Source organism: Squalius cephalus (genome assembly GCF_949319135.1).
Source record: "Squalius cephalus genome assembly, chromosome: 1".
Classification (NCBI taxonomy): Eukaryota; Metazoa; Chordata; class Actinopteri; order Cypriniformes; family Leuciscidae; genus Squalius; species Squalius cephalus.
In genome coordinates, this window is record NC_137122.1 from 22,643,361 (window position 1) to 22,787,539 (window position 144,179).

The 144,179-nt window shown below is 38.2% G+C and overlaps 4 protein-coding genes and 2 long non-coding RNA genes across 8 annotated transcripts; 3 read left to right on the forward strand and 3 right to left on the reverse strand.

Moving 5' to 3' along the window:
- The first annotated feature begins 17,539 nt into the window (after positions 1 to 17,539).
- Positions 17,540 to 18,439, forward strand: LOC307165099. Its single transcript, XR_013822406.1, has 3 exons — positions 17,540 to 17,712; positions 18,187 to 18,246; positions 18,363 to 18,439. It is a non-coding gene; the product is annotated as an uncharacterized lncRNA (long non-coding RNA).
- Positions 18,440 to 18,765: 326 nt separating this feature from the next.
- Positions 18,766 to 35,693, reverse strand: LOC307165071 (uncharacterized protein). The gene is made up of 17 exons (XM_079882366.1): positions 35,518 to 35,693; positions 35,008 to 35,352; positions 34,584 to 34,928; positions 33,966 to 34,058; positions 33,744 to 33,824; positions 29,489 to 29,581; positions 29,208 to 29,279; positions 28,988 to 29,101; positions 28,356 to 28,490; positions 26,321 to 26,404; positions 25,979 to 26,077; positions 25,793 to 25,879; positions 24,472 to 24,567; positions 24,023 to 24,121; positions 21,357 to 21,385; positions 21,198 to 21,236; positions 18,766 to 20,765 (listed from the first exon to the last, which is right to left on the reverse strand). Exons 1-17 carry the CDS (start codon positions 35,570 to 35,572, stop codon positions 20,613 to 20,615), a joined length of 2,019 nt encoding a protein of 672 aa, XP_079738492.1. The 5' UTR covers positions 35,573 to 35,693; the 3' UTR covers positions 18,766 to 20,612.
- A 456-nt stretch (positions 35,694 to 36,149) lies between these two features.
- On the forward strand, positions 36,150 to 55,996 carry fbf1 (Fas binding factor 1). 2 transcript variants are annotated; one of them, XM_079882405.1, is made up of 28 exons: positions 36,150 to 36,566; positions 38,861 to 38,888; positions 38,967 to 39,093; positions 39,284 to 39,344; positions 39,584 to 39,634; positions 39,721 to 39,826; positions 39,898 to 39,969; positions 40,067 to 40,117; positions 40,190 to 40,415; positions 41,411 to 41,556; positions 41,830 to 41,926; positions 42,736 to 43,110; positions 43,189 to 43,260; positions 43,339 to 43,397; positions 43,736 to 43,827; positions 43,941 to 44,072; positions 44,559 to 44,659; positions 45,012 to 45,218; positions 46,795 to 46,902; positions 46,987 to 47,126; positions 48,853 to 48,971; positions 49,535 to 49,657; positions 50,499 to 50,684; positions 52,773 to 52,949; positions 53,030 to 53,167; positions 53,404 to 53,497; positions 53,579 to 53,682; positions 55,869 to 55,996. In XM_079882405.1, exons 1-28 carry the CDS (start codon positions 36,564 to 36,566, stop codon positions 55,935 to 55,937), a joined length of 3,264 nt encoding a protein of 1,087 aa, XP_079738531.1. In that variant the 5' UTR covers positions 36,150 to 36,563; the 3' UTR covers positions 55,938 to 55,996. The 2 variants fall into 2 exon arrangements, with proteins under 2 accessions (XP_079738531.1, XP_079738530.1); XM_079882404.1 differs by having other exon boundaries at positions 36,180 to 36,566; positions 43,336 to 43,397; positions 55,869 to 55,957.
- On the reverse strand, positions 55,952 to 57,798 carry LOC307165118. 2 transcript variants are annotated; one of them, XR_013822412.1, is made up of 5 exons: positions 57,662 to 57,798; positions 57,483 to 57,560; positions 57,197 to 57,232; positions 56,338 to 56,692; positions 55,952 to 56,050 (listed from the first exon to the last, which is right to left on the reverse strand). It is a non-coding gene; the product is annotated as an uncharacterized lncRNA (long non-coding RNA). The 2 variants fall into 2 exon arrangements; XR_013822413.1 differs by lacking the exon at positions 55,952 to 56,050 and having other exon boundaries at positions 56,347 to 56,384; positions 57,662 to 57,783.
- A 7,957-nt stretch (positions 57,799 to 65,755) lies between these two features.
- Positions 65,756 to 95,741, forward strand: sphk1 (sphingosine kinase 1). Its single transcript, XM_079894514.1, has 5 exons — positions 65,756 to 66,326; positions 84,142 to 84,291; positions 86,996 to 87,090; positions 87,165 to 87,280; positions 93,162 to 95,741. Exons 1-5 carry the CDS (start codon positions 65,867 to 65,869, stop codon positions 93,865 to 93,867), a joined length of 1,527 nt encoding a protein of 508 aa, XP_079750640.1. The 5' UTR covers positions 65,756 to 65,866; the 3' UTR covers positions 93,868 to 95,741.
- Positions 95,742 to 97,043: 1,302 nt separating this feature from the next.
- Positions 97,044 to 121,021, reverse strand: evplb (envoplakin b). Its single transcript, XM_079894499.1, has 22 exons — positions 120,925 to 121,021; positions 114,966 to 115,065; positions 114,124 to 114,278; positions 113,450 to 113,573; positions 112,007 to 112,126; positions 111,650 to 111,691; positions 111,352 to 111,513; positions 109,742 to 109,849; positions 107,740 to 107,835; positions 107,489 to 107,599; positions 107,069 to 107,212; positions 106,036 to 106,190; positions 105,755 to 105,849; positions 104,020 to 104,192; positions 103,410 to 103,588; positions 103,197 to 103,335; positions 102,066 to 102,259; positions 101,813 to 101,963; positions 101,296 to 101,379; positions 101,104 to 101,208; positions 100,923 to 101,015; positions 97,044 to 100,771 (listed from the first exon to the last, which is right to left on the reverse strand). Exons 1-22 carry the CDS (start codon positions 120,963 to 120,965, stop codon positions 97,304 to 97,306), a joined length of 6,039 nt encoding a protein of 2,012 aa, XP_079750625.1. The 5' UTR covers positions 120,966 to 121,021; the 3' UTR covers positions 97,044 to 97,303.
- Positions 121,022 to 144,179: the final 23,158 nt, after the last annotated feature.

The window sequence follows — 144,179 nt, forward strand, 5'->3', positions numbered from 1 at the left end:
GATAATTCATTAGAAAATCATAAAATCAAAATCATCTTGTACCTGTAGACGTCTCTTATCCTTGAACGGAATCATACCGTATCGCATCATACCGTACATACGAAAGTAAAGTAAACAAAAACAAGCATGATAGCGTAACCGTGGTGACACAGTCATGGCGAAACATTTTTTGCAGAGTTTCTTCCAGAGACGCCCCGAGTCCGCCGCACGAGTTGGTGTCAGTGTTTTCAGCCTGTAAATTCGCCGACTCTTTTGTGTTTCCCCTTTTCCCAGGCATGATCAAAGTCACAAGAGCAAAAAATTTGAAAACCCTGAAACAGGTTCTGTGCTTGGAAATCTTGATTTGCTGTTTTAGCAATTTAGTCAGGGAGAGCTGTGAGCGACTGTGCCTCTACTCCGCCATCTTGGACAACATATTACAATATGTTTTGTGAATACGGCCCCAGACATTCTGAATTTGGATTTTTAAATAGCCTACACTGTGGGATAAAAAAAAAAAATCTTTAGACATAACTGCATTAAGAATCAGCACATGAATCATATGACACGCTTCATGCCGCAAAGCATGCTGGGAGCCACCACAGCCTAAAACTCATGGCTCCCAGCATTCATTGCAGCAGTTATTTTTCCTACAGTGTGTTTAAAACTCAAACTTTAAAATATCTGACCTGTTTTATTTCCAGTAACATTATTAGAAAGTCATTCAGAGTTACCTGGTCTTTAGTAATGTTCCCAAAATGTTAGCACAGAAACGTTATTTGCAATCCCACAACAGGAACAACTTTTCCGGAAATTTTCCGGACTCTCAACTGGGTCATGAAGGTGACTGAACGTGATCAAAACAAAGCAGTAAAATAGGTTGCAATAGAATAATAAAAGATTTCTAGTGCAATCAGCCAAGTTAACGATCAACAAAAGATAAATCGGCTATTTGTCACCATTTCCTCATGTAGTTTTTTATTTCTACAAATGGATTTATAAAGTTTGACTTTAAGGTTTTTATCTATAATGGTGTTGTGATGGAATTCAGCGCTTGCCGCAATATTGCCACAAATCCATGCAATCGTTAGCAGAAAAATAAGTTTTGTTTTTTATAATCTTGCTTGTTTTGAAATTTCTAAGATTGTAAACTCCCATTTCCGCATTGGTTATCAACAGTAAACAGATGATAATGAGTCTGTGTTTGTTATAAAAACCATGCACACATGTGCCTCCTTAAGAGAATTCAACTTCACACCTTCAACATGCATGTACAAAAGCTAAGCTGGATCATTTGTAAGTAATGATTTAAAATCGGCTAAACTGACATGATTTTAACTCTTCAATTCAGTGTTTTAGCTTGTTTCTATTTGACTTTGATTTTCAGTGCTGCTGTTTCTGTGTCAGCATGGTAAGAATGCCAATTGACTAATGTATAATGTATAATTCAGTTTTAAATATAAAAAAAAATAAAACTTTATTATAAACTTTATTAAACTACAATATTTTATTTCAAGTGATTTTACTATATAATCTCTGCAGGAATAGAAGCAGGTGTGATCTGTGAAGGAGGGTTTGGCACCCTCAGCTGTGGTGAGTATTTAATTTTTTTTAAGTTATATTTTTGGCCTTTTGTGTCCCAATAGGACAGTATGAGAGAGACATGAAGCACTGGGGGAGAATTCCGAACATGTGTGTGCTTAAATCTTACAATTTGCTTTGTTTTTATGTGTGTCAGATTCGTTTGGAACAATAAGGGTTATTGAAGCCATCTATGGACGGACTGACCGCACAACATGTGTTTCATGGATACCATATTATCATACCTCAAACACGCGCTGCAAAAAAACAGTCACTAATATACTTTCCAATCGGTAAGATTGACAGATAACAGTAAAATATGTTAATGTTCATGATTTCATTTAAGTATTTTACAAGAACAAGAAATATATTTCTTATGTCTATGGAACATTAAAGCTATTCCTAAGTACCTATTTTCTGTCTATGATTCAGGTGCAATGGAAGAAAGAGTTGTGTTGTTCATGCATCAAACACAGTTTTCGGTGATCCTTGTGTTGGAACTGTTAAATACCTGACCTTGACTTATGAATGTCAGACATGAAGTAAGCCAATTGTTTTGTAACAATTGTACAATTTTTGTGCCAACATTGTGCCAAATGTAAAATTTTCATATTAAATTTTGATTTAATATGAATTAATAGTAATGAATAGATGAATTGAAATAATGATCATAAAATTCTTTAGCTTTAGATAAGCTATGCTTACGATAATAAATAATAATCTTTGTTGCTGCTGTTTTTTTCTTATAAGGTGCATTGCGAAGACATCTCGTCAACTGCTTCAAACTCTGATCCGTGTCAGTGTGTCAATAATATCTGAAAGTGACGTACAGCTGTATATAGTTGTTTGTGCTGCTGTTTTTTTATGTTTTGTGTGTTATAAATGTAAATGGTCCCTATTATAGATGTTGGATGACACTATATAATATTGTTTTTGGTCTAATCCAGAAAAAAACAATACAATACATTGAAATATGGGGTTCAGAAAAAAATAAAAATTCATAACGAGCCTCATTTTACAAACTACATTTTTATTTTGGAAAGCTTTAATGATCATGTGTCAATGTGAATAATGGGAAGCAAAATGTTTAAAAAAGTAAAATGTCCAGATGCTTGTCTGGACTTGAAATTAATGTCAAATAAACACACCTTGATCCTAAAATGCTTTATTTTTGTAAATGAATGTCATTTTCTTTTGAAGTGAATTTTATCTCATAAATCCATCACTATATATTTTTTTATAGGCTATTGTTTTATTGGAATATACAAAGGGTACAGCAATATTAATTATATACATTCCTTTTTTCTTTTTTTACAACTATTAAGGGTAGACATGAACAGTCAATCAGACACTATTATATCTACATAAATGTATTTAAAAATAATGTTTAAATTAATATAATGTTTATCATATTAATGTAAAACAATCATGTTATCTGGTGGGGAAACAACTCAAATTCTTGTAGAAAAATCTACAAAATGCAATAGTTTTCAGTTTTTTATTTCCTTTAAAGCAGTTTTGTAAACATTTGTATTGTAAAAATAAATAATGTGTAAATAATGTTGTAAAACTTAAGTACACTATAAAACAATTCTATCTTCAGTTTTATTGACAGCCACACACATATATCTTGAAGATCATGTTAAAAAATAACAATAGTTATAATAGCATGTCAAAATAGTTTTTGATTGCTTCCACTCATAAACTGATCATGCAGTTGGCACCCAGATAGCATGTAACCATTGAAACAATGTTGAGTCAGTGTTGATGCGTCAACGCTGATTACATTGAAATAACGTTAGAAAGTGATGTTGCTTTAACATCACTCTTGCACCCTCAGTTAATATTGAAATAATGTTCAGATTTCAACCACAAATCAATAGTGTTAATATTGCTTCAACATTACAAAGTGATGTTGTTTCAACGTCACTTTTGCACCCTCAGTTAATGCTGAAGCAATGTTGAGATTTCAACCACAAATCAACGGTAATAGTATTGATTCAACATTACAAAGTGATATTTTATCAACATCACTTTTGCACCCTCAGTAAATGTTGAAACTGTTGAACAAAAAATCAATAGTAATGCTACTGAATCAACATTACACTATGATTGATTCTACATCACCGATGCTGAATCAATACTGAAATTAACACAAATAATCAATGGTAATACTGAATCAACGTTACACTAAGATGTTGAATCTACATCACTGCTATTGAATCAACACTGAAATTAACTAAAATAATCAATGGTAATATTGTTGAATCATCGTTACACTATGATGTTGAATCTACACTGCTGTTGAATCAACACTGAAATTAACTAAAATAATCAATGGTAATATTGTTGAATCATCGATACACTATGATGTTGAATCTACATCACTGCTGTTGAATCAACTCTGAAATTAACAGAAATAATCTTTGGAAATATGGTTTGATCAATGTTACAATGTGATGTTGATTCTAAATACATTTTGTTGAAACACTGAAAATACAACTGAAAAGGAATGTCAACCAATGTTGCCATCTGATGTACTAAGTTCATGTTGAAACAACATTAATATTTCAACTACACTTCAATGATGTGTCAACAAATTCCTGACCATTTAAAAATTTGGCAAAACCTTTTTAAAATAAATAAATAAATGACACCTTTCCAGCAGTTGAGTCAATTTTTTTTATTCAATCAATCAATGACAAAAATATATTAAAAGATCATTCTTTAAAAAAGAAAGGGGGAGAAATAGGACAAAAGCATTTCAACCTTTACAAATAAAATTGGCTTCAGAAGTCTGATGTCATAACTACAGGTGGTCCAACGGTTCAGGTTTTTAAAAATCTGTCATACATCAGACTACTGCCTCTTTTCCTCTGGGTTCTCTGAAATCTGAAAAAGACAGCATGATGTTACTTGAGAACAAGTCAATTCAGTTGCCACATTCAAGAAATTCAAGAATGTTAATATACTAAACACAATATGATTCACTTTTTTTTTTTAAGTTGCTGAACACAAAATATTCTAACTATGATTAAAGTATCATTAAATTCTGATTATTTCATTTATTTTTCTAAAATCTACTAATGCTTCAATATAAAAAAAAATAAATAAATAAAAAATTCACTATGGCAGGGGTGTCTGATTTTATCTCCAGCCCTAATTAAACACACCTGAGGCAGCTAATCAAGCTAATCAAGGTCATTAGAATTAGAATCAATGAACACTTCCAGGCAGGTGTTGGAGCTAAACTCTTCATGAAGAGGAACAAACACCTATGAGCTATAGCCATTAACTATATCTCAGTTCATTTTCTGTGAAACAACATCATTCAAGTAACAAGTTTATCTTGTAGAATAAAAGAACTTAGGTTTTTTCAATGAAAAAGGGATGGTTCAGCCCGAAATTAAAATTCTGTCATCATTTACTCAAGTTTACATCAAGTTGTTCCAAACCTGTATGAGTTTCTTTCTTCTGTTGAACGCAAAAGAAGATATTTTAAAGAATGTTGGTAACCAGAAAATTGATGGTGGCCATTGATTTCCATAGTAGAAAATAAATACCACGGAAGTCAATGGCCACCACCAACTGTCTGGATGCCAACATTCTTCACTCTCTTCTTTTGTGTGCAGCAGAAGAAAAAAATTCATACAGGTTTGGAACAACTTGAGGATGAGTAAATAATGACAGAATTTTCATTTCGGGATGAACTATCCCTTTAAAGCTGCAGATTCACCTTATGTAGACCTTAATCTCTTTAAATATCACAAAATAGCCATGTCAGTCACTTTCTAAACACAAGATGTTTTTTTTGTTATTGTGTTTCAGTGGAAACAAGCTAAACTGAATGGAAATCAATAACATTTCTCAAATTTAATACAGATTCAGGAATATGAATGATTACCTGATAAAGCAGTGATAAGGCACAGGATATCATCAAGTCCCAGGTCAGGTGATTATGCTGTCGACAACAACTCGTTGTATAATCAATGTCAGCATTATCAGGAGGGTGCTTCTTTTTTTTTCTTTTTTTTTTATTGTCTGCATGCAAGCACTGACGGATGCCAGACATGGGCTATGTTTGCAGTGCAACTTTCTTGCTCATATCTCCTGCACTTCAAGAAATGTGTTAAATGACGTTAGAACTTTATTCAGGAAATTCGTAATAAACTTTACTAAAGCAATGTGCATTTTTTAAGTGTGTAGATGCACCATTGTTTGAAACTGTGCTAGAGAAGTCATGTAAGTATGTCAGGTGCTTCAACAAACCAGACTTCTGTATAGGTTGCACCTATGTTTTCTCTCTAATGAGGAAGCATTACACTACTGAGAAGTGCACATGCAAAACCAAAATGGGCGTTTACCAATCAGTGGCCAATTTCAAACTACAATAAATGTTTTTCAACCATTTTTCAACAGACTTGCTAAACCACCCCACCCCTAAACCAAGCCCCCAGTGGATTAGAGCAAATCGGGTAAAGCGGTTGAAAATGGCCATTGTGGTTTGAAAATGCCCCACTGATAGAGAAACACCCACTATTGTTCTGCAGAGATACATGCCTGAATGATCTTGTGCTCATCAACTACAAATCACTGTTAGTTCAATGTCACTGTCTCCACCCATGTGTGCTGTTGGCTTTCATTAAAATTTCAATGCTGATCCAACACACTTTAAACACTGAAATGTCAATCTCAACCAAAATTATGGTTTGGATCAAAACTCAACATTGTACCATGCTATCTGTGCGATTTATTTCAACACTTTACTTACTTAAACTAATATATGTTAGTAGATTTAGTAACAATAAATAAAATGAAATGAAAAATAAAAAGCATGCTAAAAACAGAAATACATTATATGCACCATTATTTGAAACTCAGAGAGTTCATGCATGTCAAACACACAAGACTTCCGTATAGGACAGCTCTTGTGTTTTCTCTCTAATAAGGAAGCATCAATTAACTACGGAGAAGCCCACATGCAAAACCAAAATGGGCGTATACCAATTAGTGCCAATTTTCAAACTACAATTGGTGTTTTTCAACCATTTTCAAAAGACTTGCTAAAATCATGAGGGCCCACCCCTAAACCAAACCCCCAGTGTATGAACCCCAGGGTGCCCCAATGATTGGGAAACACCCAGTAGTGTTTTGCACAGATACATGCCTGCAAGATATTGTGCTCATAAACTAAGACTCACTGTTAGTTCAATGTCACTGTCTTCACCCATGTGTGCTGTTCCCTTTCATCAAAATTTCAATGCTGATCCAACACACTTTAAACATTGAAATTCTGATGTCAACCAAAATGATGGTTTGGATCAAAACTCAATATTGAATCAATGTTACCATGCTGTCTGGGCAGCTTCCCATTACTAATCACTCTAAAGTGTAGACTATTTAATCATGTGATATGCATGCAATTAGATGTGATAATTGAATTCAGCTTGCTTTCTGATTGTATATTGTTTCGTTTCACGTGATAATCTGCACTTTGTTTGTCCTCGGAGTTCCCCCCACACACATCAGGATTTCTGAAGGCCTCCTTCCTTTCTCTTTATCTATGTACTGATAAAACATTGTCGGGATAATTCACGTTATTATATAATTCACGTGGCTATGTGGAAGCTATAAATAATTCTCTGTTATACATTTTTAAGGCCACACAAGTAGTTTGTTGAGGGTTGGTTTGTATATGGAATTTGTGTGTCATTTACAGCAAAGACTGTCACTAGTGTCTCATCCCCCAACAACTCTGAGATGGGTTTGACAACAGTGTGGGAGAGGTGGTCCAGTCGCCAGAGGTCATTAACAATGCTGGACTGTGCTCCCGTGTCCCACAGGGCTCTAACTGGGCAATTATCCATAACGCAGTCCACTATACATCGGCTACCCACAAGGCTTATCAACTGTGGCTGGTGTCGAGGTGGTATGTAGTTTATCACACTTACAGCCGATGAGGTGCCAGCTGCTCTCTTTTCAAAGGTTGTTGTTGGTTGCATGACTGGGCTGGGCGGTGGCTACTCATATCGGGGCAATCGGCTTCGGACTACTACTGGCCCCCTCAGTAGTCCCTGCCCGTTTTTCTGACGTGGTTCTGCGCCCACGAGAGAAGTGGCCCTCCTGCCCACATTTAAAACAGTGCAAACAGTTCTCACCCGTTCCCTCCTCCTCGCACTTCTTGCAGCCTCTCACTCCCTGCTTCTGTCCACGAGGGTGGGGACTTGCCTCCATTACAGCCCGAAATATCTGCTGCATTTCCTTGCGAAGCCCTTCCATCATCTGCTGCGCGTTTATGCTGTCAGGAAATAAACAAGAATATTTTTTGTGCAAACATACTTGTCTTTTGTAATCTGTGGATTTGATCCCATAGAAATGACAGCACCAGTGCAGATCCAGATGCAATGATACAGAGAATGAACACAAGTGTGTGTAAAACAGAGAAACCTGTGAAACAGAATTAAAACTAATCATAATTAGTTCATAATTACACTTTTTACCTGAGATTTAGAGACAAATGTGACTTTTCAAAGGTGGCATCACTATTTTATTTTTACACATTAGGTACATCTATTAGTTAAATCTGTTGACTTTAGCAATCCTTGTTGCATTATATTAACAATGGTTGAAAAAGCACATTTAATGTTTTTTGAAGATACTTACTTTTGTTATCTTCATTTTTTATGTATGGTTTGGTCCCAGGGATTTCAATTTGGCTCCATGTTGGTTGAATTTCACCCATTTTCTGTGGTTGAAAACTAAATGTGGATGACTGTGCATAAAGCAAATACTTATTGTATTTAAAGAGGACCTTCTGAAGAACAAATAACATTGAAACTAGAAATGCACCTTTATTTATTCACATTAAAACAATGTCTGGATGTTTGAGAGTCCAAACATACATTATAGGAATAAGGAAAATATGGTTTGCTTGTGCAATACTTGTATTTCTTCTTCCTCAAAGTGAAACTGTCTACCAGTGGTGGTTGAAGGCACAGAAAATTGCTCATGTCAATGTTCATGTGTCTTTTCCAGCACATTAACAACAACACCAAAACAAAAAGTGCTCGGTTTATCTGTCAATGAGATGTGAAAGTTGCACTAGAAACAGTTGGCTCTCTCTGTGTTTTCTTTCAGAATCACTTTTAGTCCAATTCACTTTTGAAGAGAATATTCATAAATTAACATTAACCAAGATTGACAAATGTGCGAAAAAGATATTCACTAATTCATGGTACAGAATGTAAAACGTTTCCTGTGCAAATGGTTATGTTTACGACCATCTTAAAGCGCCAGTCGAAGAATGTATTCTCCCTATGCATGTGTCATGAAATGCATTTAATATTTTGCCTTTCATCACTTTTTATGCTACTATTTCTTCAGACATAACATTAAAAGCCCACATAGTGTTGGTTTGCCGTTGCCCACACCGTCCCACAGAAAACCCACACCTGCGAACAATAGACATGTTTGCTGATTTCTGAACGTACACAGCATACAACTGATGCTGGACAGTCATTTGAAACACCATTTTCAACTATAAACAGAAAATGCTGTATGCGTTTTGGCCGTTCATCTACATGACAACTGCCTGAAAATGCTAACTTTTGAAACCAGGTTTCAAAGTACACGTTTTTGTAAGCGATACCGTTATCATCTCCGTGTAAACTACAAAAACGTGAATTTGTGAAAGCATTGACATCACGTGCATATGTGTTACGTGTGTTCAGTCTATAGGCCCATGATGTTTCTTTACAAAGTGACATCGCCATCTACTGGCCTGACAGCAGAATACAGCGTTTCTTAGTTTTAATGGATCTGCGTGGACGAGGATCGTTTTGACAAAGTTGCAACAAAAATTACAAAGAAAAACCTTTTCTGTTTTTAGTACATCATTGTCATATAAACATACCCAGAGTTAAGGACCACCCCTGTGCCATTTAGAGCTTCATGACAAAAACAAAATCAAAATAGCCGGTGAATTGTCTGATAGTTGGTTGGTTTGACAATTTAGGACAGCTCTTAAAAGTGTAAAGGTTAATGACATTGATTGGATGCATATAACTAATCAGTGCATGAAAGTTTCTCAGACTAAGCCTATTATTTTTTGAGACAAGTACTAATGCATTTAATGATTGATTGGCTGTTGATAGATATACAGTATATCTAAGCTTTTTAGATATATATTGTTAAAGCAGGGCTCAGTATTTTCGGGATTTCTTCACTGTATTCTCGCTTTTTGCTCGCAGGTTTCTCTCTAGAGCTCCCCCTACAGCTTCGGAATAGATATTTGACAACACTGTTGTAAAAACTTGTTGGCGATTCTCAGACACCAGAGGCTAGTAAATCAACGACATCAAAGCAGATCGGACATTCTTTAAAACGTCTTCTTCATTCGGGTTTGAACAGCGTGAGGGAGCGCAATAATGACAGCATTTTAGCAGATTTCTTTTGGCCGTAAAGCAATTGTTTACATCGCGAGACCTGATATCACGCGAGACTTCCTGAAGCGGCTGCCGGCGGCCCGCCGGCTCAAAGTTGCAAGTGCGTGTTTTCCGCTCACGGGCACCAGGGGGGTGCGAAACGGCCACCATTCAACCCGAAATAATTAATATAACCATTCCAATGACTCCGAAGCTGTTCAGTTAAGGTAAAAAAGTTACTTAGATCACCTTTAACTATATTGTAACTATCTGCTCACAAAATTTGGAAAAGCATATTTGTGTACATGCACAACATCATTAGTAGCCTATGATATTAACATCCGGAAAATAAATCACATGAAGCACATCAGAAATGAACACATATGCTTGATTAATATAACACTGAGCAAAAAATTAAAATCTTGTATAATTAAATTTGATTAATTAGTATGAGTGTAGGCTGTTATTTGCTCAAGAACCAGAACCAACACTGAATATTTAGAGAACATTCTTATAACAAAATTCTGTTAGCTGGGACAGTCTCAGTTTTGACTCTTTTTCTCTCAAATATTTTTCATGTCTCATGTGTCTTTTTTTATTTCTCCTTAGGAATTTTAGGAGAAACATCTGAAATGCTGTTGATTCTAAAATGAGAGATATATAAGAATCAAAACTAAGCCTCCTGAGCTTAGGGAAAGCAACACTGAGCAATACATTTTTCCTCTGGGTTTTCTAGTAGCCTATATTTGGAGACATTGAGAGGGATGAAAAGTCCCAAATCATTGTATTTGTACTCCTTATTGGAAGATTTTGGTTTTATAATTTGAAAAAACTTCCCATTCCCTTACTTTCCTTTCTCTTTTTTATTTTCTTTCTGTTTACTTTGTCTTGAACTTAATTGCTTTTGGGAATGGTATAGCCTATATTGTGATGGGATGACTGAATGTAAGCTCAGTCTTGTTTGTAAAACTTTCAGTTATTAATGCCTTTCTGTTTATGTTCTACAAATATATGAAAAAATAAAACAAAACAAAAAACTTCTCGCTGCATCGCCAGATGCTTTTTGTCTGCCAGCTTCATCGTGTGCCACATAACATCATAAATGTGTAGTTTTATGCTCGGGGCGCCGAGAAAGGGCGCCCTCGCTATCTAACCAATGGAGCTCTGATATGCTATTAAAATGTCACTAAATATGATCAATTCAACCAATCAGTGACGCGCAGTAATAATTCTCCAATGGGCTCTTTGCCTCTGCGCCCATCTGAGAATAACATGGAGTTTTACTCTACTTGGTGTGGTAGCGAGATTCGGCGGGCGGAGCCAGTCTTTCTTGTTAAGTTGACAATGGCGGCGCCGGCGGCACACGAGAAAGAGACCGTGCAAACTCTTCTTCAAACTCCGTTTGAAAGAAGACCACTGGCTGAAAAACAAAAAATAAAAGAAATGGGACCGGACCAGCCACAAATTAACATCAGACAGCAGGTGAAAGACAAGAAAGCGTCTTAAACTAGAGGCTTTTCGCAGACATGGTACACTAGAAAGCCATGGCTAACCAGCTGTGGAGTAGCTAACTCGCTGTTTTGCTTCCCTTGTTTGCTTTTTAAAACTGCAGCAACCGATCGAGCCTGATGTGAAGGAGTTCAGGATATGAAACACCTTCTTTGGAAAAAATAAAAAAACACGAACACACAAAGATGCATATGGAGATCTGCCTGAAATTTGCATTGCTGGGGAAGGCTAACATTGCTACTCAGTTGGATGATGGCCATCGACTTTGTATAAGAAGGCACAATGAGGAAGTGGACAAGAATCGATATATTCTTTCTAAACTGATTGACTGTGTAAAATTTTGTGGTGCCTTTGAATTGGCATTGTGTGGCCACTACGAGACTAAAGCCTCTGAGAACCCAGGCATTTTTAGGGGCCTTGTTAATTTCACCTCGTCGTTGGATGCTGCTCTGAAGGAGCACTTGGAGGGAGCTACTGTGTTCAGAGGTACGTCCAAAACGATTCAGAATGAGCTGCTGGACTGTATGCTGACTGTTGTTAAGGAGTACATTCACGAGGAGATGACTGCGGCTGATTATATTGCCATTCAAGCCGATGAAACATCTTATGTGTCTGTCCAGTGCCAACTTGCCCTTGTTCTTCGCTACATCAACCGCTACAACGTCATTCAAGAGCGCTTTTTTGAGTTCATACCGATTGAAAACGCGAATGCTGAAAACATCGCTCAAGCACTTTTGGAAAGGATGAGTGCATTGATCCCACCCAAAGACAAGACAAAATTAATAGCTCAAGCTTATGACGGAGCGAGCGTTATGCGGGGTGCCAATGGAGGAGTTCAGCGTAAAGTGATGGATGTGTATGAAAACGCACACTACGTACATTGTTACGCACATCAGCTCAATCTGGTAATGCAGCAAGCCACCTCAAAGATACCCAAGGTCTCCACATTTTTTTCGGAGCTAGGTGGATTTTGTGCATTTTTTTCAAGGTCGCCCAAATGGACCAGCGTGCCTCCGAGAGCGTGTGCAACAAGGTGGAACTTTCACAGTCGCTCAGTGAACACTGTATATGAGCACAGGGATGATGTTCTTAAGTGTTTTAAGACCATTCAGGACTCTGGGAATTTTGATGCTGTGACTGTGAGAGAAGCAGGAGGTTTTGTGAGGATGCTGGAGGTTGGTACTGTGGGAGGAGACTGGCCAGCAAACAGTTTCAGGTGTAGGTGGTTAGTTCTATCATTAAGATCGCATAAAGGGTTCTTACAGCAACAGGTGGTGGTTTTTCTGCAGTTCTGGCGTGTGTTTGTTGTGCTCAACGTGCAGCCTCTGTACCCTTTCATAGGCTGATTATTTAAGAGGTTTTGTTCTCTGTCTGGGAAATGAGGCAGACAAACATTTATTGCTGCGGTACCTTCAATGGGCTGATGGCCGTGTTGGAATGCTGAATAACGTACCTTTTATCAATCATGTTTGGGGATTGTGAGCTGAGATTGGGTAACTGTGTTGCAGTTGTACTTTCGCTAAAGGGCAGACCAGCCACTGTTTCTTGTATATTTTAGATCTATATTGTGGTTTGTTATTGTTATTTGATATTGATTTTGATCTTAAATGTTGTTTGTCATTTTGTCATTGTACAGGGCCGGGCCTGCATCTACACTAAACCTCCTTCGGTGTAGGTGATTTGGGTGATATGACACTGCTGTGTGGTGTGTACTGGAGGTTGGCACTGAAATAGTGACTTAAAGGTTACTACTTATTTGCGGTGTATGCTGTGGGGTTTCTTCTGTCTTCTTATGTCTCTTACAGGTGGTAGGAGGTCCACAAGAGCAGGTCCGACCCTATTGCAGTCTTAAGGAGAGCCAATTCCAACTTCTGTGAATGTTATCAAGTTTTTAACATTTGATGGTTCTATTGGAACAATAAAATTGTTACCTTTTTACAAACTACATTTGTTGTCCATAATCCGTATTGTGACCTTTAAAGGGCTCCTCCTGCCTTAAATAAGGAGGTGGCGTAGTCAGCTTATATTTCCTACACTACAGTACATTTTGCTTTTTTCTCCAACTATTTCACAAAATCATGCGACACGTCGACATGCTCTTTCAGCAGCTTCAGAAACGAAACATTGACCCCATCTTCATCAAAACTGCCATCTGTAATTTTGCCGACAGCATTAGAAACATCAGGTAAATGTGAAAAATCATAGAAATAACATGAATGCAGAATAATGTAGTATTAAGCAATTGTTTTATGTTTAAACAAGGTCTTCCATATTCACTGTGCAAGAGGAGATTCCAGCTGCCAAGCGACAGAGGGCACTGGGGCCCGCAGAACAACATCGGATTGCTATTGAGGTACAGCTTATTTCACTTTCATAGGCCTCCTCTTGTGCTCTAGTCTACAGTAGTGCTTCACAAACTGCTGCACGGTTACTGGTGCCACTCAAAGGTCCTCTGTTGTTCTATAGTTTTAATTTTGTGTTATGTTTGGAGCAGTTACTAATGTTTTGCCAAATCAAATTCACTTTATCCGTTAGGGACTTCATTTGCTGAGAAAGTGCCACTACAGATAAAAACATAGCACATGTACATTACAATAATTTTATTTTGGATTTCCTCTTAATCTCAATGACCAATGGTTCTATTGTAGATCCTTGATTAGTTTTGGTTTAGACAACAGTATTTCATACCTGATTTTTGCATATCCACATTTACAACTATATTCAAATTATTGTGACATAATTTAATAAAGAACAACCTTTAGTGCACATTTTCAGAAACTGTTAATCTTCTGAAAATCCTTATCACTACTCCAATGACATCAGCAGAATCTGAAAGATGCTTCTCCACTCTAAAAAGAATCAAAACGTTCCTAAGGAGCACAATTGCCTGTTAAATAAAGTAACACACCACATATCATAGTGTTTCTTGGTCTTCTGCTGGACTGAAGCACAGGCTCTACTCTTCAGCACAATGGTGACCCAGAAAACTCAACAGAAACACTTTAAATCCCTACAGAACTTTAAACACTAACAGATCTCTTCTATGTGCAAAACATAAAATAACGCTTCATTTCAGCATTTACTCTCAGTTCACATACATTATTTTTCTACTGAGTGCAAGGAACTTTAATATCTGAGTGAAATTATGTAAAGATCTTGTTTCATTTAGTAAATTATTCTTAGGATTTTACAGTTCATTACTAGATAACGGTGTTCATCAGTGTTGCCAGTATATTACTGTTTTTCTATTTTACCTTAAACCTTTCAACCCCACATCATGTAGTGCCCACACTACAAAGAGTAAAAGTAACATTGACACAGTGTTACAGTGAGATAATTCAGTGAATATGTAAGTGATTGTTGAGCATTAGTGATGAACACCTGCTGTTAACAAGCAGAATCACTAAAGAGCAAAGAGCACTGAAGAACAGAAAAAAAGAGAAGAGACGAGCAGAAACAAAATAACTACAACTGACTTTTAGCCATTACTCATTATTACACTTATTACTAGCCAGTTTAACTGTATTTCTGTCATATGTCCACAGAAGCTCTTATTGAGAATTAACAGAGGTTTAGATGTTGATGATTTATTGAAAATGTTTGGTTTGAATTACCATTATGGTGATCAGTGTTTGCTTTGAATGAATTGTTGAATTGTTTTACTGTAAAAAAAAAAAAAAGGCAAAATTCGAAGAGTAACATACCATTTTCAATTAAACCAGTAATATACTGTAGAAAACTATGCATTCTGGGTAATATAGGTAGTTTTCGAGAAATTAGTCTACAGGAATATACTGTGAATGAACAGCACTCAAAGTCGAAACTCAGAGGCTGTGTTCCAAATCAAACCCTATACCACATGTGTCAAACTCAAGGCCCGCGGGCCTAATCCGGCCCGCCACATTATTTTATATGGCCCGTGAGAGCATATGGGTGTCTTAAAATTAGGGATGCAACAAAATTTAGGCTGCTGAAAATAATATTTTCGTTTTTTGGCCGAAAGATACTAAAAAGCCGCCGTGCCCCTCCGTGTTTGGCGATGGTTTGACTCTGGCTCAACGTGTTTTATGACTTTGCGTGCGAGTCCGCTTCCGAAGATGCATAACTTCTAAGCGTGTTCCGCTGTGTGTGTGCGCTGTGCTCTCTGCTCCGTGTTCACAGCGCGTTCTGCTCAATGTTCCGCAAGCAACCTCTGTGTGTGTGTGTGTGTGTGTTGCGAGCTCTGCTCACGCTCACCCTCACCGGAAAGGCAAAGTCCGCTAAAAAAAAACGTGCCGACATGAAATTTCTCTGAACTTGTTTCTTTTTGCAATAGCACTACTGTGCTGTAAAATCACGATCCGCTCGTTCTCCTTGCTCTGCTCATGCTCAGATAAAAATAGCTTTGTAGGACTATACTTTATTTTGACAATTGGTCAAAAAATAAATCTGTTAAATCTGATTCTGCTGCATAGAACTAATTGAAGAATAACATTGATATTTTATATTATTTTAATATAATAATATATTTATTTAAATATATTAAATATATTACATAATATTTAATATAATATGTACCAGTATTATCCTTTTCCACATTTGTATCACTCCGCTTGTCTGTGTTTGCGCCACTTGCATCATTAAGCCAGTAGGTGGCAACCATCACCCCTTCAGTGCCAGGCGTGGCAGACCGCCCGGCGCCAGGTCTGCTACCTCTAGTAAGGAGTTGCTAGTAGACTGGGTGTTTTTTCCAGTGGTCTCTACGGTGACCCATGATGCCACGTGCAGTTCAGCCGTGTCTTCCCCTTGACAGACTCGTTCTGTCATCCCTGTTGAGTACGCTCCCACTTCCCTTGGATTGGGACTACCTCAGGGACTGCCATATGTTTCACTACCCCAATGGGTTAGTACATATGTGTATTCCCAACGCATTCTCATCCTTGGACGTCACATACTGACCCTTGTGACATTTCGTCTACATCGAACGCACATGGCACCCTTTAGCGTCAATATGACACGCACAGGATATGGGTAGGTTTAGTTCTGGGGTAGGTTTAGGGTTAGACCGCTAGGAGGCGCCTTCTGGCTCATTTCTATCTGCGTCTCATATTGACGATAAAGGGTGCCATGTGCGTTTGATGCAGACGAAATGTCAACAGCGTCAGTATTATGACGCCTTGGGATGAGAACGGGCTGGTATTCCAGGCCTTCCTCAGGCAGGCTGGGCTTCCGCAGCGTTCCCCCCCATGGGTTAGGGCACGCTTTCCCAGTGTTATCCAATATCCACTGTGCAGGTCTTGCGGAACAGCAGTGTGATTCCCTAGCTAGCTCCCGCAACTTATTCAAGAAACTGCTGCAGGGTAGCTTAGCTGGGTGCTGGAAGGGGCCAGCACCATGGCGTTTTATTAGGGATCCCAATTCGTCAGGGAACTCCTCCGTTCCCTGTACTCAGGGAACGAGGGTTACATACGTGACCGAGACGTTCCCTTTCGTCCTGGGAACTCCGACGTGTCGTCCGTTCGCCGTGTTGCTGTACCTTCGCGGAGGACTGGACACTGTTCGGCTCCCCAGCGAAAAGCATTGCGCAATGTTTACTTCCGCCTTTTATACCCGCGTTGGTAGGCAGGCTGCAGAATGCAAATCTTGCATGCCAATGTCCATTGGCTCGTTTTTAATTCTCTCGAAGGCAATTGGCTCACTAGCGTGATCCCAATTCGTCAGGGAACTCCCCCGACAACACGTCTCCGTTCCCTGTACTCAGGGAACGAGGGTTACATACGTAACCGAGACGTTTTCCATTGATCACAGTAAGATGCTGCCCTCTAGTGCAGTGAAGCAGAAATACATTTCATTGGTCTAAAAAAATAAATAATTTGGAAAAAATACTCACCTTCAAGTCACCAGAAACACTTTTGATTTTCCTCGGTCAAGATTTATGTGGTTATTTACTGACAATTTACCTAGTGTAATACTATGGTGTCACGTGCGCGAACTTCCGGAAAATATTAATGTGAATATATACAATAACAGGTTGAATGTGAGATTTTCTGTAAATGAAAACATCATTAAAGGGGCTGAAAGTGTTGAAGACTCTCCTTCCGCTATGTGCTTTTCCAGAGTCATTATTATGGAGGAGAATCGCTGATCTGCATGTGCTTATAGCCTCTACGTTTGGACTCATTCTGGGCTGGAAACTTTGTAAGGAGGGAATTACAGACATTTTCCAGCAAGAAGGAGGAAGGTAACAACATAAAAGTATGACTGAACATGGATTTATGAATATAACTTTATGGTGTTTTTCTGTCTATCTATCTACACTATATGGACTAAAAGTATTTTAGTATTTACCAACATCGACTCTAATGACATTGCATTACAGATACACATTAATATGGAGCATCTGGGAAAGTTTTCCTCAGGATTTCGGAGTGTTTTTGTGGGAATTCTTGCCCATTCATCCATTAGAGCATTTGTGAGGTCAGGCACTGATATTGGACATCTGGCTCACAGTCTCCGTCCCAATTCATCCCAAAGCTGTTGGTTGAGGTAGAGGTCCGGGCCAGTCAAGTTCAAATCAATTTGGAGCTTGAAAGTCATGAAGTTTCTTTAAAAATATCATAAAAGTTGTACAGGTTTGGAACAACAATGATAGTGTTTAAATAAATTAATAATTCACCTAAAATTAAACCTTCCTGAGTGTAATCTCGTCTCGTAGGGAATGTGGTGGACTCGTGCTGGTGGTTTTCTGGCTTCTGCTGTGCAGACATTCAGGAAGGTACTGTAAACCATCTGATAAAGTTTTATATTTTAATGTTCACAGATGGTGTTTAACACTGTTCTTTTCCTTTATTTACGTTTTCTTAAGTGAATCTTCATGTGTGTGTCCTGCAGGAGTTCTGTCGGCTCGGTGAGGATCTGCACTGCTGTGGGAATCACTGTGTTTCTCTTCATCACGTGGATCTATTACTACATGAACACAGAGCTTAGGAAACACTGGCCTGAACACTGTAACACTGCTCTCTGATCAGCCAGCACAGGACATGAACCACAACACAAACCTGTCCAGATCCAGACGTGTGGTTTTCTTCACTGCATTCCTCTTATTCTGTGGATTATATTCTTTACAGAAAGATGGCATGATGACTATGACTTTTCTGAAATCTCTATGACTTTCTTTCTCTGTGGAACACAAAAAAAAAAGATGTTTAGCACAATATTAAAGGTGGATGTGTCACACACACATTACAATTTATACTGTGTGTTTAGATTTATTCAGAATTTTTTTTTTGAGTTGAGTTTTCAGAAGCAGCTATCAAACTGGATGCATATCTATACATGTATGCACGTATACTGTTTAGAGATTGTTAAAAACATGTTTATGCATTTTTAGCAAAAAATAAAAAAAAACATTACCTGAAATTAAAAATAAATATTTAAAAATATATATTTCGGCTAGTTGCCACGCCAGCATTTCTAATTTACGAGAAACGCAATATTGAAGTACTAAAATAACTAAAACTTCATAAAAACTATATAGACATTAAAAAACAATAACAAAAATAGCTCAGGTTCAGCACATCACCTAAATGGGTCTTTACAACCGCAGCACTGCAATTGTATTATTTCTTTTTCTTTCAAGGCTTTGGCAATTGAATATAGTTTTTTTTCTTCTTTGGTGTCTTTATTTTTGTATTATGTACATGAATACACATGCATACTATTTGGCATTTAACAAAAGCAAATTGTACATTATGTGTTAAAACTGAATCACTTATTCAGTTTTAGCACAAAAAATAACAAATGACAAACACAAAATTACTAAAACTTTTATCTAAAATTAAAATGAAACAGAAAATGTAAAAACAAAATCTAACTCAACATATTAACAAACACTATAATAGTATCTCAGTGACAATATTGTATTGTACTAAAAACAGTTTCATACTCACTAGATGCAAATGAGTGGAAACTGAAATGAAAGACGATTCTCAGATCACCAACTGTACACTCACCATTTACTGGGGAATTAAAATACAAACATTTATTATGAATCATTATGAATTTGATAGTATGTTGTTATCCAAATGCATATAGGCAAATATACTCTCTTTATAACAGAAATGAACTCACTTATCTTCAGCATCAGTTCTGTCATCAGTGTTAAAACACCAACATATCCACACAAACACACAATGATATTGTGAATGAGGACGAACTAATGCATGTTGAAACATTGCAACAAGCTTAAGTACAATTTATTATGTAAAATAAATAAAAAATCTCTATATACACAATAGAAATCTCATTGATTTGAGTGTACCATAAACCATGATTTGAGTTTTTTTTTGCTCCAGTCCAATAAAAAGAGCATTTACTGAAAGTAAACTTCTACAATGGCTCATTCTTCAAATTTTGACATCAGAAGCTTGATGTAATAACACATGAGTGCCCATATTTTCATATTAACTGGGCCGAATCAGTGTTCAGAAACCTGGTCTGCGAGTTAACATAGTAACACACTCAAATAAACAGCAGAAGGGATAATATAATAAGAGCAATATGAGGAAAACCAGAACCATATTCATAGCAACTTCTCAAGAAAACACACCTTATGTACTCAATATTGTATATAAATAAAATATAAAAGGTAAAACTATTTATAAAAATGTTTACAAGTTTGACAAAGCACCAAAAAGTGTTATAAGGCTGTGCAGCTGTGGTTCCTCTGAACTGGAGCGCTGTGTTTTAGCACTGACTGATGTAATTTGTGTTTCTCATAGTGTTCATACATCCAAGAGAATCATCCGACACCAACATGCTTTACTGAGGTTGTTGTAGGGTGTCCAATAAGGACACAGATCTAGACGTTACTGAAGCACAACACTTCAAACCTGCAGTCTAAGCAGGCATGCTTCAGTCTATGAACCAGATTAGTAAAACTGCATGTTTCCACCTTATTTTGCAATGCTATTATCTGAGAAGGTGTCGAGACTTCAGATTAATTCACTATATCAACATGATCCACTAACCACAAAAAAACACAATACTTGATGAATGTAATGACATTTTAAAGTTGATCCCTCGGCTTGACCCCTGAATGTTTGAGGAGTAAACAGTGGATAAATCTGCCAGATTCACTCATTACACTGATTGTTGGACAGAATCAGGCTGTGTCTGTCTGTCTTGAGCCTCTTGTTCTTGAGCGTCTAACATCGGTCTCAACTCAAGTGATTCTGCTGCATTCTGGTTCTGGTTTGATGGGTTATGTGGCGTTTCATCAGACACGGCCTCATTCTGTGTTCAGGAGGAGACACACGAGTTAAACAATATCCACATGACACCTTTCACTTTATTCAAAAGAAAGTTGCCAGAAAAATAACTTTATTTTCCCTTTGAATTACGTTTATTTTTCAAAAATTTTGAGCTCAAAAGACTTAGATCTTTTTTTTTTTCTTTCTTTTTTTTTTTTTTTTTTTTACAAAACTTAAGTCGTTTAGCTTCTCAAATAAATCTATCTTGATTCAGGAATGTTTCATTTGTAAAGGAAAACAAGACAAAAATACTAGGGATAAAAAATCTTTTTTTGTCTGTTAGTTATCTGTTGCTTATAAACTAAAATCTACTTGCCAGAGAAACCTAAAAGTGCAGCTGCATCATAATAATTTCATCTATAATGCAGGCTAGTGACAAATCTCAAATAAATACAAGATTATATGAGATATTCACCTGAGAAGAGTGATTCTGCTGCGATCCGCCGGCTGGATTCTGTGTTCGGGTACAAGTAAGTGAACAAGTAAGTTCATAAGTAAAGAGTCCTTTAATTGCAGGTAATTTGTAACTCTCATAGCAATCAATATCAAATAAATATCAAATTATATTACTAACCTGAAAACGCTGATGAACTTTTTTAATGTCTGAAGAAAGGGGGGGGGGGGGGGGGGGATATATTTAGTGAATCAGTGGACTGTAAAAAAAAAATTTGCTGGAATATTTACAGTAACTACCTGGCAATTTTGGTTGCCAGTATAAGCCTGTAAATTTATAACTACCGGTACATAAATAAATGTGGTTTTAATAACTAACTACAATTATACTGTAAAATTACAGCACACCTGTAAAAGCAGTAAAACAAGATCAGCTGTAAATTTTCAGTTCTTTACTGTAATCTTTACAGTATGTTACTGTAATAATGCCCATGCTCTGAATTAAACCCTGAGTTAACTCATTTCATCTGAGGAAATTGCTTACCTTAAATCGGTCAATTGCCTTTAAATATTTATACTGTGAACTTATTTCATTTGAGTTCACAAAAAATAATGTTTTTTAAAATAAAATTAACTTAAATGAGTTTACCAAACATCAATTTAACTCAATCATCTTGCAGATAATTGCTAGTTTACAACAGCACACAGGTGCTGATGAATTTAACAAACATATAATAACTGGATCAGCAACTACAGTCACTGCCTTTAAATAAAGCAACATGCAGCATAACATCAGTGTTTTTCTGCTCATCCTGGACTGAAGCACAGGCTCTACTCTTCAGCACAATGGTGACACACAAAACTCAACAGAAACCCTTTAAATCCCAACAGAACATTAAACACTAACAGATCTCCACTATAGCATTATGAGCAAAAATACATAAATAGCACTTCAACATTTCAACATTTACTCTCAACATTTCAACATTTACTCTCCTGATCAGTCATTGAGTTCTCACAGAAATTAACTTTATTTGTTTAGTAAATTTGACTCATGGGGAGAGGCCCAACATGCTGCCAGGGACCGAATACAATGGAGAGTGCTCATTGAAGCCTTATGTCCCATAGAAGAGAATGAAGAGATGAAGAGAAATGATGATGATGAAATTTGACTCTTAGATTTTACAGTAAACAACTGACTTCCAGCCACAGCTGAAATCCACTGAAGATAAAAGACATTAAATCTGTGAAGATCTCAGCAGAGGAGGAGTAAACAACTCCACAAACAGCATTACCAGCTTCACTTATTACTAACCAGACTGACTTTATTTCTGTCATAATCAGAAGCTCTTATTGAGAATTAACAGAGGTTTAGATGTTGATGTTTTATTTGTTACCATTATGGTGATCCGTGTTTGCTTTAGTAGGGCTCTTGACCCTTGCTTTTTTAAACCTTAGTTTTTCTCTGGCGGATGTGTCTATATAAAACACACTTGTTATGGCAATAAAATAGAAGGGAAAATGTAATCAGGTGGTGTTGATGGTTGTGGATTGATGTTGGTGTAATCCACAAGATCAGATACACTCATCTCAACCAGCTTGTAATGTATGTGAGGTGTTACTGATTTTACATTATTGATTATAGTAAACCTGTGATTCTACAGTATGACATTCAGCATAATATATTCAGTTAATTTGGGTTTTAATTATATGCTGTTCACAGAACATTTCAAGTTACTCTGTATCTTGAACACGCACATAGATCAAGAATCAGCACATGAATCTCAATATTGGTGACAAACAAAATATTACTATACCAAACTACTATTTTTGACTGTCAAAATGCAGACGGACACAGCTACAGTGAGTTGGTCAAAATCTTTCTTTTTAGTAAACTTTGTGTACACAAACAATGTTCTCAATGCTCGAGTTCATGTGTAGAGCCCCTGGTGATACTTTCATGTTGTGTCTAGCCTTCTTAGTGTTTTAAAAATAGAGATTTTTTATGCTATTATAGAAGTGCCCCAAGCACTCCCATTCAAAAGGCAATTTGACCGAAAATGAATATACGGTCAAGCGGTCAAAGTGGCGTTTCTATACTAATTATGCTTTTAAGCTTTAAAGTTTGCCTCAGGTAGATTAACAAAAAGACCCTAGGTCGCATTTTGGCGAGAGTTACCCTTTAAAACTGCCTAAGCACTTTCAGCACATTGTTCCTGACTCAACCGCTGTAGCTTTACCACAACCTCTCACACACATGTTTTGGTCCTGTTAGCTTAGGAGTTTTTGGGCCACCACTTTTGAGACTTCTCTGTTTTTTAGGTAGATCAAACTCCCCTTGTCCACTGATAGCAATTTTTGGAATTACTCCTGAATCATACACAATCTGGTTGTATATCTTTTATCATGCTCTTATAGCTAAAATATAAATATTGCTGAAGTGGAAGGATCAGAGACCAAGCCATCTCTTTACAACGGAGAACAATTTCAATATTCTATAAGAGTTTATCTGTTCAATAAAGCTTGGGACCCTTTTAAGCAATATGTCATGAACATGTTTTACTGTCTGGTCTAGGCTGAATCTAATAATTTTTTATATATACATTATTATTATTACCACTAGGTTGATTTTGTCTCTTGTTATGCTTTGCTTTTCTTCTTTGTAATATTGTTGTAAAACTCATAAATAAAGTTATATATATATATATATATATAAAACAGACCCAGTGTCCTTAAACACCTGATTTACAGCAAATCAAGAAACACATGCAGAGACTAAAGATCAGCCGGTTAGATTTCAATGTTATTTACACTAGTGGCTTATTCAGATAAATAGTTTATACTCACATGGTTCGAAAATGATTAACAGCAGCACAAATGAGGCAAAGACGCATTCAGAGGAAAATACAACTTTCCTGAGATCCCCCATCGCACGCTCACCATTAACTGTGAAAAGAAAATATTGTGGTAAATATAAAGTTTGATCACTCTAAAACTTCTCTATTTGTAAAGTGTGCTTGTTCTGTGATATCTGTGCACACACTTATATATTTCACATTATAGTGAAGCACTCTGAGAAAAAAAATTAAATGTGAAAACCAAACTAAAATCACATTAACATGCTGTGATGTCAGACATATAAAAGATCACACATTTAAAAAGATGCACATTTAAAAAATGTAATTGTTTTAACTTTTTGTTATTGTAAACTGAAATTTGATCCTGGTTACAGTTCTGCTGTGGCAAAGTCTTCCTTTCAGTTTACAGTATGACGTTAGATGATTATGGAAACTCACCTATTTTCATGATCAGCTCGGCCATCAATGCAAACGAGTTCACTAGAACAACAACAACTGATCCGATAAGGTACACAATGTCTCTAAAAGGAAGATCTGTAAGGAAGTTGAAACTTTGTTAAAACTGGTATAAAATAAAAAAGGCTGCAGTAATATATATATATATGTGTGTGTGTGTGTGTGTGTGTGTGTGTGTGTGTGTGTGTGTGTGTGTGTGTGTGTGTGTGTATTTGCAATTTTTTATTTCACAAATGAAACATATTGAAACATATTGATACTCAACTTGACATATGTAGTTTATATCTCACAATTCTGAGTTAATATCTAGACTTGGTTTTACAAACAAATAAAATTAGAATTTTGAGATAAAAAGTCACAATTAACTTTTTATTTATTTTTTATTCTGTGGTGATTTTTTTTTTAACCAAGCTATAATTAATATTAAAACAGAAAAGGCTATTTATTTTTTATTCTGTGCTTCCATTTGATACACCATATTACCGAAAGTATTGGGACGTCTGCCTTTACATGCACATGAACTTTAATGATATCCCATTCTTAATCCGTAGGGTTTAATATGAAGTTGGCCCACCCTTTGAAGCTATAACAGCTTCAACTCTTCAGGGAAGGCTTTCAACAAGGTTTAGGATTTCTGGATTCTAGAAGTGCATTTGTGAGGTCAGACACTGATGTTGGACAAGAAGGCCTGGCTCGCAGTCTCTGCTCTAATTCATCACAAAGGTGTTCTATCGGGATGAGTTCAGGACTCTGTGCAGGACAGTCAAGTTCCTCTACACCAAACTCGCTCATCCATGTCTTTATGGACCTTGCTTTGTGCGCTGGTGCGCAGTCATGTTGGAACAGGAACATCCCCAAATGGTTCCCACAAAGTTGGGAGCATGAAATTGTCCGAAATGTCTTGGTATGCTGAAGCATTAGGAGTTCCTTTTACTAAAGTCATTCTCGTCCACAGCAGTGCCTGACCTCACAAATGCACTTCTAGAACACACTCCTAAGCCTTGTGGAAACCCTTTCCAGAAGAGCTGAAGCTGGTATAGCTGCAAAGGGTGGGCCAACAAAAAATATATAAATATATTTTTTTTAAAACAAGATATAATACATAAAAAAACAGAATGCTAATTTCTCCAGAAGAATATTTTAATTGACTAGAGTTATGAGTTGTTGTTGTTGTTGTTGTTTGCACAAGGAACTGACTAGGCAGGATCAAACCAGCATTGAAGGAAAGCTAACATGACCCAGACTCATAAATCTCAGAAGAAGAAAAACATCACACCGAAGATGATTCAAATCAATACTGTACCCAGGTCATCACCAAATGAGTGTTTGAGGACCACAATTCCCCAGAGAACTTGAAGAAATGCAGCTACGCAGACCCATCCTTCACAATCTACAGTTGAAAAAAAAAAAACAAAAAAAAAAAAACAAACATGAACACTTTACAGTATCAAATTTAATTGGAAAATTTAATTGGAGGCCATTATTGTACCTTTTTCTTTTTTCAGTGCTATGAGGTGCGAATAGACCATTATTATGTTCACCACTATCATGAAACTTAACCACGTTGTTCTCCTGACCGAGCGCAAACCTGAAAATAAATTAAACGTAAGAAAGTTTATTTATTACATTTTAAAATGGCAGAAAATATGATTTTGGATACAAATACTCCTGAAGACCTGACAATCGATTGCTCTTATTCAACAGTAAATCATTTACAGTAAAACTATCAAAGACAGTGCTATTCATCATGACAGATTAAGATGGAATGTCATTGATTGATCTACAATCAATTATAGATAGAGTCGAAACACAATTCATCAATTATACTTACACTGCAGTTTTTCCACACATGGATCATTCCAACTATATCTGGTCAACGTTAAAAACAGTGGAAGAACTCCAACAACAAAAAGTGCTGTATGTGGAGAAAAAACACTGGGCTTTAGAAACAAACATACAACACAATTAAACAATTAATAGTAGTGAGCTGCTTAGCCTTCAGAAAAAAATTTAACTAAATTGAACTGTTTTACCTTTTAGTCATTTTCCCTGATTTTATATAATAAATAAACAAGGGTTTCAGATTAGCAGATAAATACATTTAGCTATCATTTAGTAGGCTAGTTTAGTCAGGGTCCTATTTTTTCATTGACAGTGTTATCCTATAAAAACTAAAAAAAAAAATGTTGAATGGCTTTAAAAATGTAAGAAAATGGAATTAGATCATTAGGGTAAAAGTGCATTCACTAATAAACTTAACTCACATTTAGATCAAAATAAAAGATAAAATTTGGAAGATGCTTTTATCCAAAGTGACTTATAATGCATTCAAGGTAACATTTAAATCAGCCAAATTGGTAATGTATATTAAAGCAATGAGCCCCAAGAAGCCGTGGTTTACAGTGAATTTATAACAGCTAAAGGGCTTTGTTAGACATGACACGGAACAGAGTAAAACAAAAGAGTAATCCAGCAAACGAGAAGACAACGTAACAGTGCACCAACAAAAACAAAACCAAACAATGAGTGAACAGGACTCATGGGCAAAATATACACAGAAACTAATGATCAAACAAGGAACAGGTGTGTGTAATCAATGAAACAAACAGTAACCATTACAACGGACAGAAACAGAAAGGAAACACAGAAAATAACAATGACAAACTAAAAGGGCAAGAAGTCTTTCTGTGCCCATTGTGGCACTCTAATTTTATTATTTCCTTTTAAAAATAAAAACATTACTTTTTTTAATAGACCATTTAAAAAATATGAATGTAACCACAAATCCTCATTAACAAAGACACAAAACATATTATTAACTTTAGATATTTAATGTAATACAACATCACAGATCACTATTTTTCCGGCGAAAAAAAAACTTTGATCAATTTCAGTTGTACCCTTGTACTTGTAAGGGTACGTTTATACAACAACGATGTACTAAAAACAGAAACGTTTTTTCCTTTGTACGGACGACAACGTTGTTGAAACGATCCAAGGATCTGTGAAAATGATTAAAAAACGCTGTATTTTTTCATATCAGGCCAGTAGTTGGCGATATCACCTTGTAAAGAAACACTATTTGCCAAATACACAGATGTTTCAGAGACATTTGCATTCAATACTTTATGTACTGCTTAATACAGCGTCTGTTTGTATAACAATAAAAGTTCAACATAAGCCTCAAGTCTGAGAAAATTTCTAATCGGCATGCACTGCTTCAAATCAACTGCCGATCGGTCTGCACAGAGCTGCTTGAAGTCAAACTCGCCTAATGTGTCATGTTCTTATTGGATGGTCTAGTTATGTGTCCTATGTTTTCATTGGTTCATTGTTTGATTGTTTTACATGTGTTCCTTTGTTATTCATTAGTCTCTGTGTATAAATAGCCCTTGTGTTCCCATTGTTCCATGTCTAGCTTTGATATTGTAACATACTGCTGGTAACTGTATTTATGTTCATAACAACTCTTCTTCTGTCATGTTAATATCAAGTCAAGCCTGTTTTGGGTGATGTTTTTTTCACTTTGTTAATCTAAAAAAAACTGCACTTGGGTTCTCAATTCAACTTGCCTTCAGTGGACTTCTGTGACAGATTACAAAAACTTTGTTTGGCCACCAAAACACTGTTGTCATTTAAATGAACGGACAAAATTCATAAATTATTTCTGTTTTTAGTTAAAAACGTTGTCGTGTAAACGGCTCCAAAATCTCACAAATGTTGGTATTCTAATGAAATAATGAATTTAGGAAGAAAATAACCACTCATTCAATGTGTTAAGATGAGATTTTGTGCTATCTATAATCAAGAGGAACGAATAAGGTCATCAATTTTTTTGTAATCCAAATGTTTTATAAAACGCTTACCTCCGCTGGCAGCTCCAAAAGCGTAGAAGAGGAAGATGAGTTGTAATGGAGGAAGAACATCATGGCCGATATCAGACACGAGGTCTAACACAGCACGCATGCGGCCATCTGTATTTCTTATCAGTTCAGCCAATACTGTATCAACAAAATATGTATAGAATTAACAAAATGTTTTATTTAAAAATGATCATGACCAATTTCTAAGAGAGCAATAAAGAATACAACAAGACGGACACTAAACTGATAGTATAATTTGAGTAAAAATATCCTAATAACAATTACACACAGCAATGAAGTAACCTTCTGAAATAAGTTATAAAATAGCATTGTGTGAACTTTGTTAAAGTACATTAATGATTTACATGTTTTTCTTCAGCAAACAGTTGGAGCCAATTGTACTTAATGAGTAAGTTCGGCAGTTTTGGAGATTCAAAAGTTAATAGTATTGAATGCTTGGCAGTATTATTACATTATTGCATGAGTCAAACTAAAAATCAGAATCAAATGGATAAATAAATAAATAAATACAATTTATAATTACTTAATGTGTCTGAGATTACAGTGCTGAGCTGACAAAAAAACTGATTTATTTAATTTACTCATCACTAGTGTAGAGTGACAGAAATACTTACAGAAAACGATGTTCGTGATGCATATCAGAATCATTATTGCAAAAAGGATGGTTATCAGGACTCGATCAGATTGTTCATAACTCAGACTTTTTTCCCAAAAGGATTTAAAAAGAACTGGGACAAAGAGATAAACAATCACAATTACGTAAATGTTGTTGACTGAGCTTAACTTGTATAGAATGATAATATTATGCACGGTTGAATATTCAGATTTGCCAACCTGAATAAACAACATTTGCAAAGAGGGAATATTGTAGATGAACAATGCAGTGCATAGCTGTTTTACGATTGCCTGCAAAACAGAAAAAGTTTTTAACAAATCAAATACAACTCCAAACAAAAACAAAATCTGTAATAAAACAAACAAAAAAACAGAAATGAACACTTTCGGTAACATTTATTTTCTGTTCCTTTGCCCATTTACTGATAAAGAGAAAATCATCAAACCAACTCATTTGAGCATCTCTTTGATAAACCAATCATGTTTCAAAGCAAACAAACCTGGAAAACGTTCTGAATGTGGAGACGCCCATAACAGCAGAAGGGGCCTCAGCAAATAATGAGCACAGCAAGCAACAGTTTCACTAAGAAATCCTAGAAAAAGAAAAGAAACAGGAGATACACTCATTTCCTAAGAGTGGCAATATTCCAAGTAGGCCTGTCACGATTATGAAATTTGGCTGACGATTAATTGTCTAAAAAATAATTGCGGTTATGGCGATTAATTGTCAGTTTTAGGGCTTTGACGATTAATTGTCTGTGTTAGGGCTTTGGCGATTATGCTGATTAATTGTCTGTTTTAGGGCTTTGTGCTTCATTCATTAAATAATTGTGATAAATTTAATCCTTTGTAAGTTATCATTTTGCAGTGTAAGATTACAGTTAACACCTTTAAATATTAAATAAATATATTCAATAGCTATGACAATTTGTTTATTAAACTTAGTGAGTGTATAAATCAGCAGCAAAAAGTAATTTTTGAAAACATCTGCACAGTAATTGAATAAAATCTAAACATGTTAATAAAAACAAATGTGCACAAACCATGATAATATGATACGCTTCAAAACAGAGCGGAACAAAGCGCGTATGCGCATCGCGGGTGCAGAATGATGTGCTTAATGCAACATGGAGTCACAGTGCGCAGCGCTGCACAAGTGCGCATTTAAAAGTTCACGGCACAAAGTGAAGAAATGTCGAGGGCATAAATCCTAGTGTAGGCTATATCAGTCCAACAGTTTATTGATCATTTGTTTCTTCACAGTTTTAAACTCCAGTTATTGCGCGTCTGATGCCAATTCATAGTCCTTGTAAAAAAAAAAAAAAAATTCATAGTCCTTGTGCTGTGTAGGCACACGGTAGCAAGCGAGTCATTTAGAAACAGCAAAAAAACTCACAAAATAAAGTCATTTTATGCAAATCCACAGCCCTTTGTCTACAGATCAAGCATTATAATGTCAATGTCACATTGGAGAAAGTTTTACCGTGTATCCTGTCGTAACCGGACGACGCGCGCTGTTTGAATGCTGACCGGCCGGAATGATTGACAGCTGCAGAGTTTGAATGCTGAACGGAATGATTGACAGCTGCAGACGAGTTTGTGAACTTTAATTTAACAATGTAAATATACTACTGTCCCTCACATTATGAAATGGCTTCAGATGACTTTGAATATGTTGCTGGAAAACGTAATTAGTGCTTGTTTATTTATTTTGGTCCATGACTCCCCCTTGTGCCGTAGGCCTATAAAAGAGCGCAATAATCGCGGTTGTCTGAAACAATCGCGGTTAGATCAAATAATCGCGATCAGACGGTTATTTAATTATAGCGACAGGCCTAATTCCAAGGTTCTGTTTTATTCTACTATACAAAATTATGACAAAAAGTAACTTTAAGTAACTTTAAAAAGTAGACTTTTTTTCTTAAAATTGCTAGATATAAGCTCGCAAGATATAAAAATTGAGAATTTTAAATTTATGACTATTATTTCTCAGAATTGCGAGTCATGAAATTCTGACTTTATAACTCGCAACTGTGAAAAAAAAAGTCTGAATTGTGAGATAAAAATTAGCAATTACCTTTTTTATTTTTGTATTCCGTGGCGAAAAGAACCTTCCATAGTGAATGAATCGAATTTACAATTTAAAACAAAACTGAATTGACATAACTGACATAAAATGTCTAGGTTACTAATGTAACCCCTGTTCCCTGAAGGAACGGGACATTACGTATGACAATGTGTCTGACAAGCCAATGCACTTTGACAAAATTTACATCTCAAGTCCCTCCCTGCTTCCGGCTATATAAGGCAGCATGCAAACTCAAACATCAAGTTTTCCGCTAAGGAGACATGGTCATTCCGAAGCATGGTCATTCCATGCGTCATTCCGAAGCATTCCCAAATCTGCTGGACCATCCGGGGCTGGAGTCTCCACTCTTCCCTGGACGTGAGAGCTCGTCGACTGCATGATTGAGATCGCCATGGATGTATATGGCACGAAGCGACCTGAGACTCTTTTTTTACAAGTTGCGACATAAGACAAGGAGGAGCGTGGAACACCTTGAACAGTTGATGCACACAATCTACATTGTTAAAAGCGCAATATAAATGAAGATGACTTGACTTGACTTGACAATGGTCAATATGTTTTCCGTCCGGAACAGCAAATGATTGTTTCACAGCAACAGCAAAAAAACGACACAGGGTCAACGGTACGGCTAGCAACTTGAAGCAGTTGATATGTCACTGCAGTCGAGGTCTGCACTGTGCAGGAGCCCAAGGGTGTATGCCCATCGTATACAGCACCCCAGCCTGTGCCGGAGGCATCTGTTCACACAGAAACATGCCTGGACACTTGTTCTAGGGGACCTCTTGTCCATAGAAAAGCAAGGTCTGACCATGGGCTGAAAGTACGGCGGCATAGTGTGATGTCCACCCCATGTGTGCCACGTTGCCCATGCCCATTTCGGGACCCGGTCGAAGCCAGCGCTGAAGCGGTCTCATATGAAGCTATCCAAGCAACGTTACTGCAGCTGCGGATGCCATACGCCCCAGGAGCCTCTGAAAGAATCTCCGGCCCCTGAACAAATTCAAGCAGTTCACCACTGACTGGGCACGCTCGTTCGTGAGACGCGCTGTCATTTCGACTGAGTCCAACTTCATACTGAGAAAAGAGATTCTTTGCATGGGAAAGAGTTTGCTATTTTCCCAATTGACCCGAAGACCCAACTGGCTGAGGTGTCTGAGCACCATGTCCCAGTGTTCGCACAACTGATCTAGCGACTGTGCCAGAATAAGTTGAGGATGTGAATGCCGATTTCCTTCTATGGGGTAAGGGTAGCTTTCGCTATCTTTGTGAGGACGTGACAAGGACAACCACAAGGGGAGGGCCTTGTATTGATATGCCCGCCCCTCAAACGCAAAGCACAGAAACGGTCTATGTTGAGATAGGATCAAGACATGAAAGTACATGTCCTTCAGGATGATCACTGCAAACCAATTTTGGTGGTGAACACACGTGAGGATGCGTTTCTGCGTCAGCATCTTGAATGGAAGCTTGAGAAGGGCCCAATTCAAGACGAGCAAATCCAAGATTGGTCTTAACCAATCATCTTTCTTGAGCACAATGAAATATGGGCTGTAAAACCCTGACTTCATAATGGCTGGAGGGACCAGCTCCATGTACCCTGTGCCTTCCACAACTTTGTTCAGCATGCCCCGCACCGAGAAACCAATCATAGGTTCCACTCAAGCCCGACGCTCGCGGCGGCCCAGGAAAGCATGGCAGTCAGCACCGGGTCAGGCTCGAACAATGCTAATCTCCCCAAAGGGGGCAGTGCAGCCGAATCTCTCAGAGGACTCAAGTCAGCCCTCCGATGCAGCAATCGACATCCGGTCTTCTGAGGGAGCCACGAATGACATGCAGAGTCCCCTATGGGAAGGAACAGCAACCACAGCCGGAAGCTCCACAGCCTGCGATGTGAAAGAGGAGTAGGAGGGCCGCAGGGATTCACTCAACGGGAGAGCTCCCAATGTAATCCACAGATCACCCTGTGTATTAAACGAAGTGGCTCTGCCATGCACAAAGACCAGACTGGGGAATAACAGAAGGGACTCCACCTTTTTTAAGGTATCTTGATCTCAACATCGCGATGGTCATCTTCCCACAGTGGGTGCATGACTCATCAACGAATAATACCTCACATGCTTATGGCCCAGACATGTGAGGCAGAGATTGTGGCTGTCAGACAGGGCCAGGAAACATCCGCATCCAGAAACACACAGGTGGAATGACATCTTGAAAAAGACGCAACGTCACACCTGTGTTTACTCTTTTAGCTTCTTTTATTTAGATGTTGAAGTGCCCAGGGGAACAGCTGCTGCAATTATCAGTGCAAACACTCTTGACCTCCACTGGAACATGCCGTCACAACTCTTGTTCTGTAGATTCACTGAACGATGACTGAATAGTAGAGTGAAAAAAACATTCACTTGGCTCCGAAGCAAAAGATTAATTTGTGAGTTTGCATGCTGCCTTTTATACATGGAAACAGAGAGTGGCTTGCGATGTAAATCTCACTCGCCAATGTGCATTGACTTGTTCTGTTACCACTCTAAGGTAATTGGGCTCTCAGCCGAGATCCCACTTTGTCAGTTCAGTCCGACGTAACGTTGAACGTCACTGACTGATAGCGAACAATGATTCTTCAACTGTTATGTTAAACATATAATTATTACTACTTGTGGAATACTCACCTTCAATGACACCCCAGAACAAAAAGGCGAAAAACATAAAAAGGTTTGGTACAGAGACTACAGAGATCTGAAGAAACAGGCCTGCATCAAGAGAGAAGTACACAATAAAAAATGTATTTCAGTCAGAAATGATTAATTATTTAAATAATTATTTTGCATATATTAGTGTAATATCACTAACTAACAAATAAACAAATAAAAATATTTTTTGTGCAAACTTACTTGTTTTGATTTTATACCATAGAAAAAACAGCAGTGCACATCCGGATGCAGCAAGACAAAGAATAAGCACAATTATGTGTAAAAAAGAGTAACCTGTGGCACACAAACATTAAATTACAAACACAAAAAGACTGCAAAATTCTCTGAGAAACTGTCATGCATTATAATACTTAGTTGTACATGTCCAGTCTGTGTTGACACATGGTAAAATATAAATATTGTGAACAGAATTCTTTTAGCCAGGGAAGACTTTTGATTTTACACAAATTACCAATTAACAGATACCATTGAGATGAATAGAAATGTTAAAAGGTAGCTTTTTTTAATTTGGTAAATGTTTTTCTATCGTAGTTTATGCACGTCTTCTTATCAGATAAAAAAAAAAAAAAAAAAGATTCACTTCAATGAGCACATACTTTTTAATGCGCATTTTTAGAATTTATGCAATCCAGTGTTTTTTGCATAACAATAGGTGGATGGAATTATGGCTATTAACATCCAGCAAATAGATCACATGCACATCAGAAATTAAGCTAATACACATGCTTAATTGAAATAACATGGAGCATTCAATGAACTCCTCACTTAACTAAATTTAATTTCACTAGATTAGCTCACCCAGTTGCTCCAGTACTACAGTTGCATTCGCTGAAAAATTTCCAGCAATCACGTGACAGATGTAAACCCCTTTATCCTCGGTCCTGACACTCTTCAGACTGAGAGAGAAGTTTCCTTTGCAGATTTCATCGGTGAAGAACTCAACTCTGTCTCTGTATCGCTCATCTACTGGTATAGTTTTATTCTTTTCAAAAACCAGGATGTTCTCATCTTCATCCATCTTCCTCCATGAGACCCGTTCAATGTGTTCAGGTGGGATGTGAGAGTGTACAGAGCAGTTCAGAGTGACGTCTTCACCCACAAACGTAGATACGGGATCATCTGATCCTGATACACTCAGATACTCTGAAAGAACACACAAAATATCAGAACACACAATAAAGTGGAATTCATTTCAAAATGTTGGCCAGAGATTTTCACTCACCAACTGCTTTAATTTGCACCAGGGTTTCATCAGATTCCTGCTCAGTGTAAACTTTACATCTGTAAAAACCCTTATCTTCAGCTCTCACGTTTTCCAGACGGAGGGAGAAGTGTCCATGTTTGATTTGATCAGTGAAGAAATGAGCTCTGTCACGATAATCCTGATACTGGGCGTCTGGTCGACTCTCATAATCTTGGTACACATGCACAAGTGTATTGATATCTGTTCGTATCCAAATCACCTTCAGTCCTTTCAAAGGTAAGGGTTCATCAACATAACAGGGCAAAACCACTGAAGATCCCAGAGCAACAACCAGAGGACCAGCGGGCCCTTTCACTAAAAACCCTAAAAACAACAGAGAAAAAAAAAAAAAAACATTCAGATGAATGAGATGAAGGAAAGATTACTTTTGAAGTCCCAATTTGATACATTTTACGATTCATGCTAGGTCTTCCTGTTTTGTTAAAAAAAGTGTTACAAGTGTATAATGTAAATGGATAAAATACTTACCGTCACATATCATAAATAGTGCTGCCACGAACATGTATTTATGTAGTAAGAGCATGTTCTAACACAAAATCACGGCATAAAAGTTTACTTTATCTGCTGTAACTGAATAACCAAGTTATAACAGAAAGTGTGTGAAGAAGCTGCCGTACGTTGACTGATCTGCTTTCACTTTCATCCCAGGTAATGCAGGTATAGCAGCTAAGCAGGAAGTCAAACCGTCTGAACCGCCTACTCCTGTCCTCACCTGTCAATCATTCTCCCAAAACCAAGCAATAGAAGCAGCACATTTACACTTGTGACTGACCCAGCAAACAAAAATATGTTCTAGAACGTTTAATGAACATATAAATCAAACTCATTTTCAGTTGAAATCAAGTGCATGTCAGCTGCAGTCTACGTGTATAGCAAATCAAGAACTATTTTCTTCTCAAAGTGACTGGGAAACTCACATAACATAGCCTACCGTTGTATTGTTTACTCCGATGAACAAACAATATTCTTTGCCATGCATCACTGCACGATTTTAATAGTAACGACAGAAACATGGCTATATTTCTTCAGTAGACTTAGCCTAACTGATTGGCGCGTGCACGTGGACTACACTACCCACAATGCCCTATTGTAAACAGGAAGTTTGTCACGGATTTTCAAACCCGTAGAGCTCATGCGGAATGATCAGTGGTTCAGAATTAGATAAATAATAGTGTTTTATTTATAAATATTTCTCTAGAACTAAAGTGTGGCTTTATGTGTCGGTTATTCGCAAATTCACGATCTTTGACTCTGAGGAACTGCTTCATCAACACTAAAGGTGGTCTAGTCCAGAACACAGACAGGATTTAATTTTTACACTTGACTCCTCAGATCTGGATCCTAATCATCCAGACAGAACCAGAACCAGCGGGTCCAGGGCCGGATTTGAAGTTTGAACGATGATCAGCTGATCGCTCGTGCTTTTGTTGAGGCTGCGGTCCGGTTTCTATTGGTAACGGGCACGCGCACAGATTTCACCATAAGCACTCCGTTTCTCCTTCTGGGAATCAGATATGGTAAACATTAACTCTCTTACTTATATAAAACATAACATAGCGTAAAGCGAAAAATTAATAAATGCAACAATACTTCAGTACTGTACAATAAAACAAACACGTGGTGACGGTGGTGTAGCAGCTAGTGGTTACAGATCTTCTGGGCTCGTAACACATTTTTACTGTTACACAAGTAGTTAGCCTACATGTTGTTATTATAGTAATTACAATTATAAATTATGCATAATTAATTACATGGAACTGAACCTAATCCTAACCCTATAGTAAGTACATGTAGTTAATTATTATTCCTCAGTATTTAAATGTATAATTAATTACACTGTAACAAGGACACCTTAAAATAAAGCGTTACCATTCAATCCACATAGGGTTTAATCTGTTAATTACTAAACCTGTAATAAATAAATAAGTGTTAATTTATTAACAGTATTTAATATGTAATTATTTTAGACATCTTGTAATTAAACATTGTTTCTAATTAAATGCTACGGTATTTAAATATACAGTGTATATAATATAGCCTACAGTAGGGAGAACAAGTATTTGATACACTGCCGATGTTAGAAGTCTGTAATTTTTATCATAGGTACTCTTCAACTGTGAGAGACAGAATCTAAAACAAAAATGCAGAAAATCACATTGTATGATTTTTAAATAATTAATTTGCATTTTATTGCATGGCATAGCCTAAGTATTTGATCACCTACCAACCAGCAAGAATTCCGGCTCTCACAGACCTGTTAGTTTTTCTTTAAGAAGCCCTCCTGTTCTCCACTCATTACCTGTATTAACTGCACCTGTCTGAACTCGTTACCTGTATAAAAGACACCTGTCCACACTCTCAATCAAACTGACTCCAATCTCTCCACAATGGCCAAGACAAGAGAGCTGTGTAAGGACATCAGGGATAAAATTGTAGACCTGCACACTACAGGACAATAGGCAAGCAGCTTGATGAGAAGGCAACAACTGTTGGTGCAATTATTAGAAAATGGAAGAAGTTCAAGATGACGCTCAATCTCCCTCGGTCTGGGGAACCATGCAAGATCTCATCTCATGGGGCATCAATGATCATGAGGAAGGTGAGGGATCAGCCCAGAACTACACGGCAGGAACTGGTCAATGACCTGAAGAGAGCTGAGACCACAGTCTCAAAGAAAACCATTAGTAACACACTACCCTGTCATGGATTAAAATCCTGCAGTGCACGCAAGGTCCCTCTGCTCAAGCCAGCGCATGTCCAGGCCTGTCTGAAGTTTGCCAATGACCATCTGGATGATCCAGAGGAGAAATGGGAGAAGGTCATGTGGTCTGATGAGACAAAAATAGAGCTTTTTGGTCTAAACTCCACTCGCCGTGTTTGGAGGAAGAAGGATGAGTACAACCCCAAGAACACAATCCCAACTGTGAAGCATGGAGGTGGAAACATCATTCTTTGGGGATGCTTTTCTGCAAAGGGGACAGGACGACTGCACCGTATTGAGGGGAGGATGGATGGGGGCATGTATTGCGAGATCTTGGCCAACAACCTCCTTCCCTCAGTAAGAGCATTGAAGATGGGTGGTGGCTGGGTCTTCCAGCAGGACAACGACCCGAAACACACAGCCAGGGCAACTAAGGAGTGGCTCCGTAAGAAGCATCTCAAGGTCCTGGAGTGGCCTAGCCAGTCTCCAGACCTGAACCCAATAGAAAATCTTTGGAGGGAGCTAAAAGTCCGTACTGCCCAGTGACAGCCCCAAAACCTGAAGGATCTGGAGAAGGTCTGTATGGAGGAGTGGGCTAAAATCCCTGCTGCAGTGTGTGCAAACCTGGTCAAGAACTACAGGAAACGTATGATCTCTGTAATTGCAAACAAATGTTTCTGTACCAAATATTAAGTTCTGCTTTTCTGATGTATCAAATACTTATGTCATGCAATAAAATGCTAATTAATTACTTAAAAATCATACAATGTGATTTTCTAGATTTTTGTTTTAGATTCCGTCACTCACAGTTGAAGAGTACCTATGATAAAAATTACAGACTTCTACATGCTTTGTAAATGGGAAAACCTGCTAAATCGGCAGTGTATCAAATACTTGTTCTCCCCACTGTAGATGTCTCATGAGTATTGAGAGTAGCATTGTAGTTGTTACAGTTGTCTCCCCACTGTATAGTGTTTTGTAAATCATTGTTCTAATACAATTTATACAGTCCTGGGCCATGTGATATGATTCTGAGGTTTAATACATAACAATAATAAACTGATAGTAATGTAGTAGTATAAAATGTATCTCATCTTCCTCTTTTTTCAGACTTCAAAGCAGAAGAAGGGTCTCAGAGGTGAGTTCAGTTCAGCTGGTGTGTGTGTTTCTTGTGTCTGATTGTTGTGTGAGCTGTGGTGTTTTCGTCGTCTCTCAGGCTCTATAGATGACGTGTTAGGAGATCTGCTGGGTGGTGACGATGATGAAGGTCCAGTGAAGGTGCGATCGCCAGCGCTCGTGTCCAGCAGACCCGCGCCCGTCCTCACGTCACGCAGCGGGAAGAGGTGTGTGTGTGTGTGTGTGTGTGTGTGTGTGTGTGTGTGATGATGGATGATCACTGAGCTTCATTTGAGCTGCTATAGTGCATCACAAAGCATCTAGTATGAGCCTCAACAGTCTGAGAGATGACCTGAGACACAGATAGAGTCCATCACCTGTGTAAATGTCACGTAAAGATGCTGTCTGTGTGTTCAGGTCACTGCTGGACGATGATTTCTTCAGTAAACTGGCAGAAGAGGCTGAGAAAGATGAGGAGGTGAGACACAGATCAAACACCTTTAATCACTTGTCATACTCATAAAGCACTTTAAGAACTACAGAGTAAACTTAAATGCTGTACAATTAAAAAAAAACAAGATAAAACAGGCACACAATTTAGGTAATGCTTTATGTGTCCTTGTTATATACGTTACTGTAGTAATAACAATAAATTATGCATAATTACATGTGACTAACCCTAAAACAAACCTAAACTTAACTGTATTGGTGTCTTAGGTCTCTGATGTTTCTGAGGCCGATCCTGCCGCTCTGCTGGACAGCATGAAGGTAAACCAAGCTGCTTTCTGATTGGCTGAAATATGAGCTGTGACGTCATCAAACGTGTGACCTCACTCCGGTTTTGTTCATTCCAGGACATAGATGACATGGATGCGGATCTGTTCAGCTCGAAGAAGAAGCCGAGCTCAGCTCCGGTCCAGAGGAAAGAAGTGAAAGGAGGAGATAGGAGCAAAACCACAGGTGCGTTTCCTTACAGTGAGATTTGAACAAATGATGTGACTGTTTTTAAAGTGTTTCATGTGTTCTTACAGACGAAACGGTGAAAAAGCCCAGTTCGGCTCCGGCCTCCACAGCGAGAGCTTACAAGAAGTTCAGCTTTCTGGGTAAGAGCAGAAACCACGACTGTCTGACAGCGTTAACAGGCTTCATGAGGGTTTTGATGTTCTCCATTTGCTCCATTTCCTGCTGCATGTGGTTCAGATGATGAAGGTGGGGGTGTTGATCCTCCTCTTCCTCCTCCTGATGATGAAGGTATCACATCAACGCTTTAACATGAACCTCTGTGAGATAAACCACTGAGAACCCGTTCTTCACGTTTCACAGGTAACATGGACGGCTCGTTGGACGATTTATTGGACGATCTGGAACACAAGCCGAAGACGATGAAGAAAAGCGAGCCGCCGCGCTCTCCCTCACCCGTCGTTCCTCAGAAAACAGAGAGGAAGAGGGACGATCTGACGTTTGATGATGCAGATGATCTGATGGACGCTCTGGGCTTCGGAGAAATGCACAAATCAAATGCAAACGGACCGACAGTGAAGAAAGAGAGGTAGAGTATGTCTGCACTCCTGTTGAATCCTGGGAGTTTTTCCTCCCTTTGGATGAAATCACTAAAAAGTGCTGCTTTTCTCATCAAAATAATAAAATTCAAGCCTCTAAATGGACAATCATAAACAACCCTGTTAGTATAGATTGAGATTATATATAATCCAAGCAAACAGAAAACATTTCAGGTTTGTTCAGTAATAAGTGTTGCTAAATGTTTGGATTATATATAACAGAAAAGTATTTAATACTTATATTAATACAACAACCACTTCTATTAATACTAATGCTATTGTTATTATTATCACTATTAAGTAATTATCTGTTATATATAATCCAAAGAATCAGAAAAGCAAACATTATATCATTATTTACATATAATTTATTTTGGGCTCATTCAAGAACCAGTGCCGCTTTTTCCATTGCTTAAGTACATTTTGTTTTATTTATATTATATTATAAATATATTATATTATATTATAAATATATTATATTATATTTTAGTCTCTTTCAATAACCAGCTGCTTTTTCCATTGCATAAGTACATTTTATTTATATTATGTTATGTTATGTTATGTTATGTTATGTTATGTTATATTATATTATAGTCTCTTTCAATAACCAGTGCTGCTTTTTCCATTGCCTAAGTACATTTTTTTATTATTTTATTATTATTATAATTTTTTTATTATTATTATTATATTTGTGTGTATATATTCACTTTAGGCTGTCAGTCAGTTTGAGTGCAAAACCATTAAATATGAATTTATCTTGAGATGGCATAATTCAGTTCATGAACATTTAAAGACAATGTTTGTCTTATATAATCTTACAAAAAACATAATTTAATAGAAATAGAAAAGGCATGAACCCGACATGGTTTCAGATTGTTTAGATCATATATAGAAGTGCACACTGCTCCTCCTTCTCTGCTGTTTGTGACTGTGTGAACTGAGAAGTAAGCGTCTCTGATGTCAGTGTGTCTGTCCTCCTCACCAGTGATCCTCCTCTGAGAGCGCGCACTAAACTGGATGAGATCTTGGGCCGAGGGACGTCTCCTCGTCTGCTGGAGAGACCCGTGACGGGAGAGAAGAAGGACACGCCACAGACGGAGAAACCACCGGAGAAGAGCTCGACGGGAAGAGGTCAGGTTCTCGACTCCAGAGCCACAGATCACTCAAGAGACAATTAAGAGAGAATGATTCAGTGACACACAAAATTGCACTTTCAATGAAGTTATAGATCATATCACAGCTCAAACAGTTGAGCATTCCCATTGAATGCATGAACTCATCGATTGTGTACAAGAGTGCAATACAAGTCACTTTGCATTAAAGCATCTGCCAAATGCATAAATGTGATCAATAAATGATTGAGATCTATAAAGGAGCACTAACCGCTGGTCCTGCTGTGTGCAGCCTCTCTGATGGACGAGGAGGACTTCACGTTCGGCTCGTATCAGCCCACGATGGCTTCGACTCCAGAGGGACGTCAGCCCCGGAGACAGTCTGTCAGGTGAGGAAACACACAGAGATGCTAAACTGCAGAAAGTGTTGCTCTTTGTCTTGTTTTGCTTATAAATGTATCGTGATTGGTTTTTATATCCGACTGAGGGGAAAAAAGACAAAAATACTGTGACTTTTACTCAAACTTTACATACTTTAAATACAACCCACCCCCCACCACCACCACCACCACCAGCCAATACAGTCAAAACAAAAATTATTCAGACACCAGATATCATTTTTGATATATTTTACTAGTTGGTTTAGGACACTATAGTCCATGTATTTAAGTGAGGATAGCAAAATAAAGTAAACTGTGACATATCATACCCAAAAATTCTTCATACAGTGACTATCAGTAAAATGTATACAAATTTGGGACAAAAATGATTCAGACACTTTGATCTGATCATGTTTTGCTGAAGTGTTTTTCTTTAATTGCTAATGCGACCTTATTACAGACAGACTGAACACAATGAAGCATTGCTTGGTCATTTATTGACCTAAATGTGTATTATCTAATTGTGTAGTTAAATTTAACAACTGACAGATATTCAACATAATTCATGTGTGAGACAGTCTGACAGAAGGATGGACAAAACCAGTGAAATATCAACTGATCTGATAACTCTGAGTTCTTATCATATTTTATTACCATTTTCTAAACTATAGTGAATAAACTGTGATAATGTGTGATAATGTGAGAAATGTTGAAGGAGTCTGAATACATTCTGGTTTGACTGGTTTATCACTGTATTGATTCATTGTATTTGCATAAATCAGTTTCATTAAAGCTAAGAAGCTTGTGTTTGGTGTCAGATTCTCGACTGAAGACGTGAGCGCTCACTCGCCCGAACACAAACCCAAACCCTCCGCACGCGCCGCCCGGCCCAGATCAGACTGGCTCGGCCTGAAACAGGAGGAGGAAGAGGAACAGATGAAGGAGGAACCCAAACAAGCCAGACAACCTGTTCCAGAGGCCCTGAAGCCTCCAGCGTCTCCATCATTACCGGCTCGAGAAGAGACAGCGCCCGCACCCTCGTCTCCTAAAACCACCTCGAGAGACGAGGACCAGGACTGGCTCTCTGGAGCGCTGAGCCGCAGGAAAACACAGCCCGTCAGCCAATCAGAGGAGAGAGAGAGGAAACAGGAAGTGACGTCGGGTCCGGCTGAGGAAGTGGACGTGGTTCTCAGGTGAGGGTTTGTGAATAAATGTTGGGTTGGACTGGATCAAGATGCAAAGGTTTGCTGTAATGTGTGTTGTGTTTGCAGCTCTAAATCAAACGTCTCGTCAGCCTCACGAAGACGAGTGGATGAGCCTCCCGTCCCAAACACAGAGCACAGGTACAGTCCACATTAACACTGTGCTGTGGTCATGTGATTCATGTGGCACTAAGTGTGTGTGTGTGTGTTTTCCAGCAGAGAGTCCACTGGCATCTCTATCCAACACAACACAAGCACAGAAACGCAACATAAACCTGGTACAGTCAAACATTGCTCTCACTTATATTATTCAACACTTATGAATTGTACAGGACTCCTACAGTCATGGAAAACTTTGAGATTTCCATGTCTGGAAAAGTCGCGAAAGTTTTAGTGAATATAAGTGTTAGTAGTTTGCTAGAAATTGCTCTTTTTACTTCTAGAACATGATTGTCCAATAATATCTATAAACAAATGCTATACAATTCCTTGTCCGATGATCACAAACATGAGGTGAATGCACTGGTGCAAAACCAATGATCATGAAAATGCATGTTAAAGTAGAACATCTGTGTATGATGTGAATGTGTTGTGATTAAAACATCTGTTGTTTCAGTGTTTGCACCAGCGGAGGGCGCTGTACCTGTGACCCAAACACACACACCTCTGCCTGCAGACAGTCTACAGCAGCTGCTCTTACAGCAACAGGTTAAACACACACACACACACACACACATACAACACTAAACACTCTCTGATGTGGATTCAAATTCAGGAGACTAATGAAGGGATTGTGTGTGTGTGTGTGTGTGTGTGTGTAGTTGGCTCAGTCTCATCTGTGGGGTTTGAGCGGCTCTCTGGACGTGAACGCACACAGACACAGAACAGACACGGACCATCAGCACGCAGACGTGACGTCACTGCAGAAACGCATCATTCAGCTGGAGGCACAGGTACACACACACACACACACACACACACACACACACACACACTCAAGCAATAAACCACCAGCAGATGCTTACCTACATAAATCACAAAAACTATTAAAATAAATCAATTGACATGTATGTGTTGTTAAATTATTAAAATACTCACTTCAAATCTCATGGAGGCTTCAAGTAAATGTCAGTCTGAAGGGGTTCGGCTGATACAGCTGAAGGATGTTGATGGTTCAAGCTAAATAATAAGGTGAAACTAATAATGCATTAATACAGAATGCAACTGATGTGTGTTATAAGTGTGTTTGTATCAGCTATTTTAACGTGTTTCGTCTGATCAGAATGCAAAACAGAATGACCTCAGACATGATGAGTCTTCAGCTGAACGCAGTAACTGAGCCTTTGTGTGTGTGTGTGTGTGTGTGTGTGTGTGTGTGTGTGTGTGTGTGTGTGTGTGTGTGTGTGTGTGTGTGTGTGTGTGTGTGTGTGTGTGTTCAGGTGAGGAGCTCACAGCTGGAGAGAGATCAGAATCAGATGCTGTTAGAGAGTGTTCAGCAGAGACACAAACAAGACACTGAGATCATGGAGAACATGCACAGGTAACACACACACACAAACACTCTCTCTCTCTCTCTCTCTCTCTCTCTCACACTTTCTCACTCACTCAAACTTTCTCACTCACACTCTCACTGTCTCAATCACACTCTCTCACTCACATTCACTATAACTCTCTCACACTATCACTCTCACACTCACTATAACTCTCTCTCTCACACTGACACTCACTCTCACTCACACACACTCTCACACACTGAACACATGGAGAACATGCACAGACACACACACACACACACACACACACACACTGTGTTAAAAGAGTGTGGCTCACACACACACACACTGTGTTAAAAGAGTGTGGCTTTGCTTTACACGCCTGTGTTCTGGCCTCAGAGCGCGTGTGAAGCTGCTGGAGGAATCGTCTGCTCAGCGAGAGTTGCGCTCGCGTCAGGAGAACGAGGATCTTGCAGAGAGACTGGCGGCCGTCACACGTGTGGCGGAGCAGGAGCGGGTCGAGATTCAGAACCAGCTCCAGCGCAGACTCACACAGAGCCAACAGGACCGAGACCGAGAGGTGGAGAGACTCAGAGACCTGCAGAGGTGACACACTCACACACACACACACACACACACACACTCTCACACAGAGCCAACAGGACCGAGACCGAGAGGTGGAGAGACTCCGAGACCTGCAGAGGTGACGCGCGCGCACACACACACACACACACACACACACACACACACACACACACACACACACAGAGCCAACAGGACCGAAACTGAGAGGTGGAGAGACTCCGAGACCTGCAGAGGTGACGCACACACAGACACACACACACACACACACACACACACACAGAGCCAACAGGACCGAGACCGAGAGGTGGAGAGACTCCGAGACCTGCAGAGGTGACGCGCACACACACACACACGCACACACACACACACGCAGTGTTGGGGGTAACTCATTACAAGTAACTTGAGTTATGTAATCAGATTACTTTTTCAAGTAACTAGTAAAGTAATGCACTACTTCTAAAGTTTACAACAAAATATCTGAGTTACTTTTTTTCCCATTTATTGACTGAGAGCTCTCCTGTGCCCATGTTGAGACAAATCGAAGTGCAGAGGTGTGTGTGTGTAAACATGATGGTTATTGTAGTTCTAGACTAAATGTGAGCGTGCATTTACTCATCTCACTTGCACAAAAAAAGATTCAATATTCCACAAAATGAATAAAATCAGTGAAATGCAGAATCAGAATACTATGCAAACCTCCAATAACTAAATATGTTAAATAAAACATAAATTTGTATGCATTTAATCTCACTTTATTGACCAATGAACTTGCTTCTGACCTTCGATGATTCAGTTAAACCATAAGAAAAAATGACTATAGATTATTTTAGTTTTTATTGGTAATGTAAGTGTTAAACTTTTTTCTCCTGCATCCTATTCCTCTGTTATCCAGAATAGCAGAAGCTGAAAGGTTTGTTTGAGCGGCGCCCTCTACTGTACACACGTGAAACTGCTTTTCCTTCAGTCTGAGGCTTATTATTTCACTTTTGGTGTGAAAGGGTCTTTACATTTGCCCAAAAAATATAACTTTACTGTTATAAAAAAAACAAGCCCAGCCCAGGTGGAAAAAAAAAGTAACGCAAAAGTAATGTAACTATTACTTTTCTAAAAAAGTAACTAAGTAACACATTTAGTTAATTTTTAAGGGAGTAACGCAATAATGCATTACTTTACAAAGTAACTTTTCCCAACACTGCTCACACACACACACACACACACACACACACACACACACACACACACACACACAGACAGAGTCAGCATGATCAAGACAGAGAGAAAACTCATTCTGTATGATTTTATAAGCTGTTTTGACACAGGGATTGTCAATTTTAAATTAATTTGTCAATAATTTTACTACATATTCATAATGTCAGTTCTCTGATGTCAGTTAATGGTCACGTGACATGCAGATAAACATAAAATCTCATCTTTTCTTTAGTATGCATTTTATTGTGAATGTTTTTAATTACTGTATTCATTTTCATTTAATTATTAGCTTTTCATTAAAAAAAATTAACTTTTGCTCAAACGTTTAAAAAGTTGATGATGGTAACAGAAATGAAACGAGCTGGTTTGTTTGACGTGTGTGTGACAGGAAGTCCATCCTGGAGATGAAGAGAGATCATGAAGAGCAGATCCAGCACCTGAAGAAGCTGAAGGACGAGGAGATCGACGCCGTGACCAGCGCCACGTCCCAGACCAGGTGAAGCCCGCCAGCGATCTCACACACACACAGAAGCAGACTCGCGCCCACCCGTCAGACGCCTCTCATCATGTGTGTGTGCAGGTCTCTGACGACCGTCATCGAGCAGATGGAGCTGTTCTCCCGCAGGCTGGGTGACCTGTCGTCTCGTGTGGAGAGTTCACATGAGCACACGGCTCAGGGGCTCGAGCTCGGAGCCAGACAGAGAGACCAGCAGCTCAGAGGTGCATCTGTGAACACACACACACACACACGCTACACCACATCTGCTCATACTGTAGTTCGGCTCTGTTTACACCTGGTGTTAAGATGCGTTTCGGTCGATCGGATCACAAGTAGACGAGGGAGACACATTCACGTTTACACCTGGTGTTTTAATCCGTCTCTTTTGTCCACTTTCAACCACTTCTGTCCTGATGTCTTCGAGGGGAGGGTCTATGTGCGGGTAAATGTGTGGACTTATCAGATCTATCCATCTAATGGACAAAATGAGCTAACACAGTTTACATATGAACGCACCGGAGACGACGGAAAACATACAGAGAGCAATGAGCAGCAGCTTTAGTTTCTGCTCTGACAGCAGCAAGACCAGTCGAATGCTGTGAGTGTGTGTTAGAAATCAGGAATGGAAAGAGAACATTGTGATTGGTACATTTTTCATCTTCAAACCAAGCCTGGGTCTTCAGCCGACAAAGTTTAAATCCCGTCTGGCTAGTGGACTTCTCATAAATATTTACTCATTAGTTCAGTAGACGGAGATCAGATGGTCTTCTGTGGCTGTTTGAACACATTTGATCACATGAGCGTTTACACTACGAAAGCAATCCGGTCGAATGTGTTTTCAACTACCTCTAGAAGTGGTCAAAAGTGGACAAGCTCAAAACGTTTTAGAACCGTTTACACCTGTATTTAGTGTCGTCCACCTGTGATCCAATCCACCAAATCTTAATACCAGTAAACAGAGCATTTGAAGAATTTAGAAGCGCATGAAGAACTATAGGTGTGCAATGAAAATGCATCAAATAATTAGTTTTTCCCTTGATGAACTATGGAAGCATTTTTCCGCCACAGAATAGAAAAAATTGAAAAGGTAACTGCGACTTTCTCACAATTCTGACTTTATTACTCACAATTCTGAGGAAAAAAAAAAGTATGATTTGTGAGATATAAGCTTGCAACTGCAAAAAAAGTCAAAATTATGAGATAAAATGTCACAATTACCCTATTTATTTTTTTATTCCTGGGCGTAAACAAGCTTCCATAATCAAGGGATACGAGGAGACACAATTATTTTATTAGAATACAAAAAATTATAATTATGGAATTATGTGCATAGAATTAAATACCAGATAGCCTACAGATAGCCTACATGTGTCCTTAATAATGCTGGACTTTTAATTATAAACAAGCCCGGAACACACCGGGACTCTTATTTTGAAATGTGTTCTCATTCAAACATATGAGGGAGATAAAACATGCACTCTTTCAACCATCTACTACATTTCAATATAAACACCAAGAAAACAGTCATAATTCAATTAATAATTAATCTATTAGCATTAAATCTGCAGTATTCAGTTATTGTAAACTCCTATGAAGCCACACAACAGTGCCATGCGCATGCCACTTTGAATGCGCAGCAATCATATTTATTTAATGATAACATCGCCTTTTGAAATTTAAGTCATATTAAAGCATATTTTATGCATCCTGTTTTACAACCTCAAATGTAAGACCTCTTAATATGATCATTAAGACTTTTGTTATACCATTTAAGATATTTTTTTACCTGAAATATGAAAAAACTGAATTTAAGACGTTTTAAAAGACCCACGAGGACCTAATTCATATTCGCACGCGCGTTCCTGAACACCTTTTACAGTTCGCACACATCTATTTTTAGTCGTAACTCATAAATGTGAGTTTATGCTGTGTGTTTGTGGCTCTCAGTTCTGCAGGAGCGTTTGAGTCAGCAGCAGCGCGAGATGAGCGAGGAGAGGTCACGTCTCAAAGAGGTCATCGCCAAGATGGACACACAGCTGGGCGAGCAGCAGAGACAGCTGGAGAAGGTGGAGAAACACCACCGCATGCACAACACACACTCAGTGTATATGCTCTGAACATCAGTCAGAACACCAGACTGTTTAACAGTCGCTTTTCCACCGTCGGGTCGAAGAACTTAACTGGCCAAGCGCACTATTTGAGCAATGTAAACACAAGTTAATAATAAAATTAAAATAAATATACTAGACAGCAAGTGTCGGCCCAGATCCGGACCACATCTGGCACGTGTGGATTCCAAGTTATGTTTTAAGTGAACATAAACAGTTGAGAAAGAAAACACATGTGTAACAGTATAATGGATCCGTGCGTCAGGTCTTAAAGTGACAGCAGCCTAATATTCGAGGGCCGAAACTATGTTGCTGTCTGGGATCTGATCATCCTCCATAACGCATCTTACATCTCATACCATCAGTAAACTCTTGCTTAATTCGAGAGCTCTGTTATCAGCCCCACAATGGGAAATTAAACCATATCCCTACCGGCTGGGCCGGATCGGCACGGAAGGGAACGGTCGAGCAACGAGAACGGGAAAAGCGGCTCATGATGTTATGCTGGTTTGTGTGTTTAGGAGCGCTGGCGTGTGACGTCAGAACAGGCCAAAGCAGAATCCTCTCTGAGAGGACTGGAGGAGGAGAGACGGACCATGATGCAACACTTCAACATGGAGAGAGAGGAGCTGGAGAAGGCAAAGGTCAGGCACAAAATGACATCACATCACTCATTAAATATGAAGAAATGTATAAATTCCATAGTGATTTTTAGATACATATCGAATATATACACGATACCAGCTGCTCTTTCTCTCTCATCTCTCCGACAGCGAGTTACACACAAACCCGCCTCCACTCACTCTCTCGTTTCTTGGATGAATATTGTTGCTGTTACAGGGCTTGAATTTCGGCGTGGGATTTTACACATAATTTTACTAATTCAAGTGTGGCACATGAAGCCGCTTCTCAGCACTAAATTGAGCTCTTTTTTGCTGCTTATTGCACTTAAACAGTCAAATACACACAGAATAATGTCACCATCATTGAGTGACAATTATTGGAAGTTCATGGAATTTATTGTCCAGCTAAAGTTAGTTTTTTTAATGGACTAACTTCTGTTGCAGAGAACATTAGTTATTAACTTAGGGGTCCCTAACACAACACTTTTAATGTGTTCTGGCCATTCATTTGCACGACAACAGTGTCTGGTGGCTCGAGAATGCAAACTTTGAAATAGGTTCCAAGGTGCAAGTTTTGAAGAGCGTTATCTCAGTGTAAACTTCATAAACGCGAATCTGTGAAAATACTGACTCTGTGCACATGTGCATTACGTGTCTAGTCTGTAGATATGCGCAATTGAATATATATGTGCGCAGGCGTGTAGTCTTTCTTTACAGATTGACATCGCCAAATTACTTGTCTGGCCTGCATAATACAGAATTTTTAGTCGTTTACGCATATCCATGCGAACTGGAATCATTTTGATAAAAAAATTTTCTCTATCTCTCTCTCTCTCTCTCTCTCACACACACACACACACAGAGCGCTCTGCTGGAGGAGCAGCAGTCCGTCATGCAGCACTGCGCTGAAGAGCGGCGGAAACTAGCGGCCGAGTGGAGCAGGTTTCACACGCAGGAGAAGCTTCGACAGGAGCGGGTCGAGAGAGAAGCCAGCCGCCTCATGGAGAGAGACGCGCACAGAGAGGGATCCATCCTCAGCATGGCACAGGTTTGTGTGAGACTCACCATCTAAACCTCACACACTATCCGTACTGTATCAGCAGATCACAGCACAACAACGCAGCGTGCATTCGTTCATGCTTTACGGCTAACATTAAAGGATTAGTTCAGAATGAAAATTTTCTGATAATTAACTCACCCCCACGTCATCCAAGATGTTCACATCTTTCTTTCTTCAGTTAAAAAGAAATTAAGGTTTTTGAGGAAAACATTCCAGGACTTCAATGGGGTCCAAATGTCAGTTTCAGTGCAGCTTCAAAGGAACACGATCTCAGCCGAGGAATAAGAGTCTTATCGAGACAAACCATTGTCCATTTAAAAAATAAAAAATAAACCTTTAATGCACGTCTTGCACTCGCTCTGTGATGCGCCACACATTACATAATCACTTTCAAAGGTCACGCGTTCTGGTACAAAAAGGTAGCGTAGGGGGCGAAAAGCTACATCTCATTTTCTCCTCCAACTTCAAAATCGTCCGACATCATTGTTTTACCTTTTATTTATTTATTTATTTTGTAAATGGAGTTTGACTTAGTCTTTGTACCTTAACTTTGAAGTCGTGGACGTTCAAGACGAGCATTTGTGGTTAAAAAGTATATAAACTAGGGCTGTCAAACGATTAATCGCATCCAAAATAAAAGTTTGTTTTTACATAATATATGTGTGTGTACGGTGTATAATTATTTTCTATATATAAATACACACACATGCATGTATATATTTAAGAAATATTTGCATGTATATACTGTGTATATATATTTATATTATATATAATTTATATTATATATAAATATTTTATATATAAATAACAATTTTTTCTTAAATATATGCATGCATGTGTGTTTATTTATATATAGAAAATAATTATACACCGTACACACACATATATTATGTTAAAACAAACTTTTATTTTGGATGCGATTAATCGCGATTAATCATTTGACAGCCCTAATATAAACGTTTATTTTTTTACAAAATGACCGATCGTTTCACTAGATAAGACCCTTATTTCTCGTTTGGGATCATGTAGAGACTTTGAAGCTGCCCTGAAACTGACATTTATACCTTCAAACCGTTTGACCCCATTGAAGTCCACTATATGGAGAAAAATCCTGGAATGTTTTGATCAAAAACCTTCATTTCTTTTTGACTGAAGAAAGAAAGACATCTTGGATGACGTGGGGGTGAAACAATACAGATGTTTTTAAATATATGAACCTAAAAGAAATGATGGATTTTATTTAATGAGCTAATGTTTACATGTAAAAACAAACAGCACGATTTAACATCATAATTATGTCTCTATACTATTATTATTTGCGACTACAATTTTTACTCCATTACTCGCAATTCCGAGTCTGTATCTTTTTTTTATCTAATCATTACAAGATGTGGTGATTAATTAATCGCATATCAAATTTGTCTTAGAACTTACCCCCAAAAGAAAATATAAAGTCATTATTGTGTTAAATGAGAAAAAACTCAAATAGACATTACAAAAAGTAGCATTTAAAAAAATTATTTTTTGATTTGATTCAACAGAATTTACTACACAAACTTTTAGGCTTTTAAGGCCATGAGAGCGAGTAAATGATGAACTATACCTTAAAGGTGAACTAAGTAACTTTTTTACCTTAACCGAACAGCTTCGGAGTCATTGGAATAGTTATATTACTTTTTTCGGGTTGAATGGTGGTCATCGCGCAGCCCCCAAGCACCTGTGAGCCGAAAAACCACACTTGCAACTTTGGGCCGCCGGGCCGGCGAGTTTTGATGACAGTGTTGTCAAATATCTATTCCGAAGCTGTAGGGGGAGCTCTATAGAGAAACCTGCGAGCAAAAAGCGAAGAAAACAGCAAAGAAATCGGCAAAGCTGCATAGTTCTGCTTTAATGGGTTTTCTAATATGGAATGAATGATATGAAATGATACTCTAAATAAGAAACTAAAACTGCCAGTAGGTGGCGGTATATGTCTAAACGAGCAAGTCATTGAGTCGTTCAGTTCATTCAAACAGCTGATTCATTCAGGAATGAAGTAAATTGCAATCAATCCCAGTTTTCCTCTGTAATACTCAGGAGCAGGCGGATCTGAAGCTGCGTGCCGGAGAGCTGAAGCAGAAGGAGGAATCGCTGCTGAGAGAGAGAGACGGTCTGGAGAGAGAGAGACAGGAGCTGGACAGAGAGAAAGAGAAGCTGAGCGCCACGGCCCTGCGGCTCAAAACACGCGCTCAGGAAGTGGAGGCGTTCAGTAAGGTAACGACTGAAGCGCTGCGGTCAACGTGAGACACATCTGATCATGTGACACTGACGCGTTTGCTCTCGTGTGTTTGCAGCTGGCGTCCGAGCGCTTCGAGGAGGGAGAGCGAGCGCTGAGAGAGGCCAGACAGGTGGAGGCCGAACATCAGGCCAGACTGCGCAGCATTCATGCACAGGTGGAGCGGCTCAGACAACAGGAGCACAGCTTACAACAGGTCACTGATGAACACCATAGTTTTAACAATATTACTTGATTGAAATACACTGTGCAAACAAAGCGATTCACTGAGAGGATATTTAGCAGCATGTTTGACTGAAACCATGACAGTTTGTCACTCTACACCACTATTTGATGGATATGTAGCTCGTTACTCTTTAAACTGCACTGATGTCACACACTGCTAGTAATGTAGTCATCTAGTTACGTAACTCTGATCATGTGACCTCTCAGGAGCGCTTGAGGATGACGGATCATCACAGAGACATGGAGCGACTGAGACGCACTCTTCCGGTCAATCCAGTGACGTCAGCGCCTCTCATCGCAGGTACACTGTCCCTGTTCATTCCCCGCAGGCGTTCAGCGTCTCAGACAGTGAGTCACGTGTGTGTGTGTGTGTGTGTGTTAGATTTCTCTCCAGCGCTGGCCAGCACACACCTGAACGCCGCTGTCGACCCGCTTCCCGGCGAACTACACGCCCGACTCGCCCTCATCAAACACACCGCTGAGAAGGTACAGTACGACACCCATGAACGTCACAATACGGTCACTTAATACCCAGTTTTCCCAAGTAATGACACGCTCCGATACCAGAGAGGACCATAACCATCAAACTCAGCACAGCATTAAAGAGGCTTAACATAGTATATACATAGGGATTACACTATGGTTGTACACTCGTTATTGCAGTGCATTGTGGGACTGAATGAGTGCACTCGATAACGTTCACTATGGTTTCAGACACCACTACAAATGGCTGTTACCTCAAATAGAACCCTATTTAAGAGTATAGGGGGCGATTTCAGACACAGCCCAACTTTCAACAAGTTAAAATGGCCGCCTTCATTTCCTCTGTGAATCTCTACAGACTGATGAGTGCTCATCACAGTCCCTAGTGGCTGGAGTGTGTAATTATCATAATACTGGCAGGTGAACTGATCAAATCAGTCTCTGAGGTTCATCATGTACACTGAAGGCTTTTTCACACCAAGATAACTATACAGTATGAGAATTATAATTAAAATCCTAATGGAATAGCAGAATCCACACCACAACAACAATGGTAACGACATAGAGGAACGATATTGTTGGAATCCCTTTCAGAACAATATTTTTCCAACAACTGAATGATAAAAACATTGAAAGCCAATCAGAATCTGCATTCAACTCCACATTTTTATTCTCTTCACTCTACACTCTCAGTTAAGCGCGAGCTGCTGTGACGTCACAATCAAGTTGAATTGTGGGATATAGAGCTGCTTGAAGTGACGCTCTCCCTCGGTCAGAATCTATCTGTCCATATAAACTTCTCTCGTCCACTTCACAAAGTTGAACGCACTTTAAAATGGTGGCGGGGATTCTCCTGAGGGGAAGTGCTTAGGGAACTACTCAATATGTACACTTCAGGCAGATCCATAGACCACAATGCAACTTGATCCATTGCCAGGTTTCCACTAGTAGTGGGTGCTGTGTCAAATCCTGTGACCATAGTAGGCGCTGTAGTGACTATAGGGTCAGGATTGGGTTAATACGGCACCTATACAGTCACAGAATTTGGTATAACATGGGCACTCATGTAACGTAAGCAATGATGTACATCTAAAAAATATGAATCAGAAAATCTACGTGCCTAATAATTCTGCTATGTTCAGTAGTCCCTATTTAACAGGACACAATTTTAATTAAGAAATAAAAAGCAGTTGCAAATGTTGTACAAAATACACATAGCCGACTCATCTTTGCACCAATACAATGTGCAACACTTTGTTTTACCACCAAATAATATGTAATATCTAATTCATTTAACTTACAGTGGAATGTTTTCCTCAACTTCTCACGACTTTGAGGCATGCGAGTTCCTGAACATGATGTGACACGCTTATCCTCGAAGCGGTATACGAGATAGTGTGGCTTTAGGACACTGCAATTTGGCATTTTTAAGACACGGGACAGTCTTGCACACTTACTGTTGTGTGTACTCGCTCTCAAGTGGCCAAGATCGCAAGTGTGGGTATTTGATCAGGCCCATCATTTCTATGGCCATGAGTGATTTCTGACTCTTACCCATAATTCTTAGACTGTCCTTTTAGGGCTGCATTCAGAATATCACAATAACATCCTATTCTTACTATTTCCACAGTATATACTATATGTATGCATGGCATATTTGGATGAATCATTTAATTTGCCAAAATGTGCAGTATACAAATCCACAGGCATGAAACACTGCTTTTTTTTGTGGCACATCAACCAGATTAAAAAAAATATATATATAGGCTGCAGATGAAAGTAAAGCAAAATTTTACAGTTACAATATTTATTAGATGTTATCCTTTCATCTGCAATTACAATGTGGACTTTCATATAAAGATCAGTTTGGCAATTAACTTTATTAGGAGTGTCTGCCATTACATTGCAATGTTCAAAATACATAATTGGACTGGCAATAAATTACTTTTGTGGGTAAATGACTTGTTTTATCTAACACAGAACGGTTTATTTGATTAGATGCAATAAGGTAATCAAACCTCTAAAATGCTTCTTTAAATCCAGTTATTGCAGAGATCAGCACAAACCACTAAAAACCAGTACAATCATTGGGAAATACTTTATTTCAACACGAGTTAAGTTGATAGCCATTAATACCCTATAAAAAGACAACATCCCACACTAAGAGTTTCTGCTTATTCCTCTAACAGGACAGAGACTTCCTGCAGGAGGAGCAGTATTTCCTGGACACTCTGAAGAAGACCTCATTCAACACATGACAGGAGTCATTTATCTCTTTTTACAATGTTTATTCTCATCAAATAAAGCAGATTTCAGTTATTCTCATGGTCTGATGTCTCTCTCCAACACTCACGGCCACTGCGGGGCATTTCTGCAGAGATTAGGAGGAAAGTCACCAGTTAATTATACATCTAAAACAAATTATATATATAAAAAAACCTGTATATAATAAGCCTCAGGTTACCATAACTCAACATGTTATTTTCAGACAGGGATAACTTGTTTCATCACAGGCTTGAATGTCTAAACGCTGATCTTGGGTCAGATTTGTTCCTTTATAATCCCAGAAAACATCAGAACTAAGTCTGACCCAAGAAAAGCATTAAACTACACGTCTTAAAATCACTTTACAATAAATGTACTGTGATTGATACGCACCGCTGTGAATCCCAGGGAAGGAGGAGCTCATGGTGTTTGTGCTCCGTCTGTGAAGAGAAAGCAGGAGTCAGACGAGTTTCACAGGAGATCACCGCTGCAGATTCACACTGGCTCTGTTTTCCTCAGAATATTTGGCCATCAGTTTTGGGGAGTTCAGAGGGCATCTCCAGCCGGGCCGGGACTCGGGCACATGGGGGGACAGAGGGTGGGTAGGCCCCAAAATACCACAAGCCACGGCCCTGCCTTCAATGCAGCGTTTTCATCTCAGGAAGATTCAGCCGAATGTGTGAGAACAGTGAGAGGATTGAGAAGAGATGTTTACCAGCTCAGCACTGAATTAGATCCAGACGTTCAGCTGAAGAGAGAGAGAGAAAGATCATGTGATCAGATTCAGGGGTTCAGAAGTGATGGACATCATATCTGCACATTGTGTCTCAGAAAGAATTGGCTTTGCCATCGTCAGTTATCGCATCAGACGGCACTTCCTGTCTCATCACAGAACACAGTCAACTTTGTTTATTTATATATATATATATATATAATGCTTTTGAACATGAAGTGACTGAAGTAAACTAGTGACTATTTCTCTAAAAATGCAAACAGAGCGAGGGTTTCAACTTCTCTGAAATCATGATGAACAAGAACATGCAACTCAGTTCAAGAAATTACAGCAGCTGCAGCATTTCAATCAAAGAAGTGGCCAAGTATTAAAGATTAAGTGGATATCTGAATTAAACGTTATTTGGCCAATATTAAACTGGGACTTGAACATGGAAAACTTAAATGCAGCGTTTTCATCTCAGGGAGATTCAGCCGAACGTGTGTGAGAACAGTGAGAGGATTGAGAAGAGATGTTTACCTGCTCAGCACGGAATCAGAAACACCAGATGTTCACCTGAAGAGAGAGAGAGAGATCATGTGATCAGATTCAGAGGTTCAACAGTGATGGACTTCATATCTGCACATTGTGTCTCAGGATCATTTTGGTTTGCCATCGTCAGTTATCGCATCAGACGGCACTTCCTGTCTCATCACAGAACACAGTCAACTTTACACAAATACATTATAGGCTACACACATATACATACAGTACTTTATAAAATTAAATATGGTGTTTTTAAATAAAGAACAAATGCAACACCCACCAATTCAGGGAACTGTGTGACATAAATCACAGTGAAACTGCCAACAGAAAATCCAGATCTAGTCACATTAAACTGGGCCTGCAGAAAGACAAACGTGCAGAGTTCAACACTGACCGCCATTACTGCACGTGCACGAATAAACCATGTGCGATTAATAAATCCCCTGTAATCAGACTTACATTAATCAAGGTGGCCTAGAAGCGCTGTGCTCGCATCTTCTTCGCGTGAGATTCATTATGAACACGTTTTAATGGAGATAAACTCTTTCTTGTGTCCGTGGAAGAGCTCCTGGTCCACGAGGTGAACGGAGAAAGAGAGCGAGAGAGAGGGAGCGAGCGCTTATATACAGCGGACACGTCACGGACCACGTGACAAGTGGGCCGCTCTCTGCTGAACGGAAAGGGGGCGTTTTCAAACCGGGAGAGGTGTTTTTTTAACTATCCAAAGACCATTCATTATTATTTTTTTTTATTTATTTTTTTTCAACTAAGATCACGAGAAAGGAGCTTATTTCAAGATCATGAGAAATAAAGATATGCTACATTTTTATATAGGCTAAGCATACAACATATATCAACATTTGAAGTGGATCAAAACCTTTCATCAAAGTTATACATGAATTTTGAACAGTCCCCGTTCTTGCCTTAGACAACTTTAACTTTTTTGATGCACTTCAAATGTTGACGACTGTAGATATAGATGGATGTATATAGACTACACTACAGGAGTTTTTGTGTAAAAACAAATATATATATTTTGTATATAGCTATAGTCTTTATTTTACATAATGCAACACATTTTATTTGTCATTTATAATAATAGCCTAATAATAATAATAAACATTTATTTGTTTAGCACTTTTCATACACAGAATGCAACTCAAAGTGCATCTCAAGTATAAAAACAAATAATGAGAAAACAATTTCACACAATATTCAAAAACAGCTAGAAAGGTTCACAATGTAAAATAAAGAAATTGCCAATACAGTTTCACCACAATATCAATATAAAAATACTCAAAAACAACTATGAGAGAATCAGAAGGTCAAATAAAAACATAAAACAGACACCCAACTTTAGTCAATATAGTTATATTGATAAACAACTTAAAAAAGATATGTCTTAACCTGCCTTTTTAAAATGTGTGTCAAAATATGTGTCATTTGTCTGGACTTATTAACTGCAATCGCCGACATTTGTAATTTGAGGTTGGATTGGGCTACAAGAATTATCAGTCAAAAACTATATAGGAAAACACATTTAAGCATTAACCATATGTTTCACCTTCAAGTGCTGAATAACCAATATGAATATAAGTTTAAGTAATGAATATTTAAGTAATTTATAATTAACTTGATTATTGCATTGTTTAGGCTATCAACAACAAAATGTACAGAAGCACAAAACTAAAACAAATCAAGTGACTAAATTCATCAGTGAATGTTATAGCTAATAACACTAGATTGTAAGTGGAAGTAGATTGCTTGGAGTTTATACAACGTGTAGGCCTATAATTCACATAAATGAAACGTTAAACTAGTTCACAACAACAATCCACTTACAAATATGCAGGCGAACTCTCTCTGTGTTTTTCTGGGAATCTTACAAAATAAAGGTCAATAAACGTAATTATTTAACAATCATACATATCACATACTGCAATTTAATTGTAATTATATTATTTAAATTTATAACTCTAAAAACGTGGTTTTTTTTATCATGTTTTTAGGGATTTAGGGCTATATTTTACCATTAAACCTGCAACTGCACACAAACTGATAAAAGCCAGGGATTATTTCTTAAAGTCCCCCTGTGGTCAATCATTTTCTTTCGTTCTTTTTACAAGATATACAGGAAGATATACAAGATAAACCTGCAGAGGGCTAATTTGAAGCCGGTCCAGGAGGGCTCATACTAGCATGATCAGCCAAGTCCAGAGAAGGCAGAATGTCCGTGAAGGGGCCCAAGATTTCTCTAAAGGCTGCATGCTTCCCTCTCTCATTATATCATATCTTTTCGGGTGTGCAGTAAGACACAAGCTCATTAATCCAATGTCTTATTGATGAATTTTCAGATTTCCAGTTGATCGGAATACAGTTTTTTCCTGCAGTGCTCGCAAGTAAGACAAAGTATTTCTTGTAGTAGTTCGCATTAACAGAGCTTGTGTCCCCCAGGATCCATAGTTTTGGGTCCTGTTCAATTTGACTTCCTATTACCCTTGAGGTTAATTCAATGACACGTTTCCAAAATTCTTCTATCATTGGGCAACTCCATAGCATATGTATAAGATCACCATCGGTCACTTTACATCTCTGACAATTGGAGGAAATGTTGCTGTCGATTTTATGTAACCTGTAGGGGGTGTAGTATGTCCTATGGAATATATTAAATTGAATTTGCCTATGTTTTGTGGAGTTTAGCACAGTCTTGTTCCAATAGATGACGCCAATCTGCCTCCTCATAAATACAGTCTAGGTCTTTTTCCCATTTCCCTTTAGTAGACGTTTTATCATAAACCGGTAACTTTCCACTGATGATACCATATAGAAGATATTATCCCTTTTGTTGATCCGGTGGGTTTCAAGAGGAGTTTCTTTTGGGATACATGGGAGTATTTCTTTGGATTTCTCCTTTCACCCAGTCTCTAATTTGTAGGAATTTGAAGAAACTATCTTTGGAAAGGTTGAAATATAAGCTATGTATAAGCTATGTGGTGTGAGAGGTTGGGATTACCCCACAAAGGTGCCCTTCTAAGAAAATAAATATTTGTGTCGAGAAGTGAGTGAGATTCTTGCCAAGCAGCAAATGTGTTCAGTATTATTGAGTTATTTGTGAGTGTGGCTAAACATTTTTGTGTGCCTATGAATGGAATATCCTTTAAAGACTTATAGACAGGATCTCATGTTGTTCTGTTGGGACCCATCTAACCTCACTGTTCTCTGCATGCAGCCAGATCCAAATCGATCTGTACTGAGAAGCAAGATAATAGTTTCTAAAATTTGGTAAGTTGAGTCCTCCCCTTGAGTATGGAGCCTGTAGAGAAATGAGTTTGACCCTAGGGTTTTTTCTTTGCCATATAAAAGGAGTTAACATTTTGTTAAGCTCTTTAAAGAAACTCTTGGGAACATTCATCGGAAGACATTGAAATAGATAAATAAACTGTTCATTTTGATAGTATTAATTCTGCCTATGAGAGACAGTGGAAGATCAATCCATCTTTGAAGGTTAAGTTTGGTTTGTTCCAATAGTTTTATATAGTTCTGTTTAAATATATGCTCATCCGATTTACCAATTTGTATACCCAAATATTTGAAACTAATACTGCACCATTTTAATGGGTCGGTGAGAGTTCTAATATTATTGTCCTGTATATTTAGTGGTAAGATCTCGCTTTTAGTGTAATTTAATGTATATCCTGAAACTGCACTATATTCTTTGAGGCATTTTAATAGAGGGGGGACTGATGTTTGTGGATCAGTTATATATAATAGGAGATCATCTGCATACAGAGAAAGTTTATGTTCATTTGTGCCAAATTTAATTCCTGCTATGGAGGTGTTAGAGCAGATGGCGATGGCTAATGGTTCAATTGCAAGTGCAAAGAGCAGAGAAGAGCTTGGACAGCCTTGCCTGCACCCTCTGGATAATGAGAAAGTGTTAGATAGAATGTCATTTGGGCATTAAAAAGTGTTTTAACATATTGAGTGAATTTCTCTCCAAAGCCCATAGCCTCTAGAGTCCGAAATAGAAAGCTTGGTTCAATCCTGTCAAATGCTTTGTTTGCATCCATAGACATTATTAGCATAGGATTTTGATCAGGTGTTTATTAATGAGCAAGGCGACACCTCTTGCTTTTGAGGAGTAGGAAGAATAGAAAACATTACCCATACAGTCTCTGCGCAGTTTTAAATGCTCAGAGTCAGTGAGGTGGCTCTCATGTCTATATTTTGCCTCTTTAAATATGTCAACATTTTCTTCCTCTTAATTGGTGAGTTGACCCCTCTTATATTCCAAGATATACATGTTAATTTACCCATAATATAAGTTCTTCATATAAATGTCTCAGAAGGATAAGTATCATTCTATTCGGCTCTAAGGATGTCTGAATACATTCCTGCATTGAGTTTAGAGGTAGTAAAATAACGAACAAGGGTATAATGATAAGACTGAATCTGAACCTGAGAGTAATCTGGATATGTGTGTAAGTAGAAGTTCGAGTTTTAGTGAGAAACCATACGTAACCCCAAAACATTAAAGTAAAAACCTGCCTGGTAAAGCCCCTGTAACAAAAGCACATTAGGTAGGAAACTCTCTTAAACAACAGAGGTGGCTCCAGCAACTGCTGATAATTAAAAACTAGCCACTCATAACAGTTTGTATATGGGAAAGTTTGCAATTTTACAACATTAGAGATAAGGCAGAAATATATAAGGGATAGAGAAGTTGGTTAAATGAAGTGTGATCCCATTCTATCATTGTAGTGTAGATCATAACATCATGTTCATTAGCCTGCACGCAAGGTCTACAGTTTATCATCAGCCATGGTCCCAGTTATTTTGAACATTTGAAGATAACAGGATTAGCTGCTAGGCTATCATGTCGTAGCCTGAATCACAACTCTTCTCATCAGTGTCTATAACGGTGGACTATGTAGGCTACTGCAGACACTTTGGTTAGCTTTATGCTACTCACTTGGGAGATCTTTCAAAAAGCGTTGCACTTCGGCTGGAGTGGAGAAAAACTTGACTGTTCCCAGATGTTTGATGCGAAGTTGGGCCATCTCCTTCTCTCAGTATCTTCTTCACATCACCGAACTCGTCTCTCCTACGCTGCAGGTCTGCACTGTAATCTGGGTAGAATGATATCCTTTTGTTCTCGTATGTCATCTCTCCTTTACCTCTGGCCAGTCGAAGGGCTTTTTCTTTGTCTCTGAAGTTCAGGAATTTGGCGATGAGGGGCCGCGGTCTGTCAGACTTCTTCCCGATGCTGTGTGCTCTTTCCAGGGTGACAGGTGAGGTGAAGTTATCCTTACCCAGGATTTGCGGTATAAACTTTTCCAAAAATCCTACAGTATCACGACCCTCTGCTTGTTCCGGCACATTTATTATCGTAATGTTAGACCTCCTGCTGCGGTTTTCTAAGTCGTCAGTTTTGTCTTTGAGATGCGTTATCAGTTTCTCCATTTCGCCAATACGGTCACGCGTATCTTTGATATTGTCTTCATTTGTACTCACTCGTGTCTGTATCTCCTCAACCTGTTCGACTCGATTTTCGTTAATGTTGTTTGTATGTCGGCTGTTTTCTTGTCAATATGCTTTGTGAGGTCGTCTTTAGTTTCTTGAATAGCGTCGAGAAGTTTGCTGAAGGATGTTTCCTTTTCCCCGTCCGCCATATTTCTTGTGGTTACAGCGTGCAGGTGTCGTGAAATTTGAGTTGTTGTTTTCTTTCGCTTTTTATGCCGAAAATTGTAGCTTGCCATACAAAAGTGTTTTAATGAGTTTGCCTCCTGGAAACAAATTAAAGTGATGAGAGGTTAAATCAGGATAAAGGCAGATGGTACCACCACCGAGAGCTCACAAACACACGTCTACACTCCTCCGCTGCATCCGCCGAACTCGTGGTCAATCATTTTATCCCTTAAAACTCATCTTTGATCACCAAAATTACACATTTAAACGTTTTTTTTTTTCTTTAAAAAAATGTCTCCATGCCTTAAAAAAGCTTGAATGAATACTCGACACCCTTGCCTCATTTAGTATGTGCAGTTCTATTAATATGCAAATGAGCCCCGCCTCCACTCACTCACAGAGGCTCAGAGATCCACTGGTTGACATCACACGTTGATCTGATTGGTTACAAGGTAGTTTGTGACGTCAGAAACACCAGCGATTTCAAACCGTGTTTTTGAGACTGTCTTTGGTTCACTGCAGTTTTAAGGAGAAAATACTCAGCTATGGTGTTGACTTATGAATTTACACATGGTTTGTCTTAAAGCTTATTAATAACGCCACATAGACATTTACATTTTTGCATTTAGCAGACGCTTTTATCCCAAGCAACTTACAAATGAGAACAATAGAAGCAGTTAAACTAACAATTGGACAACAATATGCAGGTGCTAAGACCCTTCTCAGTTTAATCTAACACAGTACATGTTATATATATATATATATATATATATATATATATATATATATATATATATATATATATATATATAAATAGAATAGAAGAGAAAGTGTTAGAGTGCTGTCGAAAAAGAAGCGTCTTCAGCCGTTTCTTGAAAATGGCTATGGACTCATCCGCACTGGTTGAGTTAGGCAGATCATTCCACCAGCAGGGAACAGTCATGGTAAAGGTCAGAGAAAGAGATTTTGTGCCTCTTTGAGATGGCACCACAAGATGTCGTTCGCTTGCAGAGCGCAAGTTTCTGGATGGCACGTAAGTCTGAAGTAATGAGTTTAGGTAAAAGGGAGCAGAGCCAGTGGTTGTTCTGTAGGCAAACATCAGTGACTTGAATTTGATGTGAGCGGCAACTGGCAACCAGTGCAATTTTGTGAGGAGAGGAGTGACGTGCGCTCTCTTCGGCTCGTTAAAGACCACTCTAGCTGCAGCATCTGGATCAGTTGCAGAGGTTTGACAGTGAAAGCTGGAAGACCAGCAAAGAGGGCATTACAATAGTCAAGTCTGGATAGAACTAGCGCTTGGACAAGGAGTTGTGTAGCTCTGATAGGAAGGGCCTGATCCTCCTAATGTTGTACAAGGCAAATCTGCAGGACTGGGCAGTTCTAGCAATATGGTCTGTGAAGTTCAATTGATCATCAATCACAACTCCAAGGTTCCTGGCTGACCTTGATGGAGTTATGGATGACGAGTCTAGCTGAATGGTGAAGTTGTGATGAAGTGTTGGGTTGGCCGGGACCACGAGTAGCTCTGTCTTCGCAAGGTTTAGTTGAAGGTGGTGGTCCTTCATTCAGCCAGAAATGTCTGTCAGGCAGGCTGAGATGAGATACGATCAGCTACTGTCAGATCATCAGGCTGGAATGAGAGGTAGAGTTGTGTGTCATCAGCGTAGCAGTGATAGGAAAAGCCATGTTTCTGAATCCCAGATCCTAGTGATGTCATGTAGATGGAGAAGAGAAGTGGTCCAAGCACTGAACCCTGAGGCACTCCAGTAGCTAGATGTTGGGTCTTAGACACTTCACCCCTCCATATATATATATATATATATATATATATATATATATATATACCTCGTTTATTAAATCTAATTAACACAAAATCTAATAAAGCCTAATTTTATGGAATGAACACTAAAGGTTCCACCTTGTTTTGATGCTTTTACATAATGATCAATGCAATATCCTGACAAATATTCCAGACTGAAGCATAAGGAAGGGATCGTAGTTCACACTAAAACGTGTTGAGACAACCAGGGGAAACTGTGTTCTATTATTTAGAGGTTTTAGTCTGATGTCCAATTACACTAATGATTGTTTTCTCCAGCAGTTTGGTTTGGGTTTCAAACACCTCGTTCAGTGATATCTGTAGGGTAACAGGTGAACGTCACCATAAAACACTCTGACATGCAGTGACCAGGACGAGATTTTAACTGAATGAAATTGTTCTCAGGAGGACAAAGTTTGTTACATAAATATCATCATCAGGTTCAAAAGTTGTTCTTCTCTCTTTCTTTCTTGTAGCTCTATACAGTTCACTAGGCCAGAGCACTGATCTATATAATGACATTCTATATAGATCAGTGGGCCAGAGCAATGCAATGTGAATTTTTGTGCTTAATAAAATCCCTTAATAAAAAAAAAGTTTTTTTGTTGCTGTTAGTTTAAATAATTCTTACAGTGCTATTGTCATTTTAGTACGTTTTTTTAATAGCCTACGTCTATATCTTTTTATATACGTTTTAGTTATTTTATTAGGCTAATGCTTGTTAAAATAAACGAAATAAAATAAATAAGTTTATGTTTTTAATTGTATTTTATTTCAGTTAACATTTATTTTACGTTTTTATTGTTTTATTGTTTTTTAAGTAAGCAAGCGCTCCTTAAGTAAACGTAATAACCTTACACAAACTACTGTGATTTTTTGAATACCAAGGTAATATACGTTTTTTTATGGCAACGGTATTCTTTAGAGATCACCGTCATAATCTCAGCACTTTTTGGTGACGGAGGAGTGTGTGTGATCTTCAGACTGTCACGGTCACGCCCTTTGCCTCCGATATTTTAATGTCATGCCGCTTTTCTGTCACTAGGGAGAGATATGTGAACTCTCTCTCTCGCGCACACACACACGCGCGCGCACGTGTTTAAACAGCGTCCCGCGGCACAGCACGCGCACTCACTGCAGCACCGTCCCGTCGCGGGATGGATGAACCGGACGCGTCGCGTGACTCGCGTCAGCATCAGCGGAACGGGCCCGCCGCGGATACGCGCATGCACGGGGTGTTTACGGACGCGGACACCGGGCGGCTCACGTACGCGCTCAGTCTGTCGGACAGCTGCCTCACGGTCCAGAGGATCAACCCCCCTTCATCACCACCATCATCCTCATCCGAGCACCTGGACCTGCGCGACTGCCTGGGGAGCCGCGCGCACCGGGGCGAGCGCGAGGACCAGGGCGCGTATCTGTGCGCGTATTTCTACCCGTACCGGCGCCGGTGGATGTCTTCAAGTCCGGTTCGCCAGAGGGACGAGCGTCGCTTTCGGCTCGTGCTAAATACGGAGGATAATAACGATGATGATGAGGAGGAGGACGTGAACCTGCGCGAGGCGGAACGGTGGGCGCGCGCCATCAACATCGCGCGCAGCACGGGAAACACGCACGGTAAGAAACTAACTTATTAAAGAGCGAAACCCCAAAGTTGAACTCTTTTTCACTCAATAAAGAGGTTTTTATAGAGTGAAACTTTGTAACACTAACATCAACACACGTTACACAACTCTTAATGACAAAACCATGTTTTTTTTTTTTTTTTGCATATATCTTGATATGATATGTTTTGAAGTTTCTTGTCCTTCCTACCATTGAAATCATGCAGTATGTTGTTCATTTAGTTACTGTCACTTTTAGTAAACATACATAGTTCCAATTAGACCTTGCTTTAGCCAGTGACTAATAAAAAGTAGTGGATTGTGTACTACATGCACAATGCAAATAGTAGCTATGTGAACATGGTAATCATTCAGTACTATGGTAAATATGTGGCTGTGTCATACCTGTTCCCTACATTCACATGCGGTTTCACCTGTTTAACGAGTGAGGATAATGTGTGATGGTTTGCCTTTGCCAGGAGGAAAATGTGACAGATGATCACATACTGAACTAGTTTGACCTGCTGGGTGGCGGTTTTTACTGTAATTGATATCATAGTTTTACCTGCAGGTTATTAGGTCAGGTCACGAATTGTTAGTCTCTAAAGCCAAAATAACATCTGATATAGCTAGATATGATCTAGTCGTGGTTAGATTGATTTGGTTTGCTCATGATGAACAGGAATAACTGATGCTGAGCTGTGAAGAGATGCTGAGAGGACATCATACAGGACTGTTCATCTCCACCTGTCCAACACTGAGCGGGTTTAACCCTGTAAACCTGGCTTATCAAATAACAGAACATCTATTACAGTTTATTGAGCCTTAAAAAAAAGGTTGCATGTGTTTTTTATCGGATATCATGTATTTCACATCAGGATTTTATGGATGGAGCTCATATTTGAGGAGGAAAAAAGCACATTTTATGTAGTTGTGCCGATTCTGATATTTATACGGTCAAAAAAGTAAATCAGTGAGATCTTTATACCAGTATAGCAGATACTTCCATAAAATGCATATGTAGCTGTCGCAGATATTTTTTCACCTTTGAAAGGTTTTTGGTTGGTATGTTTGTTTTGTTTTATAAATTTTGTGTAATACTTATGTGAAAATTGTATTGATCTACTTGATAGTTTGGTAATAGTGACACCTACTGGGAAAAGTAGTAACATAAGACGTATTGGTCATGTGATTTTATTTTTTGCGTGCTCACCGGAAAAAGGAAAAAGAAAAAAGATAAGAGAGAAACACGAGGTGTCGCACACAATTCGAAAGAGGTAAAATAGAAAGTATTTGATCAAAAAAATTGTCTACTGATGTCTCCTGAGTCCCGATTGGAAAGCACACGGTATGTTTGTATGTATTTTGGTTATTGTTTATTTTTAATTTGATGTACTGTATTTATTGATTTCAGTTTTAATGGGATATGTTTCGAGCGATGTCATGGTAGAATCGCTTCAACAAATCTGATTGTAATTTTGGTTTATTTTTCATTTTTTTCACGGTGTCCATTCATTAAAAGATCGAAGGCATCAGTTGAAGCGTGATTTTTCTGATCTGGAAAAACATTCAGGAGTCGTTATAGTGAAAAAACGTGTATTTACTCCCCCTGGAAGAGTGCAAGAGTGAAGAGCATAGTCTAGTCGACCTCGGGTAAAGTGAGGACGCCGCCATTCTTCGCGATTTCGTCGCATTGAAACCATAGACAGTAAAAGAAATGGACACAGCGACCCCATTGGATTCAACGGAGACAAAGTGAAGCCAATTAGAAACTCTTACTTCCTGGGGGTCCAGCGTACTGCGCAGACTCAAACTGAGCTCGACGACGTAGATGTGACGTGAGAAAACCGTCTGTCTTCTAGTGGCTGTGCCAAGAGAAATCTGAATCATTCCCTTCCGAAACTCGCAGAGACGGAGAGCGTGAGTAGGAGCTGTCCATGATCTTGGAGCAGGAGAAACTTTTTGTAGGTGTTCTGATTAATTACTTTGTCATTTTGCCTCGACGTCCTCCCGATTGCCCGCGAGCTTCTCCTCCTGTCCATACGGTAATTCTCTACTGTGCGACAGAGAGTCGCGTGGCTGTGATGCAATCGTTAGCCTACTTTTACAAAAACTGCTTCTACAGGGCCATAACGTAAGATACAAGGTAATGGAGCATTTTATACATTGTCGTGTTTCTTTAGAAATAAATAATGGACAAATGGAGTCTTTAAACACCTCAGATGTGAAGTTATTCGCTGTCAAAGTGACGCCAAAATGAATGGGAGTCAATGGGATGCTAACTGCAGGTGGGGTTCCGTTAGCCAATGGCGGCGCCCGGGGGTACTTCAAAATAATACAAATCCCTGCCCCCCTGATTGAAACTCTTTTGCGTTTCGCGTGACTGCATTCTTTGCCGTGCGGAAGGGCAACGCAAGACGATAGTGCTGAAGTGACGAATGACAGCCACAAGGCGGCAATGGTGCGATGTTTTTGGACAATTCAGCTTTCAGTAAGAGTTGCTACCTTTGGATTTACAGGTCAGACTATCTTTTCAACTTGATTTTTTGTTTCTTGGTTGACTAACATTTATTCAAGTTAAAATTCTTAGCAAATGGTTGTAACAAATATTTGCTTTTGATCATTTTTAAGTTGATAGAAGTGTGTAACTTGTTTAATAATTGACTGTGCAATTTCCTCATGGTATTACAGCTTGTTATCAGGGTTTAAAGCTGAATAATAGTGTAGTTTAAAGCAAGTTACCAAACATGGATCAAAATAGACCAGAGAGCTTTGTCTTAGACCAAGTAATTCGAGCTCTTGAAGAAGAAAAGGCACAATTAGAGGATAAATTAGAAATGGAAATTGAAGCCTCTGACAGAGAAAAATATGAAGAACGCTTAGCTGAAATTAATGCAGATCTGGAAGTTAATAAGACGAGATTCCAGGAATCATCATCACGAGTTGAGCAAGAAGTTAGGCGATCAGAAAGAGAAAGGCTTCCAACAGAAAAAATGCTTGAGTTGAGACATGACGAGTTAGCAAAAAGAGAACGGAAGTTCACGTACTTAAACTTCAAAGCTGAAGCTCAGTTCATCAGATCCAAGCTGAAAGAAGAGTGCTCTAAAACCGAGTTAGATGATATGATGGTGACATCAGAGAAACGTGAAGCAGAGTTAAAACAAATATATGAGAGTATTCGTGCACTGAACGTCCCATCTCAAGATATAAGGAGGAGAATGGATAGCTGCACTTCAGTTACTAGTGAAATAACTGCACTACTGAAAGGACGTTGCGCAGAAGTTGGCACAAAGGAGTTTGATGCTGAAGCTATAAAAGAAACACTCACTCAGTTACTGCAAAGAAATGACGCCAGGTCAATTTATGGTTCAACTGTGTCGAGAGCTGAAAGAGATAGTCAGCATGGAAGTAATATGTCAGTAAAAAGAGCAGAAGCAGCGGCACGCTTAGCTGCAAAACGTGCTGAACTAAAGAGAGAACAAGAAATCTCAGCTCAAAGGAAAGAGGTACTAGCCCAACAAGAGAAGTTAAAAATGCTGGAAGAGCAAAGAGATCTTGAAGTAATGGAAGCTGAATATATTGTGTGTGCAGAAGAGGAAATAAGATTGAATGCTGAAATAGGAAATGCTAAAGAAATAAGCACTATGCCTCCAAGTCAGCTGCCACCGCACCACAATAACCCTTCTTGAGTCAAGAAAGAAACTTTAGCTCGACCTTGCTCTGAAAATGAGCTAGAGACAAAAGTAGATGAGGTCTTGTTAGTGAAAGCACTAAAAGAATCCCTGGCAGTGACTAAACTTCCAGCTCCAGAGCCATTCACGTTTACGGGTGACCCACTCAAGTTCACAGAATGGCGCACCTGCTTTAAAGCTTTGATCGAAACGAACTGTACAAGCCCAGCACATCGGTTGTTCTATCTGAAAAGGTACATAAGTGGAGATGCGCTTAGTGTACTAGAGGGAACGTTTTATAGGAGTGATGAGGATGCATACACACAAGCTTGGGATGCCCTGAACAAACGTTATGGACACCCCTTTGTAGTTCAAAGAGCGTTCAGAGCAAAGCTTAATAACTGGCCAAAACTTGGACCCAAAGAATCACTGAAATTAAGGGACTCTTGCAAAAATGCAATGCCTCATGTACATGGTTTGAAGGTTTTGGATGATTGAGGAGCACTATGGCACTATGGAGATTCCTATGGTGGGAAGAAGGGACCACCGAAAGGGAACCCAAGGAATACAGCATGCGAGTACATATTTTTGGAGCTGCGTCCTCTCCGGGTTGTGCGAACTACGGCATGAAATATCTTGCCAGCAAATATGAGAGGGACTCTACCCACTAGCAGCGAGCTTCATTCGCAAAAATTTCTATGTGGATGATGGACTTGTCAGCGTTGATTCCATTGAGAAGTCCAACAAGTTGGTTAGTGAAGCGCAAGAAGCTTTGGCTAAGGGAAACTTACGTTTGCACAAGTTTGTGTCCAATAGCAGAGAAGTCTTGAGCGCAATTCCAGAGAGCGAACGTGCCAGTGTTGTGAAGGATGTAGATCTGAACTACAATGAGCATCCAATGCAGAGTGTACTGGGAGTAAAGTGGAACATAGAGACGGATACATTCTCATTCAAAGTTGACCTTATTGAAAAGGCTGCCACTCGGCGAGGAATTCTGTCAGTAGTTGCAATTGTGTACGACCCATTAGGTTTTCTCGCTCCCTATATGTTGACTGGGAAGAGAGTGCTCCAGGAGATGTGCAAACGAGGGGTAGGATGGGATGAACCTCTTCCTTCTGATCTGAAGCCAAAGTGGGATGCATGGATCCATGACTTGGAGAATCTCCAAAAGGTTAAAATACTAAGATGCTTCATTCCTGAAAATATGGGCAGAATCCAGAAAATAGAGCTGCATCATTTTTCAGATGCAAGCAGTGAGGGTTACGGGCAATGTTCATACATCAGGATTGTTGCTGATGAACAATTACATTGTGCACTGGTCATGGGTAAGGCCAGAGTAGCCCCTAAGAAGATTTTCAGCATACCACGCCTTGAGCTGACCGCAGCCACAGTTTCTGCGGCAGTAAGTCATGTTCTTAGGGAAGAGCTTGATCTGAAGGTAAATGAGGAGTTTTTCTGGACAGATTCCCAGGTAGTGCTAGGGTATGTCAAGAACGAAGCACGGCGCTTTCATGTTTTTGTAGCTAACCGTGTACAAAAGATAAGAGACTCTACAGATCCAAGACAATGGTTCTATGTGGAAACAAGTCAGAATCCTGCAGACTGTGCGTCTAGGGGTCTCAAGGTGGCAGACCTGATAGACTCAAGTTGGTTGATAGGTCCCAAGTTCTTATGGGAACGAGAGATTAGCACTCATGAAAAATCCCCAGTGCTTTTAGTAGGTGACCCAGAGGTAAGGGTCCTGAAAACAGATGCCTGTGTAAGAGGTAGCTTCCTTGAAAGACTCTCAAGATTCTCAGATTGGAATACAGCCCTCAATACTATTGCTAGGATCAAAAGACTGGTGAACAAAGACAAGTCAGGGTTCATTAGTGTAGAAGAGAAAGAGAAAGCAGCTATTGTGCTCATCAAGGCAGCACAAAAAGAAGCCTTTGAAGAAGAACTGAAATTGCTCAGTCAAAACCCTGCTAAGCTGCCAAAGAACAAGAAGTTATACCAACTTGATCCCATCCTCGAGAATGAACTGCTCAGGGTTGGAGGACGACTAAGAAAGTCTAACACAGCGTTTGAGTTGAAACATCCGGTAATTCTTCCTAAGGAAGGCATTGTCACACAACTAATACTTGACCATTGCCACAAGAAAACTCAACATCAAGGCCACGGTCAAACCTTGAATGAGCTCAGAGCCAGTGGATACTGGGTATTAGGTGCAAGCAATGTAGTGGCCAAGAACATCAAAAATTGTGGTACTTGCAGAAAGCTGTGTAGATCAGTCGAAGAACAACGTATGGCTGACCTTCCAGCTGACCGAGTGGAACCCTCACCTCTATTCTCGTATTCTGGTATTGACTGTTTTGGCCCCTTCTACACAAAACAAGGTCGGAAGGAATTCAAGAGGTATGGACTGTTGTTTACGTGCTTGAGCTCCAGGGCTGTACATTTAGAGATGCTAGAAGATCTTTCCACCGATGCATTTCTAAATGCCTTAAGATGTTTCATAGCAATCAGAGGAGCCGTGTGACAGATCAGATCCGACCAAGGCACGAATTTCGTGGGGGCTAAGAATGAGCTGGAGAAAGGTTTGAAAGATCTGGACCAAGAGAGGATCTCTACCTATCTTGCAAGCAAACAATGTGACTTCCTTATGAATGTTCCTGAAGCAAGCCACATGGGAGGTGTGTGGGAACGCCAGATAAGGACTGTTAGGAGTGTGATGAACGCTGTTCTGGCACAAGCTAAAGGAAGACTGGATGACACTTCATTAAGGACATTTTTGTATGAGGCAATGTCGATTGTAAATAGTCGTCCGCTTACCACTAACACAATAAATGACCCAAAGAGTGTTGAGCCTTTGACGCCTAATCATCTGCTCACAATGAAGACCTCAGTGCCCCTTCCTCCTCCTGGCAAATTTTTCCGTGAAGATTTGTACGCTAGGAAAAGATGGAGGAGAGTGCAGTACTTGTCAGAACAGTTTTGGAGCAGATGGCGCAAAGAATACCTGGCCAACATAAGCTTTAGACAACAGTGGCACACGCCTAGAAGAAATGTTCACGTTGGAGATGTAGTAATTCTCAAAGAGGACAATGTTCCCAGAAATGAATGGAGGCATAGCTAGAGTCGTTGAGGCAAGTGCAGACGATGATGGGTTAGTGCGAAAGGGTTAAACTGCAAATGGGACAAAGTAAGTTTGGAAAAAAGGGTGAGCGATTGACAAACATATCCATTTTGGAGCGTCCAATCCAAAAAATTGTAGTAATAGTTGAAAACAACTCTTAAACTATGAGTGAAACCACAAGGATTAGACTAATTAGTTTTGACATCTAAAATAGTAGAATTCAAATGAAGGTAAAATAATACTGTTTATGAAAGTGTTGAAAGATCAATGAAAGTTAAGTAACAGCTTATAGGAAAATTGTAGGATTTATTTTATTTGTTCAAAATATTACTGACATAAATCCTTGTAATTTTGGTGGCAGTGTATCTGTCGCAGATATTTTTTCACCTTTGAAAGGTTTTTGGTTTGTTTGTTTGTTTTGTTTTATAAATTTTGTGTAATACTTATGTGAAAATTGTATTGATCTACATGATAGTTTGGTAATAGTGACACCTACTGGGAAAAGTAGTAAGAAAAACATAAGACGTATTGGTCATGTGATTTAATTTTTTGCGTGCTCACCAGAAAAAGGAAAAAGAAAAAAGATAAGAGAGAAACACGAGGTGTTGCACACAAATCGAAAGAGGTAAAATAGAAAGTGTTTGATCAAAAAAATTGTCTACTGATGTCTCCTGAGTCCCGATTGGAAAGCACACGGTATGTTTGTATGTATTTTGGTTATTGTTTATTTTTAATTTGATGTACTGTATTTATTGATTTCAGTTTTAATGGGATATGTTTCGAGCGATGTCATGGTAGAATCGCTTCAACAAATCTGATTGTAATTTTGGTTTATTTTTCATTTTTTTCACGGTGTCCATTCATTAAAAGATCGAAGGCATCGGTTGAAGCGTGATTTTTCTGATCTGGAAAAACATTCAGGAGCCGTTATAGCATATGAATATCAGTCGTCACTCTGTCTACCACCAATATGTCTTCGTAAGATGATATATGTTTAGTTTTATGATCAAAGCTCTGTAGTTTTAAAGCATATAATGCAGTATGATTGACAGATGAACTAATAAACCTTCCTCAAAAGCCTGATGATCATATTTGAGACTCACATCTGAACGTGGTTTTTCTACAAAAAATACGGTGGCCGAGAGAGCTCAACGCGCTGCAACTGAAGAACACACATGCAAATAGAAAAACACCCACAAATTAAGAAAACATCATCAGTTTCACAACACATGTGCGCTCCACATACTCACAACACAACCAAATACAGAAACGCGCGGCAAAAGTTTGCAACACAACCAAATAAGAATCAAACCTAAATTGCTTAAGTGTACATCTTGAAATATAATGAACAATACAAAAGTTAGTTTTATGTTAACTTTATAAAAAAAACTGCAGATTTGACAGCAGAAAGACACGTGAAGCACAAGCTCAAGTTGGACGTTTTACGTTAATTTATGTTAAAATGCCTTTTACTTGCTTATAAAGTCTAATCAGATGACAGAAGGCATGTAGTGCAACAGGTTTTTCAGCATATTTTGATCATGTTGATCCACTCAAAGGCCTTATAAATGTGTGCATCAAATATCATACAGTAGGCTTTATAGGGTTAATAGGAATAATTGGGTTAATAGGGTTAATAGGAATCACTTAATGCTGCAGGACCAACTTTGATACTTAGTATGAGCTAACTGATCAAACGCACCGTTTTCACCTTCTGGACCAGAAAACTGCTGAAAAAAATCAATAAATAAAGAACAGTGCATTATGCAGTCAAGTTTTGCATGAGCAAATACCACTAATATTTTCTGTAGGCTGTTGTTTTATGCACGTGGAAAAAAACGCTCTGGCACGATTTAGGCAATAGATACTGTATTATGCCGTACATTATTACATTATTCAGCTGTTTAAATCTTTGAGCACATTTAAATAGGACAGACTATTCCTGTGAGTTTTGTCAGATCCCGTTCAGGACAGATCCTCTGTTTCTGAAACACACACGCGAGAGTCTGATCAGGACGAGACACATCTGGGCTTCTAGTCCCGGAATCAGGGAGTTTTGAATGATGAGGTCGTTTCAGTGACGCTTCTGTTATCACGGTAACTCGGAGTTCTAGTGAACACGTTTTTTTGTCCTCACTCGAACTTAGGAATGAATAGAATGAGCCAAATCAAATAACTCCTCGCAGCAAAAAAACATTCCTCCATTGACATCAAAGAATTCATAACAATGCATATTCATGTAAGTGTGTGCATATTTATGATGGTTGTTATCTCTAGATTTCTATGTAGCTCTTTGAGTATTTCTGCAGCCCATGCAAGCCAGTGGTATTTATACAAATTAAACTAAAAATAAAGACGATGATATCAGTGCAAGAGCATTCTAGATATCATAAGTAAATATTGAATAAGTTAATATATATAAGTTCCATGTGTCAAAGTAAATCAAAGCACCAAAATAAATAACTTTTATTAGTATTTGCTTATGCAAATCTCGTACTTTTCAGGATGATAGATTTGCCAACGTTTGTGAGATTTAAATTTACATATCAGAAATATTAATCAAATAAATGCTGCTGTTTTGGACTATATATTCATCAAACATTCCTGAAAAAAATAATCACAGTTTGCACAAAAATATGAAGCAGCATAATAACCAGAAATGTTTCTTGAACATCAAATCATCATATTAGAGTGATTTCTGAAGGATCATGTGACACTGAAGACTGGAGCAATGATGCTGAAAATTCAGCTTTAATCACAGGAATAAATTACATTTTAACAAATATTCACACTGAAAACAGCTATCTTAAATTGTAATAATATTTCACAATATCATTGATTTTGCTGTATTTTTGATCAAATAAATGCAGCCTTGGTGAGATATATACTTCCTCGTATATATATATAGGCCTACATGCTTCCTGGGCGGTTGCTGTCAGGTTTTCTCAGAGCATTAAACTGACACGTTAGAGGCCTGACACGTTAAATATCCTATAAAACACACTTATCATCAGTCTGAAGCTCTCAGATAGTGGCATGTTCAGCGTATGTGCTGCGGGCACAGCGTGGCATTACTACTCACTGGATCAGTCACTCTGCATTCACATGTTTAATTGATGAGTTTGTTTCAGCATGTGTGATCCCGAGCAGACGATAATACACTATTTAACAGAATACATGTATTTTAAATGAGCCTCTGCTGTATGGCACAGAACTGTCACATGTGAAAATGTCCTGTTCTGTATTATGAACCAGAAAATAATGGTGAAACGTGATTCATTCTTCTTTCTGAAAGCTGACATGCCCCGAGACACTCTCGTGAGAATCTTTCACGATGCTTAAAGCAAAAATGATGATGATCTGTTTTCGTTGAGGGAGGGTTTGGCTTGTGCTGTTTTCTGTATTATTGTGCTAGAAGTTTACAGTAATCAGTGGGTGGGAGTATTGGATCATTTTAAAGCGGTCATATGGTGCATTATTTAATCATCGTAGGTCCACTTTGCATCAAAAAAGTCAATTTTCCATCCTCCACTCACAGTATTCACTAACTGTCTGATCCATATCACACACTAAACTGGAAATATTATATCTAAATGGATGATTTTATGCAACTTCCTGGAGTTTTTGTAATTGTCTGTGTGGAAACAGTCTGTTAATGAGGTAGCAGGTCGATACAACGAATGAAAAAAAAATGGATTTGCCCAAGTTTGCAAGGTTACTAACATCAAAAAGATCAAAGAGGAACAAACAGGAAACAAACAGGAACAAAGGAAACATCAAAAAGGAACAAAGGAAACAAGAACTAACACAGGTAAAACATTTACACCCTTCCACAGTAGGCACCGTATGCCAATACATCACTGAAGTGGGAGGGAGGGATGCCAAAACTCTGGTGGTGGGAAGGGGGGCTAAACAAAAATACTGGTCCATGGGTGAGTAGGCAGAGGAAGAGACCATGGGGTAACCCTGATCAAGGCCAGGAGGAGGATGACCCACGACAGAGCCGAAGAGGGAAGAGCCAGGGTGAAGTCATGAGCCGACCTAACAGAGGTGAAGCCGAGAGAGGAATGCCTGAAGCCCAGGCAGAGTCCAATGACCTAGCGGACAGAAAGACCTAGCTAGCTTAGCTAGAAAGACCTAGCAACATCAGAGGACAAAGAGGCCAAGGCAGAGCTGTGGTGATGAACAGCCGAGGTGGAGCCAGGAGGGTGTCAGACGACTGAGGCCATTGGAGAGCTAGAGTGATGACTGACCCAGGCAGAGCTGGAGGAACGAGGGATCCCGGTGGAACTGGAAGGACGATGGCCTCAGGTGGAGCCAAGGGAGCCCACTGGTCAATTGGCCAAGGTGGAGTAATGGGTTCGGAGGCCCAAGACGGAGCAAGCAAATCCTCACACCAAGGGGGAGCTGACGACCGAGAATCCCAAGGTGGATCCGAGCAGCTGGAGGCAAAGATATGGCCGAGGAACTGGATGGAGTCGATAGAGGAGGAGGGAGTGGGAGGCTGGGCGGTCCATCGGCGACAAAGGATATTTGGGGTTGGGCGACGAAAGAGGCTTGGAGCCAGGAGAAACCAGAGATGAAGCAGAGACTTGGAAGCCGGGAGGGACTGGCAGAGACAAGGAGACTTGGAAGCCTGATGGGTGGAGATGAGCTGAACTGGAGCTGGGCGGGACTGACGGAGACTAGGAAGTCGAATGGGACCGACGGAGACTATGAGACTTGAAAGTTGGGTGGGACCGGCAGAGACGAGCAGAGGTGCGTTTCCCAAAGCCAACTATGGTCGCAAGTTCTGTTGTTACCAATGGAGTTCAATGGGAACTTGCGACCATAGTTGGCCAACGATGCTTTTGGGAAACGCACCCCTGGAACAAGTAAAGGAGGAAGGGCTTGGGAACAGGAGGAAATCTGAGAATCCATTAATCCAGGCAGGGGAATACAGATTTCTGAGACTGGCGGATGGGTAGGACATAACTCTTCATCATCCAGCTCCACTAACAATCCCTCTGGGATGGACATTGGAGCCGACTCACACACCTGGTCAGACTTAACAGCGGGTATTGACTTCAGGATGGACATGGCTTCAGGCTCGGGGTCTGTGTCTGCGATGGACTCAGACTCATGGTGGGTTCAGAGGAGTGCGCTGGGTGGACTGCGGATGCTGGAGGGATCCACATTGAAATAGCACCCAGTTCACATATTCTCGAAATGTCCATAAAACATATGCAGAGGCTTTTGTTTGGGTAATGGACAAAATGAGCAAGATCTAAAGAAAACTTTAGTGTGTGCTCCTCAAGGGGTTAAACACAACCAAACTATGCAGCGACGAGAACGGACAAAGAATGACTCAAACTGAGGGCTATAAACACACAGTAACACAAGAGCTAAACAAGGAGCAGGTGGATCAAATCAATTAAACAAAGAGTCGCTATGGCAACAAATGAGAACATTCTAGAAACCATGACAACTAATGACCAGGAACAAAGGAAACAAAAACTAACACAAGTAAAACAGAAACCTCATGTAACAATATAAAATTAGCCTACGGTAGACATCCATGAGCAGAACTGTATATTCTGTTATTTGTGTGTAAAATAATTAGTACATAGACCCATAACATATGAACCAACTGAAATGTTCCATGCCATTTAAATATCACATCCATGGACTTTCCAAGGCTTTTCTCATTCAGTAATTTCAGAAGGAAATCAGATGGAGCCTCTAATGATTTACAGTCATGCAGAGCTCAGGAGAGTTTCATTAGCGCTGAACTCACTGATCGTATGTTGAATTAGATGCAGTTTCTGTAGCGATAGAGAGAGAGATAGAGAGAGAGCGCTCATCTACTGATGGTGAATACTGAAGCCTGACTCTCATGGTATTCCCACAGGCACACGTGCACTTTGTGTGTGTGGATCTATATCTTCTGCTGTGAAAGCCTGAAGGGTCTTCTTGTGTTTCATCTCTGTGCCCTTTGACCCCTTGACCTTTAGGCTGTGTGGCATGATGCTGTCAGGCCGCTTCTGATCAGATACCCATGAGCCCCTCAGCCAGAACACACTCCATCCATCCGTTCACTGTGTGTCCCCAATCCACTGCTGTAATGCAGGAATGTTATGTGATATAGTGAGTGTTTAAAACAGATTAAATGCGGTAAAATCACACTAACAGAATGTGTGTGTGTGTGTGTGTGTGTGTGTGTGTGTGTGTGTATTGTGTTGTGTTGTATACTGTCACTGCCAAAAATTTTAAACATTTTAAAAATGTTTTATTTATTTTTGTATTTACATTTTTCAAATGTATTTATATATAATTATTTTATTTAATTGTTTTAATTAATTTTTATTTTATTGTAATTTATATCAGTCATAAGGACTTTTTTAGTGTTTTATGGTGCTTTTTGCTGACACATTGATTTGATGCAGCTTGATGCATTCAACACACACACACACACACACACACACACACACACACACACACACACACACACACTCACTCACTCACTCACTCACTCACTCACACACACACACACACACACACACACACACACACACACACACACACACACACACACACACACACACACTCTCTCTCTCACACACACATAACACACACATAACACACACACACATAACTCACACAAGCATGGCATGCATCACATGCGTAATTATTTCCCACATAATTAATATTGAAATCCTGATTGGATTAACGAGCTGAGGTCTCCATGTCTCTGATCCTGAGGCTTTAATTGTGAGTGTCAGTCAAGCATCAGTGATAATGATGTGCCGAAATCTCCAACACTCAGCAGTGTTCAAGCTCTCCTGCATTATGCAGTTCTCAGAAGGCAGTAATTCATGATAAATGCCTTGGAGTTTTCAGTTGATGATTTATGAAGGATGTTTCACCTCCTCCATCTTTTACAAAAAGGTCAGCAAGACTTGAACACAAAGAATGGCCTTCTTGCTTCATTTTTCTATAACTCTGGCACTCGTTCTCTCTAAAGAAAGTCGTTTAAGCCCGTGAATGATGAATGAAGAACAGCTGTCACACAATGAGATTCATCACACAAAGACACGCAAGAACACGCTAAGAACATGTTACACACACAGTGGAGGAAGCTGTTTTTACAGTGTGACTAAACGCTTTATCATCTCACTGTATAACAGGGAAGATTAGACTGAGTTCATTTACTGTATATCTAGACTTCTGATCAAGTAGTGTTTCACTGTCATGAAAATAATGTTGCAATGCGAACAAATGTGACCGCTTCTGAATACAGTCTTCGTGTTGCTCGTGTTGGTTTGTGTTTGTGCTGAAATATGACCTGGACGTGTTCCTGACAGGTTTAGTGAGATTCAGAGAGTTTCTGAATGCTTGTGGCTTTGTGTTTGAATAGTTTCAACACATTACACATCACAACAGAGGTGTGTAATCACACACTCACACGCACACACACACACACCTTCGTATCTCACCATATGTTCACAGTTCAGCAGCTGTGATTCTGAGAGAGCTTTACCAGCGTAAGAAATGAAACAAACACACACACACGCACACACACTCACACACCCACACACAGACACACACTCTCAAACACTCTCTCACACTTTCTCTCTCTCTCTCTCTCTCTCTCTCTCACACACACACACACACACACACACACACACACACACACCGCTCTCTCTCTCTCTCTAGCAGTAAAAATAGAAGTCTATTTGTAGAATCGCAAACATGCTCTTTTTTGTCCTTTGGTTTTGGTTGTCAAACCATTACTTCAGTTTAAACTTAAAAACTTTATGCAAGTTTCCAGACAGTTCACATCCGTAGCAAAGCCCTCAGATAAATCACATTTAACCCCCAAAACACCCATGATTTTTGATTGAGTTCACGCTAGTGATGTCTTCATTATGAACATTTATGAATGAGCTGAGTGTAGGGATCTCTCTGGCGTTTGAACAGGGCCGTTCTCATCATGAAAGTCTCTGCTGGTTATCTGAGCTGAGATGTGATGCTGAACCGCTTTAGTTTCAGTCAGAGACTCGAGTGCTAATTATGTGTGTGTGAAGTTGCTGAGTGAATGTTAATCACTGACTGATATGAAGGAGCGCAGCGGGTGTGTGTGTGTGTGTGACAGAGAGCTGTTGTTCGCCAGGTTTCTCTGACCCGCAGGAGCTCATTACAGGATTCTGGGTTACGGATGCGGCTCGGGTTCAACAACCTCCCGCTGATGAAGACTCGGCCCACAGGAAGAGGAGAGATCGTTTACTAATGCAACAAGTCAGGCGTTATAGGGATTTAACCACAGTAGTGTGAAGAAGAGTGTTTTAAACCCCTGTAAATGTGGCAAAATCCTCCAAAACAGAAGACTTTCAGGATCTTATATACATATATACACATATATTACATGAACACAAACTTTTAAGTTAGGTGCGATTAATCGATTTGACAACACTCTTTTATTTTTTTAGCTACATTTTAGAATGTATTTATTTTATTCATTTTTATTTATTTTTAAATAATTTAATACAAATGCAACAATTCTTAATAACATTAGAATCAAAGAACGTTCCATTAAAAAATTCAGTTTAATTCTATTAAATTAAATGTAAGAAATGAATGGTTTATTTTATGTTATTGATGTATTGTCACTGATTCATTCAGCTGAGTTTGGATGAATTATGAGGCAGCGCTAGAATGAATAAATCAGCTCAAAATGAAAGGAGGCGCAGTTTTGCTACAGTTTTAATGTATTGTGTTCTATTGTGTTTTATTTATTTTGTTTCATTTTATTGTTACATTTTATTTTATCATTTCATATTTGCTATGATTACATTTAGTTGTTTTTTATTTTATTTTATTATTGCATAGGTTGCTATGATTTCATTGTATTTTATTTTCTATTTTATTTAATGTTTGCTATGGTTAAATTTATTATTTACTTATTTTATAAATAATATTATTTAATTTTTCTGTTTATTTTATAATTGTTTATTTATTTATTTTATTATCTGCTATGTTTTTTTTGTTTTGTTTTTTAGACGATTTATAATTGATTTGATTTAAAATTAATTTGTTTTTATTTATAATTTAATTCAATTCATTTTTTTTCCCACTGTGAGTTCAGGAGTGATCCCTGCATTCAAGTAATCAAGGCAGCGTTAGTATGAATAAATCATCTCAAAATGAAAGGAAATGCCTCACATATTCCTTTACCCGGATAGATGAGCGGCAACCAAACCTGATCATGAATCATTTGTGCTCCAGTGAAACTAAAGAACCACAACCTGTTTGAGACACTCAACCCTTTTGTGGCAGTTGAGCTCTTTCTTTCTGAGGGTTTGTCGTCTCGCTGTGTTTCTTCCTCCTGTAATAGCTCTATCTCACCCTGATGCCGTCGAAACTGTCAGGATTCACTGAAGTGTTCGAATCGCCCCCTGTTGCCCTCACTCCCTATTCCCTTCATTATTCCACTAATACAGTTCACCTGAAGGAGTGAATGGAAACGAGTGAGTGTATTCAGACACTGAGTGCGCCGCTTTTGCATAGTTTGTGCTGTTTAATAATCATTTCCAACTTAGAAAACTGGCAGCTAGTAGTAAGATCATTTTTTTATCTCGAACTCTGTTATGGAAACAATCTATAACCCTAATTAACCAAATTGAACAAATCAAGTAAAAATTAATTTACACCTGTATGATATTACGCTGCACCCACATTGGACCAGCGGTGTGGAAAATGAATGGATGATTCAGTTGTAGGCGCCATCTTCTGGTCAGATGCGGGAATTCATTCAAGTCTCACAGTGCATTATGGGTATTCTCTAGCTGTTGAGTATACATCGGATGTACACTCGTTATTGCAGTGCATTGTGGGATTGAATGAGTGCACTCGATATCGTCCACTATGGTTTCGGACACCACTACAAATGGCTGTTCCCTCTAATGGTGCCCTGTTTAGGGTATAAGGGGCAGGTTCAGACACAGCCAAGAATAATAAAATATAATTAAAAATAATAAAATGTCCTGCATCTAAATCGCTCCCGGGAAACAGGTCTGTCAAGCAGAACCGGCTGGGTAACAATGTCCCAAGAGAAACCCAGAGCGATCCTCCTGTAACAGACAAGCTGTCAGACTCATAGGAATGATCAATACAATCCTGAATCTGTGTGTGTGTGTGTGTTTAGTGAGTGTTTATCTGGCTCTGTTGGCGTGTGATCCTGCCTTAGGCGGCACGCGCTTTACTCTCACGGTGTGTGTCACACACAGTTAAATCATGTTCTCAACTGCCAATTAAAACCTGCTGATGTCAAAACAACCAGACCGAGAGGAAGAGGAAATTAGTTAGCTGGACAATATGATAGAGAAATCACTGTAATGCGTGAAAAGAAAAATGTAGCCTAAATAAAAAATGTAAAATTTAAAAATACATCAAATTTGCGTTTTTATATTTATTTATACAATTATTTTTTCCTCTAGAACTCAATATGGTAAAAAAAAAAAATATTTTATTTTATTATTATATAGGTATTTTATATTATATAATATAATATAATATAATATATATATATATATATATATATATATATATATATATATATATATAATATTTGCTATGGTTACATTTATTTTTATTTATTTTTTATTTACTTATTTTAAATATTATTGTCTTTTTCGATTTATTGTATGATTGCTTTATTTTATTTTGTTTTACTTTATAAAACATTTTTGTTTTACTTTATAATCGAATTTGAATTTTACTTTAAAATTAATTTGATTTTATTTATAATTTAATTTAACAATTTGATTTAACAATTTAATTTAATTTAATTTAATTTAATTTAATTTAATTTAATTTAATTTAATTTAATTTAATTCCACTGTGAGTTCAGGAGTAATTTCTGCATTCAAGTGCAGAACAGATCAGTGATTTATTTTTTTATTCTGCATGTAAATGTGTTTGCCAGACTCTTTACATCTCTCTCTCTCTCTCTCTCTCTCTCTCTCTCTCTCTCTCTCTCTCTCTCTCTCTCTCTCTCTCAGGTGTGTTGTTCTCTGAGGTCCGCTGCCCGTGTGGCGTGATGGTATTGGTCAATCCTCAGAGTGGGCGGGGCCAAGCGATGGCTCTCTATAACGGCCACGTTCAGCGGATGCTCACTGAGGCAGATATACCACACACACTTGTCATCACAGGTGTGTCACACACACACACACACACACACACACACACACACGAGTGTGAGAAGATTTCTCTGAGACTGATTCATTCTTGTAGATGAATGACATTAGATGATCTGCAGCCAGCAGGGAGTTTCAGCTCATCCTCATGATGTATGACAGTTTGTCACTTGCTTTTTTTTTTTACTCCACGATTTGAGTAAATGATTAGGGAATGATCGTTTTGGGTGAACTGTCTCAAACTTCTGGTTCTGTCAATGTCGGTATCAAACCAGAAGTGCTTTTCAAGTTAAAAGTTTAAAACCTTCTCCCCATGACAGCGGTTGATCTGTTTAGGGGCTCCATCTTTAGAGTCTATAGACTCAAACACAAGCTCCTGTATATAGAGTTTGTTGCCTTATACATAAAACACACTATTAGTCACATATGAGTGAAAAACACAGCAGCAGGAATGACAAGAGATGAAGAGCTTCACTGTCAAACTGTGAACTCAGAGTTACCTCTGAGAGAGAGAGAGAGAGAGAGAGAGAGAGAGAGAGAGAGAGAGAGAGCGCTGTTTGAGTGATGCTGCGGCTGATCGTGTGTGTGTGTGTGTGTGTGTGTGTGTGTGTTGATGGATCTATTTATACACCCATCAGTCAAATGTCCAGTGTGTGTTTGTGTGTTAGTTGTGCATGATTTACTCTCTCTGTGCCCTTTGTGCTCCAGCTTATATAGTGATATAATGAAGGTTCTTTATAGACCTTATGCGCCAGAAAAACGAGGGCGCCGCCATCTTTAGAATATTGTCTTTAAACTTCCGTTTTTGTGGTCGCTCTGTACATTTCAATGGCATTGCTGTCCAGGAGTAATTAGCTTTTGAAGTGGATTTACTTAATGTAAAGTTAACGAAAGTTATCATGAGGACTGTAATGTTTAAAGCAGATGACTTAACAAATGTCAGTCGACCGGGAAGATTTTAAAACGAGCCATTCATTAATAAACACATAAAAAAATGTAAAAATCATCGCTGTGAAAATACAGACCGGAAGACAAAAGACACAACGAGCGCAGCGCTGATGGTCTATCAGTGGTTCCATGAAGAATCTTTAACATCCACAGAATCTTTCCATTCCATTTCCAAAGATTCTTAATTGACCGTTCGCTAAGACCCGCCCCCTTTAGTTACTGTTGCTATGTCCGGCTCTCACACCACCACACACCATGTTCTCACGCAGTGAAATAGGCCTATACGTCGCGGAGGAGAGAGGACACTGACAACGCGCTGACAGACAGGACAGACCAGGGTACTTTTGATGTGAAACAAAGTCTCAACGTTCAAATTTGGTCATTTTTTAAAGAAATTTAAACAATAAATACCGTTTTGTGGCTCTTTAATGTGTCTGACAAGATCGCTGTAGAGCCTCAGTTAAAGCTGCTCGAGAACCGATCATCTCTTCCTTCATTTATAGCATCAAATAAACATGAATGAACATCAGAAGGAATGTTGTTTTAAGTTGTTTTAAAGACGTCAGTACACACGGTTTTTACAGACTTCTGCCTGACACACTCACACACTCACACACACACACACTCACTCCATCAGTGCTGTTATTCACACACTCTCACACACTCCATCATTGCTGTTACACACACTCACAAGATTAAAGCTTCTGACTTACTTGCACTGTGATACTTTTAGAGGAGTTTCATGCATTTTTCAATGCATCAATCAATTGCTACTGTATATAATGACTGTATCATTTACATTTTTTAATTTAACAGATGCTTAAATCCAAATCAACTTACAAATGAGGAACATCACAAGCAAGTTGCCATAAGAGCCAATGATATTCAAAATGTACAATGGCAAATTTATAAAAAAAAAAAAAAAAAACATGTATCATTGGAGTCAATAAGGTATTTCTGTTTTTGAACGAAGTCTCTTCTGCTCACCAAGGCTGCATTTATTTGATCAAAAATACTGTAAAACATTAATATTGTTAAATATTAATCTAATTTAAAATAGCTGTTTTCTATGTTAACATGTAATTTATTCCTGTAATCAAAACTGAATTTTCAGCATCATTACTCCATTTATGATTATTATCAGTGTTGAAAACAGTTGTGCTGATTAATATTTTTGTGGAAACCATGATAAATGTATTTGTCAGGATTCTTCGATGAACTGAAAGTTCAAAAGAACAGCGTTTATTTGAAACAGAAATCTTTTGAAACATTATAAATGTTTTTACTGGCAACTTTGATCAATTTAATGCAATAAAAGTGTTATTTTCGAAATATATATATAATGTATATAAAGCATAATAGTATAGTGTTTACATCAAAGAGTACCGTGGTATTACTGTTGAGACTATAACTAATAACTAATGTTACTGTTTTAGTTATTATAGTCAACTAAAACCATTTAAAATATATATTTTCCTTAAAAGATTTTTTCATAAAAATAGCAAAAACACACAATTAATAAATACTAAAACTTACAATTATTATACAGAAAATATAATAGTTAATTCAAAATATGAATAAAAGCTCTACCCGTATCTCAATGATAGTAGATAAGACTGCTTTGTGAAGCATGTTATCAGATCTCTCTCTGCTGGAGCATCAGGTCTAGCAGACGTGTTTAATGTAGCAGAGAGAGTCTGCTCATGAAGTGCATTAACTGAAGTATATGAACTGACTCATGGGATTGAAATGTGATGTATGATCCATACAGAGCGCCCGAATCACGCTCGAGATCTGGTGAGGAACGCCGACCTGACGCAGTGGGACGCTTTAGTGATTCTGTCTGGAGACGGGCTGCTGTTTGAGGTGTGTGAGGAACGCTTGTGTGTGTGCATGTGTGTGTGTGCCGTCCAGCTCATGTGTGTGTGTGTGTGTTTTAGGTGGTGAACGGTCTAATGGAGAGGCAGGATTGGGAAAAGGCCATCCAGACTCCTCTGGGAATCCTGCCTGGAGGTTCGGGAAACGCACTGGCTGCTTCTATCCATCACTACACACGGTGAGCTTTCAGAGCCAATCAGATTCATTCATTCAGCCAAGACCCGCCCACAAACCCTCTGATTGACATGTGAAGGGACAAACCACATTCAGCTTTTGTATTCAATCTGAAATCTATTAAATACAGACAAGTTATGGCCGATGTTAAAATTCTATACCAATGTGTATAAATAAAACATAAACCAGCCATTTAAAATGCTGCATTTAAAATTTACAATATGAAAAAATGCATATCCATTTTGAGATTTGCTAAAGATTCCATGTAACAGTGTTATTAAATTATTATAGATTGCATGTATGATATATAAAAGAAAAGAAAAAATATGTAGAATATAAATATATAAAAACATAGGGCCTATAGATAAAAAAAAATGTATGAGAGCTTTAGATGGCAGCAAGGGTAAAATGATTGAAAACGAGCCTATATTTAATAAATAGATTTTGAATAATTAGATTAGATTGAATTAGATTTTAATGTTGAAGAATATTTATATATTAATGTCGGCATGAAACGGAAGTTTTGCTGGTATTTTCTTCCCTATTGTGACGTATATCCGAGTGAAGCGGCTTCTCGCATATCTATGGCTTCTCGGACAAGAACAAATGTAGGGCGGGGCTTGATTTTGTCCGTGGGGAATTGATTGGATGGTTGTGGTTTGCTGTTTCTTCTTCTATGTTCAAAAAGTCCAGTATTTAAATGTTTTAAAAGCGTTTTTTCTCTGTACATTCTGAAACAAGTACTATGAAGTAGTAACATTTAAAAAGGTTTAGACAACTAAACGTCCAACTAAAACGTTTCAGAAACAAATGTTCCATGAACGATGTAAAAATAAAAAAATATTTGCGAAGGTTTTAAAACATAATTAAAGACCAGGGCTGCGTTTCCCAAAAGCATCGTAAGCCTAAATTGATTTTAGAGACCATTGGTGGTGGTGGCTATTGTTCTACGATCAACTTGGCTTACGATGCTTTTGGCAAACTCAGCCCAGATAACTTTAAACGAACGTTCTATTAATGTTACTGGAAGAACGTTTGTTCGAATCTTTAAGCTTGTCATTATTTCATTGTTATATTATAATGCCATCATATTCTGTGCAGGCAAAAAGCCTTAAGTGTGGTATTCCGATGTTTCTATCTGACAACTCGTAAAGATCGGGGCTTAAAGAAAATCCCGAGCTTCCCACTCGTATACGACATTGTGGTGGCGTTCATGTGCTTTCAGCTCGTAAATACGATCTTTACAAGATGACTTGTACGCACCATAAGGTGCAGTGTTCATGCAGAGCTTCATTTGGATTAGTAATCGCCATTATAGCCTAGTCACCCTGAGCTGTGCTCGTTCACATGGAGGATGTTCTGCTGTTCAATTTAAAGTTTGCAACGCAAGCACTTCATTACAGAGACGAGTCATTATCCCAGTCATTTCCGTGTTTCAATGCGAGAGAGCTGGGTCTCTAAGGGTTTAAACTCATCATCTCTTTCAACAAAAGAATAAAAGTTCGGATCTGCTGAGAGAGGGGAAACAAACGAAAGCAATAATGAATCGCTAATGACTTACATCCAGTCAGAGCTGATGTTTGCTGGATTCAGGAGAATAAAGCAGGTGATAGGTTAAATACTCGCTCTGGAGACAAACGCTGACTCTAAACTCACTATAATAGAGTCATTTCTATTCATGAAGATCAGTCAGACCGCAGACATTCATCAGGACACGATTCACACGCGAAATGACTGATTCACCTCTCAATGACTACGTTTACATGCAGCCAATAACCCGTTCAAAACCGGGATATTAGCAATAACCCGGTCGCGCACGGCCATGTAAACACCGGCAAAAACCCGGATATGCTCATATCCCGGTTTTTAAAAACCCGGATATTATACCTGGGGTACCCCTTTTCTAACCCGAATATTTGGTCATGTAAACGCGTATCGGCATATCCCCATCAAAAGGAACATTGATTTGTGTTCTGCGCATGTTCTATTCGCAAGGAATCTTGGTCTTTTGAGTAGAGACGGCGCATACAAAAACCCGCGTGCAGTATACCGGAAGTAAACAAGAAGTAGAGGTAAACATGGCGAGACGCAGCACAGCACCACACTTTTGGAGCGAGGAGGAAAGCGCAAACAAAGGCGATCGCTATCTGCCCCGAACTATTCATTATCCGCGTGCTGCTGCTGTTGTTATTGTCTTTGGATACAGGAAGAAGAATCGGAAATGACGCATATTGCGTCTTAAGGTTGTCCGTACGTCCAGACCATAGACTGTAAAAAAATATGGACGTAGTGTCCGTGACGTCACCCGTAGGTTTCTGAAGAGCATTTTTGAAGCCTAAAGTGGGCGGAGCCGGCCGTCGCCATCTTGGCTTTGCGTCACTTCCGGATAACAGAAAATAGGCAAACAGGCGGGGCATGTGTGGAGCTGGAGGAGCCTGGCTATCTGAAATCACCTAGCTCGACGTGATCGAGTTAGCTGATGATGTAAAGCCAATTAAACGTTCCTATTTTTGCCCTTCGAAATATTATAATAGTTAAAAGACATGGCTACAAGTGAGACTGTGTATTACTTCGAGAGTGTTTGTGTATGAAGGTGATTTATGTGCATACATGTCAGTCACTCTTTCATGGTCCGTCAGCGCGGCATCGCTCAAGTTCGTAGAGAGCTTATTCAGTCCATTTTAAATTCTGATGTTGGCCGTCTCTCAAATGGGTTATGGTTTAACCGTTAAACCATAGATATATTGCCTTTGAAGTGCAAGTAAATGTGCTAGAAAATCCGCGCTCATTCATGTGCATTTATTGCATGGACGGAGAAAGCGCCGACGCCTGCATGATTTCATCTGACGGTACATAAGCATATTATAATCCATCTGTTCCGTGAGAGCAGAACGAACGAGCATTTATTGACGTTTTAAATTTGAAAACCCCAAAAAGCAACGAAATTGCCAGACATCCATTAGTGCATGTTCACAAAGGAAAACAACTGAAATACAGCTCTGGTTTTTCTCTCGAACGATAACGACGGAATCCAAAGACGTGGGCTTTGTAACGTTACCCAGGTATTAAATTGTATGAAATAATAATCCCGAAAAAAAGCACAAACACTGCAGAAATGGCAAGTTCAGCAGCTAACATTGCTGAGGTGAAGTGACGGCTAGTAACAGCAGACAAACGGCTAGCACTGACAGCGGCAATCCATCTGTCACTCAAGTAGCTTGGCCACACCCTTAAATTTAAATATTAATCAACTAAACGGACGAGTTATAAAATAATTCACCCCCCTCACAGTTGTTATGAAGGGCAAAATGAGCTGTATAGACCAAATCCACATACAGACACCAGGCTTTAAACACGTTTTTTTCTGCTGTAAAATTTGGCATTTTAACATGGAGGAGATACAGATTTGACTCACTTCTGACAACAGCCTCAAGCGGCCAGTCAACGAATTGCAGTTTAACTCACTTCCGTGTTGGTTTCAAGAGAAAGACGGGGAGGTTGCCGCTTGGTCCAGACGCTAACCGTGCGTCGCCGTTTACATCGGGATATTACCAATTGATTACAAATTCCATGTATACAGGAGTAACTCTCTCTGCTCACGCATGTAAACGGGTTATTCCGAATGTTTCAGAAACTCGAATAGTGACCCTAACCCGACCATAACCCGGTTATTGGCTGCATGTAAACGTAGTCAATAATCAATCTGTCCACTCGCCCGCAGTTTTGTTGTTTAGCCGCTTGACTTTTAGTATCGAAGTACAATTGCGCCATCTATTGGTGAATAGAGCGAGCACATTGTTTATGCTTCAACACGATCATTTTTATTAGATCTGCGCATATGTCGATAATAACTTTGTAAATCCATGCTCCAATTTATTCATTTCAACATCGCGTTATTTATAAGCAGAGAAAAACAGAAAATGAATGCGAGAAATCATGACGGATATTGTGTCGTCCCGCCAATCGCCTATTTGTTTAATATTAAATAATATTAATATTTTAATATTAAATTGTTTAATATTAATGTTTATTATATCTGTCAGACTATCGACTACTATCAGTGGTGTTCAGCCTATTTTTAACCAAAACTGAAATAAAAAATGATTATGAATTAAAAATATCAATAAATAGGCCTAATATAGCCTATAAACAATACTAAAATAACTGTTATGGGGAATATTTTGACATAGACTAATATTATAAAGTTCACTTTGCTTTAATTGTAAAAGTATGCTGTTTTATGTCAATATTTCATTTCATGATCACTGATATTAGTGTTAAAAGTTGTGCTGTGATCGACTGTTATAGTTAACTAAAACTATTTAAAAAACTGTTTTTGATAATCGAAATAAAGCTGAAATAAAATATAAATATTAGATGAAAAACTTTCTTAAACTTAAAAAAAGTACTTAGCTACAATTAAACGAATGCTAAATTGAAATATTTAAGATAAAAAAGCACATAACAAAATTACTAAAACTGAAACTAAAATGAAAACTGTAAAGTTATTTTAAAATATTAATACTATAATAGTACATAAATAGGCAGCGACTATTTGCTCTAAGTGCAAATAATTTGCACTCTGTTATTGCATGCCATTTTAATGTAAAACAACACTGAGGTGCAAACAGTATCTGCCACTATGTATAAATATAAATAGCATCTAACTTCTATTTACACTTATTGCAAAGAATGGCCATCTATGGCTATTTCTACTTAGTGTAAATAACATATTGGTAAGAAATGTTTTGTCTGGCCCAACCAGGCGTCAGTGGGCGGAGTTAATGGCCGTTCACACCAAGAACGATAACTATAACGATAACTATATTTGCGTCCACACCAACGAACGATAACGGTCTGTTATTCTAAGTTCACACGCTGCGGTTTCAAAGTGTTTTCAACGTCATTGTTGCATATACATGCATTTTGCTAGCCTGGCAAGCCAGACCTACATCAAGAACTCACCATAGACACGGCTCAATCCGAGGGGCGGGATAAACGGCTGTCTTTCAGATTCCCTCTGCACGCAATAGGACAGCGCTTCAACCAACCAGAGCGTTTTCCCAACAGCGGAGCTAACGTTAGTTGATAGATTCAACTTTTGAATCTGGCCGGCAAAACTACGAACACATCTTCCTTTTTTAAGAAAGACTTAAGTGCCGTTCTTTGCTCTTTTCTCAAAGAAAAACTCCAAGTCCTCCAGAGTCGCGGCCAAAGCCGATTCGAAAGACTGTTCTCCAGAAGCAGCAGCCATTCTTTGTTTTCAAGTAGCAGAGGTGGGGTAAATTAATAATTACCAGAGCTTCTCAGTGATTTTATTCCCATCCGAATGTGCCATCTCAGTGATCATAAGGGACAATGTCAGTAAAGATTATGCCGACTTTTACCTTCTGTAAAAAGGTCCGGAAAAATTACCTCAGTAGTAATCCCGTACGAATAGACCCGCTTTTAATATGTACGTAAATATTCCATCATTTCCTGTTTAAAAGTACTTTCCCGCAGGTTTTCAAGTATGGAGACGCTTGAAAAAGCATTCAGTTGCATTCTAGACACTGGGACGAGTCTGTGGCAAAACTCAAGTGTATTCCACACACCATTCTGATCAGAAAGAAGATCGAAAGCACTTGTGAGAGGCACGAAACATCTTTAAGCATTAGATAAGTGCCTATTACCAACACAATCCAATCTGAAGTTAGCCTAATTAATACATCGTTCAGCGGGACATAATTGTTTTATCTATATATATATAGGTGTTTGCGCATGTGATATCAGGAAACAACATAATAAACACATGACGACAGGAAAATCGAGTTACCCCTCTCACTTCTGCTGGTTTTACTGAGATTTCCCGTCGGACTAATTGAATATTAATATTGTGTCTGTAGTGCGTCTCCGGTGTGTGGTGAAGATCTGCTGACCAGCTGTGGCTTCCAACTGTGTAAAGGCCAGACCTCAGCGCTCGACCTGATCTCCATCCGCCTGTCCTCCGGCGCGCGCCTCTTCTCCTTCCTCTCGCTGGCCTGGGGCTTCGTGGCCGACGTGGACATCGAGAGCGAGCAGTTTCGGCAGATCGGAGATCTACGCTTCCTCCTGGGAACGCTGGTGCGCCTGGCGTCCCTACGGGTCTATCAGGGAAAACTAGCCTTCCTACCCGCCGAAAACCAGCCGGAAACACACTCCGAGGAAAACAAGCTTCACGACCACCTGCTGGTCCCGCTCGACCAGCCCGTCCCGCAGGACTGGACCCTCGTGGAGGAGCGCGAGTTCGTGCTGGTGCTCGCCATGTTCCAGTCGCACCTGAGCGAGGATCTGATGGCGGCTCCTGACGCTCGCTCCGATGACGGGACAATGCACCTGTTCTACGTGACGGCGGGGATCTCCCGGGCCGCCCTGCTGAGACTCTTCCGGGCCATGCAGAGCGGGACGCACCTGGACCTCGGCTGCCCACACCTGGTGTACCGGCGCGTGCGAGCGCTGAGGCTGGAGCCGCTGAGCCCGGCCGGCGTGATGACAGTGGACGGGGAGCGCGTTGAGTACGGGCCCGTTCAGGCACAGGTGCACAGGGGGGTGGCCCGACTCATCTCCTCGTGACCTCTGAACTCCAGCGCTGTTATTAAAGCACAATCCCGACTGCTAAACTTGAACTTCACCTGGTTGTTTGTTTTGAATTGTAACTGAGGGAATCTCACTAAAAACATGGCCAGGTCACATTTCACCCCAAAAATCAAACAAAATTATGTTTTGCATTAAGAAAATGGACTGTTTTTACATTGTGTAGATAGAAGTTAATTAAAATAAACCCTGGTTTTGTTTTTTGTGCAAAACTAGTGTAAAATGCATATGATCTAAAAAATATAAGCTTCATCTTCTTTATGTGAAAACATAATTTCATTTCATATTTAGGGTGAAATATGAGCATCTGAAAACATGTCCAGGTCACATTACAACCCAAAAATCTAACAAAATTGTTTTGCATTAAGAAAATGTACTGTTTTTACATTGTGACATTATTTTCATGCCCGTTAAACTTATTAAACCCCAGAATTTTTATTTAAAAAAACGTACAATGCAAAAGATCCACTTCAAATCATCCCCTTCTTCTTTATGCAAAATCTATTATTTGTCCCTTTCTTTTTAGGGTGAAATATAAGCATCTGTAAACAACATGTCCAAGTTTCAACAACCCAAAAATCTGAAGAAGAATTTATTTATTTATTTTTTACTATTTTTACAACCACTTATTTTATTTTTTTCCTTTGCATTATTTCTTTTCATGTCAGTTAAGCATAGTAAACAACATATTTTATGACAAAACTACACAATACAAAATATCCACTTCAAATCTAAAAATATGAGCTGAAATATGAGCTTAAAATGAGCTGAACAGATTGAATGAGATTCATCTCTGATGCTTGTGCATCTGAAAACTTGTCCAGGTCAAATTTCTTCCAAAAATATTAAAATAAAGAAATGAGAAATTATATTTTGCTTTATGAAAATGGAGACAACCATTAAGATTTTTTAAATTGTGACATTATGTTCTGACCATTTAACTGCTAATTCGTATTGCATTTTTTTACAGCGGAGTAATTAACATTTATTTATTCATTTTGAAATCTAATAATAAACTTATAATAATTTCTTCTGTTTTTGGGGTGAGGCCTGGTGAGATTCCCGGCCTCTGATGCGCGAGCATCTGTATAATGCTGGAGTTTATGCTGCTGCGATGCACCAATCTTGATTTTCAGAAGTGCCAACGTTGAACATATGATATCGCTGTTCGTCTTTATTTTTCTATGATAAAGCAAACAGTATATGTTTTTTATTATTTAAGAGAGCATTTTAATGTGCCGCCTTAAGATCCTCTGGGAAATTACATCCCACTTAAAATTAATCTAAATGATAATGACACTTGTGGCTTTCATGTGATTTTGGTCAGAATGAAATGGATGCACTGGGGAATTTCTATTTCTCTGATTGACAAATACAGGAAGGTTTTTAGTGATATAATGCAACAAAATGAAGCACAAATCATGCATATTATGTGTGTAACTGGTGGTTGATCTGTGTATTTTATTGCTCTTGTGCTAAAACAGAGAATAATGGGAAATTTTGTTTGTCACACTTTATCATTGCATTTTACATCAACGACATACTAAATCCATGCTAAATATATTGTATTGTTGAAATTGTAGCATTTTAGCCAGTCGCTCAATGTCCTTTCAATAATGAAACCTGACCAAAAAAACAATGTTTGACATATTTGATTTGCTTCTATAAGTTAAAAGACACATCTATCATTATTACATTACAATTTTATTTACAAACCAACAAGAAAATCAACAGGATGTTCATAACAAGCTAAAGTTAGCCATTGCTCATTCACTCGTCAACTTGAAGGTCGTTTTCATTTGATATTATTTGAACTGATTTATGTAATTTCAGCGAACAAGATGAAACATTTAGAGAGAGACTAACCAACTAATACCATCACAGAATACACTAAATACAATGATAACACTTACTAATGTTTCTCCTCCAGGATGATGTCACTTCCTGGGTGATGTTGTTAGTTGAAGGTTTAAAAGTTAAATAAACATCCACTCATAACCAAAGCTTGAGCTTAAAATCATCACTGTGTTCACTTTATTGTGAAATTGAGTTTAATAAAACATTAATCTGGTAGTGATGTTCTGGGTATTAGAAGTGCAAGTATTTGCATAAATTATATTGAGTAGGCTAGTAGTGCAAAGAATCAAAATGGGTTTTTCAATGACGGTTATTTAAATTTGCATTTTTATTCCTCACAAACTTGAACATTTTGAAACAACCTTGTACGGACCAGCCAGATGCAGGCTAATGGACAGATTCAGTATAGATGATCTACATGTGTTAGTGTGAAATTTGCTAACATGTGTAGTTGATTTGTGTATGGATGTTTGTTTGTTTTGAGACATTCAGTTTTTGCACAATATGTGACCAGAAGGGATTCTGTGGAGAGCAGAAACATTGGGAATAAAAGTGCTTTGATTTGTTTGCGAATCAGAAATGTGCATATGATTACAACTGTTACTGTGATATTAAAATTGCATTCTCTGTATACTTGAGATATATATATAAATATAAGTAATATATTTTTCCAAGTCATACATTTGTATGAAAAAATAAAGATACACAATATTAACAAAACTTCAGATGGTAAACATATTTATGTGTGTGCATTTATGTGTGTATATGTGTTGTCCTTATGTCTAAGTTCATAAATGTGAATCAGTAAAAATACTGAAAATTATATAGATTATTAATATTAGAGTGGAATGGAAATGAATGCTTCTTGGCATTTTCTTGGTTGAAAATATTTAATGTTTAGGCCTTTTTTTAAGCAAAATTGTGTTAGTTCTTCAATTCCCAAACTTTTTTGTCAGCCGAAACCCTTTGACCTAAAATATTTACTTGAAGGTAATATTTTAATAATTTAACAACATTTTAATTTTCATGGTTCTCTGATGCATGACATGCAGTTTAACTTGCAAGTGTTGTATTCTGATTTTATTTGTATTATTATTTTATAATTATTTAATTAAGCTTAAACTCACAAACCCCCTGCAGTTCCCTCGCAAACCCCCAGGGGTTCTCAAACTCCACTGTAGAGGGTCGACATCAAGTAAACGAGACTTATCTCTATTATTCAGAGATCGATTTTTACTGTAGTAGATATTCACATTTCCTAGTTAGAAATACATAGACATTCCAGAGACAGTCGCTTTAGGTATGAAATAGTATCTTTTATTGTATATGAAGTCCAAAAAGCTATTTCGCCCATTCATCAAGATGAATCAGAAAATAAAAAAGTAACTGAAAAAACAAACAACAGGAAAACAAGATAAACACCTCAGCATGACATTAAAGGCTCTAGAGATAATTTATCTTATATATATATATATGGGTATGGAAAAACCCCTAGAATCAAAAGTCCCTTGTTATACAGCACTTAAATCTGTTATCATTGTTGCGTGTTGTGGTATTATTATTTGGAGAACTTGTAGCTGGAATAGGAGGCTGCGTCTACGGTGTCATTGGAGGCAGCTGGGAGCAGGAGCAGCCCTGTGCTGTGGTCCCTCTTGCATCGAGCCATGGCCTCCTTATACGTGATCTTTTCCTTCTTGATGGGGTCGATCACATTCTTCACAGAGGCCGAATCATCCTGAAGTCGCTTGACCATGGATGCGTCGATCAATTTTGCGTCAACGGCATTCTGCAGGGCGATCCGGCCTGCTCGTTTCGGGTCTACCAGTCCGCCGGTAAGCAGCTGCGCCTCCATAAACCACGTGGCGCTGTCATTAGGGATCCATCCCTGGCGACCGGCTTCTCCCACTGACATACGCTCTTTGGACACAGGGTCTTCAAAACCAGTAAAGGCCTTCTGAGCACTGAGGAGTTTACTAAGATGGCTGGAATCGATCAATCCACGCTCTGCCGCCTTGTGAATGGAGATCTTGTCCTTCTTGTTCAGGTCCACAATACCTCCAGTGGCAGCCTGAGCTTCCAGAAGCCTCATCGCTGTGTCTTGATCAATCAGTTTGCGTGTTAGGGCACTTCGGACAGACATGCGGCTCTCTGTGGTGAGGTCTAGAATGCCAGAAATCGGGTAGAGTTCATCCCCACTGGTGGTCAGCTGAGAGTGCGAGTTCAAGTTGCTGGTGCTGGAAGACAGGCGGCGGGTCAGAGTGGAGGAGTTGTAGCTGGGGCTTGGTGGAGGGAGTGTCTGATTAGTTTTTACTTGTGTTTGTGTTACAGGGAAGGATGCGGATTTCTTCTCCCCTGCAACCAAAAGAGCAAACTCTGAAATGGACATTTTGCTCTCTCTGTAGCGCTGAAGGTCGTACTGGGTCAGTCTGCCATTTTGCATGGCCGTCTTGACGGAGTACTGCTTTCCACTTTTACGATCTTGCAGAAGCATCGTCTCGCCTTCAGGACCGGTGGTTGTGATTTCCTCCCAACTACACTCGAGCTCTTGGAGGTGGATATACTGATTGCGATCAATCAGACCCTCGACGTAGGCATCGTAGGGTGACATATCTTTGCCAGTGTCTGGGTCCAGAATGGTGATTTTGGTGGAGACGTTGGTCTCCCTGGTGTTTGTCTCTGAAAGTTGTGATGCCTTTGCTTCTTTCTGGATCTCTATGATAGTACTTTCCCGCAGGTTGATTTGCTCTTTCACCTCCAGGATTTCTCTCTCCAGGCGCTGGATATCAGACTCCATCTTGATGCTTTTTTGCCTGCTGACCTGGTTCCTCTCACTCAAGATTTTGGATTGCTGCTGGAAAGTTATGGTGATCTCCTGCTTTTGAGACTCCAGTCTTCTCAACTCCTGGAGAAGTTCATTTTGCTCTTTCTTGATTTTATCCCTGTAAGCAATCAAGGTGATTTCTTCTTGAGAGAAATTTGTTCTGGTTGTCTGAATTCGAGTTATTTTGTTGTTGAGCCGCAGAAGTTCTTCGTCTCTGAGGACCCTGGCATTCTTTACCTGGGCGACTTGGGCTCTGAGGCTTTCTCTCTCTGCCTCCACCGTTGGGTCCTTCTCAACCCTGATTATCTCTTTATGGATGATCCTCTCAACAGATTTCTCTTTGGTCAGGGACTCTATCCTGATTTTGAGGTTTCGAATATCTCTCTCCAGATGGGAAATGCTGGCACCCTCGTTGTCCATGTGAGTGCGAAACTCAATGATTCGTTTGTCAATTATAGGGTCTCTCTCAACTTTCAAAACCTCCTCAATAACAATCTTTTCCTCAACAGGTGTTGGACAAGTTTCAAGTTCATAGATTCTAGCCTTGATTTGTCTCAGCTCTGTCTCTACCAGGATCTTCTTCTGCCGATCCACAAGTTCCAGTTTTTTCTCCAGTTCCAGGACTAGAGATCTCAACTGCTGCACCTCCAGTTCCAGCTGTCGACGAGTCTTGACAGTCTCTTCCAAAGTCTTGACTAACCTCTCGTGAGCCAGAATCTGACTGGGATCTGTCTGGAGGCGCACAATTTCTTGGACCACGACCCTTTCCTCTGGTTTCTGTCTCTCCATCACAATGTACTTGTTTTGAAGGTCAAACACATTCTCCTCCACCGTTCGGCGCCGCTGAACTTCGTCACGTACTTCCCTCCTTAGACGTTCAGCTTCCTTCTCCAGAAGAGGGTCATTTTCATACTTGATCAATTCTTTGGTCACCACTTTGGTCTCCACCTTTGATCTTTCAGTCTTCCACTCATCTCTGTCCTTCCGCAGACGAGTCACCCGACTCATAGTCGTGTCAAAGTTCGTCCGCAAAATGGTAAGTTGCTCATTCAACCTCTTAAGTTCTTTGACGATCTCAGGGCTCCTCTCTTCTTTCACCACCTCTCGAGTGACCTCATTCACTTCGATCTTGGGCTTTTCGGCACGCAGAGTCCTCAGATCCACCATGATCACGTTTATCTCATTCTCAATGCTAGTACGGCGTCTGCTTATTTCGAGAAGCTCATTTCTCAGACGTCTCAGTTCCACCTCCGTCTCAGGGTCGATTCTGTAGATCTCATGGATGATCTCATTAAACTCTACCTTTTGTCTGATGGTCTCCACTTGGCTGAAGCGGAGCTGAAGGCTGGAGAACTCTTTCATCAAAATACTGTTTTCTCGGATCAGTTCTTCCAGGCTTACACGGAGGGTCTTGGACTCTTGTAGGAGTTCGGGATCCTGCTCCACCCTCTTCACCTCCTTGATGATAATTTTTGGTTGTATGGTGGGAATAATCCTCTCCAGGTTATTAATCTGACTCCTAAATTGGAATATTTGATCGTTCAGGTTCTTGCATCTGATAGCTTCATCCGAGATCTCGTTCTTCAAGTTAATCACAGTTTTCAGCATTTCTGGGTCCTTTTCCAGCTTCACAACTTCTTTCAGGATCTTTCTCTCTTTTATCACAGGCATCTTGCGCTCCAGTACAGTAACTTCTGTTCTCATTTGAACTGTTTCACTCTCGTGCAATCGAATTTCCTCCCTTAGTTTGAGTATGAGCTCCCTGATCCTCGCCATTTCCACATCCAGTTTGGGATCACGCTCAATTTCTGTAAACACCTTTGTCACCAGCCTGGGCTTCACTTCGATAACCTCGTGTTCACGAGTGACAATTTTTTTGTTGACAATCTCAATTTCTGTGCGCATTTCGGATCGTTTATTGATCTCTTCGGTTATCCTCCTCTTCAATATTTCCAAGTCGGCCTCCAGCTTCGGATCACGGTAGTAATGCACAGTTTCTTTTTCTTCCACTCGCTCCACACCTCTCCGACTCTTTAGGGACATCATCCGTTTCCTGTAGGTCGCTAGATCATTCTCAGCATGAGCGCGGCGAGATATCTCGTCAGTAAGCTCTTGCTTCAAGCCGTCAAATTCGTCCATGTTTCTCTGCTGACTTTGAAACTGCAGTTGCTGCTTTACTACCACATGGCTTACAATTTCTTCATTCTGTTCATTGGATAGAAATAAAGATTCATTCAGATTAAATAAAGATGTTCGCAGTAGCTTTACACCCAAGAAATTTAGGTGACCATTCAGACTGCAAATATTGTAAGAAGCATTAACTTTTTTATTCCAATGAATGTTGAAGCTTCTGTACCTTGTTGATGAGGTCCTTGGCCAAGATCACTTGATTCAGGAGTTGATTATTCTGCGCTGACACTTCAGAGTAAAGGTTCACAACATCCCTTTCCTAAGAAGTAATCAATTATACAGATAATTGGAGATGTACGTAAACAATAAGTATATCCTGGTCATTATGGCAAAGCAGCCTACAATACCTTCTTTTCCACAGCTTCAGCCAGGGTAAGGTAATCACGACTTTGAAAATGTATTTCTGGTTTTCCCAATGCACTACGGTATTTATTAGAATTCATATCATACTCCTGGAGACACAGAAACAATAGACTATTTACATTAATGCAACTCACATTTGAAATGCGCAGTGATCATGTTCAAAATGGCCAACTCACATTAAGAAGACACTGTAGATCACCAGAAAGTTTGATGATCCGGTTTACATCACCCTGCTTTCTCTTGATGTCTTCAACTGCTCTCTGCAATCAAAAACAAATTTACAGAGTAGGTACACTAAATTCCCCAAATCCACTGTATCTGAGATATTTAAAGGTGATGCATGTCATTTCGGCACCACTAGTGTCACTAAACGGAATTGCAAAAATAAAGAGTCAACCTACTAAAAACTAAATTATTGTTATCTGCATTTTTTCAGTACATGAGATCACATTCAAAATATATCAAAATAATAATAATAATAAATATTAATAATTTAAGGTAAATATTTAAGATAAATATTTAAGAAAACTTCTACTACTACTATTATTAATAAGAAGAATTTTTTTAAAAAATAATTAATTATCATTTAAAATATTTACAAATGCTATATATATTTAATATTTCAATTTATAAAAAAAAAATATAGAAAAAAAAATGTATCAAAATTTTAAAACTTGTGGCAATAAAACTGACCATTTGAGAGCTTTGCTTGGCGTACACTTGCGACACACTTTCACCAGGCAGAACCTTGTTGTTGGGCATATTGATGAGGAAAGCACTGAGCGATTGGACGGCGCTGTGAAATTCCTGGTTCTTATTGACGGCCTCTTGCAACAGAGTAGCCCTGTGAAGTAATAAGTTTGCAAATACAGTTCACAAATCTGAAGCATTGTACTTGCCCCAAGTAAACAGTAAACAAACAGTACACAATATAAAAGAATATTACCTCTGCTGCAGCTGGCTGTTGATGTTGGAGTAGCGATTCCTCAAGCGCTTGACCTTGGTCTCTTGGTGGCGTATATCAGGGCAGAACTCCTGAAAGCCTTTCTGCAGGGAACTGCACGCCTGCTCTGTGACTTCCAACTCACGGTTCAGCTGCTGAATGTCGTCTTTCTTGGAGGAAACGTCTTTACTCATTTTCTAAGGAGAAAATAATTACAGGATGCAGGAACATCATTACAATGTTTTGAATGAAGAATTGTTTAGAAAGTTGTATCATATCCAAACCATTTGAGAAGAGCCAAAATGCACAAACAGCTTTATGTTTTTAGTTGAAAACGGTGTGGTGTAAACAGCCCCTAAATCTAAAAAGGAATATGTTTAACATTTATTTCAGTATTTCCCTGCCAATGACTGCATTTTCCGGCTTTCAGTGTTTTCACTGTTATACAGTAGGGGGCGCTATTACACATCTTCTGAAAGAGTACAGAATCTCCTGATCAAAATACAGGAGAAGCGATCTCATTTGTAATCATATGCATGTGTAAAATAACACGATTATCAGCATATAAAACAAAACTGCCTAATGTTACAGAATGAAATGTCGACTCAGGACGAGCTGCAGGACTGTGAAGCTTTGAGGGTGTTGATGGACTCGATCTACTCCATCTGTGTTTTGATCATCGATCATCTGAATCCGATCTGGATGTAGTCTTTGACAAAAACATGATTTTCTCAGCTTTTTGCTCAAAATGTTGCTTTTTTTATGAAACTTACACACAGATAAATAGATAAAAAAAGAATGCATGAAGCTAGAATAAAACTGTTTTGTGTTTAAAAGCAGAGGGTCTGTTCTTTCTTTTGATGTATTGCATATTCAGATAATCGTACAACAAAATATTCTTGGGGCTATGAAAATTTTGTGAAAATGATCAAAAATGCTGGCGGTTGCTGGCAACTAAAAAAAAAAAAAAAAAAAACGATGGCGGTTTAAAAATGAGTTAAAAATGACTTTGATTTCTAATTTGGTCTTTTTATCACCCAAATCTATTGTAAGGTATAATGCTCTACCAATCAAATGTTTGTCATCCAGTTTTGAATGTTTTTGAATGCAAGGTGTGTGTGTAAGAGTGTGTACCTGCAGCTCACTGGAGTGGATGCGGATGGCGTTGGGTTTGTCCAACAGGCCGATGTCTTCAGCCAGCTGATCCTCCAATGCCGTCAACACACCGTCCACCTTCTTGATCTGCTTCTCCAGGAACATGGAAGATGTGGCCCTGAGGAAATGATCCCATGTAATACCATGCTGTGTCAATTTCTGTGATTTACTGCAAGAGGTATTTTTTCTTACTTCTTGGTGTAGAGATCAGAGAGGGCGGTTATGTCTTCGATCTTGTTGTTGACTTTGCTCAGTTTCAGAGGCAGTGTGGACGTGGTGGGCCCCAGGGGTTTCTGGGATATCAGGGGCTGGATGTCCCTCTGAGCTGATGATTTCTCTGCCTCCAGATTCTTCAGAGTCACGACAAAACTCTAGAGCGATCAAACCAAATGATTGTCAATGTTTTATACTAACCGTTGTATCCACAGAGAGAGATATACATTTGTTTCGGTTACATCCACCAGCTGGAGTGCCCTTGATTTCCACTAGATGGCACTTCTCCCTTCTCATTTACTTTCCCACCATTAACTATGCTTCCCATAACCCATTGCCTGGACTCATTATGGTCTCATTACTTCCCCCAGTGTGTGATTAACTCGTTTTTGTTTTCACGCATTCATTGCGAAGTCTTGTATGCTTTGGTTCTGAACTTCTGCATGGTTTCCTGGACTTTCCTGTTTGCCTGTAATCTTGGACTCTGTTATTGTTTGGATTGTCTACCCTGTGGTTTTGATCCTTGCCTGTCATATGGATTATGATTGTGGATTACCCCTAATAAAAGCTGCGTTTGGACCCTTCTCACCTCGTGGTCTCTGATTCTGGCGGACAGGTCTCCTACGGGAGCGGCGCGATCTAAAGGAGATCTCATCCGGTCCTGCATGTCTTTCTCTAACTTCAGCAGGTCTGAATAGATCTGGTCCAGCCGGCTGTCAATGATGCCGGCCTTCGCGCTGTCGGGAACGGTGGCCACCGCGACTGTTGGGAGAAGAAAAAAAACATCATTTACGACTCAAATTTAATATGATAAATGTCTTATTGTGCACAAAAATGTCATAATCTTTCACCAAAGTATAGCTGGACGAGCTGCTGCACTACATCAAACTATTATAAATTATCACACTCTCATAGGTTTCATAATTCTCTATATAACCAGATAATGAATTGATTACAGATTATACAACTACTGTATATCCAACTTTTCCCAGATATATATACACACAGATATATAGTACACTCACATCAAGCGATTAATATATAGCAGTGTTATTTTAGTTTTATTAATATTTTGAATTAGATGTTATTTCTTTCTTTTTTTTTAACGTTTCATTTTTTTAGTAATTTCGTTCAGAGATTTTGTCATCTTATTGGTTTTTTTATATATTGCTATTCCGGAAAAATTTATTTCCAGTTAATCATTGTAGTGCTTAAACTTAAAATTTTTCAACTAATACTTACATTTTATTTAAAATTATTTAAATTTACAAAAATGTTATGTTTAGTTTGTGAATGTTTAGTTTATACACATAGTTTATGCTATATAACAAATGTATGGTTTATATAATTGACAAAAATAACTATATAATTATCGCCCAGCTCTGATCTGATAAATGCGCCTATAAGGCATGAACATATTATGGTCACACTTTAGTTTAAGTTCCAATTCTCCCTATTAACTACCGTAACTATTATTACACGGCTCTGTGGAATGCTTGATTCTGATTGGTCAATCGCGTCATCCAGCGGTATATTATTCCCAGATAACAACCACTCAAAACAGAAATGCAGGCTCATCCGGGTAATTTAAGTCAGCAGTGTAATACATTCCTAGGAAAGTTTTTTCTTCATGGAAGTTTTGTATTTGGTGAGCAAATAAATTATTAAAACTCAGTCGAATCAATATTTTGTGTATACTGTAGATATTTAATTATGCCATCCAGTATCGTGGACTCGCTCTCTCTTGTTTCATACAAACGCAGCTTCAGCCATTTTGTGACAATTGTTTTGTACACAGTTGGATTAAGATACAAACAGGTACGATTTTAAAACAGTTTAATCTGAAATCAATATCTCTTATCTCCATAATTATTTATGTGGCGAAATGCTGTGTAATAAGTGGTATGACTGTAAACCGTATCTCTTAAACGTCCGTCTAGTTTGAACTTGCCGCGCTGCAAATGCTCTCTCCGTGGGAGCTTTGCGTTTAAAGACCTAATAAAATATTTCAACTCAGATGAATATTTCGTGTCTAATTATTTACTTATGTGGCAAGTAGCTGTGTAATAAGCAGGATAATGTACATCCAGATGGTTGTTATCTCAGAATAAACCCCTTCAGGCTGAGGTGTCCTCATCACCCTGTCAGGGGTTATATTGAGAGAACAACTGTACTAATAAACACTCAATAAGCTAGTAATATGCATGATAATAAGCAACTAGTTAATAGTGAGAATTGGACCCTAAACTAAAGCGTTACCGCTATTATAAAGATCAGCATCATGATTCTCTGTAAAGCTGCTTTGAAACAGTGTTTGTATTGACCTTGCTTGACGAACTGCACAAATTCAACGGGCGTCCTCGCCTGGGCGAGTAGAGCCGACCTCGTCTTCTTCAGATCGGAGAATTCCCGGCTCAGACTGAATACAAGACAGCAAACACAGGGATGTATAAAGGGAAGCAGCTGGGAGAGAACTGGGAGAGATTTACTACAACCAGAGTTGACCAATGTGCTTTACAACAAAATGACTAAAGAACACCAATAACACAAGGATAAAAATACAAAACATAACATAAAACTGTGAGTGTCTCAGGTGCTTTCTTACCTGTCCACCTTGTGTATGGCGTCTGAATCTGGCGGAGGGATCAGGAAACACACTCCTGGGATGAGCTTGGTCTCCCCCGAGCTGGACTTCACCTGCCAGAGCTCCTCTCTGTGACTGGAGACCAGCGTCACCTTCTCGCCTCTTGTCACAGAGTCCTGCAGAGAAACAGGTATTGTCATGGCCTTTACAAAGATCCAACTCATTCAGTAAGCTGATTTCTGGATGACTTTACAAATGAGATTTTCTCCACACCAACATTTCCACATTGGTGTCATTGGTCAGACAAACAGATAGTCCCGCCCCCAAATGCACACCATTGGTTGAGCCAATGTAGGCAGGTTTTGTTCCCTCTCTTACTATGATTTTTTCAGTCCGATTGGATCAAGATTTAAAAAAAATAAACTGTACATATTACTGATAACATAATTAATACACAGAGCACAATCACAACAACAGCTGTTGGCCAATGTGCTGTACATAATAACATGTTATTGTATAATTATTCAAATACTGTATATATAAATATATATATATATTTAATCATAATTTATTTAATTTAATATTCAATATTGTACTATTATATAATTATAAAAAGAATAAATATATATTATTAAACTGTATATAACTAATATTAATATAAAAATTATATTATTAAATAATATGCACAAAGCATAAAAAAATTACATTGACTTTAGTAATTTCCATAACCTTTTTAGAACTTTAGAACCATAAAACTTTTCCAGGCCAGGAAAAAACACACATGTGAAATTCCCTGATTTTTCCAGGTTTTCTAGGTCTGTATGAACCCTGTTTGTGAGATTACGTCCCTTATTTGTAATTTAACTTTTGTGTTTAGTGAATGGCCATATGCAGAAGTAAAGCCATTTCTATATATGCACTATTAAAGACCAAAGTATTTTTCAATTCTGACTTCCTTTGTGGTGTTCAAGGCTTATTTACTACTGTCACTTTTGATAAGTTGAACATGTCCTTGCTGAATAAAGGTGTTAAAGTCTTTGAAGATGTGCGTTACCTTCTCAGTGCTCCAGTCACACAGGGCGATGGCACTGGTGTGTGTGTCTGCGGTGCGACGCAGGTGTAGAGGAGCGACGCTGGAGCAAAGATCTCTCAGATTAGACAGACGCTGCTCGTTCCTCAAGACCGACATCTCCTCACTCTGCACACACACACACACACATTAAATATACTAGACTGTGAACTTATTACAGTGTGTGTGTGTGTGTGTGTGTGTGTGTGTGTGTGTGAGAGAGTGTGTGCGTGTGTGTGAGTGTGTTTGTGTGTGTGTTTGAGAGAAAGTGTGGGTGTGTGAGAGAGAGAGAGAGAGAGAGAGAGAGAGAGAGAGAGAGAGAGAGAGAGAGAGAGAGAGAGAGAGAGAGAGAGAGAGAGAGAGAGAGAGAGAAGAGTACGTGTGCGTGTGTGTGTGTGTGCTCACCTCCAGTTGCAGCAGGATCTCATGGTTGCTCATGTTTTTCAGCTCTGACGGTTCAGTGGTGGATTTGATTCTCTTCAGTGACTCAGTGAACGTCTCCACATCCAGCTGATACTGAGATCAAAAAACACACACAGACATTTCAATAAACACTCATCTGAACCTCCTGCACCTGATGCCGGAGTCTGTCTCATGAGGTTTTGTTAAGTTGTGTGCGTGTGTGTGTGTGTGTGTGTGTGTGTGTGTTTGCTCACCTTCTTGTATTCCTCCACATTATCCAGGTGTGTCTCCTGACACAGACAGAGATTCAGGAATCGCTGCCACTCTTTCGACACGTCTGCGCTGTAAGACTGAAATACACACATAAAAATCATGTTCATACGGCAAATAAATGACAGCAAGAGCCAAAGAGATTCAGTGTTTGAATGAGCAAACGAACAAGTGAATGAATGAATAATTATTCAATTAATGGGTTAGTGAGGGAATTAATGAATAATGAACTAAAAGTGAGTGAGTGAATAAGTAAATGAGTGAAGGAGTGAGTGAGTGAATGAGTGAATGAGTGAACGAGTGAAGGAGTAAATGAGTGAATGAGTGAGTGAGTGAAGGAGTGAGTGAGTGAAGGAGTGAGTGAGTGAAGGAGTGAGTGAGTGAGTGAGTGAGTGAGTGAGGAAGTGATGTAGTGAATAAGTGAATGAGTGAATGAGTGAACGAGTGAGTGAGTGAAGGAGTGGAGTAAATGAGTGAATGAGTGAGTGAGGAAGTGATGTAGTGAATAAGTGAATGAGTGAATGAGTGAACGAGTGAGTGAGTGAAGGAGTGAAGGAGTAAATGAGTGAATGAGTGAGTGAGGAAGTGATGTAGTGAATAAGTGAATGAGTGAATGAGTGAGTGAGTGAAGGAGTAAATGAGTGAATGAGTGAGTGAGGAAGTGATGTAGTGAATAAGTGAATGAGTGAATGAGTGAAGGAGTGAAGGAGTAAATGAGTGAATGAGTGAATGAGTGAATGAGTGAATGAGTGAGTGAGGAAGTGATGTAGTGAATAAGTGAATGAGTGAATGAGTGAATGAGTGAGTGAGGAAGTGATGCAGTGAATAAGTGAATGAGTGAGTGAGTGAAGGAGTAAATGAGTGAATGAGTGAATGAGTGAATGAGTGAGTGAGGAAGTGATGTAGTGAATGAGTGAATGAGTGAGTGAGTGAAGGAGAGAAAGAGTAAATGAGTGAATGAGTGAGTGAGTGAGTGAGTGAAGGAGTGATGTAGTGAATGAGTGAATGGGTGAACGAGTGAGTGAGTGAAGGAGTGAAGGAGTGAAGGAGTAAATGAGTGAGTGAGTGAAGGAGTGAAGGAGTAAATGAGTGAGTGAGTGAGTGAGGAAGTGATGTAGTGAATAAGTGAATGAGTGAATGAGTGAATGAGTGAACGAGTGAAGGAGTGAAGGAGTAAATGAGTGAAGGAGTAAATGAGTAAGTGAATGAGTGAACGAGTGAGTGAAGGAGTAAATGAGTGAATGAGTGAGTGAAGGAGTGATGTAGTGAATGAGTGAAGGAGAAAGTGAGTGAGTGAGTGAGTGAGTGAATGAGTGAAGGACTTAATAAGTGAATGAGTGAGTAAGTTAAGAAGTGAGTGAGTGAGTGAGTGAGTGAGTGAGTGAGTGTCTGTGTGTGTGTGTGTGTGTGTGTGTGTGTGTGTGTGTGTGTGTGAGAGTGCGTGAGTGCGTGAGTGAGTGAGTGAGTGAGTGAGTGAGTGAGTGAGTGAGTGAGTGAGTGAAGGAGTTAAGGTGTGAGTGAGTGAGTGAATGAGTGAGTGAGTGAGTGTGAGTGCGTGAGTGAGTGAGTGAGTGAGTGAGTAAGTGAGCGAGTGAGTGAGTGAGTGAGTGAGTGAGCATGAGTGAGTGAGAGAGAGAGTGTGTGTGTGTGTGTGTGTGTGTGTGTGTGTGTGTGTGTGTGTGTGTGTGTGTGTGAGAGTGAGTGAGTGTTTGAGTGTGTGAGCGTGAGTGAGTGAGTGAGTGAGTGAGTGAGTGAGTGAGTGAGTGAGTGAGCGTGAGTGAGTGAGAGAGAGAGAGTGTGTGTGTGTGTGTGTGTGTGTGTGTGTGTGTGTGTATGTATGTGAGTGAGTGAGTGAGTGAGTGAGTGAGTGAGTGAGTGAGTGAGTGTGTATGTATGTGAGTGAGTGAGTGAGTGAGTGAGTGAGTGAGTGAGTGAGTGAGTGAGTGAGTGAGTGAGTGAGTGAGTAGTAAGTGAGTGAGTGCAGACCTGGACAGCAGATGCTCCTGGGTGTTTGTCCTGAACGAGAGCTCTGGCCTCCTCCTGGAGTTTTCTCACCTCCCTCTCATGCGCCAGCAGACCGTTGTTCTTAAACCTCTGAAACACATTCATCAACGGATCCGTGTGAAGACCAGATCAACCATCATCATCACTGTTTACTTCAATTATGTATGAGACGCCACACAATGACAACCACAACCAACTCAACTGAATATACTGAAGTCATGCTGCTAACCAGGGTCATTATAGTTAACTAAAACTGAAACCATTTAAAAAGCTTTTGTTACTTGAAATAAAATATATTTGAACTAAAATAAAATGTAACACTTATTTTGACGGTCCACTTTAGATATTCTACTAACTATAAGTAACTTTGCATCTACATGTCAGTTAGCAGTCAATAGAGTATTAGTAAACTGTCTGCTTAATATCTGCTAACACTTTATTCTGATGGTCCCTCAACAGATTATCAGTAACTTTATCACTACATGTCAACTTCTATTCTACTACCCCGAACCTAACAGTCTACTACCCGTCTACTACCAGTCTACTACCAATCTACTACCAATCTACTACCAGTCTTCTAACTGTCTACTACCAGTCAACTGACAGTCTACTACCAGTCTACTACCAGTATACTACCAGTCTACTAACTGTCTACTAACTGTCTACTAACAGTCTACTACCAGTCTACTACCAGTCTACTAACAGTCTACTAACAGTCTACTAACAGTCTACTACCAATCTACTACCAATCTACTACCAGTCTTCTAACTGTCTACTACCAGTCAACTGACAGTCTACTACCAGTCTACTACCAGTATACTACCAGTCTACTAACAGTCTACTAACAGTCTACTAACAGTCTACTAACAGTCTACTACCAACCTACTAACTACCAGTCTACTACCAATCTACTAACAGTCTACTACCAGTCTACTAACTGTCTACTACCAGTCAACTAACAGTCTACTACCAGTCTACTATACCAGTCTACTACCAGTCTACTAACTGTCTACTACCAGTCAACTAACAGTCTACTACCAGTCTACTATACCAGTCTACTACCAGTCTACTACCAGTCAACTAACAGTCTACTGCCAATCTACTACCAGTCTACACTGTAGAAGTATATACTGTAGATGTCTATACTGTAGATGTCTATACTGTAGATGTCTATACTGTAGATGTATATACTGTAGATGTCTCTACTGTAGATGTCTGTACTGTAGATGTCTGTACAGTAGATGTCTGTACTGTAGATGTATATACTGTAGATGTATAGATGTCTATACTGTAGATGTCTGTACTGTAGATGTATATACTGTAGATGTATATACTGTAGATGTCTCTACTGTAGATGTCTGTACAGTAGATGTATAGATGTCTATACTGTAGATGTATATACTGTAGACGTCTATAGGTGCTACTGGGTCTATACTGTAGATGTCTATACTGTAGATGTATATACTGTAGATGTATAGATGTCTATACTGTAGATGTATATACTGTAGACGTCTATAGGTGCTACTGGGTCTATACTGTAGATGTCTATACTGTAGATGTATATATTGTAGATGTCTATGTCAGCGTCTCACCTCGTAGTCCATGCGCACTCCTGCGCTGTCAATCATGCGCTCGCTCCAGTCTCTGCTGCTGATCTTCTGCTGCTGCTCCGTCAGATACACCAGCTCTTTACTGCAGCCCTGCATCAAGTCATACAGCGACGACAGAAGCTGCCTGCGCTTCTCAGACGCCTCCTACACACACACACACACACACACACAAAACACCAACAGCCTCAATCAAACTGTGCAGAGCTTTACTTTTAGTGTGAAGTATGAATATAAACCTTTGTCATTTGTTTTCATGTTATTAGATTTGAGAAGGTCTTACCAGTAGATTTGCGTACTGCTTCTGAAGGGCAGACGAGTTGTTCTGTTCAGAAGAGGAAACATTCAAAACCTTCATAACACACATACACTCACAATCACACATAATAGTATAATAATAAGTTTACAAACTTGGAGTAAAACCTTAAATGGATTAAATCAGTGTCATACTAATGGTGGAAAAAAATTTTATGTACTTGTGTTTGTATGGGTGTGTGTGTGTGTGTGTGTGTGTGTGTGTGTGTGTGTGTGTGTGTGTGTGTGTGTGTGTGTGTGTGTGTGTTTGTGTGAGAAAGTGTGCGTCAGTGCATGTGCGTGTGTGTGTTTGTTTGAGTGTGAGTGTGTGTGCGAGTTTACTGACGTTGCTGCTCTCCAGGGCAGAGCGATACGCCTCGATCTGTTTATGCAGGATATTATGGCCTGCGATCTGTTTCTCCACATCAAACAGAGTCGGCCCGTAAGATTGTCCCTGGATCGACATCTGAAACACACAGAGGTCACACACTGCGTTACAGACAGATAACAAACTCCTCACTACTATAGAGATGAATAAAGTATAGCTATAGTACTATATTGGTATACTCTATGTATGTATATATTTATTTATTTATATTTTTTTATTGTGTTAATATAATATTTATTGATTATTTATTTATATTAAATAATTAATTTATCTTTTCTAATTTATTTTAAAAATATATGTTCTAATTTGTATTTATTTAATTTTTGTGTTTATTTATATTTTTTTATAAATGTACTATTTTAATTTATTCTTTTACTTTCTCATTTATTTATTTGTTCATTTGTCTTAATATAATGTTTATTTTTTTTATTTTTTTTTATTAATAAGTAATATTTAAATAGTTATTTATTAATAACCAATAATTAAGTCATCTTTTTTTCCGTGACTTATTTCAAATCAAAAAAGTTGTCATCTACTCATTTATTGTAATTTATTTGTATTATTCATTTATTTTTTATTTATTTTCTCATTTATTTGTGTGTTTGTGTTTTAATCATGTAATGTTTATTTATTATTTAAACGTATTTAATTATTTCTTACTTTAATTGTTAAGTATTTATTTAATTGTTTTTGTTTTAATCTAATTTTTATTATTTATTTATTTATTTATTTATTATTTACTGTTGTATTTATCTTTTTGTATATGTATTATTTATATATTTTTAGTTTTTTGTTTGTGTTTCAATGTAATGTGTACTTATTTTAATCTAAGTTTTGTAATTTAAGTATTTATTTATTTATTGAATTGTTTTTGTTTAAATCAAATTTTTAATGATTTATTAATATATAAATATGCAAGTATTTATTTTTTTAAATAATACAAAAAAATTGTAATGTAGATTATATTATATAATTGAGATTATATATTTATTATTTTTTATTTATTTATTTTCTATTTTCTATTTATTTTCTCATTTATATGTTTGTGTTTTAATGTAATGGTTATTTATTTCAATCAAATTTTAGTTTATTAAATGATTTACTAATTCTTAATATTTAAGTATCTATGTAATTGTTTTTGTTTTAAAGTAATTTTTATTTATTTACTTTAATCAAATTCTTTACACAATTTTATTTATTTAATAACTTTTTTTTTAACTCTTTCTCTGAACCCCAGCTTTAAAGCAGCAGATCATGATGTTTTTCTACAGGAGATCAGCAGAAGCTGTTCTTTGAGGAACGTCAGGAGCTTCTCCTGTGACTTCAGACTGTTTTCAGACCCTCTTCATGGCACGTCTCAGCTATCGGCTGCACTTCTAGAGCTGTGTGTTTGTTTCTCACCTGTTTGTCAGACAGTAGTTTGATCCAGTCGACGCCGGGCGGAAGGTAAAGCTCGTGAAGCTGACCGTAAAGATCCCTGTAGCTGCCGCAGTGTTTGGACCAGCGCTCGTGCAGATTACTCACACTACAGACACACACACACACAAGCACAACGTTACTGCTCAGCGCTCGCAGTATCAGCAGTGTTGGGGTAACTCATTACAAGTAACTTGAGTTATGTAATCAGATTACTTTTTCAAGTAACTAGTAAAGTAACACATTACTTTTTCAATTTACAACAAAATACCTAAGTTACTTTTTCAAATAAGTAAAGCTAGTTACATTTTCACATTTAATGACTAACAGCTCTCCTGTCCCCATGTTGAGAGACAAAGTGTGTGCAATGTGTGTGAACATGATGGTTATTGTAGTTCTAGAGACTAAATGTGAACATGCATTTACTCATCTCACGTGAACGAAAACATTCCTCAAAATGAATAAAAATCAGTAAAACGATATGTTATTGCAAATATTATTGTTACTTGTTCATCATTGTGTCAGTGTTTTATTCTCTGACTTTAGCTTTAGCTTCTTTGCACGAAGAACAACATAGTGACGAAACGTGTTGTACTGTAGAAACATGGCGGCGCAAAATGGCTATTTCAATGTAAAATAAAATAAGTGGTGTCACTCACTCCAGCTCGATCACGCTGGCCTGCGGGTGCTGGTGTTTCTTGGCTCTGCTGACGTCCATGAAGAGATCCTTCAGCAAGATCTCGGCCTGACACAGGTTCTCCGCGACCCGACCCTGCTGTTTCAGCGGAGAGCCTTTACGCTTGTTCTCCGCATCCTGATCAGAGGAGCAACAAAACACACACAGAGCAGTTCAGTGTGTGCGCTTCTGATACGCCTTTCATATGAACAGGGTGAAGAGCAACGGTCCCAGTACTGAGCCTTGAGGTACTCCATACTGAACATGTGATCGATGAGACATCTCTTCATTTACTGCTACAAATCACTAATGATAACAGTCAGTTACGTTTGATTTGAACCATGACAATGCCATTCCACTAATGCCAATGTCATTTTCAAGTCTATTCAAAAGTGAGTCTATTCATAAAACATGAAAACACAACATATGTGTGTGTGTGTGAGTGTGAGCGAGTGTGTGTGTGTGTGAGTGCGTGTGTGAGTGAGTGAGTGTGTGTATGTGTGTGTGTGTGCATGTGTGAGTCTGTGTGTGTGTGTGTGAGTGTGAGTGTGAATGAGTGAGCGAATGCGCGAGTGCATGTGTGTGAGTGCCTGTGAGCTAGTGTGCGTGAGTGTGTGTGTGTTTGAGTGAGTGAGTGTCTGTGTGTGAGACTGTCTGTGTGTGTGTATATGAGTGTGCGTGTGTGTGTGTGTGTGTGTGTGAGCATGAGTGTGTGTCTATGTCTGTCAGTCTGTGTGTGTGAGTGAGTGTGTCTGAGACTCTGCGTCTGTGTGTGAGTGTGTATGTGAGTGTGAGTGTGTGTGTGTGTGTGTGTGTGTATCTTGCCTCCACCAGCAGTTCTTCAGTCAGTAGTACGTTCTTCTCCACCTGATCAGCGTTTTGCTGTAAGCGTGTGACCAGAGTCAGCAGGTCATTCATCTGCGACCTGAACGGAGAAACATGAGAGACAGTCACCATCACACACACATACAAACAAACCATCACACACACACACCATCAGTATCATCACTCCTGCTCTGTGACATTTCACCTGGTTCAGTAGCAATAAAACGGAAATTGTGAAATTCACAGCTAAAGTGTGTTTGTTTGCATGCTAATAGTTTATGTTCAGAGTAACTTTGAGTCGGCCGTTGAGTTTGATGTCGAGTTCAGCAAAAACAAATTATGTTGAGTTGAGTTTCTACTGCTGTGATCTGTCAATCACTCACAATCTCATCTGTCCATTTATTGCTCTGACTGACATTCCTGCAGTTGTTACGCAACTGTGTCACACCCTCCTGAGAGCGAACGAGCCAGACAGAGAGCGAGAGAGAGAGAGAGAGAGAGAGAGTGACAGTGACTGGGAGTGTCTTGTGGAATGTTCAGGCGGAACTTTCTTATGGAATTTCCACAGTTCAGAAAGGGATTCCTGGTGTTTAATGTCACACCCTGGACTGATGCGCGGGCGGGTCATTGTCTTCATAATCTAGCGTGTGGCGCGGCTTAAATGCCGAAACACCGTCATGACAGATATATCACAACCAATCTGGGTGGTTTATATACATTGAGAGACTACATGGAATAAATGAAATTTTTTTTTAATAAATGTATCAATAAAATTAAAAGGTTAAAAAGTTAAATTATTTATAAAATGTAATTATTATAATTTAGAGACTGCATGAATTTTCTGAACTGCATGAACTGCATTAAAATTTAAGAAAAATACATACATAACATTAAAAAAGGTTAAAAGTGATTAAACAGTGTAAAAAAGTGTGACATGTCAAAAGGACAATTCATGAAAGATTTCTCATAACGGATTTGGGCGATAAATAAAAAAATGGAATAAATATATCAAAAATAATAAAAAAGTTAAAAAGTTTTTAAATAACTTTTTATAGCCTATATTACATATTATAAATATTAATTGAAAGAATGCGTGAAATATTTGTACTTTTAAAAACTGATTTGACAAAACTCATGCAATGGTCATATTCACCAAATAAATAAATACTACAAGGCGATTAAAAATGTTGAAAAACGATTATATATTACATATTATAAATTATGATTATTATTATTATTATTATATGTGTCATATTCACCATAACTAAACTAAATAAATAAACAAAAAACAAATACATACTTATATCCATGGATGCATAAAATGAAAGAGGTTAAAGGAGATTAAAGCTGGTGTACACAGAGTCCCAGTGAAACCGATGTCTGACTCACAGTGACTCTGAACATGAAACTGATCCTCAAAATATTTGAGCACTGAAGCGAACGACACACAGAACTAAAGCACTGGTCAAACACAGGGAGATTTCCCTCATTCAAACGCAACAATTACCAATCCATCAATTACAACATTCCCTGACGCATCAGCTTGAGGAAATGAAGAACTCACACTGATTGGCACACATTTAGATTATAGGTTAAACACACACCTACTAATATACACAAAAACAACACACCCATCTTTAAATGGGCCTGATCCTCACACACAACAGCTCAGACTCGTGTGTGTTCTGCTCACCAGGACAACAGCCAATAAAACACACTAACACACTTACTGCAAGAGTACAAGGGGTCTGTGTGTGTGTGTGTGTGTGTGTGTGTGTGTGTGTGTTAGAGTGTGAGAGTGTGTAATTGTGTAAGAGTGTGTGTGTCTGTGTGTTAGTGTGTGAGCCTGAGTGTGTGAGCGTGAGTGTGTATGTGTGTATCTAAATGTGTGTGTGTGTGTGAGTGTCTGAGCGTGTGAGTGTGTGTGTGGCTGAGTGTGTGTCTGATTGTGTCTGAATGGTTGTGTCTGAGTGTGTGTGTGTGTGTGTGTGTGTGTGTGTGTGTGTGTGTGTGTGTGTGTGTGTGTGTGTGTGTGTGTGTGTGTGTGTTTGAGGTGTCACAGCCTCACTTCTATGATTCACACTAATGTGTGTGTGCAGCAGGTTATAAAGAAACATACCCAAAACACACACAAACGATTGAGACTTGATTAGCTGGATCGACATCCGTGTTAAATAATAGATGTGACTCATTAATTAACGTGCATCACGAAACACACAGAGCACACACTGAACAACAGGTTTCTATTCTTTCACCTCTGTTCTCCCCAGTTCCACAGAAACAATATAGGACACAATGAACGAATGGATATTATGAAGCAATAAAAATCAAATTAAATAAATAAATCAAATGAATTAAAATAAAATAAAATATAGAAAATCATAAATATAAAAAATAATAAAACATTTAAATTAAATCAAATATATTTATAATAATAATATTAAGTATTATAACAATATACAAAATATAATCAAATATAAAATCAAATGTAAAATATAAAATTTAAAATCAAAAATTAATTTTAAATTAAATATAAAATATCATTAAATATATATAAAAAAAGATTTAATAAACATTTTAAATAAAAATAAATAAATAAAATAATAATAATTAAATTCTCCTTTCTCCTTATTTCCATAGAAAATCATATCTGGAACTAATTGAGAGTGAGAATTTTCATTAGGCAGTTTTTCAGATTTTATAAAAATGTTAATACAATTAACACAATATGAACATAATAAAATATTACATTTTAAAATAAAATAAATAACTTTGACTTATCCATAAACATCTGTCTGCCCAGCATCACTGAAATGTCTTAAGATATCAAGCGTTGCCACCAGACTTCCCATGAACTAATGCGTGTCAAATTTACATGAATAAAAAATGTTTCCACAACTTTAATCACTTATTTACACATGTTGATCTACAGACTTTCTTATTTCACTTGTCTTTTGGCGTTTGACTCTTAATGAGGGATTGGCTGCATGTTTTACTCGCTTGACAGACAGTTTGACTGTTGTTGTGATTTATTGCTATTTTAATTTATTTTTATTTTACATTTATGCTATTTATGTACAGCACTTTGGTCCATTTTGAAGGTTTTTGAAAGTGCTTTATAAGTAAAATGTGAGTGTTGTAGAAAAGATGAAGCAGTTGCTGTCTATTGTGCTTCTGTGGCGTCTGTCAGTTTGTATATGATACATAAACTTTTACATAAACGTTTACTCAGAACATGGACGTCCCACCCCACACACACACACACACACACACACACACAACCAGTGACTCACTGTTCTCTCTCACTAGCTGACAGCAGCCTGTCACACACAGTCCCGCTCTCTGATTGGTCGATCACTGATTGATTCCTGTGTAAGGAGTGTGTGAACCTGTATAACTGACCATTAGCAGGTTTTACAGCTACACTTTACAACAAGGTCCCATTGCTTCACATTTTTAATGCATTAACTAACAATGAGCACTACATTTGTCATTAATCTTTAATTTAAAAAAAAACTTGTATTTGTTAAGTTCATGTCAGCTCAGGTCCATTAAGTAATATTAACACAGAACATTTGAAACATGAACATTATCAAAGATTAATAAATGCTTCAGAAGTATTTGTCATTGTTACACTCTAAAAAATAAAACATTGGGTCAACAAAAAAAAATATGTTAACGTTTTCCACTAGAATTTTTATGTTAAGACTGCTGGCAGAATTACATTAATTCAAAGCGATGTTTTAAGTACGGTTAATTACTTTTTTTTGGCCACAATAAAACGCATTTCTAAGTAACACGAACTTAATAATTTTCAACATGAATGCAAGTAATTAAGTTGATCCAACATAATGTTTTAAGTTAGGTGAAGCAGTTTTTTTGGCCACAATAAAACACATTTCTAAGTAACATGAACTTAATAATTAAGTTGATCTCTGCAAGAGTTAAGTTGAGCCCTTTTGTTTTTATTTGAAGTTGATTACTCTTTTAAACATACATGTAACATTCATCTTTTAATATATTTCCCTTTCAAAAGATTTAAATGAACTGTATTACCATGTCCTTTCTAATACAACGTAAAGCATACATTTTCTTAGAAATCAACCTATAGCCGACTTATCACTTCAAATCAAACATTCAATTGAAATGTATGGTCACTACACTGTCATTGGACAGGAACACAGAAAACATTCCATCACTGGATAGGTTTCGTTCGTTTATTTAAAGTGTGGTTTATGTCAGCTTAATGTGCGGAACGCTTTTCAGAGAAGATAAGGCAACGTTATTTTAGTACAATTAACACCCAGCGGTAGCTAAGGGGAAAAAATCTCTGAATGCTTCACGTGAAACTTCGGTCTTCCGACCTATTACCATCGTGTCAATTCTCTATTGATTTTGATGGTAATATCAGTTTTGATTAACGTTAATATGCGCGAGGAAGGGAGGGAGAACAAGACAGTTTGAAGACTGTGAGAGAGCGCGCGCGCGGCCGGAGGAGGGTCTCTCTCTCTCTCTCTCTGCTCGTTCTCTCAGTAAAATGCGCGGGCGCCTGTCACAATTGTAAACAATAAAAACGAAATTTGGAAAACTAAAACGGAATTCATAGGGCCCTACATAACTCCGACTTGTTTTGAGCAAAGTATCTGAACAAATAGCGTAGCTACTAGCCAACTTTACCTCGGCACACAGACTAACCTATAGCCTACTATCAACACTGCTCAAATTTCAGAGTAAGGACTTCCAGATTTCGGTATTCGGTTACAGTAGGCTATCACCAACAGAATCCTGAGCGAATGCGAATATGTGTAAGCATAAAATTACTTACCATTCACCACATTACGCTTCAGCGAGTTTCAGCTGTGGCCACACTCGTCTGGCCTTAAACATGCGCATGGAAACTGTGGACCGTTTACACGTCATCAAATTGTTTTTTACATTAACAGAACTTAAAATTAAATTAATTTTTGATCAACTGAAAATGTTAAACTCTGACAAGTCATGATAGTATGTTTAATCAATAGGCATAATTTGTGTGTCATCCCAGCTCAATAAAATAACAATTACAAGTAAAAAGTCTAACAGTATCTCAGAACTTGATTTTTTATTTCACAACAATATATATATTTAAGTAATGACTAAAGGTCCTCTGAATTAGTTTTTAGAGTGTAGTTCATGTTAATCTAAGAAACTAATGTTAACTATTGGAACCTTATTGCAAAGTGTTACTGATTTTTCTTCTAGCAAAATAAAATATTTTCAACTTGAATCAATATTTCCACTCCATTTCTTCATTTATGTGGTAATTATCTGAGTAATGGGTACAGTCCTTGTTGGAAGAGACGATGATAACCTCGCCATGAGTTATTATGTCATAATGCCAGTTTTGCAGTGCATTATCAATGACAAAACGTCCAGCTTACTCAATCACTCGTGTGTGAGATACAGCCCTGCCCTGTCATAAAGATAAATCACAACACACACACACTATAACTACAGGCTGAATGCATGAACACAGTCCGTTTCTCCTCTAGAAGGACTTTAGATAGATTTGTCATTCGCTCCAGTGTGTTTCACTGCTGTAAGGCTCTTGCTACACTCTTAGAAGAAAAGGTTCCATTTAGAATCTTAAAGGGTTCTGTCAGACGCATCATATTTAGAACCTTTCAGGGGTTCCAGCATAGAACCATTTTATGGATTTAGGGCTAATTAATTCAGTTTTATTCATTTTCATGAATTAAACAGCTCATAAACATACTTTATCAATAGAAAAAAAATAAGCTGTTAAACATGAAAGTATTATGCAATCATTTAAGACATTCTCCTATCTTTTTAGCATGAAATCTTCTTTAAAACTGAGTCAAGAACCCTAAAGTTCTATAAAGAACCCCATTGAACCTTTAATTCTAAGAGTGTACAGGCAAACGCTGAAGGTTAACAAGATAAAAACATGGTAACTCACTGTCCGGCCTTCACAGGACTGTATTCCTTCTTCTTAAACATCCTGCGTCCGTGTGCGATCCGTGCCTCTGTGTGTGTGTGAGTGTGTGTGTCTTCTGTCCTCTGTTATGGTGTTGTCACTTGCTTTGGCTCCGCCCACTGAAACAGGTGTGTCACCGACTGGACGTACCTGTTCCTGCCCTCTGAATTCCTCTGTCAAACTCTTCCTTTTCTGCTTTCTCTCCGTCCTCTTGTAACGTCTGAATGTTTAGACCAGCTAATAATCATAAAGAGAGACATGTTAATGTTTCACAGAGCCGAAACGATTCTGCAGGCATAAATCAGACAGCCTATCAAAAAGCCAAAGGCGAAACATATATATGAATATTCATCTGCACTTCCACCTGTACAGCAGGTGTGTGAACGCTCGAGTGTCTGATGTGTGTGTGGTGGAGGAGGAATGCAGCTCGTCCAGTCAGATGAACCTTACAAACACACACTCACTCTCAAAAGACGAGCATTCACCCACCCATTCACTACATGCTTACAGTCTGTGAGTAAGCCATTTGAGTGTCAGGTGTGTAAACCCAACACACAGTGACCTCTGACCTCTGACAGAAGAATATTCATGTCACAGACAGACCAAACCCCTGCAGGTCACAGTAAAGTTCAGGCTCGAACCTGCCTGACACATGCAGCGCGAGTTAGAGAGCGTTCTCAGCCTCAGCGCTGATCTCTTCAGTGTGTTTAGGCCGCAGGGCGTCTCGAATGAGAGGAACAGTCATTACAACTAAACCAGAAGTGATTAGAGACTAACTGGATACTAAAGAAAAAATAATGCAAAAAAGTACTTTTGTCTCGTTTTCCAGTACAAACATCTAAACATTATAAAATCAAGATGCATTTACTTTGAATTTTCTAAATAATTTGATAGAAAATTAAGCAATTTTAATGCTTAAAACATGAAGAAATGTCTGCGAGTGGAGTTCAACTTCTTCCTTTTAATTAATTTCTGATTTTTTATGACCGCACTGGCAGATATGTCTTTGAACATTCAGTGTTTTTAAAAAGAACCTGTTATGCCCTTTTGAGTCTTGTTTTTTGGGCTCTTCTAGAACAGATTTAAATGCTTGAATGTTCAAAAAACACATTATTTTCCTCATATTCTCCATTGTTGCAGCTCCTCTCTTCCCAGTCTGTCCGTAATGCTCTGTTTAGTTCCTGTCTCTATGAAGACCCTCCTTCTGAAAAGCTCACTGTGCTTTGATTGGTCGGCTGGAGCGGTGGGTTGTGATTGGTCAAGCGTTTTGAGCGTGTTTGGGAAAAGTCCCGCCCCTAATTACCATAACTGCCAGTTTCAACACACTAGTAACTAACTCAACCAGGCCCTGCCACTTTATTCTGCGTATTAATTATTTAAATGAGGAATATTGTGATGTGTTCGTTCCCGGAAGAAACTCACGACTTCAATGGAGGCGTTTCAGGGAGTTCAGAAACACTGATATAGAGAATAACTCTCGCTGGAGGGACTTTGTGCATTGGAACTTTGTAGACACTAAAGGAAAAAACATAGGAGCCCTTTATTTTTGAGAGAGAATCACTGTGTCTGAAGCCCTTGAGAGGCTCAATGATTATGAAACTAATCACAAAAAATCAATAATCAGAATAAAAAATTCAGAACTAAAATGTTAAAACTGAACATTCCCAAATGCGGCTCATCAAATGCAGGATTGAGAATTTGTAACTTTTAATTTGAATTCTCTTTAAATGATATATTTCACTTATTTAGAATATGAGCATGTCGTTCTCTTTTCTTTGAATGATGACTTGCCTGCTGCTAACGTACAGTATAACAACTTACACATCTGTTAAGTTTTGAATATGGAAGAAGGGGATTATCCTAGACGGCGTTACTAAATATTTATTTTGCATATCCAATGCGTTTTAGATTATATTTGTTTTTAATGTTGGACAACATTGAATCTGGATTCAATCCAGTTATATATCCACCCTATAAGCAAACACAGATGGATAACACACACACACTCTCTCTCTCTCTCTCTCTCTCTCTCTCTCTCTCTCTCTCTCTCTCTCTCTCTCTCTCTCTCTCTCTCTCTCTCTCTCTCACACACACACACACACACACACACACGACCTTAAATATTATGATATTAATACCTATTAATTATGATAATTAATATAAATATTAATTACGTTCTTAGCATCATTACATGATAACATCCTTTTACACCTCAAAAATGTGACCTGATCCGCATTGACCCCCAATTCACTTCAGTCACAATTAACACTCATTCTCAACACTAGATCTATTGTTTTATCATTTTAGATCAAACTTTTTTTGTGAATTTTTTTTTTTCTTTTGTTTTCAATAAATGGCAAATCATCTTGTGTATATAGTAGTAATTACTGGTGTATATAATACATGCACAGAAAAACACAGTAATGGATGTTTGGAGCACGAAAGCCTCATGATTCTGTTGAAAACATGTCATGCACTTCATCCTCAGATTAAATCAGCCAGTGTCAGTTTCATGTGTCACGCTGATTAGATTATCTATTTATGGTAAATATATAGTCATCTTATTTAAACAATATCATACAGAACTAGAGATGATTATTTTCTGATGTAGCACAGTAGAGTATTAACTTAATAATTCCTTAGAAGGAAAAGCCCCCAAAAGTGACAAAAAAAGACATAGATATTTGAAATATGGAAATATGTTTTTTTTAGGCCTATTATTTATTTGTTATATTTTAAAGACTATTTTAGAATATTATATTAGCCATATCTATATATTTAGCAGGATTCTTGTTGAATATGGTGCCAATTTGAAGTGTTTTTTTTTTTTTTTTATTCTACAAACTAAAATCAGCTCTGAAATCTATTTAAAAACTGATCATAACTAATAATGAGAAAGCAGAACAACACAGGAACTGGACAATTATTTCAAATGTGTTCTATTAAAGCGTTTGTATTATGATATTTTGTATTTTATTCACAGCAACATTTGTATTTGATTTATAATTAACAGTGATCAGTTTTCAAATTGACAATATATTTAAATGGCCTGACAATCAATTGAAGCATTTGACGTACTGTAAACGGACGACATGTTGTTTTGATATTTATGGCTGAAAATCAACATGCACTTATACTGGGAGATAAAATAACCGGAAAATCAATTCTAGGTGGCAAATGCGAGTCATATAATCGGTCTAGTTCAGTGGGATTGTATTAAACCGGGATCATCATGTGTGTGGAATGTTTGACCCGTCCTATATGTGTGACGTCACGTGTGTTTATTTGCATATTGGTCTCTGTGATCCGTGGCGTTTCTGGACTGAAAACACACAGTTTGTCATGATGAACAGTGAGGGGAAATGTGGTTTATTGTGTTACTGTTGAAATAGGTGTGTCGCCTTCACACCCTACACAGGCACTTAAAACACACACACACACACACACACACACACCTACATACCTGCACATGGACAACATACACACACACACACCTACATCTACATACCTGAGCACGGACAACACACACACACACACACACACACACACACACACACACACACACTGCAATCCTGACCAAACACTGTTCACACACCGAACACTTTGCTCGCTTCCCGCCAACACAAACTCATGCCGATTTGTAAATATTTTCCGTTTTGGCGTAATGGTCAAGTAGATTTAACTGCAAACCGGAGATCTCCAAAATAGGGCGTGAACTCCAAAAGTGGGCGGGGCCTCCACACATTAACACTTTCACCATTGGCTCTGGTTTCAGCCAATTGCCACAGAGCTTGTTGCCAGTGGCGTTCGGACTGAAGCCGTCCAATCACAGCACGTGGGAAGGTTTTTAACTCTATTGCATTGTTCTTCGAGATTCGCAGGGTGACGAGGGGCAGTGACGCTGGGCGCAACTAAAAAGGTCCTATTGTCCAATGAGGTCCAATGGGGAGTTACGGAACTGCCCATATTGGTGATCTCATATCGCATAATCTTATTAACTGTAACTTTCTTTAACATGCTATTCAGCGCAAATCCCGCCATGCTGTTAATTTCACTGGTTGAGGTGTAGGGTAGGTTTTAGCATAGCATTGTGTAGGAAATCAGCACTGTAGAATCGGCTGTGGGGCGGAGTTTGTGCTGAACTCAATGAACTGGATTGGTGGAAAAATCGTGCATGCGTGTCATGTGCCAATAGGAGGAATATCTGCCAATAGGAGGAAGCCACACCCTATTTTGGAGGCCCCACCCCGTATTGGAAATCTCCAATTTCCCTTCTCGAATTGGTGGCTAATTCGTATGAATTTGTACGATCTGCTTATGCCACTGATACAGTTATGTTTAGCGGTGGAGCTTAATACTTTTTTCTAAAAGTCGTATGTTTGCATATAATTCACATTGTGCGATCAATCTTAAAATATTCAGATTTTCCTGTTCCATCATGATATCGCAGTCTCTCCTGTACAGTGTAAAAATGTTATAACTTTTAACGATACAAAAACTAGATAATTTTAGCCTTTAAATTCTCATTGGATGAGCTGTGTTTGAAGCTGATAAACACCATAATGAATTGTTCTGGTTATTGTTCTGGACCAATCAGAAGACAGGACCGGCTCTGGATCACAATATGATATAATGATATTATAAAACTACACCGAAACATCATGAAGATTCTAAAATGATGATCGCACCTGTTCAGGTTTTTCTTCAAATATTCTCGATGCCCTGCAGGTTCTGCTCACAAACACAAAAGAACAGTTCTACTGTCATTAGACTAAATACACAGCATTGCATTTGCATATGTAATGATGTGAGGTCTAACACGCACTCAGATCTACAGGGAGAGACTCATCCCAGATACATCACTACAAAACATCAGTTCAACTCCACCAACTAATTACTGATGATTGCAATAACGGATAATGATTTTGATGATTTAATTATACAGAGAATTAGATATTTATATCTTCTGAGAGAATTACAAAGGCTGTTTGACTGTGGACAACTCACCAGCATGGCAATAGTGTACAGTGGGTGGTTGCTAGGGCGTTGCTATAGAGTGTTTTAGTTGGTAAATTGTCAAGTGGCACATTGCTATGCAGTTGCTAGTGTGTTGTGGGTTGTTGATATATGATTATTTACCAGTTCAAAGTCAACACCACAACTTTTTTTTTTATTATTATAAATGAAGTCAAGAAACTACATGCAAAACCATTGTTTTTACATGCTCTGGTCCATTTTGAGATTTTGGTCTACTTTGCTTCCATTACCTACATGTCTTCTATCAAACTAGTGACAAGAAAACATGAGAAATAGACATTTAAGTGTTTATTTTATTGCACTATATCTATTTGCGCCTGTAGATTTAAATTACAATACACATTTTTAAAGTTTTTTTCCTCCACTTTATCATTACTTATATACACCAAACTTTACATTTTTATTCCTGTCTATATTCTGAAGGTTTTTACTGAGGGGTTTCTTCATATATGATTCTCACTGATTTATAGAACATTTTATTCCTAAAAACTTGCCGAAAATGTGTTTTTCTAGCAATTGACGGTATTTTCTGATTTATGATCCAATGTTCAGATTAATCTTCTGGAAATATAAGGAAATATCAGCAAATGAGTGCACGTTCAAATAGATAATGCCTCTTTGCATATTTAAACAACATTTCAGAAAAGTTCAGTTACAAAACAATTGTCTTAATATGTACAGTGATTACTCAAGTATGACAATTATGATGAGATCTATTAATTAAAAATGTTGACCTTATTCACTGGTAGTGTCAAGTGATTTACTGTGAAATACAAAAACAAAAGACAACTCAAATTGGTTCAAAATTTCCAATTCCAAATTTTTCAACTTAAAAACTTCACTTGTTACCTTAAATCAGCTTGCCTGTACAAATCATTTCAACTTGAATTATAATAAAATGAAAAAAAAAAAAAAAAAATCAAGCTGAATCTCATATAAAAATTTTTAAAAATTAAAATTTTGGTGTTGAAATTGAAAAATCTGGTGCTGTTCGGTCATTTTTGACCAAACATTTTTTTTGTTGCAAGTTTTACTTCATCGAAATGGTACGAAACTTGTTAAAGTTTTTGGCACTTGTATATATAATGCATTTATTGTATATAAATACATATAAATAGTCACACTTGTTCGTGGTCAAAAATGATTCTCATTTTTTGAGATATCAACCTAAAATTTGGAACACAACTTGGCTTTGATTTTCTTGGATAATATATTTCATATAAAATTTGATAATGATTATTTTTGTGCATTTTTCATAACAATAAATGGATTTTTTTTTTAAATCTTTTTTCACTTCAGCAGTAATCTGTCAAGTGTTATATAGTACAATCTTTTCATAGAAATTAAAAAATAAATTTGGTCATTTTGGATCGACGCGCAAGTTATTTTGATTAAAGTAATGTAAAAATTTAAGTTGCCGTGACTTACTGATCATATCATTTTATGTACCATCTGAAATTTCACTGGATTGACTGAAACATTCTTTCTCTGATGGTTAAAATAATTTTAAAGATTTGCATATTGTTGTTGGTTAAGTGGAAGTTGATGATTATTAAAGCATTTAAACTGTACTTGCTGTACAACCTTTCAGCGTCTGTCATCTCAGCAGCCGCCCATAACAATGGCATTTATTAGCAGTAAATACCTGATTTTGAAGAATGCGGAGTGGCCTGATGTGTGTTAGAGGTGAAAGTGTGTATAACGCCAATAAGTTATCAGCACAGAACGACGATGTGTGTGTAGATGCGTGTTTGCGTGTAGATGTGTGTTTGCGCATTGTGAAAGTGTGCATTTATCAGCAGTGAGCGATGTTTTATGATGGAGGGTGGAAGTCCCGTCCTTTAAACCGCAGAGACTTATCAGCCGCCAACATCTTGTCAATTCACTTCACTTTTAGTGTAAGCAAATTCTGAAATGCACCTACACCTGCTGATCAGACAGGACCGATCAATCACTTTGCTGCCTTTGTTCATGTGGCTTGAGCTATGTGTCATTCCACACATATTTCTAACACTTTACTCTAGAATTGCAGTGTAAAAATGCCAGCCTCGCCCTTCACCTCTGCAGAAGGTCAAAAACATATCAAAGTATAAAAGGTACAAAAACTGGGGCGGATGTACCCGTTCAAAAAGGTACTAATATGTACAATTTAAGTACTAATATGTACCTTTTAGGTACTAATATGCACCCTTTAGGGGTAAATAAGATACAAAAGGTGAATCTTTTGAAAGGGTACCACCCCAGTGAGTGAGAGATGAGGGAGAATCTCACGAAACCTGTCAAGAACGTGCTCATATTCACCATAAAATTAACAGGACATATAAGAGATTACATTTTGCATGAAGAAAATTAGGACCATTTAGGTTTTTTTTTGCATGCTGGCATTATTTTTACGATAATCAAGGACATTTAAACCCCAGATTGTCGTTATTTTAAAGCAAGAAAACCTATAATTCTTAAGTTTTAAGAAAAGCTGTAAATAATTGTAATGTTTTTAGAAAAACTGTAGAAAGTGCTGGTAGTATGTTTTGTGCTGCCCTTAATTTTTGCTGATATACAACATATTGTAATAATCATAACTAAGAATAATGGGAAAACATATTTAATGCATTATAATCAATAAAATTGTTTTTATTTTTCAATGAATTTGCTTATAAAAATGTCACAATATGCACAAAAAAACCTTGTTAAAAAGGTATAATTTGCAAACTACTTACTTAACTTGAACTGACAATGTAAAGTTACAGCATTACTCTTAGTTAATACTAACAGTTCTTCAAAATCCAAAGAAAACATTAGTTAATGCACTGTGAACTAACATCCACAAACAATGAACAATTGTAGCTATTTTTAGAAAACCAACATTAACAGAGATTAATAAATGCAGTAAAAATATGTCCATTGTTAGCAAATGAGACCTTATTTGTTTCCTTATATAAAATATGATTTGTGTCTCGAGGTGAAATTCACCAGTGAGGTGTGGAGTCTACTGATGAGAGACACATTCATGCATGAAAGGCTCAGGAAAGTGAGGGTTTACAATCTTTTCAGTCGTGCATGCTGGGAATTCTGACCTTTAAAGTTGGCATGAACTGTCACAAGTGAATAAGTAGATCAACTCTTGTAGTAAATTACAAAAGTAGTACAGGATGCGTGCATGGGCAAGTCTAATGAAACCGGTCAAGAACATCTTCAGCTCACACTGTATTTCACCTCAAATCCAAATGAAAGAAAAATACATTATATTTAGCTTAAAAGAGAGTTGGGGGCCTACTGTAATTTTATTTCAATTGTCATCGTTGTTCTTTTATGTAGCTAATGAATGTATTTATGCTGATTTGTTAATTAACCCTTTCACGCATAGTGGTCACTACAGTGGACAGCTATTAAAAAAGCATTTTTATGCTTTAAAAGGGTTTTTATGACAAAGTTGCACATCAATCTCTTCATTGGACCCTGGTGCATCATCCTATAAATTGCAACCAAGTGGCAAGCCGTTATGTTTCGATTTTTTCCCCCTCCAAACCAAGATGGCCAAGGGTCAGTCAGACATGTCAAATTGCTCCAGAATATCCACCCATTCCTTCTATCCTAGGAGACTCTTGTAAGTAAAAAAAATATTGCAGCATCAAGCAATATCTAATGAGTCATATCACAGTAAAATTTTCTAAGTTTTGATTTTAGATTGAGAGAAAACTCTGATTAATCACATGTCCACTGTAGTGGACGTCATGCATCAACTGCTATATTTCGGCTACAATTCATAATTATAATGTGAATATTGTTTTTGAAATTTAAAACTTAAAAACTTAATCTGCAGTGACTTTTTTTACTGTAAATAAATGTATTTGTATTATTAGAATGTAATTTTCATTGACATCGAAAAAAGTCATGTGATTACATTATGTATGACACTTGTAATGCATTACTTTACTTGTTAGATCAAAAAGTAATCTGATTACGTGATGCATGTTATTGTAATGCATTTTTTTACTCATAACATCAAAAAGTAATCTGATTACATAATGCATGTTACTTGTAATGCGTTTCTTTACTCATAACATCAAAAAGTAATCTGATTACGTAATGCACGTTACTTGTAGTTAATTACTTGTTAGATCAAAAAATAATCTGATTACGTAATGCATGTTACTTGTAACATATTACTTTACTTGTAACATCAAAAAAGTCATCTGAATGCGTTATGCATATTACTTCTAATGCATTACCCCCAACACTGATCATTTCAGATGAGATTGAAAAAACGTATCGCTAGGTTTTCTCAGAGGAGGGCTATGATAGAAATGTGCATGTCCATCTTGAACATAATCAGAATTATCAGCTAATAAGGGTAAATCTCCATACTCTGGTGCACTGGAGGGAGCATCTGAGTGGTTTCCACAGTTGTACTTTGACAGACTGTAGAAAATTCTGATGGAATTACGTCCTCATGTTCTGATATCAAAGATACGCGAAGTGCAACTTGTATGAAGTTGTATGAAGCCTTTGCAATATTTTGCATTTATATTTTTTGTGTATATTTTATAGTTTTCACATTTGATATAATTGTATTGATTAGTTTGTTAAATTCACATACTTTATCTGTTTGATTATTGTCTTATATTTAATACACTCAAGTGGACATCTGAAGATCTCTTTGAAAAATTTGTAAAAAAATAAAATAAAAATCAATTCTTGTTTTTCATGCCCTAAGAGCAATAAAAACACATAGGAAAAAAAAAATCCTGACTGAGGTTATCATAATTCATGCATGAAAGGGTTAAATTGCTTTATTACTGTAAAAAAAACATGTATTCTAAACAAACAAACAAATAAGACAGTATTATAAATATTACATATGGTACAACATTACAATTTAAATAATTGTGCATTACAGTCATGAGAATTTGATGGTAAAATGTGCTTAAAATGTCATGGAAATAATGTCACAATAAAATATTTAATGGTCCTAAAATGGTCTTAATTTTCTTTATGCAAAACATACTTTTTTTTAAGTTTAGGGTGAAAATGAGCTGAATAGCCTATGTTCTTTACAGGTAACAATTGAAACGGCAAAGAATTTTCATTTGCATAAGTGCTCTTTACGCAGCCGTTTCTCATGAAAACATGCAAATTAGCTTATCCTACATAATAACAGAAAGGCATTATGGCGTGAAAAGTGTAATTTTCTCCTTTACATTAAAAAACAAACAAACATGCGAACATGGTGAATAATTAATTAGACCTTCTTATGAAGGAGAATGCTGAGATCTCACCCAACACCAGAGGACGCCATTGTCGAATATTCCTCACATCTTCACTGAACACGACGCCGTTTCCCGGAGTGTTTTCTCCCCCTTGCGACTTTTGAAGCTGCAACTCGCCCACAGTGCATTTGTTTACAATTTTTCGCGTAGATATTCGGACAGAATTTCCAGGGGCCTGTTTCAGAAAGGAGGTTAAGTGAAAACTCTGAGTATGTTAACCCTGAAATGAGGGGAACTCCGGGTTTTCTGTTTCAGAATGGGAGGAATGTTAAACCTGAGAAAGCAGAGTAAGTTAAGCCCGTTTCTGAAAGAGAGGTAACTTATACTCGGAGTCAGTTACCATGGTAACTTACTCTGTGAACCTAACCTGGTCGGGAGCAGGTTTTCTTCGGTAAACCCAGAGTTTCTATTGGTCTCCTCCCCCTTTTTTAAAGAGGAAGTGGTGTTTAAACACCTCATTCATTCATAGTTCTGAACAAATTCTACAGAATTAAACTGTGGCATTTACTGGAAATCACTGAACTGTGTTCATCTGTGCAACAGAAGTTGATGGACGGTCCTCCTGCTGTTCTTACACACTCTGGGGGCGGGGGGAGAGATAAGAATACCCGTTTATACTTAGATTTAAACTTAGATTATCCACATAAAAATGTGAAAAAATCTGAATGTGTAGCTTGTTTGATGTGTAGACACATAATATTAACATTACCACTGTAGGCCTCTCTGTGGCAGCAGAAACTCTTTATCCCCATCGTCCTGTGAAAATGAGCATTTGGTCGAGTATAGCCTACACTTTATAACACTATTTGTCATAATGTTGTATTGAGTAGGCTACTTACGACTGCCTGGGGTTCTGTTGGGACAGGAGGCTCCAAAAGACAGATATTACCATCAGAATCTGTTGGGACCAACAAAAACTGTTCTGAAACTGTTCTTCCAGTTTCACCTCAGATATTATAACAGTTGGGTAAATTACTTGTATTACTAACTACAAATTACATCTTCAACAGTGTAATTAGATTAATGTAATAATGACAATCATTAGAAAGCATTGGTTTACTTATTACTAAATCCCATGTCAACCTCAACCACTTGAACAATACAAGGAGAGACAATAAACTGCACTTTTAATGCTTTCAAATAAACAATATACAATTGCATGAATTATTCTTGAATTGACCAAAGTGTGTAGAGGGAGAAGGTTACATTAAAAATATACCTTTTAAAAATGTAGGCTATGTTAAATATACAGAATTGTTCTAGTCTAATGCAATTACATCAGATTTTACTTTAAATTACAGAAGAATTAAGAGTAATCCCTTTAATTAAATTACAGTATTAATGTTCTAATACTGTAAAATTACAGTAATAATGTTCGTACTGGTGAGAAATATGCAGACCTCTTTTTGTCTGGCGCTGTTGCCATGGTGACTCATAATATTATCTGCGCTCCATTGATCATGGCTTTTTATAGTTGTGGTGCACGCGCTTAACTCAGAGTAGGTCAACTCAGAGTTGATTGAACTAACTCATTTCAGCTGTTCTGTAACCGAAAACTCAGAGTTTCCCATCTCAGGGTAAATCAACTCAGAGTTCAAGTTTTAACTCAGAGTTGGTTGAACCTCCTTTCTGAAACAGGCCCCAGGTGCTTTGCCTCCCATGAGGCTCAGAGAGAGTTATTATGATTAAATGCACTGCCATATTACAGTACACATACACAGTAGCCTATACGCTAAAAGATCCACTAGGGCTGGGTGATATGGCAAAAAAAAAAAAAAAATCATATCTCCGTACTTTCTTTTGTTTTTGTTTTTTTGGTTGCTAAATGGCAATATAGCATACGGTATGTATATCTCAGCATTTTCTTTTCTTCTGTATTTATTTATAAAAATAAAAAATATATTTATTTCACATCCTGCCCAATGTTGTCCTTCAAACAGTGCTCACACTGAAGGCTATGAAAACAAATGGAGTGAATGTAACCATGTAGGCCATGGGCATCTTCGGTCCTGTAGGGCCACTGTCCTGCAGGGTTTAGCTCTAACCCTAATCAAACACACCTGGACAAGCTAAACAATGTCTTCAGGATTACAGGCAGGTAAGTATTTATCAGGGTTGGAGCTAAAAAAAAAAAAAAAAAAAAAAGAGCAAGCATGATGTGAAAGACAAAGTGAATTTGCCTTTTAGGCTGAGTGTCTCCTTACACTCACTGCAGCAGACTGTGTTTTACCTTATGACTCTCTGATGGGAAAGAACGGAGAGGAGATCTTTGGCAACATGAGAATGAAACCTAACGTCAAAAATAGCGTTAGCCCTGCTGCATTTTAATATTCTAAAAACTCCACTTTTAGAATAGAATTTCACATGAATGTGTAGAAAAATCTATACATCTGTATTGTATTACAATAATATAAAAGTTGATTGGGTTCCAACAATTTGGCTATATAGGGTTTTGGTTTGGTAAGATTCTTTTATTTTTAAAGGGATAGTTCACCCAAAAATGTAATGTTGCTACAATTCTATGAATCTATACATGGACCACATTCCTGTTCATTACAGTATACCTCACTGCAGTACACGATCTGGACTCCTCCCCCTGGATTTCGTGTTCTGCAGTGAGGACCATCTCGTTCATTAAGTGGATTTAAAAAAAAAAGAAAAAGAAAAAATTAAAGGTTGTGTGTGACTTTTTTACATATTCTTTTACAGATTATTGTCTGTATGATTTTGAGGTATTGATCCTTTTTTAATTGACTTTGTGTGTGTGTGTGTGTGTGTGTGTGTGTGTGTATGTGTGCCCTTGTTTATATTACATTGTGGGGACCAAATGTCCCCATAAGAATAGTAAAACCTGAGATCACCTACATTGTGGGGACCAGCCAGCGGTCCCCACTGTTCAAAAGGCTTATAAATCACACAGGATGAGTTGTTTTGAGAAAGTAAAAATGCAGAATGTTTCCTGTGATGGGTAGGTTTAGGGGCAGGTGTGTGTGTGTGTGTGTGTGTGTGTGTGTGTGTGTGTGTGTGTGTGTGTGTGTGTGTGTGTGTGTGTGTGTGTGTGTGTGTGTGTGTGTGTGTGTAATGTGCCAGAGGGGACTAAACATGGCAGATATTTGTGCTTTTTTCCATCTTGTGTGCAACATTTTCCTAGTTTTAGGTGCTCCTTCTTGGATGGATCCATTGACTTTATGCATGCATGAACAAGTGCACACAAATACAACTGCTCTCTTTTGCCTGTTTGTCTGTGTCTATGACCTTAAGACTAAATTTGCTATTGAAGGGCTTTTATTTTACTGTGTTACTGTGTACTACAGGTTTTTTTTGTTTTTTTTTTTCCTTTTTTTTTTTTGGTCGAGGGACGTGAGTTCACAGGTGGGGAATAGTACAAGGCAGGCATGTCCACTGGGAAGAGTACTTTTCTTTTTTTGGAAATAAAACCAAATTGAAATGGCATAGTTTGTTCACTGATCAAATGCAAATTGACTTCACAATAACCTGCTACATAACTACGGCCTTAGTTTACTTAAAGGATACATGATGACTTGTTAATGGAAAACATAACTCAAGAAATGCTTTAAGTGATCAGTTATATTTTTTATTTAGTGTTTTGTGATTACATTGTATTGAAAGCTCTAGCAAATCAATCATTGAAGTTATTCAAACTTGCCAGATGTTTAGAAACCTGGTGCATGTGTAATTGTGTACAAACTTACTATGAAATGATTATAGATTAAACTGAGGCTTTTCTGAAATCAGTTTAGCACCACCTGCTCATTCTCTATTGTTCATTGGACATGTACACTATTATTGAGATTAACATTTTTATAAGTGAATATTGCTATAAATTAACATTTATAAATGCTTATGCATATCTAGATGGGCCTAGAAATGTAAGAAAAGCCTTAGTGGCAATTCACTTACAATTATATCTTAGGGTTTTCTTGCAACTCTGGCCTTATTGTCTAATTGATGTACAGTATCTTCTACCCTGATAAGACAATCCATTTTTTTACTTTGCTTTTAAAGATATTACAGAGCATAAACAACTTGATGTGCTCCTGTATCTTTGAACACTTCAAATAAATGTGAATAATAATCATGAATGTTGATTGTAAGGAATGTCTCTTCTAAAAGTTTATGACACCACACAAATCTTGAGAAACACAACACAGTTGAAGCATGCATTCAGTAGAATATTTACAATCACATTTGTTAAAGGGACTATGTGTAGGAATTTCTCCCATCTAGTGGTGAAATTGTATTTTGCATTCAAACGAATAATGCTCTCCAGCGCCTCACTTTTTCAAATGCGCTTTGCATCTACGGTAGCCATTATGTACCAAAAAGCTATGACAGGATGTCTTATAATAGCACTTCGAGTTTTTCTTCGGGTGAACAGGTTTGTTATTTAAAACAAACTGAAACTTGAAACAACGAAAAAAAGAATGTTACAGTTATCAATTACTGACTGTGAAAAACATTAACTATGGTAATTAGTAGTAATGCCTTTACTCGTTATATTTTTTAAGTACATGCATTGTTAGATATCATCATCATCAGAGCCTTCTCTAACGTTACTTTACTCAATAGCTGCTATTCATCAAAGAGCCTGTTTAACTTTTAACTATAAATGTTCTACTGTCTATATAATAAAGTATACAACCAAGCAATGAAAAAAAGCTTGTAATTAAGACCGTAACATTGACTTGCCTGTCGAGAAGAAAGCAGGCAACTTCAGGGTCTCTTTTGAAAGCTTTCTCCTGCATTAGCTATCCCGACATTAACCCTTGTTTTTGTAATCTCCGGTCACGTTTCCTTTTACGGTCTATTTTGGACTTTTTCGACGACGAGGACTCCTTATCCTGTGACTCAGCATATGTATGAATGAACGGTGTATAAATAACCGTGCAGTGCAGCCTTTTAAACTTGCCGGGGCAGTGACAAGCGCCTCTCTCTGCTCTGCTCCTCCGCTTCTGCTGGCTTCAGTCACGTGACGCTGGTTCTGAACGAAAACGCGTTGTGGAAACGCGTTGGCCTAGTACTTTTTGTCCCTCTCTGCTATTATAGTTTTTCAAGATGGCGGAACTACATGGAAGCCTCCGTGGACCTACCCGTCCTATGTATATAAAGATAATAAATTCTTCGTTTACGAGGATTAGTCTGATCATTGGCATACACTGTAAAAAATGGCTGTGAAATCTACAGTTATGTACTGTAGATTTCACAGTAACAGTACTGTATAATATTTTACAGTAGAATATTGTAAAGTTTACAGTAAGACCGTAAAAATCACAGTAGTCCAAACATTACAGTTGAAATCACAGTAGTCAAATCATTACTGTAAAAAAAACACAATTTAGCCACTATAGTACTGTAAATATTAAAGTAAGCTACTGTATTTTCCTTTTTTTATCATATCTTTCTTTGTACCCCTTTCACATGGACGGCCCCAGATTATTGTTGTTCAGAATTCATTACCGGAATATGATATAAATACTCGATGGTGAGCTTTAAGTAAAAGTGTTTTAATAAATTAAAATATGTCATGTAACTTGTACTCTGCACCTGCTGCAGGAGCTTTCTATTCCATACAATATCTTTTTTTTAAGAATTCACATAAGATTCCAAGAATATTTTTTGTTTGTTTGTTTTGTGACTGTAAATGGGTGTTTGGGTGTAAATGGGTGTTAACAGGGAAATAAAATATTTGATAAGCGTTAGTCTCCCCAAAGTCATACCCAAAGTCTCCCTTGACATGGTCTAACAATATAGGCTTCATAAACGCATAATTTTTTGAGATATCATCCTCAGATTTGAAATGAAGCATGACCATTGGTTATAAGTTGCAATAGTATATTCAAATAATTATGTTATTAATATTAAAATATTCATGTTTTTTATACATTTAATAAATATATTCTTAATATTTGTTGTTTTTATTTTTGAGCTTATATATCTCAATATTAATAACATCTGATTAATTTTGAGTTTTAAACTTGAGCCAAAACTCTCAAGCTTTCTAAGGTTATGTGTCTCAGAATGACTTTTATTTTGGGTAGGCAAAAATTGGGGCTGTCTGGTTAACTCATAAATACGTCCCATGGGATTTTTATTTTACAAAAATCAGTGTTATATATTTTTTTCTTCGGAAGCAGGAGAGATAAACATGCAGAGCTGTTTCTGAGCTGCAGGGCGAAATAAGGCGCCGGCAGAGTGGGCGGGGTTTACCCAGTCTAGAAAGTTCTAGAATCTGTGGGAAAAAAGCGCGAAAGAAGCAGCACTTGAATTTCTGACTCGTCGTCAGTGACAGAAAAGCTCCGTTAATTCTCAAATGTACGTTTATTTACACACGGCTTTGTCTTGTGGTTGTATTTATTTTGTTTTCGTCTTTGTGTTGATTTCTTTCACTTTTTGCCTGAGAGGAATTCAGCGAAAACGTTTCCGTGAGAGCTCCCCAACCGACGGAGACGTTTTCACAGCCGTTACAGACTACTACTCAAATTTACGTTTCTTTATACACGGCTTTGTCTTGTGGTTGTATTTATTTTGTTTTCGTCTTTGTGTTGATATCTTTCACTTTTTGCGTGAGAGGAATTCAACGAAAACGTTTCCGTGAGAGCTCCGACGGAGACGTTTTCACAGCCTTTAACGTTATGTATTTTTCCCACCCGTGGCCTCTGCTGGAGTTTCCATCTTGGAATCGCGGATCCTTCACCAACTGCTTATCGGGACTTCGAGAAAATCAGTAAGTAAATTTACCATCACTGACGTACTATATATGTATATAATCTACAAAGTCTAGGTCGTCCAGTTGTGTAAATGGGGTCCATTGGATCCCATTGCGCCTGTTGTCAGTGGCTTGCCGCATGATCTAACGTTAACTTAGTCGGCCGCATGATCTAGTCGGCCTTCGAAGAGGAATGGTAACGTTAATCGAGAAAGTAGACAGCCTTGACTAACTCTTGTTGGGATGTGAAATGCCTCTGTCTGCTGGCCTTTATGTATGATTCTACATTGCTCACTGCACTTACAGTTATTCATTAATGTGTACATATTGTCCCATCCCCTAACTCCTATACTCATGTTCATAGGTTTTTAGTCAGGATCAATCCTGACTCCAACAAGTGCACTGCCAAGGAGCAGATGAGCAAGACGACTGGGAGAGTGGTGAAGCGGAAGACTTCATACATGAACCCCTATGTAATATCCTTCATCAGGGACTTCACGGAGTTCTATTTGCTAACTGACTAGATACAGGTGAGGTTCTGATAATAGCTTTAATAATAATTATAATATAATTAATAATATAGGTATATGTGGGTATAATATAATTAATAATAATTTGATAATAATAATATAGGGATGCACCGATACCGGTATCGATATCGGGCCGATACTGAGCTCAATGTACTCGTAAAAATGATTTTTGTACTCCGATACCAACAACCGATACCAGGCGTGTAAACAGTGTTTGTGTTTAGAAAACGCGTGAGCTGGTCGAGCGCATCCCTTTAACCAGACGTCATTGGAAAGTTTGTAGTTCAGTGTGATGTAAATGGCAAAGAAAGTCAAACAAGACATAATGTAGCTTATCAACGTTAACTGAGAGAGAGAGAGAGAGAGAGAGAGACTTGTTGATTGCTCTTGATTGACTAAATCATATATGCAAGTAAAACATAAACTGTTACTTATTAGGGCTGGGTAAAAAAATATAGATTTTTTGATTTGAATCGATTCTCATTCTTACAAAACTGATATCGATTCTTAAACATTTTCATAGAGACATCAGTAGCTATATTACTAATATCAGTGATACACGCCTTCATTCATAAAAATATTCCATTAACATATAGGGCTGGGTAGGGATGGGTACCGAAAGCCGGTATTAAATGATCATGAAAATCGGTTCTGCTGTCAGTACTTGGAAAAATACACGTAATGTTATTATTGCTATCCACCTTATTCTGCTCAGTCTAAACAATGCGCGCTGCCATGACGACGACTCTGGTTGCCTACTTCCGGTTCGTAGCGCTTGACCTGTACTAGCAGCGAGAGAATGAGTTCAAGCTCCTCATGTGCTGTTGTTGTTTGTTTTAACAATTCAAATAAGATTTCAAACTTTTTAGAAACTGTTTCGAGCATAAGATAAGAAGGAGATAAGAATTTATTTTTTAAAGAGCTGTGAGTCAAAAGAACCGGCTCTTTTCAGTAAGCTGAGTCAAACGAGCCGAAATGTTTACTTCACATCACATCTCACATTTTTAATTGTCCATAACAACCCGAAAACTTGCCTGCTTGCCTTGCACATCTAATTAATTGGCAAAGTTTTCCGACTTTTTTTCTTATGCTTCAGTTTTAACGCTAACCACTCTAAACGTTTACTTTATTGGATGTATCTGATACGGAACCGGACATGGGTATTATCTCCTTCTTATCTTATGCTCGAAACACTCAAGTTTGAAATCTTCTTTGAATTGTTAAAACAACAAACAACAGCACATCAGGAGCTTGAACTCATTCTCTCGCTGCTAGTACAGGTCAAGCGCTACGAACCGGAAGTAGGCAACCGGAGTCGTCGTTATGGCAGCGCGCATTGTTTAGAGCAGAATAAGGTGGATAAAGACGTTTTATCTCGCCAGCCATTTCTATATAGGCTACCATAATATTAAACCATTTGTCTGTGATGCATTTTTGCTATTCGCAGTCCAAGAGAGAGAGAGAGCTCCACAGCGCGCACAACATGACAGCCCTAATGAGTGATGACGGAGGACAGAACTAAACATTCAAACGTAGCCTGGTTACACTTCAGATTTGTGATTAGTCTGATTTTATTTTAGATTTTGGCTTCCAAAGATTATAATAATAATATATTTTATAATATAATATAAGATTATAATAATAATATATTGAGGTAAAACCATTAAAAACTATAGCTGCATTCCCTTCACAGCAGTAGGCTACGCTCTCATTTTTCCCTAAAACTCAAACGTAACGACAGAATCAGATTCAGCATTCAGTGATTGTTGTAAAATGCAGGCTAGCTACTGTTGCTAAATTGCGGGACACGTTTAATAATAAAAAGAGCTATTAATAGCACAAAAATATGCTCATGAGATGCTGTTCCCAAGGTGGCGCGCGCGCTCCGAAACACACCGCAAAGAGATGAGCAAATTTTCGGTTTCATGTGCAAATGATTTTAATGTTTACGTAAACAAAAAGTGCATATTGATGCTAGGGCTGAACGATACATCGAATTTTCATCGTCATCGCGATATGAACTCGCGCGATGAACACATCGCAACAGACAGCCTGACACGATGAATAATGCCTGGTTCAGATTACAAGATTTTTGTGTCTGTTACGATAGTCACGGTGTCAGATTACACGATTTTGACTCCTAAAATCTTGTCGTGTCGTGGACAAGAAACATGTCAGACTACACGTTGCTTTCCGACCAGTCATCGCGTGCCGTCACATGCACACATTCACTCACACGCACACATTCACTCGCGCACACACACACACACACACACTCACTCACTGACCCTCACTCACTCGCTCGCACACACACACGCTCACTCGCACACACACACACTCACTGTCCTCGCTCACTCACTCACTCACTCGCGCACACATGCTCACTCGCGCACACACACACACACATGCACGCACTCGCACACACACACACACACACACTCGTCTCGCTCACTGGCGCACACACACTCTCGCTCATACTCACTCACTCTTGACGGAACCCGTAGTGGAGGACCGTTAAAAAATTAAACATGCTAGTCGTGATGTCGTGAAGCATCGCAGACTTGGCGTCGGTTGTCGTCCACTATGACACAGTATACGGGATGAAACGATCGAATCTTGCGTCGACTCCCGTTGTTTTTACGAATCCCCACAACACCCTACATCAAACGGATCGCGCTAAAATCGTGTAATCTGAACCAGGCAGGTAATAAACGTTTGACCTATCACGCAAAGAACCTATTAAAGCACTAAGACATGGGAACAGTATAGCTAACATACACATTTGAATATTTATCGGAAATCATATCGTCATCGCAATATTAAACAATGTTATCGCACATCGCAGCTTTTCCTCATATTGTGCAGCCCTAATTGATGCTAATCAATTTGTTCTTTGCTGTTTTTCAACATACAACTTGTTGAATTGACTTCATTCTGTAGTATTAGTACTTTTTGAAAAGGATTCTGTGATAACCGTGATAATTTTGGTCACTTTAATCATCTCATCATTTCCTCTCTAGTTATGATCAACTAAAATCAACAATAATTGTGTTTTTACAGTATAATATGCAAAAAATATCTACCTCTCCCTCTCTCTCACACACACAATCAGATAGTCCTAGATAGATAGAAAGATAGATATAGGGCCCTATAATTTCCGCGATCACGGAATCGCGGACGGAATCGCGGAATTGGCAAATTAACGCGTAATCTAGTGTCAACGCGGAATTTCGCGGAATTTTACATATTTGGAATAAAATTCTGTTTTTGTGTGGGAGAAAAACGTATGTCTGAGGAAAATCGCATATTACTGAAAGAACGAGCAGAGAGATAGGCCCGGTCGCGCGCGCGTCTTCAAACTGTCTTGCTCTCTCTCACTCCCTCGCGCTTATTAATCTAAATCAATTGAGAATTGACACAATGGTAAAAGATCGGAAGAACGAAGTTTCACATGGAGCATTCGCATATTTTTTTCCTGAATTAGGCTACCGCTGGGTGTGAATTGTGCAAAAAAAACTTTTTTACCTTGCCTTCTTCTCTGAAAAGCGTTCCGCCCATTCAGCTGACATAAAAAACACTTTCAATAAACTAAACAAAACCTATCCAATGATGAAATGTTTTCTGTGTTGACAAATCTTGTGCGATGTCCTAACTGCCGGGATAATCACACAACGCGTACAAGTCTGCTAATGATACGTCCGATTCACGAGCTAATGACTCCTTTGAATCGATTCACTTTAATGAATGGTTAAAACAACTGATCTGTCCAACACTGAATCGGTTCGGTGTATAACAAAATCGGTAACACTTTACAATAAGGTTCCATTTATTAAACTCTAGTTAACTAGATCAGTTAACATTAACTATTAATAAACTGCACTTCTGCAGCATTTATTAATCTTTATTAATGTTATTTTCACCATTTAGTAGCCTACATTATTTAAATGAAAAGTTGTTAACATTAGTTAGCTTAATGCACTGTGTGAAGTAACATAATAAAAATACAGGGTTAGGGTTAACTAAGATTAACAAAGATTAATAAATACAGTAACAGATGTATTGCTCGTGGTTCATGTTAGTTAGCCTAATACATTCACTAATGTAAACAAACCAAACTACATTTAACACCTCTTAAAATGAGAATTTTGTTTGTTACCTCAATAAATTTAGGGTCATTCCTATTTTATTTGTGTACATTTAAATCATTAACATTAAAAACACTCTTTTTACGACTAAAATAACAGTAAAGGGTAAAAAAAAACTGAATTCCCAAAAATTAAAACGGAAAAAACGGAATTTGCAAAAATTAAAACGGAAAAAACGGAATTTGGGAAAAAATAAAACGGAATTTGGGAAAAAATAAAACGGATTTTACAGGGCCCTATAGATACTCTAATGATCCCGAGGTAACTATCTAACTTGGATAATGCGTCGTGTAGGTGTTAAATTTCAATCTTTATGGTCTTAAAATGTCTTAAAAAGGTCTTAAATTTGACTTACTGAAACCTGCAGAAACCTTGTAAAAAAACGTTGCCTTATGTACTCTGAAAATTGTTACGCATCAGCTGAAATAAAAACACTTTCAATAAACAAACAAAACTATCCAGTGATGAAATGTTTCCTGTGTTGACAAAAATCTTGTGCAATGTCCTAAACTCCCGGGATAATAAAACGTGTGCCATAGTCCGCTAATGACACATCCGATTCTCGAACTAATGACTCCTTTGAACCGATTACATTTAATGAATGGTTAAAACAACTGACCTGTCCAACACTGAACTCACGAGACGTCTGAATCGGTGTATAACAAATTGGTAACACTTTACAATATGGTTCCATTTATTAAACTCTAGTTAACTACATTAGTTAACATTAACTATTAATAAACTGCACTTCTACAGCATTTATTAATCTTTCTAAATGTTAATTTCACCATTTACTAGTAGCCTACATTATTTAAATAAAAAGTTGTATTTGTTAAAAGAACACTCCACTTTTTTTGGAAATAGGCTCATTTTACAACTCCTCAAGAGTTAAACAGTTGAGTTTTACCGTTTTCAAAACCATTCAGCTGATCTAATGTGTTTTCTTCTTTAATTTCAGGGCTCCAACTAGGATTCTAGGTCTCCAAGGTCAGGGCATGCAAGAGGTCATAGACCTTTGTCAAGTGGCAGGGGAAGTTTATTTTCCTTTCTGTTTTAAATGTTCATGCAAATGTTAAATATTTTATTTTTTAATGTTCAATGTTTTATTTTATTTCAATACTGCCATAGTGTTATTTATTGCTCTTTAGAATGTGGTAATAATCAGTTATTTGCATGGATTTAAAGTAGTTAAATTTTTTGCATTATTGTTCCGTCATAGCAACCAGTCATGCGGAACTAGTGAATGAACTAGTAACAGTTTGCTCTGTAACTTTACAAAACTTGTAATGAAACAGCCTCGTTTTGTAAAATCTTCTTCAGTCGTAAATTAAATTTAGCAACAGTGTAATAAGCGGGATAATAGACTTCACGCCATTAGACTATCCAAAGTTAACACACTCCGCTGGGCGTTGTGGCCGCATTACAAACATAGAATGTGCGTTAACTTGGATGGTATAATGGCATGTTGTCCAATGTCCATTATCCCTTTATGTTGTACCCGTTTTGTCATTCCTGTTCACCAAATGTTTTT

Excerpts from the sequence above, each read along its gene's own strand:
- LOC307165071 (XM_079882366.1), bottom strand. The coding sequence starts at position 35,572 with ATGCTCTTACTACATAAATACATGTTCGTGGCAGCACTATTTATGATA. Across the intron at positions 29,280-29,488 it reads ACATTCAGAACGTTTTCCAG|GCAATCGTAAAACAGCTATG; the intron begins GTTTGTTTGCTT and ends TCTGTTTTGCAG. Across the intron at positions 25,880-25,978 it reads AGCACTGAAAAAAGAAAAAG|ATTGTGAAGGATGGGTCTGC; the intron begins GTACAATAATGG and ends TTTCAACTGTAG.
- fbf1 (XM_079882404.1), top strand. Across the intron at positions 39,345-39,583 it reads AGGCTGAGAAAGATGAGGAG|GTCTCTGATGTTTCTGAGGC; the intron begins GTGAGACACAGA and ends TTGGTGTCTTAG. Across the intron at positions 40,416-41,410 it reads CCGACAGTGAAGAAAGAGAG|TGATCCTCCTCTGAGAGCGC; the intron begins GTAGAGTATGTC and ends CCTCCTCACCAG.
- sphk1 (XM_079894514.1), top strand. The coding sequence starts at position 65,867 with ATGGATGAACCGGACGCGTCGCGTGACTCGCGTCAGCATCAGCGGAAC. Across the intron at positions 66,327-84,141 it reads CAGCACGGGAAACACGCACG|GTGTGTTGTTCTCTGAGGTC; the intron begins GTAAGAAACTAA and ends TCTCTCTCTCAG. Across the intron at positions 87,281-93,161 it reads TCTATCCATCACTACACACG|TGCGTCTCCGGTGTGTGGTG; the intron begins GTGAGCTTTCAG and ends TTGTGTCTGTAG.
- evplb (XM_079894499.1), bottom strand. The coding sequence starts at position 120,965 with ATGTTTAAGAAGAAGGAATACAGTCCTGTGAAGGCCGGACA. Across the intron at positions 105,850-106,035 it reads GCCATACACAAGGTGGACAG|TCTGAGCCGGGAATTCTCCG; the intron begins GTAAGAAAGCAC and ends TCTTGTATTCAG. Across the intron at positions 103,336-103,409 it reads TCTGATCTCTACACCAAGAA|GGCCACATCTTCCATGTTCC; the intron begins GTAAGAAAAAAT and ends TCATTTCCTCAG.